This window comes from Taudactylus pleione, unplaced genomic scaffold, assembly GCF_031769625.1.
Source record: "Taudactylus pleione unplaced genomic scaffold, aTauple2 ptg000653l, whole genome shotgun sequence".
Lineage (NCBI taxonomy): Eukaryota > Metazoa > Chordata > Amphibia > Anura > Myobatrachidae > Taudactylus > Taudactylus pleione.
Window position 1 is genome coordinate 995800 of NW_028285055.1, and position 144179 is coordinate 1139978.

General features: G+C 44.0%; 1 protein-coding gene across 1 annotated transcript; it reads right to left on the reverse strand.

The window, feature by feature from the left end:
• Positions 1–52092: 52092 nt before the first annotated feature.
• LOC148478448 (guanylate-binding protein 1-like) lies at positions 52093–114489 on the reverse strand. The gene is made up of 10 exons (XM_088455402.1): positions 114309–114489; positions 112656–112783; positions 95011–95120; positions 73115–73302; positions 72475–72723; positions 71737–72017; positions 63128–63340; positions 62556–62658; positions 56143–56336; positions 52093–52338 (listed from the first exon to the last, which is right to left on the reverse strand). Exons 1-10 carry the CDS (start codon positions 114487–114489, stop codon positions 52093–52095), a joined length of 1893 nt encoding a protein of 630 aa, XP_088311528.1.
• Between the last annotated feature and the right edge of the window lie 29690 nt (positions 114490–144179).

A 144179-nucleotide genomic window follows, 5' to 3' on the forward strand; every position in this document is an offset into this window, starting at 1 on the left:
TCCCCTGTTTCCACCCACATACGCCTCATTCTGTCACTCAAAATAGCAGGCATTCACTATATAGCGAACAAACAATTTTCCGCCACACAGACTGGTTCACGCATGCGTATTACAATTAGGGGTGAGCGGGTTCGGATTTCTGAAATCCGAACCCCCCCGAGCCCCCCCGATCCGAGTCCGATCCGAGTCCGATCCGAGTCCGATCCGAATCAGGCTCGACTTTTCCCGCCTGACTCGGATCTGAAATCGAGGCAAAACGTCATCATCCCGCCTTCCGAGTCTCGCGGGTTTTGGATCCTATATAAGGTACCCACGTCGGCGCCATTTTCTCACTCGGCTGTGGACAGTGAAGAGGGAGGGTGGGAGTTAGGGCTGTGTAGTGTAGTGTAGTGTAGTGCTGCTGTTGTCCACTACTTCAAAGTCCATAGGGGCTGGCTGTGTTGTGCTGTGCTGCTGTTGTTAATAGGGGCTGTGTCCACTACTTCAAAGTCCATAGGGGCTGGCTGGACTGTGTTGTGCAGTCAGTTCTCCATAGGGGCTGTGTCCACTCCAAAGTCCTGTGCAGTGTCCCAGTCCTAAAGGAGTGCTGCAGTGTTGTCCAGGGGGTGCTCTGTCCATCAGGGGTGCTCCCCCCAAGTGCTAAAAAAATAATATATTTTCTGTGTTTGTGAATTGTGTGCGCAGTAGCCGCACGTGCATCAACAAAGTAGTGCCAAGCGTGCGCCTGTGTCATAAGTAAAGGGCCGGCTGGCTTGACCGTTAAGGGTGCTGTAACCCCCGAAAGTACACTCCAGTCCAAACCAAAAAAAAAATTATTTTCTGTGTTTGTGAATTATGTGCGCAGTAGCCGCACGTGCATCAACAAAGTAGTGCCAAGCGTGCGCCTGTGTCATAAGTAAAGGGCCGGCTGGCTTGACCGTTAAGGGTGCTGTAACCCCCGAAAGTACACTCCAGTCCAAACAAAAAAAAAAATTATTTTCTGTGTTTGTGAATTGTGTGCGCAGTAGCCGCACGTGCATCAACAAAGTAGTGCCAAGCGTGCGCCTGTGTCATAAGTAAAGGGCCGGCTGGCTTGACCGTTAAGGGTGCTGTAACCCCCGAAAGTACACTCCAGTCCAAACCAAAAAAAAAATTATTTTCTGTGTTTGTGAATTGTGTGCGCAGTAGCCGCACGTGCATCAACAAAGTAGTGCCAAGCGTGCGCCTGTGTCATAAGTAAAGGGCCGGCTGGCTTGACCGTTAAGGGTGCTGTAACCCCCGAAAGTACACTCCAGTCCAAACCAAAAAAAAAATTATTTTCTGTGTTTGTGAATTGTGTGCGCAGTAGCCGCACGTGCATCAACAAAGTAGTGCCAAGCGTGCGCCTGTGTCATAAGTAAAGGGCCGGCTGGCTTGACCGTTAAGGGTGCTGTAACCCCCGAAAGTACACTCCAGTCCAAACCAAAAAAAAAATTATTTTCTGTGTTTAGCCGCACGTATATATCAAATCGATATAACATAAATGGAGGACCAAACTTTCTCCGATAAAAATAAAATAGAGAAAGATCAAGAACCACTTCCTCCTAGTGCTGAAGCTGCTGCCACTAGTCATGACATAGACGATAACATGCCATCAACGTCGTCTGCCAAGGCCGATGCCCAATGCAATAGTAGAGGGCACATACAATCCCAAATGGCAAAGTTCAGGAAAATGACCTTGAAAAAGACATTTAAATCAGCTGAAGAGAAACGTAAACTTGCCAATATGCCATTTACGACACGGAGTGGCAAGGAACGGCTAAGGTCGATCCCTAGTATGTTCATGACTAGTGGTTCAGCTTCACATGACGATGGAAGCCCTCCTCCCACTAAAAAAATCAAAAGAGTTAAGCTGGCAAAAGCACAGCGAAGAACTGTGCTTTCTAAGAAGATATCACAAATCCCCAAGGAGAGTCCAAGTGTGGTGGTGGTTGCGATGCCTGACCTTCCCAGCACTGGACGGGAAGAGGTGGCTCTTTCCACCATTTGCACGCCCCCTGCAAGTGCTGAAAGGAGCACCCACAGTCCACTTGCTGATATGCAAATTGAAGATGTCACTGTTGAAGTACAACAGGATGAGGATACTGGTGTAGCTGGCGCTGAGGAGGAAGTTGGCGAGGAGGATTCTGATGGTGATGTGGTTTGTTTAAATCAGGCTCCGGGGGAGACAGTTGTTGTCCGTGGGATGAAAAAGCCCATCACGGTCATGCCTGGGCAGAAGACCAAACATTCCACCTCTTTGGTCTGGCAATATTTCTATCCAAATCCGGACAACAACTGTCTTGCCATATGTACCATATGTAAAGGTGAAATAAGTAGGGGTAGGGACGTCAACCACCTAGGAACATCCTCCCTTATACGGCACCTGCAGCGCGTTCATAAAAAGTTACTGTCAAGTTCAGAAACTTTGGCTAAGACCGTAAGCAGTCCAGGGACACCTAAATCCCGTTGTCCTGTTGTATCCAAGCGCCTGCAAACCACACCGTCAACTCCCTCCTCGTCAATTTCCTCCTTAGTCAGGATCGGAAGTAGTCCTGCAGGCCATGTCACTGGCATGACTGACTCTCCTATCCGGGATTCCTCTGGAGGATCCTGCATTGCTACGCCTACTGCTGCCGCTGCTGCTGTTGCTGCTGCTGGGAGTCGTTCATCATCCCAGAGAGGAAGTAGGAACACCACTACTTTTACTAAACAATTGACCCTCCAACAGTCCTTAGCGAGGAGGATGAAGTACGACAGCAGTCATCCTGAAGCAAAACGTATAACTGAGGCCTTGACTGCTATGTTGGTGTTAGACGTGCGTCCGGTATCCGCCATTAGTGCAGTGGGATTTAGACAATTGATGGAGGTAGTGTGTCCCCGGTTCCAAATCCCGTCTAGATTCCACTTCACTAGGCAGCCGATACCGAGACTGTACAGAAACGTCAGAAAAAGTGTCCTCAGTGTCCTGAAAAATGCCGTTGTACACAATGTCCACTTAACCACGGACATGTGGACAAGTGGAACAGGGCAGACTAAGGACTATATGACTGTGACAGCCCACTGGGTAGATGTATCACCTTACGCAGCAACAGCAGCAGCGTCACCAGTAGCAGCATCTCAGAAATGCCAGCTCGTTACAAGGCAGGCTACGCTGTGTATCACCAGTTTCAGTAAGAGGCACACCGCCGACAACCTCTTAGAGAAACTGAGGGAAATCATCGCCCAGTGGCTTACCCCACTTAGACTCTCCTGGGGATTTGTGATATCTGACAACGCCACCAATATTGTGCGGGCATTACATCCGGGCAAATTCCAGCACGTCCCATGTTTTGCTCACACAATAAACTTGGTGGTGCAGAATTTTCTGAAAAGCGACAGGGGCGTGCAGGAGACGCTTTGGGTGGCCCGAAAAATTTCTGGCCACTTTCGCCATTCAGCGACTGCGTGCCGAAGACTGGAGCGCCAGCAAACACTCTTGAACCTGCCCCGCCATCACCTGAAGCAAGAGGTTGTGACGCGGTGGAACTCAACCCTCTATATGCTTCAGAGGATGGAGGAGCAGCAAAAGGCCATACAAGCCTATACATCCACCTATGACATAGGCAAAGGAGGGGGTATGCACCTGACTCAAGCGCAGTGGAGAATGATTTCCGTGTTGTGCAAGGTTCTCCAGCCCTTCGAACTTGCCACACGTGAAGTCAGTTCAGACACTGCCAGCTTGAGTCAGGTCATTCCCCTCATCAGGCTTTTGCAGAAGCAGCTGGAGAAAGTGAAGGAGGAGCTAAGACGGAGCGATTCCGCTCGGCATGTGGGACTTGTGGATGAAGCCCTTCATTCACTTTGCCAGGATTCCAGGGTGGTCAATCTGTTGAAATCAGACCACTACGTTTTGGCCACCGTGCTCGATCCTAGGTTTAAAGCCTATGTGGTATCTCTCTTTCCGGCCGACACAAGCCTGCAGAGGTGCAAAGACCTGCTGGTGAACACACTGTCAGCTGAAGCGGAACGTGACACGTCAACGGCTCCTTCTTCATTTTCTCCTGCAACTGGGGCTGCCAGGAAAAAACTTAGGTATCCTAAGCAACCCGCTGGCGGTGATGCAGGGCAGGCAGGACCAAGTTTGGACATCTGGTCCGGACTGAAGGACCTGGCAACAATTTCTGACATGTCTACTGTCACTGCATATGATACTGTCACCATTGACAGAATGGTGGAGGATTACATCGGTGACAGCATCCAAGTAGGCATGGCAGACAGTCCATACCTGTACTGGCAGGAAAAAGAGGCAATTTGGAGGCCCCTGTACAAACTGGCTCTATTTTACCTGAGTTGCCCCCCCTCCAGTGTGTACTCCGAAAGAGTGTTTAGTGCAGCCGGGAACCTTGTCAGCGAAAGGCGTAGGAGGTTGCTTCCACAGAATGTGGAGAAGATGATGTTCATCAAAATGAATTATCAGCTCTTCCAGGGAGACCAGCCTCCAGAAGGTACAGAGGGACCTGTGGTGGTGGATTCAAGTGGGGACGAGTTAATACTTTGTGAGGATGAGGATGTACACACTGAAGAGGGTGAGGAATCGGTGGATGAGGAGGATGAGGATGACATCTTGCCTCCATAGAGCCAGTTTGTGCAGGGACACATTAATTGCCAGCTTGTTTTGTGGGGGCCCAAACGAACCAATCATTTCAGCCACAGTTGTGTGGCAGACCCTGGCGCTGAAATGATTGGTTTGTTAAAGTGTGCATGTCCTGTTTATACAACATAAGGGTGGGTGGGAGGGCCCAAGGACAATTCCATCTTGCACCTCTTTTTTTTCTTTGCATTATGTACAGTTTGGGGCCTAGTTTTTCAAACTGCCATCCTGTCTGCCACTGCAGTTTCACGCCTAGATGGGTCACGTGTTTGTGCCGCCCACTCGTGTCGCTTAGCATAGTCATCCAGCTACCTCGGTGCAACGTTTTGGACATAAAAACACTATTGTGAGGTGTGAGGTGTTCAGAATAGACTGGAAATGAGTGGAAATTAAGGTTATTGAGGTTAATAATAGCATAGGAGCAGAAAAACCTACAAATTCTGTGATTTTAGCTGTTTTTATGCTTTTTTAAAAAAAAATACAGATCCAAAACACAAAACCCAGAACCCAAAACACGGAAGGGTGGTTTTGGCAAAACCAATCCAGATCCAAAACACGAAGAAAGATCCAGATCCAAAACCAAAACACAAAACACGAAAAGTGGCCGGTGCACACCCCTAATTACAATCCGTATGCATGCGCAGTTGTGCAAACATCGCTCGGAGCGAACGAGCAGCCGCTAACGAGCGGCTCTGAATCAGGCCCTTAGTTAGCACCTCAGTGAATTTGATTTAACCATCTGTGCTCAACCATGGTTCCTCTTAAAACCTGCACCGTTAGCGTGACTTGAGGACCACAAGGGCCTGATTCAGCATGGATCGCTATAGCGATCGCAGCCGTGATTACCCACGGAGGTATGATGTGAAAATATGCTAATGAATGCAATTGCAAAACCGTCACACAGCCAGCACAGAGACGCCCACTGCCGCTATTTCACATCCATAGTACCTAGCAGTCCTGCATATACATCAGAAACATGGAAAACTATCGGCCCCTCGCACACATTTACAGCAGGTCTGACCTACCACATAAACTGCACGCAGTGAGTACTCCAGCTGCAGATACCGTCTCAGTGGCTAATTTATGCACGCCCATGCAATGGCGTTTCTCCGACCACTCCCCCATCACCACCCCCATCACCACCCCCAAATGCTGACGTCACTCACTCTGCAAAGGATTTTATTCTGTTTAAGTGATCGCAGTGTGATCGCAATGCTAACTCACGCACGCGCACTGCACTGCATATGCATGGGCAGTATGCACCATCGACCGATCTGCATGCGCTGTGTGCAGTCGCGATCCATACTGAATCATGACCCAAGTTTGGGAACTCCTGCATTAACCCATGGCTCCGAGCACTTAACCCAGATTCTATGGGTTTAACGCGCATTAGTCGTGGGCGTACCATGTAAGCAAACGGGCGTGTGATGGAACCGCTCTGGGTGTTAGAGCCTGGAGTTACGAGCCCGTGGTAAGCACTGCTCCTAGTTGTGTAAATATTACCGAGAAAGGGAGAGACAGAAACATCTTCTGGATTTTCAGTGTTGTGTCCGCTCCAAGAAACACTGAAATTCTCTTTCTAATCAGAGCCAGATTAAGAACAAATGGGACCCTACCTAGAAAAGCAACTGTGTTGGGGCCCCGTCCTCCAGCTGCACCCTGTGCACATTATGGGGCTGTTTCTGAGTTGGACAGCAGTGACAATGTGGATGAATCTCACGGATATCTCCATACTGCACGTGCTCCTAACAAATAAGCCGGGGACTGCGCACCCCTAAATCAGACTTAAGAACATGGACAGCATTCACTAGCATGTATGGATTAATCCATCCTTCGATGGACCACACTAATACCTCTTTTCCACCAAAAACCCAGGTCAGACCCCATTTACACTGCACCTTCGATCTGGGTTAATCCCAGGTCAACCCTGTTCACACTGAACCTGGGTCTGCCCTGCTAAACCTGTGAGGTCATAAAAAGTGGGAGGTGACTGCTCCACAACCACCAATCAGCTCATTTTAGGCATGACCCAGATCTGATAACCCGGGTTGCACCGTTTACACTGCACCATTACCCAGGTCCATCCTGAGTCTGACCCTGGTAGCTACCTAGGCTGGATTGCCAGGTCACTTGACCCAGGTTATTTTTCAAGGACACTTTTACACTGAGCTGTGACCCAGGTAGACCCAGCAATAATCCAGGTTTTTGCTCTGGTGTAAAAGGGGTATAACTGTGCAATGGGCATTTCCAGGAGGCGACCTTGAGAACCCAGGGAGTAATGCTGCTGATTCCCTCACATATAACCACCACAGCGCCCCTTCTGTATAAAAGACAAATGTACATGTTTTCTTCATATACTGTACTGTGCGAACAGAGACTCTAATGAGTTGAACGCAAGTACGTTTTGCGGATCTATCTTATACGCCTTAGCACCGCGCACATGCCATGGCTGATTGTAAACAACTACAGATGATGCAAAGTCATATGCAACACCATCGCATCTCCAGTGCACTCAGAATGGGCCTACAGACGTGTCCACATACATCTGTCCTCCATCCGCTACAAGTCACATTACACAACGCGTGAGATCCCTGTGACTCGGTAGCACTGAACGTCTTTTCATGCAACTTTTTTACCTTCAAATGCATCTTATTCATACAGCATTGTGAATAGAACGCACAAGCAGCTTCTGCTGATTAAAATGATATACAGCATGCCTATGTTCTGTGTGTGTCTGCATGCAAAGTGCTTTGTTACAGTGTCAGTGGCTGTGCGCCCTTGTGCGTTCTATTTACATCGCTTTGTGAATAATATGTATTTGAAGGTAAAAAGATGCACGAAAAGATGCTCTGCGCTACAGAGTCACGCCATGGCATGGCGTGACTAGAAGGGCTGTTTAACGCGCAAGGAGTTGAGATGCATGTGTGGACATATCTGTAACTGGGTGATAACTAGAGATGAGCGGTTCGGATTCTGTGGACTCCAGACCGCTCCGAATACCGGGGATTCTGCCTGACTCAGAACCCACTTCTAGGCCGAATGTCATTCTCCCGGCATCGGACTCTTGTGGGAGTTGGATTCTATATAAGGCGACGTGGCCAGGACTTAGCACCATTTCACTCGCGCGCTGCTGAATGCTGTGCACTGCTCTGCTGTATTGGTTGTGCAGCTGCAGTGTCTGGACTCACAACTAGTGGCTGGCTGTGCTGTTAAGTGACTGCGTATGGAGCATGCTGTGCTGTACTCTGCTGTATTGGCTGGCTGTGCTGTGTCCAGAGACACAAGTGTCTGGCTGTGCTCTTAAAGTGACTGTGTATAGTGGGCACACTGCACGCTGATGTATGCTGCAATGTACACTGCTGATTAAAGTGGTTGTGCCCAGATTCCCAAATCTGTGCTGTACTCATGCCCATCTGCTCCAGTGTAAAAAAAAAATTTAAAAAGTTTTTTTTTGTGCTGTACTCCACTGTGTATACAAGTACTGTGACTCTGCTGGCCGTACCCACTCTGTATTCAAGTACTGTGACTCTGCAGGACGCACCCCACTGTGAATAAAAGCTCTGTGACTCTGCAGGCCATACCCCACTGTGTATACAAGTACTGTGACTCTGCAGGCCGTACCCCAATCTGTATTCAAGTACTGTGACTCTGCAGGCCGTACCCCACTGTGTATACAAGTACTGTGACTCTGCAGGCCGTACCACACTGTGTATACAAGTACTGTGACTCTGCAGGCCATACACCACTGTGTATACAAGTACTGTGACTCTGCAGGCCGTACACCACTGTGTATACAAGTACTGTGACTCTGCAGGCTGTATCCCACTGTGTATACAAGTACTGTGACTCTGCAGGCCGTACCCCACTGTGTATACAAGTACTGTGACTCTGCAGGCCATACCCCACTGTGTATACAAGTACTGTTTTGAAAATTTATACTGGGTAAATTACAACTACTGCTCCCATCAGATGCTGTTTTAGTGATTGCCTCAGCACAGTTTTGAAAATTTATACTGGGTAAATTACAACTACTGCTCCCATCAGATGCTGTTTTAGTGATTGCCTCAGCACAGTTTTGAAAATTTATACTGGGTAAATTACAACTACTGCTATACTAAGAGCAATTTATCTAAAGGAAGTTAGGAATGTATTGTGAATCTGTGTTGGCCTCCCCCTTCTCACAAATTGTTTCTTAGACTTTATTGCATCCCAATTTAGTGTGTGTTAGAGCTTTTGGGGTGGGGTCCCAATCAGTGAGCACAGAGACACATGTTTGTAACTTTAGATATTACTGCTCCCACAGGCTGCATAGCCGGTGGCTGCCATAGTCTGTGTTAAGATTCAAAGTGTTCTGATTATAAGTGTAAATACAATTTGATAACTAAGTCGGAGTTACGCTGCAGTTAAACTGGAGGAAAACGAAACTCAAAACCAGAACACTTTCTGAACAACAAGAAGCAACTTACTTATGTGAATGAACAAAATCAACATCTACTGCTGTATCCAGGCAACTACTTACTGCACTCACTGCTTGGACACTGCAAGTGCTCCCCTGTCTGTGTGCTGCTCTTGTTGATTGATCTTTGTTGATCAGAACACTTTGGACTGGATCAGCTCGGGTACATTGTAATTTTGTCCTCATTCATTTTGTATTGCCTTTTCCAATTGTGTCACATCTATCCACATTAATCATTTGTTTATAAACTAATTCCTGCACCCACTACTCACATACCTCTCCTTTATATATCACTTTTGGAGCTGCGCTCATACATTAGCAGCACTGTTCTTTACATGTATTTTTGAACATTTAACAACTTTAATCCACACTGACTCTATATCTCACTGTCTCTACATCACACAGCCTCCACATTACACTGTCTCTATATCACACTGACTCTATATCTCACAGCCTCCACTCCAGTTTACATCTCAATTATTACCTTGTCCACAGCATGAACACCCTTACTTCACACAACCCCCATATTCTATGTCCACATAATCCTCTACTTTATCCGTCCCTCTCTTCCCCCTCCTGTTTCCTCCACTTGCTGTTCTTCCTTTTTTCTCTCATCAGTCTGCTTCCAACCCTCTGCTTCTTTCCCCCACTTCTCCTATACCTCCACTCTCAACCACCTCCCTCCATGGTCTTGTTACCCCACTACTAAGCCCCATTCCCTCCTCGTTCTGTCTGTCACCTCCAGGGCTGCCAAGAGAAATTCTGGGCCCGGGTACTGCAACATCCTGTGGGACCACATCATGTATGGCTGCACCCTTTTGTGAGTGGGTCTAGCATGTGAGATGCACCCACTCACAGGAGCATGGCATAGCACCCAGCAGCTGGAACTAAAGTAGTCACTACTGTATTAGGATGGCGGGACAGTCCCATAATAGCTGCATTTCTTGTCAGGCTGTATATAGATGCTAAAATGTAACACACAAATTAAAGTGCTTCTACTTTACTTTGTACATCTCTCATGTAAATAACACAAACAATCTATTTTCTATCATAGAGATAGATGTATGAAGGACTTAATTTTTACATAACATCAGGTCGACTTATACACACACATTCCGCAGCACATATCCTAACCCACTGCTCCATGCTCCTTCTTCACTATCTACCCCTCTGTGTCGCCCCTGTCTGTCTGCCCTTCCCCTTTAGAATGTAAGCTCTCACGAGCAGGGCCCTCATCCTCACGTGCTTCTCCTCCCCCTACTTATAGTATAATTTACTCCTAACTCCCTACAATGGCACCTACCACCTGGTTGCTCATGTCCTGCTGCTTGTGTTTTGCAGCTGAGTTTATAACCTTGTCCTTGTCCTGCATTGTTTTGTATTACTATTAACTGTTTTTCTTGTGTGCTCATTTATGTACTGTGTAAGGCGCTGCGGAACCTTTGTGGCGCCATATAAATAAAGGATAATAATAATAATAATACTGTGACTCTGCAGGCCGTACCACACTGTGTATACAAGTACTGTGACTCTGCAGGCCGTACCACACTGTGTATACAAGTACTGTGACTCTGCAGGCCGTACCCCACTGTGTATACAAGTACTGTGTCTCTGCAGGCCGTACCACACTGTGTATACAAGTACTGTGACTCTGCAGGCCGTACCACACTGTGTATACAAGTACTGTGACTCTGCAGGCCGTACCCCACTGTGTATACAAGTACTGTGACTCTGCAGGCCGTACCACTGTGTATACAAGTACTGTGACTCTGCAGTCGTACACCACTGTGTATACAAGTACTGTGACTCTGCAGCCGTACCCCACTGTGTATACAAGTACTGTGACTCTGCAGCCGTACCCCACTGTGTATACAAGTACTGTGACTCAGCAGGCCGTACCCCACTGTGTATACAAGTACTGTGACTCTGCTGGCCATACCACACTGTATACAAGTACTGTGACTCTGCAGCCGTACCACACTGTGTATACAAGTACTGTGACTCTGCAGCCGTACCCCACTGTGTATACAAGTACTGTGACTCTGCAGCCGTACCACACTGTGTATACAAGTACTGTGACTTTGCAGCCGTACCACACTGTGTATACAAGTACTGTGATTCTGCAGCCGTACCCCACTGTGTATACAAGTTCTGTGACTCTGCAGCCGTACCACACTGTGTATACAAGTACTGTGACTCTGCTGGCCGTACCACACTCTGTATACAAGTACTGTGACTCTGTAGGCTATACTCCACTGTGTATACAAGTACTGTGACTCTGCTGGCCATACCACACTCTGTAAAAAAGTACTGTGACTCTGCAGCCGTACCCCACTGTGTATACAAGTACTGTGACTCTGCTGGCCATACTACACTGTGTATACAAGTACTGTGACTCTGCAGGCCGAACCACACTCTGTATACAAGTACTGTGACTCTGCAGGCCGTACCCCACTGTGTATACAAGTACTGTGACTCTGCAGGCCGTACCACACTCTGTATACAAGTACTGTGACTGCAGGCCGTACCACACTGTGTATACAAGTACTGTGACTCTGCTGGCCGTACCCCACTGTGTATACAAGTACTGTGACTCTGCAGGCCGTACCACTGTGTATACAAGTACTGTGACTCTGCAGTCGTACACCACTGTGTATACAAGTACTGTGACTCTGCAGCCGTACCCCACTGTGTATACAAGTACTGTGACTCTGCAGGCGTACCACACTGTGTATACAAGTACTGTGACTCAGCAGGCCGTACCCCACTGTGTATACAAGTACTGTGACTCTGCTGGCCGTACCACACTGTGTATACAAGTACTGTGACTCTGCAGGCCGTACCACACTGTGTATACAAGTACTGTGACTCTGCAGGCCGTACCACACTGTGTATACAAGTACTGTGTCTCTGCAGGCGTACCACACTGTGTATACTAGTACTGTGACTCTGCAGGCCGTACCACACTGTGTATACAAGTACTGTGACTCTGCAGGCCGTACCCCACTGTGTATACAAGTACTGTGACTCTGCAGGCCGTACCACTGTGTATACAAGTACTGTGACTCTGCAGTCGTACACCACTGTGTATACAAGTACTGTGACTCTGCAGCCGTACCCCACTGTGTATACAAGTACTGTGACTCTGCAGCCGTACCCCACTGTGTATACAAGTACTGTGACTCAGCAGGCCGTACCCCACTGTGTATACAAGTACTGTGACTCTGCTGGCCATACCACACTGTATACAAGTACTGTGACTCTGTAGCCGTACCACACTGTGTATACAAGTACTGTGACTCTGCTGGCCGTACCCCACTGTGTATACAAGTACTGTGACTCTGCAGGCCGTACCCCACTGTGTATACAAGTACTGTGACTCTGCAGGATGTACCACACTGTATATACAATTACTGTGACTCTGCAGGCCATACCACACTGTGTATACAAGTACTGTGACACTGCTGCCCATACCACACTGTGTATACAAGTACTGTGACTCTGCAGCCGTACCCCACTGTGTATACAAGTACTGTGACTCTGCAGGCCGTACTCCACTGTGTATACAAGTACTGTGACTCTGCAGGCCGTACCCCACTGTGTATACAAGTACTGTGACTCTGCAGGCCGTACCACACTCTGTATACAAGTACTGTGACTGCAGGCCGCACCACACTGTGTATACAAGTACTGTGACTCTGCAGGCCTTACCACACTGTGTGAACAAGTACTGTGACTCTGCTGGCCGTACCACACTCTGTATACAAGTACTGTGACTCTGTAGGCTATACTCCACTGTGTATACAAGTACTGTGACTCTGCTGGCCATACCACACTCTGTAAAAAAGTACTGTGACTCTGCAGCCGTACCCCACTGTGTATACAAGTACTGTGACTCTGCTGGCCATACTACACTGTGTATACAAGTACTGTGACTCTGCAGGCCGAACCACACTCTGTATACAAGTACTGTGACTCTGCAGGCCGTACCCCACTGTGTATACAAGTACTGTGACTCTGCAGGCCGTACCACACTCTGTATACAAGTACTGTGACTGCAGGCCGTACCACACTGTGTATACAAGTACTGTGACTCTGCTGGCCGTACCACACTGTGTATACAAGTACTGTGACTCTGCAGGCCGTAATCCAGTGTATATACAAGTACTGTGACTCTGCAGGCCGCACCACACTGTGTATACAAGTACTGTGACTCTGCAGGCCGTTACACACTCTGTATACAAGTACTGTGACTCTGCTGGCCGTACCATACTGTGTATACAAGTACTGTGACTCTGCAGGCCGTAATCCACTGTGTATACAAGTACTGTGACTCTGCAGGCCGTACCCCACTGTGTATACAGGTACTGTGACTCTGCTGGCCGTACCACACTGTGTATACAAGTACTGTGACTCTGCTGGACGTACCCCACTGTGTATACAAGTACTGTGACTCTGCTGGCCATACCACACTGTGTATACAAGTACTGTGACTCTGCAGGCCGTACCACACTGTCTATACAAGTACTGTGACTCTGCAGGCCGTAACACACTGTGTATACAAGTACTGTGACTCTGCAGGCGTACCACACTGTGTATACTAGTACTGTGACTCTGCAGGCCGTACCCCACTGTGTATACAAGTACTGTGACTCTGCTGGCCGTACCACACTGTGTATACAAGTACTGTGACTCTGCAGGCCGTACCACACTGTGTATACAAGTACTGTGACTCTGCAGGCCGTACCACACTGTGTATACAAGTACTGTGACTCTGCAGGCGTACCACACTGTGTATATTAGTACTGTGACTGTGCAGGCAGTACCACACTGTGTATACAAGTACTGTGACTCTGCAGGCCGTACCCCACTGTGTATACAAGTACTGTGACTCTGCAGGCCGTACCACTGTGTATACAAGTACTGTGACTCTGCAGCCGTACCCTACTGTGTATACAAGTACTGTGACTCTGCAGCCGTACCCCACTGTGTATACAAGTACTGTGACTCTGCAGCCGTACCCCACTGTGTATACAAGTACTGTGACTCAGCAGGCCGTACCTCACTGTGTATACAAGTACTGTGACTCTGCTGGCCATACCACACTGTATACAAGTACTGTGACTCTGTAGCCGTACCACACTGTGTATACAAGTACTGTGACTCTGCTGGCCGTATCCCACTGTGTATACAAGTACTGTGACTCTGCAGGCCGTACCCCACTCTGTATACAAGTACTGTGACTCTGCAGGATGTACCACACTGTATATACAATTACTGTGACTCTGCAGGCCATACCACACTGTGTATACAAGTACTGTGACACTGCTGCCCATACCACACTGTGTATACAAGTACTGTGACTCTGCAGCCGTACCCCACTGTGTATACAAGTACTGTGACTCTGCAGGCCGTACCCCACTGTGTATACAAGTATTGTGACTCTGCAGGCCGTACCCCACTGTGTATACAAGCTCTGTGACTTTGCAGGCCGTATCCCACTGTGTATAAAAGTACTGTGATTCTGCTGGCCATACCACACTGTGTATACAAGTACTGTGACTCTGCAGGTCGTACCCCACTCTGTATACAAGTACTGTGACTCTGCAGCTGTACCCTACTGTGTATACAAGTACTGTGACTCTGCAGGCCGTACCCCACTGTGTATACAAGTACTATGACTCTGCAGGCCGTACCACACAGTGTATACAAGTACTGTGACTCTGCTGCCCATACCACACTGTGTATACAAGTACTGTGACTCTGCAGCCGTACCCCACTGTGTATACAAGTACTGTGACTCTGCAGCCGTACCCCACTGTGTATACAAGTACTGTGACTCTGCAGGCAGTACCCCACTGTGCATACAAGTACTGTGACTCTGCAGGCCGTACCCCACTGTGCATACAAGTACTGTGACTCTGCAGCCGTACCACACTGTGTATACAAGTACTGTGAATCTGCAGCCGTACCCCACTGTGTATACAAGAACTGTGACTCTGCAGCCGTACCACACTGTGTATACAAGTACTGTGACTTTGCAGCCGTACCACACTGTGTATACAAGTACTGTGATTCTGCAGCCGTACCCCACTGTGTATACAAGTTCTGTGACTCTGCAGCCATACCACACTGTGTATACAAGTACTGTGACTCTGCAGGCCTTACCACACTGTGTATACAATTACAGTGACTCTGCTGGCCGTACCACACTCTGTATACAAGTACTGTGACTCTGTAGGCTATACTCCAATGTGTATACAAGTACTGTGACTCTGCTGGCCATACCACACTCTGTAAAAAAGTACTGTGACTCTGCAGCCGTACCCCACTGTGTATACAAGTACTGTGACTCTGCAGCCGTACCACACTGTGTATACAAGTACTGTGACTCTGCAGCCGTACCCCACTGTGTATACAAGTACTGTGACTCTGCAGCCGTACCACACTGTGTATACAAGTACTGTGACTTTGCAGCCGTACCACACTGTTTATACAAGTACTGTGACTCTGCAGGCCGTACCACTGTGTATACAAGTACTGTGACTCTGCAGGCCGTACCACTGTGTATACAAGTACTGTGACTCTGCAGCCGTACCCCACTGTGTATACAAGTACTGTGACTCTGCAGCCGTACCCCACTGTGTATACAAGTACTGTGACTCTGCAGGCGTACCACACTGTGTATACTAGTACTGTGACTCTGCAGGCAGTACCACACTGTGTATACAAGTACTGTGACTCTGCAGGCCGTACCCCACTGTGTATACAAGTACTGTGACTCTGCAGGCCGTACCACTGTGTATACAAGTACTGTGACTCTGCAGCCGTACCCCACTGTGTATACAAGTACTGTGACTCTGCAGCCGTACCCCACTGTGTATACAAGTACTGTGACTCTGCAGCCGTACCCCACTGTGTATACAAGTACTGTGACTCAGCAGGCCCTACCCCACTGTGTATACAAGTACTGTGACTCTGCTGGCCATACCACACTGTATACAAGTACTGTGACTCTGTAGCCGTACCACACTGTGTATACAAGTACTGTGACTCTGCTGGCCGTACCCCACTGTGTATACAAGTACTGTGACTCTGCAGGCCGTACCCCACTCTGTATACAAGTACTGTGACTCTGCAGGATGTACCACACTGTATATACAATTACTGTGACTCTGCAGGCCATACCACACTGTGTATACAAGTACTGTGACACTGCTGCCCATACCACACTGTGTATACAAGTACTGTGACTCTGCAGCCGTACCCCACTGTGTATACAAGTACTGTGACTCTGCAGGCCGTACCCCACTGTGTATACAAGCTCTGTGACTTTGCAGGCCGTATCCCACTGTGTATAAAAGTACTGTGATTCTGCTGGCCATACCACACAGTGTATACAAGTACTGTGACTCTGCTGCCCATACCACACTGTGTATACAAGTACTGTGACTCTGCAGCCGTACCCCACTGTGTATACAAGTACTGTGACTCTGCAGCCGTACCCCACTGTGTATACAAGTACTGTGACTCTGCAGGCAGTACCCCACTGTGCATACAAGTACTGTGACTCTGCAGGCCGTACCCCAATGTGCATACAAGTACTGTGACTCTGCAGCCGTACCACACTGTGTATACAAGTACTGTGAATCTGCAGCCGTACCCCACTGTGTATACAAGTACTGTGACTCTGCAGCCGTACCACACTGTGTATACAAGTACTGTGACTTTGCAGCCGTACCACACTGTGTATACAAGTACTGTGATTCTGCAGCCGTACCCCACTGTGTATACAAGTTCTGTGACTCTGCAGCCATACCACACTGTGTATACAAGTACTGTGACTCTGCAGGCCTTACCACACTGTGTATATAATTACAGTGACTCTGCTGGCCGTACCACACTCTGTATACAAGTACTGTGACTCTGCAGGCCATACCACACTGTGTATACAAGTACTGTGACACTGCTGCCCATACCACACTCTGTAAAAAAGTACTGTGACTCTGCAGCCGTACCCCACTGTGTATACAAGTACTGTGACTCTGCAGCCGTACCACACTGTGTATACAAGTACTGTGACTCTGCAGCCGTACCCCACTGTGTATACAAGTACTGTGACTCTGCAGCCGTACCACACTGTGTATACAAGTACTGTGACTCTGCAGGCCGTACCACACTGTCTATACAAGTACTGTGACTCTGCAGGCCGTACCACACTGTGTATACAAGTACTGTGACTCTGCAGGCGTACCACACTGTGTATACTAGTACTGTGACTCTGCAGGCCGTACCCCACTGTGTATACAAGTACTGTGACTCTGCTGGCCGTACCACACTGTGTATACAAGTACTGTGACTCTGCAGGCCGTACCACACTGTGTATACAAGTACTGTGACTCTGCAGGCCGTACCACACTGTGTATACAAGTACTGTGACTCTGCAGGCGTACCACACTGTGTATACTAGTACTGTGACTCTGCAGGCAGTACCACACTGTGTATACAAGTACTGTGACTCTGCAGGCCGTACCCCACTGTGTATACAAGTACTGTGACTCTGCAGGCCGTACCACTGTGTATACAAGTACTGTGACTCTGCAGCCGTACCCTACTGTGTATACAAGTACTGTGACTCTGCAGCCGTACCCCACTGTGTATACAAGTACTGTGACTCTGCAGCCGTACCCCACTGTGTATACAAGTACTGTGACTCAGCAGGCCGTACCTCACTGTGTATACAAGTACTGTGACTCTGCTGGCCATACCACACTGTATACAAGTACTGTGACTCTGTAGCCGTACCACACTGTGTATACAAGTACTGTGACTCTGCTGGCCGTATCCCACTGTGTATACAAGTACTGTGACTCTGCAGGCCGTACCCCACTCTGTATACAAGTACTGTGACTCTGCAGGATGTACCACACTGTATATACAATTACTGTGACTCTGCAGGCCATACCACACTGTGTATACAAGTACTGTGACACTGCTGCCCATACCACACTGTGTATACAAGTACTTTGACTCTGCAGCCGTACCCCACTGTGTATACAAGTACTGTGACTCTGCAGGCCGTACCCCACTGTGTATACAAGTATTGTGACTCTGCAGGCCGTACCCCACTGTGTATACAAGCTCTGTGACTTTGCAGGCCGTATCCCACTGTGTATAAAAGTACTGTGATTCTGCTGGCCATACCACACTGTGTATACAAGTACTGTGACTCTGCAGGTCGTACCCCACTCTGTATACAAGTACTGTGACTCTGCAGCTGTACCCTACTGTGTATACAAGTACTGTGACTCTGCAGGCCGTACCCCACTGTGTATACAAGTACTATGACTCTGCAGGCCGTACCACACAGTGTATACAAGTACTGTGACTCTGCTGCCCATACCACACTGTGTATACAAGTACTGTGACTCTGCAGCCGTACCCCACTGTGTATACAAGTACTGTGACTCTGCAGCCGTACCCCACTGTGTATACAAGTACTGTGACTCTGCAGGCAGTACCCCACTGTGCATACAAGTACTGTGACTCTGCAGGCCGTACCCCACTGTGCATACAAGTACTGTGACTCTGCAGCCGTACCACACTGTGTATACAAGTACTGTGAATCTGCAGCCGTACCCCACTGTGTATACAAGAACTGTGACTCTGCAGCCGTACCACACTGTGTATACAAGTACTGTGACTTTGCAGCCGTACCACACTGTGTATACAAGTACTGTGATTCTGCAGCCGTACCCCACTGTGTATACAAGTTCTGTGACTCTGCAGCCATACCACACTGTGTATACAAGTACTGTGACTCTGCAGGCCTTACCACACTGTGTATACAATTACAGTGACTCTGCTGGCCGTACCACACTCTGTATACAAGTACTGTGACTCTGTAGGCTATACTCCAATGTGTATACAAGTACTGTGACTCTGCTGGCCATACCACACTCTGTAAAAAAGTACTGTGACTCTGCAGCCGTACCCCACTGTGTATACAAGTACTGTGACTCTGCAGCCGTACCACACTGTGTATACAAGTACTGTGACTCTGCAGCCGTACCCCACTGTGTATACAAGTACTGTGACTCTGCAGCCGTACCACACTGTGTATACAAGTACTGTGACTTTGCAGCCGTACCACACTGTGTATACAAGTACTGTGACTCTGCAGGCCGTACCACTGTGTATACAAGTACTGTGACTCTGCAGGCCGTACCACTGTGTATACAAGTACTGTGACTCTGCAGCTGTACCCCACTGTGTATACAAGTACTGTGACTCTGCAGCCGTACCCCACTGTGTATACAAGTACTGTGACTCTGCAGGCGTACCACACTGTGTATACTAGTACTGTGACTCTGCAGGCAGTACCACACTGTGTATACAAGTACTGTGACTCTGCAGGCCGTACCCCACTGTGTATACAAGTACTGTGACTCTGCAGGCCGTACCACTGTGTATACAAGTACTGTGACTCTGCAGCCGTACCCCACTGTGTATACAAGTACTGTGACTCTGCAGCCGTACCCCACTGTGTATACAAGTACTGTGACTCTGCAGCCGTACCCCACTGTGTATACAAGTACTGTGACTCAGCAGGCCCTACCCCACTGTGTATACAAGTACTGTGACTCTGCTGGCCATACCACACTGTATACAAGTACTGTGACTCTGTAGCCGTACCACACTGTGTATACAAGTACTGTGACTCTGCTGGCCGTACCCCACTGTGTATACAAGTACTGTGACTCTGCAGGCCGTACCCCACTCTGTATACAAGTACTGTGACTCTGCAGGATGTACCACACTGTATATACAATTACTGTGACTCTGCAGGCCATACCACACTGTGTATACAAGTACTGTGACACTGCTGCCCATACCACACTGTGTATACAAGTACTGTGACTCTGCAGCCGTACCCCACTGTGTATAAAAGTACTGTGACTCTGCAGGCCGTACCCCACTGTGTATACAAGCTCTGTGACTTTGCAGGCCGTATCCCACTGTGTATAAAAGTACTGTGATTCTGCTGGCCATACCACACAGTGTATACAAGTACTGTGACTCTGCTGCCCATACCACACTGTGTATACAAGTACTGTGACTCTGCAGCCGTACCCCACTGTGTATACAAGTACTGTGACTCTGCAGCCGTACCCCACTGTGTATACAAGTACTGTGACTCTGCAGGCAGTACCCCACTGTGCATACAAGTACTGTGACTCTGCAGGCCGTACCCCAATGTGCATACAAGTACTGTGACTCTGCAGCCGTACCACACTGTGTATACAAGTACTGTGAATCTGCAGCCGTACCCCACTGTGTATACAAGTACTGTGACTCTGCAGCCGTACCACACTGTGTATACAAGTACTGTGACTTTGCAGCCGTACCACACTGTGTATACAAGTACTGTGATTCTGCAGCCGTACCCCACTGTGTATACAAGTTCTGTGACTCTGCAGCCGTACCACACTGTGTATACAAGTACTGTGACTCTGCAGGCCTTACCACACTGTGTATACAATTACAGTGACTCTGCTGGCCGTACCACACTCTGTATACAAGTACTGTGACTCTGTAGGCTATACTCCAATGTGTATACAAGTACTGTGACTCTGCTGGCCATACCACACTGTGTATACAAGTACTGTGACTCTGCAGCCGTACCCCACTGTGTATACAAGTACTGTGACTCTGCAGCCGTACCACACTGTGTATACAAGTACTGTGACTCTGCAGCCGTACCCCACTGTGTATACAAGTACTGTGACTCTGCAGCCGTACCACACTGTGTATACAAGTACTGTGACTTTGCAGCCGTACCACACTGTGTATACAAGTACTGTGATTCTGCAGCCGTACCCCACTGTGTATACAAGTTCTGTGACTCTGCAGCCGTACCACACTGTGTATACAAGTACTGTGACTCTGCAGGCCTTACCACACTGTGTATACAATTACAGTGACCCTGCTGGTCGTACCACACTCTGTATACAAGTACTGTGACTCTGTAGGCTATACTCCACTGTGTATACAAGTACTGTGACTCTGCTGGCCATACCACACTCTGTAAAAAAGTACTGTGACTCTGCAGCCGTACCCCACTGTGTATACAAGTACTGTGACTCTGCTGGCCATACTACACTGTGTATACAAGTACTGTGACTCTGCAGGCCGAACCACACTCTGTATACAAGTACTGTGACTCTGCAGGCTGTACCCCACTGTGTATACAAGTACTGTGACTCTGCAGGCCGTACCACACTCTGTATACAAGTACTGTGACTGCAGGCCGTACCACACTGTGTATACAAGTACTGTGACTCTGCTGGCCGTACCACACTGTGTATACAAGTACTGTGACTCTGCAGGCCGTAATCCAGTGTATATACAAGTACTGTGACTCTGCAGGCCGTAATCCACTGTGTATACAAGTACTGTGACTCTGCAGGCCGTACCCCACTGTGTATACAGGTACTGTGACTCTGCTGGCCGTACCACACTGTGTATACAAGTACTGTGACTCTGCTGGACATACCCCACTGTGTATACAAGTACTGTGACTCTGCTGGCCATACCACACTGTGTATACAATTACTGTGACTCTGCAGGCCGTACCACACTGTCTATACAAGTACTGTGACTCTGCAGGCCGTACCACACTGTGTATACAAGTACTGTGACTCTGCAGGCGTACCACACTGTGTTTACTAGTACTGTGACTCTGCAGGCCGTACCCCACTGTGTATACAAGTACTGTGACTCTGCTGGCCGTACCACACTGTGTATACAAGTACTGTGACTCTGCAGGCCGTACCACACTGTGTATACAAGTACTGTGACTCTGCAGGCCGTACCACACTGTGTATACAAGTACTGTGTCTCTGCAGGCGTACCACACTGTGTATACTAGTACTGTGACTCTGCAGGCCGTACCACACTGTGTATACAAGTACTGTGACTCTGCAGGCCGTACCCCACTGTGTATACAAGTACTGTGACTCTGCAGGCCGTACCACTGTGTATACAAGTACTGTGACTCTGCAGCCGTACCCCACTGTGTATACAAGTACTGTGACTCTGCAGCCGTACCCCACTGTGTATACAAGTACTGTGACTCTGCAGCCGTACCCCACTGTGTATACAAGTACTGTGACTCAGCAGGCCGTACCCCACTGTGTATACAAGTACTGTGACTCTGCTGGCCATACCACACTGTATACAAGTACTGTGACTCTGTAGCCATACCACACTGTGTATACAAGTACTGTGACTCTGCTGGCCGTACCCCACTGTGTATACAAGTACTGTGACTCTGCAGGCCGTACCCCACTGTGTATACAAGTACTGTGACTCTGCAGGATGTACCACACTGTATATACAATTACTGTGACTCTGCAGGCCATACCACACTGTGTATACAAGTACTGTGACACTGCTACCCATACCACACTGTGTATACAAGTACTGTGACTCTGCAGCCGTACCCCACTGTGTATACAAGTACTGTGACTCTGCAGGCCATACTCCACTGTGTATACAAGTACTTTGACTCTGCAGGCCGTACCCCACTGTGTATACAAGTACTGTGACTCTGCAGGCCGTACCACACTCTGTATACAAGTACTGTGACTGCAGGCCGCACCACACTGTGTATACAAGTACTGTGACTCTGCAGGCCTTACCACACTGTGTGAACAAGTACTGTGACTCTGCTGGCCATACCACACTGTGTATACAAGTACTGTGACTCTGCAGGCCATACTCCACTGTGTATACAAGTACTGTGACTCTGCAGGCCGTACCCCACTGTGTATACAAGTACTGTGACTCTGCAGGCTGTATCCCACTGTGTATAGAAGTACTGTGGCTCTGCAGGCCGTACCCCACTGTGTATACAAGCTCTGTGACTCTGCAGGCCGTACCCCACTGTGTATACAAGTACTGTGACTCTGCAGGCTGTACCCCACTGTGTATACAAGTACTGTGACTCTGCAGCCGTACCCCACTGTGTATACAAGTACTGTGACTCTGCAGCCGTACCACACTGTGTATACAAGTACTGTGACTTTGCAGCCGTACCACACTGTGTATACAAGTACTGTGATTCTGCAGCCGTACCCCACTGTGTATACAAGTTCTGTGACTCTGCAGCCGTACCACACTGTGTATACAAGTACTGTGACTCTACAGGCCTTACCACACTGTGTATACAATTACAGTGACTCTGCTGGCCGTACCACACTCTGTATACAAGTACTGTGACTCTGTAGGCTATACTCCACTGTGTATACAAGTACTGTGACTCTGCTGGCCATACCACACTCTGTAAAAAAGTACTGTGACTCTGCAGCCGTACCCCACTGTGTATACAAGTACTGTGACTCTGCTGGCCATACTACACTGTGTATACAAGTACTGTGACTCTGCAGGCCGAACCACACTCTGTATACAAGTACTGTGACTCTGCAGGCCGTACCCCACTGTGTATACAAGTACTGTGACTCAGCAGGCCGTACCCCACTGTGTATACAAGTACTGTGACTCTGCTGGCCATACCACACTGTATACAAGTACTGTGACTCTGTAGCCGTACCACACTGTGTATACAAGTACTGTGACTCTGCTGGCCGTACCCCACTGTGTATACAAGTACTGTGACTCTGCAGGCCGTACCCCACTGTGTATACAAGTACTGTGACTCTGCAGGATGTACCACACTGTATATACAATTACTGTGACTCTGCAGGCCATACCACACTGTGTATACAAGTACTGTGACACTGCTACCCATACCACACTGTGTATACAAGTACTGTGACTCTGCAGCCGTACCCCACTGTGTATACAAGTACTGTGACTCTGCAGGCCATACTCCACTGTGTATACAAGTACTGTGACTCTGCAGGCCGTACCCCACTGTGTATACAAGTACTGTGACTCTGCAGGCCGTACCACACTCTGTATACAAGTACTGTGACTGCAGGCCGCACCACACTGTGTATACAAGTACTGTGACTCTGCAGGCCTTACCACACTGTGTGAACAAGTACTGTGACTCTGCTGGCCATACCACACTGTGTATACAAGTACTGTGACTCTGCAGGCCATACTCCACTGTGTATACAAGTACTGTGACTCTGCAGGCCGTACCCCACTGTGTATACAAGTACTGTGACTCTGCAGGCTGTATCCCACTGTGTATAGAAGTACTGTGGCTCTGCAGGCCGTACCCCACTGTGTATACAAGCTCTGTGACTCTGCAGGCCGTACCCCACTGTGTATACAAGTACTGTGACTCTGCAGGCTGTACCCCACTGTGTATACAAGTACTGTGACTCTGCAGCCGTACCCCACTGTGTATACAAGTACTGTGACTCTGCAGCCGTACCACACTGTGTATACAAGTACTGTGACTTTGCAGCCGTACCACACTGTGTATACAAGTACTGTGATTCTGCAGCCGTACCCCACTGTGTATACAAGTTCTGTGACTCTGCAGCCGTACCACACTGTGTATACAAGTACTGTGACTCTGCAGGCCTTACCACACTGTGTATACAATTACAGTGACTCTGCTGGCCGTACCACACTCTGTATACAAGTACTGTGACTCTGTAGGCTATACTCCACTGTGTATACAAGTACTGTGACTCTGCTGGCCATACCACACTCTGTAAAAAAGTACTGTGACTCTGCAGCCGTACCCCACTGTGTATACAAGTACTGTGACTCTGCTGGCCATACTACACTGTGTATACAAGTACTGTGACTCTGCAGGCCGAACCACACTCTGTATACAAGTACTGTGACTCTGCAGGCCGTACCCCACTGTGTATACAAGTACTGTGACTCTGCAGGCCGTACCACACTCTGTATACATGTACTGTGACTGCAGGCCGTACCACACTGTGTATACAAGTACTGTGACTCTGCTGGCCGTACCACACTGTGTATACAAGTACTGTGACTCTGCAGGCCGTAATCCAGTGTATATACAAGTACTGTGACTCTGCAGGCCGCACCACACTGTGTATACAAGTACTGTGACTCTGCAGGCCGTTACACACTCTGTATACAAGTACTGTGACTCTGCTGGCCGTACCACACTGTGTATACAAGTACTGTGACTCTGCAGGCCGTAATCCACTGTGTATACAAGTACTGTGACTCTGCAGGCCGTACCCCACTGTGTATACAGGTACTGTGACTCTGCTGGCCGTACCACACTGTGTATACAAGTACTGTGACTCTGCTGGACGTACCCCACTGTGTATACAAGTACTGTGACTCTGCTGGCCATACCACACTGTGTATACAAGTACTGTGACTCTGCAGGCCGTACCACACTGTCTATACAAGTACTGTGACTCTGCAGGCCGTACCACACTGTGTATACAAGTACTGTGACTCTGCAGGCGTACCACACTGTCTATACAAGTACTGTGACTCTGCAGGCCGTACCACACTGTGTATACTAGTACTGTGACTCTGCAGGCCGTACCCCACTGTGTATACAAGTACTGTGACTCTGCTGGCCGTACCACACTGTGTATACAAGTACTGTGACTCTGCAGGCTGTACCACACTGTGTATACAAGTACTGTGACTCTGCAGGCCGTACCACACTGTGTATACAAGTACTGTGACTCTGCAGGCGTACCACACTGTGTATACTAGTACTGTGACTCTGCAGGCAGTACCACACTGTGTATACAAGTACTGTGACTCTGCAGGCCGTACCCCACTGTGTATACAAGTACTGTGACTCTGCAGGCCGTACCACTGTGTATACAAGTACTGTGACTCTGCAGCCGTACCCCACTGTGTATACAAGTACTGTGACTCTGCAGCCGTACCCCACTGTGTATACAAGTACTGTGACTCTGCAGCCGTACCCCACTGTGTATACAAGTACTGTAACTCAGCAGGCCGTACCCCACTGTGTATACAAGTACTGTGACTCTGCTGGCCATACCACACTGTATACAAGTACTGTGACTCTGTAGCCGTACCACACTGTGTATACAAGTACTGTGACTCTGCTGGCCGTACCCCACTGTGTATACAAGTACTGTGAATCTGCAGGCCGTACCCCACTCTGTATACAAGTACTGTGACTCTGCAGGATGTACCACACTGTATATACAATTACTGTGACTCTGCAGGCCATACCAAACTGTGTATACAAGTACTGTGACACTGCTGCCCATACCCCACTGTGTATACAAGTACTGTGACTCTGCAGGTCGTACCCCATTCTGTATACAAGTACTGTGACTCTGCAGCCGTACCCTACTGTGTATACAAGTACTGTGACTCTGCAGGCCGTACCCCACTGTGTATACAAATACTATGACTCTGCAGGCCGTACCACACAGTGTATACAAGTACTGTGACTCTGCTGCCCATACCACACTGTGTATACAAGTACTGTGACTCTGCAGCCGTACCCCACTGTGTATACAAGTACTGTGACTCTGCAGCCGTACCCCACTGTGTATACAAGTACTGTGACTCTGCAGGCAGTACCCCACTGTGCATACAAGTACTGTGACTCTGCAGGCCGTACCCCACTGTGCATACAAGTACTGTGACTCTGCAGCCGTACCACACTGTGTATACAAGTACTGTGAATCTGCAGCCGTACCCCACTGTTTATACAAGTACTGTGACTCTGCAGCCGTACCACACTGTGTATACAAGTACTGTGACTTTGCAGCCGTACCACACTGTGTATACAAGTACTGTGATTCTGCAGCCGTACCCCACTGTGTATACAAGTTCTGTGACTCTGCAGCCGTACCACACTGTGTATACAAGTACTGTGACTCTGCAGGCCTTACCACACTGTGTATACAATTACAGTGACTCTGCTGGCCGTACCACACTCTGTATACAAGTACTGTGACTCTGTAGGCTATACTCCAATGTGTATACAAGTACTGTGACTCTGCTGGCCATACCACACTCTGTAAAAAAGTACTGTGACTCTGCAGCCGTACCCCACTGTGTATACAAGTACTGTGACTCTGCTGGCAATACTACACTGTGTATACAAGTACTGTGACTCTGCAGGCCGAACCACACTCTGTATACAAGTACTGTGACTCTGCAGGCCGTACCCCACTGTGTATACAAGTACTGTGACTCTGCAGGCCGTACCACACTCTGTATACAAGTACTGTGACTGCAGGCCGTACCACCCTGTGTATACAAGTACTGTGACTCTGCTGGCCGTACCACACTGTGTATACAAGTACTGTGACTCTGCAGGCCGTAATCCAGTGTATATACAAGTACTGTGACTCTGCAGGCCGCACCACACTGTGTATACAAGTACTGTGACTCTGCAGGCCGTTACACACTCTGTATACAAGTACTGTGACTCTGCTGGCCGTACCACACTGTGTATACAAGTACTGTGACTCTGCAGGCCGTAATCCACTGTGTATACAAGTACTGTGACTCTGCAGGCCGTACCACACTCTGTATACATGTACTGTGACTGCAGGCCGTACCACACTGTGTATACAAGTACTGTGACTCTGCTGGCCGTACCACACTGTGTATACAAGTACTGTGACTCTGCAGGCCGTAATCCAGTGTATATACAAGTACTGTGACTCTGCAGGCCGCACCACACTGTGTATACAAGTACTGTGACTCTGCAGGCCGTTACACACTCTGTATACAAGTACTGTGACTCTGCTGGCCGTACCACACTGTGTATACAAGTACTGTGACTCTGCAGGCCGTAATCCACTGTGTATACAAGTACTGTGACTCTGCAGGCCGTACCCCACTGTGTATACAGGTACTGTGACTCTGCTGGCCGTACCACACTGTGTATACAAGTACTGTGACTCTGCTGGACGTACCCCACTGTGTATACAAGTACTGTGACTCTGCTGGCCATACCACACTGTGTATACAAGTACTGTGACTCTGCAGGCCGTACCACACTGTCTATACAAGTACTGTGACTCTGCAGGCCGTACCACACTGTGTATACAAGTACTGTGACTCTGCAGGCGTACCACACTGTCTATACAAGTACTGTGACTCTGCAGGCCGTACCACACTGTCTATACTAGTACTGTGACTCTGCAGGCCGTACCCCACTGTGTATACAAGTACTGTGACTCTGCTGGCCGTACCACACTGTGTATACAAGTACTGTGACTCTGCAGGCTGTACCACACTGTGTATACAAGTACTGTGACTCTGCAGGCCGTACCACACTGTGTATACAAGTACTGTGACTCTGCAGGCGTACCACACTGTGTATACTAGTACTGTGACTCTGCAGGCAGTACCACACTGTGTATACAAGTACTGTGACTCTGCAGGCCGTACCCCACTGTGTATACAAGTACTGTGACTCTGCAGGCCGTACCACTGTGTATACAAGTACTGTGACTCTGCAGCCGTACCCCACTGTGTATACAAGTACTGTGACTCTGCAGCCGTACCCCACTGTGTATACAAGTACTGTGACTCTGCAGCCGTACCCCACTGTGTATACAAGTACTGTAACTCAGCAGGCCGTACCCCACTGTGTATACAAGTACTGTGACTCTGCTGGCCATACCACACTGTATACAAGTACTGTGACTCTGTAGCCGTACCACACTGTGTATACAAGTACTGTGACTCTGCTGGCCGTACCCCACTGTGTATACAAGTACTGTGAATCTGCAGGCCGTACCCCACTCTGTATACAAGTACTGTGACTCTGCAGGATGTACCACACTGTATATACAATTACTGTGACTCTGCAGGCCATACCAAACTGTGTATACAAGTACTGTGACACTGCTGCCCATACCCCACTGTGTATACAAGTACTGTGACTCTGCAGGTCGTACCCCATTCTGTATACAAGTACTGTGACTCTGCAGCCGTACCCTACTGTGTATACAAGTACTGTGACTCTGCAGGCCGTACCCCACTGTGTATACAAATACTATGACTCTGCAGGCCGTACCACACAGTGTATACAAGTACTGTGACTCTGCTGCCCATACCACACTGTGTATACAAGTACTGTGACTCTGCAGCCGTACCCCACTGTGTATACAAGTACTGTGACTCTGCAGCCGTACCCCACTGTGTATACAAGTACTGTGACTCTGCAGGCAGTACCCCACTGTGCATACAAGTACTGTGACTCTGCAGGCCGTACCCCACTGTGCATACAAGTACTGTGACTCTGCAGCCGTACCACACTGTGTATACAAGTACTGTGAATCTGCAGCCGTACCCCACTGTTTATACAAGTACTGTGACTCTGCAGCCGTACCACACTGTGTATACAAGTACTGTGACTTTGCAGCCGTACCACACTGTGTATACAAGTACTGTGATTCTGCAGCCGTACCCCACTGTGTATACAAGTTCTGTGACTCTGCAGCCGTACCACACTGTGTATACAAGTACTGTGACTCTGCAGGCCTTACCACACTGTGTATACAATTACAGTGACTCTGCTGGCCGTACCACACTCTGTATACAAGTACTGTGACTCTGTAGGCTATACTCCAATGTGTATACAAGTACTGTGACTCTGCTGGCCATACCACACTCTGTAAAAAAGTACTGTGACTCTGCAGCCGTACCCCACTGTGTATACAAGTACTGTGACTCTGCTGGCAATACTACACTGTGTATACAAGTACTGTGACTCTGCAGGCCGAACCACACTCTGTATACAAGTACTGTGACTCTGCAGGCCGTACCCCACTGTGTATACAAGTACTGTGACTCTGCAGGCCGTACCACACTCTGTATACAAGTACTGTGACTGCAGGCCGTACCACCCTGTGTATACAAGTACTGTGACTCTGCTGGCCGTACCACACTGTGTATACAAGTACTGTGACTCTGCAGGCCGTAATCCAGTGTATATACAAGTACTGTGACTCTGCAGGCCGCACCACACTGTGTATACAAGTACTGTGACTCTGCAGGCCGTTACACACTCTGTATACAAGTACTGTGACTCTGCTGGCCGTACCACACTGTGTATACAAGTACTGTGACTCTGCAGGCCGTAATCCACTGTGTATACAAGTACTGTGACTCTGCAGGCCGTACCCCACTGTGTATACAGGTACTGTGACTCTGCTGGACGTACCCCACTGTGTATACAAGTACTGTGACTCTGCTGGCCATACCACACTGTGTATACAAGTACTGTGACTCTGCAGGCCGTACCACACTGTGTATACAAGTACTGTGACTCTGCAGGCCGTACCACACTGTGTATACAAGTACTGTGACTCTGCAGGCCGTACCACACTGTGTATACAAGTACTGCGACTCTGCAGGCGTACCACACTGTGTATACTAGTACTGTGACTCTGCAGGCCGTACCCCACTGTGTATACAAGTACTGTGACTCTGCTGGCCGTAACACACTGTGTATACAAGTACTGTGACTCTGCAGGCCGTACCACACTGTGTATACAAGTACTGTGACTCTGCAGGCCGTACCACACTGTGTATACAAGTACTGTGACTCTGCAGGCGTACCACACTGTGTATACTAGTACTGTGACTCTGCAGGCCGTACCACACTGTGTATACTAGTACTGTGACTCTGCAGGCCGTACCACACTGTGTATACAAGTACTGTGACTCTGCAGGCCGTACCCCACTGTGTATACAAGTACTGTGACTCTGCAGGCCGTACCACTGTGTATACAAGTACTGTGACTCTGCAGCCGTACCCCACTGTGTATACAAGTACTGTGACTCTGCAGCCGTACCCCACTGTGTATACAAGTACTGTGACTCTGCAGCCGTACCCCACTGTGTATACAAGTACTGTGACTCAGCAGGCCGTACCCCACTGTGTATACAAGTACTGTGACTCTGCTGGCCATACCACACTGTGTATACAAGTACTGTGACTCTGTAGCCGTACCACACTGTGTATACAAGTACTGTGACTCTGCTGGCCGTACCCCACTGTGTATACAAGTACTGTGACTCTGCAGGCCGTGCCCCACTGTGTATACAAGTACTGTGACTCTGCAGGATGTACCACACTGTATATACAAGTACTGTGACTCTGCAGGCCATACCACACTGTGTATACAAGTACTGTGACACTGCTGCCCATACCACACTGTGTATACAAGTACTGTGACTCTGCAGCCGTACCCCACTGTGTATACAAGTACTGTGACTCTGCAGGCCGTACCCCACTGTGTATACAAGTACTGTGACTCTGCAGGCCGTACCCCACTGTGTATACAAGTACTGTGACTCTGCAGCCGTACCACACTGTGTATACAAGTACTGTGACTCTGCAGCCGTACCCCACTGTGTATAAAAGTACTGTGACTCTGCAGCCGTACCACACTGTGTATACAAGTACTGTGACTCTGCAGCCGTACCCCACTGTGTATACAAGTACTGTGACTCTGCAGCCGTACCCCACTGTGTATACAAGTACTGTGACTCTGCAGGCCTTACCACACTGTGTATACAATTACTGTGACTCTGCTGGCCGTACCACACTCTGTATACAAGTACTGTGACTCTGCAGGCTGTACTCCACTGTGTATACAAGTACTGTGACTCTGCTGGCCATACCACACTCTGTATACAAGTACTGTGACTCTCCAGCCGTACCCCACTGTGTATACAAGTACTGTGACTCTGCTGGCCATACTACACTGTGTATACAAGTACTGTGACTCTGCAGGCCGAACCACACTCTGTATACAAGTACTGTGACTCTGCAGGCCGTACCCCACTGTGTATACAAGTACTGTGACTCTGCTGGCCATACCACACTGTGTATACAAGCTCTGTGACTCTGCAGGCCGTACCACACTGTGTATACAAGTACTGTGACTCTGCAGGCCGTACCCCACTGTGTATACAAGTACTGTGACTCTGCAGGCCGTACCACACTCTGTATACAAGTACTGTGACTGCAGGCCGTACCACACTGTGTATACAAGTACTGTGACTCTGCTGGCCGTACCACACTGTGTATACAAGTACTGTGACTCTGCAGGCCGTAATCCAGTGTATATACAAGTACTGTGACTCTGCAGGCCGCACCACACTGTGTATACAAGTACTGTGACTCTGCAGGCCGTTACACACTCTGTATACAAGTACTGTGACTCTGCTGGCCATACCACACTGTGTATACAAGTACTGTGACTCTGCAGGCCGTAATCCACTGTGTATACAAGTACAGTGACTCTGCAGGCCGTACCCCACTGTGTATACAGGTACTGTGACTCTGCTGGCCGTACCACACTGTGTATACAAGTACTGTGACTCTGCTGGCCGTACCCCACTGTGTATACAAGTACTGTGACTCTGCAGGCCATACTCCACTGTGTATACAAGTACTGTGACTCTGCAGGCCGTACCCCACTGTGTATACAAGTACTGTGACTCTGCAGGCCGTACCCCACTGTGTATACAAGTACTGTGACTCTGCAGGCCATACCCCACTGTATATACAAGTGACTCTGCTGGCCGTACCACACTCTGTATACAAGTACTGTGACTCTGCAGGCTGTACTCCACTGTGTATACAAGTACTGTGACTCTGCTGGCCATACCACACTCTGTATACAAGTACTGTGACTCTGCAGGCCGTACCCCACTGTGTATACAAGTACTGTGACTCTGCTGGCCATACCACACTGTGTATACAAGCTCTGTGACTCTGCAGGCCGTACCACACTGTGTATACAAGTACTGTGACTCTGCAGGCCGTACCCCACTGTGTATACAAGTACTGTGACTCTGCAGGCCGTACCACACTCTGTATACAAGTACTGTGACTGCAGGCCGTACCACACTGTGTATACAAGTACTGTGACTCTGCTGGCCGTACCCCACTGTGTATACAAGTACTGTGACTCTGCAGGCCGTACCACACTCTGTATACAAGTACTGTGACTGCAGGCCACACCACACTGTGTATACAAGTACTGTGACTCTGCAGGCCTTACCACACTGTGTGAACAAGTACTGTGACTCTGCTGGCCATACCACACTGTGTATACAAGTACTGTGACTCTGCAGGCCATACTCCACTGTGTATACAAGTACTGTGACTCTGCAGGCCGTACCCCACTGTGTATACAAGTACTGTGACTCTGCAGGCCATACCCCACTCTGTATACAAGTATTGTGACTCTGCAGGCCATACACCACTGTGTATACAAGTACTGTGACTCTGCAGGCCGTAACCCACTGTGTATACAAGTACTGTGACTCTGCAGGCCGTACCCCACTGTGTATACAAGTACTGTGACTTTGCAGGCCATACCCCACTGTATATACAAGTACTGTGGCTCTGAAGGCCATGCCCCACTGTGTATAGATGTACTGTGGATCTGCAGTCCGTACTCTACTGTGTATACAAGTACTGTTACTCTGCAGGCTGTACCCCACTGTGTATACAAGTATTGTGACTCTGCAGGCCGTACCCCACTGTGTATACAAGTACTGTGACTCTGCTGGCCGTACCCCACTGTGTTTACAAGTACTGTGACTGTGCAGGCCGTATCCCACTGTGTATACAAGTACTGTGACTCTGCAGGCCGTACCCCACTGTGTATACAAGTATTGTGACTCTACAGGCCGTACCCCACTGTGTATACAAGCTCTGTGACTTTGCAGGCCGTATCCCACTGTGTATAAAAGTACTGTGATTCTGCTGGCCATACCACACTGTGTATACAAGTACTGTGACTCTGCAGGTCGTACCCCACTCTGTATACAAGTACTGTGACTCTGCAGCCGTACCCTACTGTGTATACAAGTACTGTGACTCTGCAGGCCGTACCCCACTGTGTATACAAGTACTATGACTCTGCAGGCCGTACCACACAGTGTATACAAGTACTGTGACTCTGCTGCCCATACCACACTGTGTATACAAGTACTGTGACTCTGCAGCCGTACCCCACTGTGTATACAAGTACTGTGACTCTGCAGCCGTACCCCACTGTGTATACAAGTACTGTGACTCTGCAGGCAGTACCCCACTGTGCATACAAGTACTGTGACTCTGCAGGCCGTACCCCACTGTGCATACAAGTACTGTGACTCTGCAGCCGTACCACACTGTGTATACAAGTACTGTGACTCTGCAGCCGTACCCCACTGTGTATACAAGTACTGTGACTCTGCAGCCGTACCACACTGTGTATACAAGTACTGTGACTTTGCAGCCGTACCACACTGTGTATACAAGTACTGTGATTCTGCAGCCGTACCCCACTGTGTATACAAGTTCTGTGACTCTGCAGCCGTACCACACTGTGTATACAAGTACTGTGACTCTGCAGGCCTTACCACACTGTGTATACAATTAAAGTGACTCTGCTGGCCGTACCACACTCTGTATACAAGTACTGTGACTCTGTAGGCTATACTCCACTGTGTATACAAGTACTGTGACTCTGCTGGCCATACCACACTCTGTAAAAAAGTACTGTGACTCTGCAGCCGTACCCCACTGTGTATACAAGTACTGTGACTCTGCTGGCCATACTACACTGTGTATACAAGTACTGTGACTCTGCAGGCCGAACCACACTCTGTATACAAGTACTGTGACTCTGCAGGCCATACCCCACTGTGTATACAAGTACTGTGACTCTGCAGGCCGTACCACACTCTGTATACAAGTACTGTGACTGCAGGCCGTACCACGCTGTGTATACAAGTACTGTGACTCTGCTGGCCGTACCACACTGTGTATACAAGTACTGTGACTCTGCAGGCCGTAATCCAGTGTATATACAAGTACTGTGACTCTGCAGGCCGCACCACACTGTGTATACAAGTACTGTGACTCTGCAGGCCGTTACACACTCTGTATACAAGTACTGTGAATCTGCTGGCCGTACCACACTGTGTATACAAGTACTGTGACTCTGCAGGCCGTAATCCACTGTGTATACAAGTACTGTGACTCTGCAGGCCGTACCCCACTGTGTATACAGGTACTGTGACTCTGCTGGACATACCCCACTGTGTATACAAGTACTGTGACTCTGCTGGCCATACCACACTGTGTATACAAGTACTGTGACTCTGCAGGCCGTACCACACTGTGTATACAAGCACTGTGACTCTGCAGGCCGTACCACACTGTGTATACAAGTACTGTGACTCTGCAGGCGTACCACACTGTGTATACTAGTACTGTGACTCTGCAGGCCGTACCCCACTGTGTATACAAGTACTGTGACTCTGCTGGCCGTACCACACTGTGTATACAAGTACTGTGACTCTGCAGGCCGTACCACACTGTGTATACAAGTACTGTGACTCTGCAGGCCGTACCACACTGTGTATACAAGTACTGTGACTCTGCAGGCGTATCACACTGTGTATACTAGTACTGTGACTCTGCAGGCCGTACCACACTGTGTATGCTAGTACTGTGACTCTGCAGGCCGTACCACACTGTGTATACAAGTACTGTGACTCTGCAGGCCGTACCCCACTGTGTATACAAGTACTGTGACTCTGCAGGCCGTACCACTGTGTATACAAGTACTGTGACTCTGCAGCCGTACCCCACTGTGTATACAAGTACTGTGACTCTGCAGCCGTACCCCACTGTGTATACAAGTACTGTGACTCTGCAGCCGTACCCCACTGTGTATACAAGTACTGTGACTCTGCAGGCCATACCACACTGTGTATACAAGTACTGTGACTCTGTAGCCGTACCACACTGTGTATACAAGTACTGTGACTCTGCTGGCCGTACCCCACTGTGTATACAAGTACTGTGACTCAGCAGGCCGTACCCCACTGTGTATACAAGTACTGTGACTCTGCTGGCCATACCACACTGTGTATACAAGTACTGTGACTCTGCAGCCGTACCCCACTGTGTATACAAGTACTGTGACTCTGCAGCCGTACCCCACTGTGTATACAAGTACTGTGACTCAGCAGGCCGTACCCCACTGTGTATACAAGTACTGTGACTCTGCTGGCCATACCACACTGTGTATACAAGTACTGTGACTCTGTAGCCGTACCACACTGTGTATACAAGTACTGTGACTCTGCTGGCCGTACCCCACTGTGTATACAAGTACTGTGACTCTGCAGGCCGTGCCCCACTGTGTATACAAGTACTGTGACTCTGCAGGATGTACCACACTGTATATACAAGTACTGTGACTCTGCAGGCCATACCACACTGTGTATACAAGTACTGTGACACTGCTGCCCATACCACACTGTGTATACAAGTACTGTGACTCTGCAGCCGTACCCCACTGTGTATACAAGTACTGTGACTCTGCAGGCCGTACCCCACTGTGTATACAAGTACTGTGACTCTGCAGGCCGTACCCCACTGTGTATACAAGTACTGTGACTCTGCAGCCGTACCACACTGTGTATACAAGTACTGTGACTCTGCAGCCGTACCCCACTGTGTATAAAAGTACTGTGACTCTGCAGCCGTACCACACTGTGTATACAAGTACTGTGACTCTGCAGCCGTACCCCACTGTGTATACAAGTACTGTGACTCTGCAGCCGTACCCCACTGTGTATACAAGTACTGTGACTCTGCAGGCCTTACCACACTGTGTATACAATTACTGTGACTCTGCTGGCCGTACCACACTCTGTATACAAGTACTGTGACTCTGCAGGCTGTACTCCACTGTGTATACAAGTACTGTGACTCTGCTGGCCATACCACACTCTGTATACAAGTACTGTGACTCTCCAGCCGTACCCCACTGTGTATACAAGTACTGTGACTCTGCTGGCCATACTACACTGTGTATACAAGTACTGTGACTCTGCAGGCCGAACCACACTCTGTATACAAGTACTGTGACTCTGCAGGCCGTACCCCACTGTGTATACAAGTACTGTGACTCTGCTGGCCATACCACACTGTGTATACAAGCTCTGTGACTCTGCAGGCCGTACCACACTGTGTATACAAGTACTGTGACTCTGCAGGCCGTACCCCACTGTGTATACAAGTACTGTGACTCTGCAGGCCGTACCACACTCTGTATACAAGTACTGTGACTGCAGGCCGTACCACACTGTGTATACAAGTACTGTGACTCTGCTGGCCGTACCACACTGTGTATACAAGTACTGTGACTCTGCAGGCCGTAATCCAGTGTATATACAAGTACTGTGACTCTGCAGGCCGCACCACACTGTGTATACAAGTACTGTGACTCTGCAGGCCGTTACACACTCTGTATACAAGTACTGTGACTCTGCTGGCCATACCACACTGTGTATACAAGTACTGTGACTCTGCAGGCCGTAATCCACTGTGTATACAAGTACAGTGACTCTGCAGGCCGTACCCCACTGTGTATACAGGTACTGTGACTCTGCTGGCCGTACCACACTGTGTATACAAGTACTGTGACTCTGCTGGCCGTACCCCACTGTGTATACAAGTACTGTGACTCTGCAGGCCATACTCCACTGTGTATACAAGTACTGTGACTCTGCAGGCCGTACCCCACTGTGTATACAAGTACTGTGACTCTGCAGGCCGTACCCCACTGTGTATACAAGTACTGTGACTCTGCAGGCCATACCCCACTGTATATACAAGTGACTCTGCTGGCCGTACCACACTCTGTATACAAGTACTGTGACTCTGCAGGCTGTACTCCACTGTGTATACAAGTACTGTGACTCTGCTGGCCATACCACACTCTGTATACAAGTACTGTGACTCTGCAGGCCGTACCCCACTGTGTATACAAGTACTGTGACTCTGCTGGCCATACCACACTGTGTATACAAGCTCTGTGACTCTGCAGGCCGTACCACACTGTGTATACAAGTACTGTGACTCTGCAGGCCGTACCCCACTGTGTATACAAGTACTGTGACTCTGCAGGCCGTACCACACTCTGTATACAAGTACTGTGACTGCAGGCCGTACCACACTGTGTATACAAGTACTGTGACTCTGCTGGCCGTACCCCACTGTGTATACAAGTACTGTGACTCTGCAGGCCGTACCACACTCTGTATACAAGTACTGTGACTGCAGGCCACACCACACTGTGTATACAAGTACTGTGACTCTGCAGGCCTTACCACACTGTGTGAACAAGTACTGTGACTCTGCTGGCCATACCACACTGTGTATACAAGTACTGTGACTCTGCAGGCCATACTCCACTGTGTATACAAGTACTGTGACTCTGCAGGCCGTACCCCACTGTGTATACAAGTACTGTGACTCTGCAGGCCATACCCCACTCTGTATACAAGTATTGTGACTCTGCAGGCCATACACCACTGTGTATACAAGTACTGTGACTCTGCAGGCCGTAACCCACTGTGTATACAAGTACTGTGACTCTGCAGGCCGTACCCCACTGTGTATACAAGTACTGTGACTTTGCAGGCCATACCCCACTGTATATACAAGTACTGTGGCTCTGAAGGCCATGCCCCACTGTGTATAGATGTACTGTGGATCTGCAGTCCGTACTCTACTGTGTATACAAGTACTGTTACTCTGCAGGCTGTACCCCACTGTGTATACAAGTATTGTGACTCTGCAGGCCGTACCCCACTGTGTATACAAGTACTGTGACTCTGCTGGCCGTACCCCACTGTGTTTACAAGTACTGTGACTGTGCAGGCCGTATCCCACTGTGTATACAAGTACTGTGACTCTGCAGGCCGTACCCCACTGTGTATACAAGTATTGTGACTCTACAGGCCGTACCCCACTGTGTATACAAGCTCTGTGACTTTGCAGGCCGTATCCCACTGTGTATAAAAGTACTGTGATTCTGCTGGCCATACCACACTGTGTATACAAGTACTGTGACTCTGCAGGTCGTACCCCACTCTGTATACAAGTACTGTGACTCTGCAGCCGTACCCTACTGTGTATACAAGTACTGTGACTCTGCAGGCCGTACCCCACTGTGTATACAAGTACTATGACTCTGCAGGCCGTACCACACAGTGTATACAAGTACTGTGACTCTGCTGCCCATACCACACTGTGTATACAAGTACTGTGACTCTGCAGCCGTACCCCACTGTGTATACAAGTACTGTGACTCTGCAGCCGTACCCCACTGTGTATACAAGTACTGTGACTCTGCAGGCAGTACCCCACTGTGCATACAAGTACTGTGACTCTGCAGGCCGTACCCCACTGTGCATACAAGTACTGTGACTCTGCAGCCGTACCACACTGTGTATACAAGTACTGTGACTCTGCAGCCGTACCCCACTGTGTATACAAGTACTGTGACTCTGCAGCCGTACCACACTGTGTATACAAGTACTGTGACTTTGCAGCCGTACCACACTGTGTATACAAGTACTGTGATTCTGCAGCCGTACCCCACTGTGTATACAAGTTCTGTGACTCTGCAGCCGTACCACACTGTGTATACAAGTACTGTGACTCTGCAGGCCTTACCACACTGTGTATACAATTAAAGTGACTCTGCTGGCCGTACCACACTCTGTATACAAGTACTGTGACTCTGTAGGCTATACTCCACTGTGTATACAAGTACTGTGACTCTGCTGGCCATACCACACTCTGTAAAAAAGTACTGTGACTCTGCAGCCGTACCCCACTGTGTATACAAGTACTGTGACTCTGCTGGCCATACTACACTGTGTATACAAGTACTGTGACTCTGCAGGCCGAACCACACTCTGTATACAAGTACTGTGACTCTGCAGGCCATACCCCACTGTGTATACAAGTACTGTGACTCTGCAGGCCGTACCACACTCTGTATACAAGTACTGTGACTGCAGGCCGTACCACGCTGTGTATACAAGTACTGTGACTCTGCTGGCCGTACCACACTGTGTATACAAGTACTGTGACTCTGCAGGCCGTAATCCAGTGTATATACAAGTACTGTGACTCTGCAGGCCGCACCACACTGTGTATACAAGTACTGTGACTCTGCAGGCCGTTACACACTCTGTATACAAGTACTGTGAATCTGCTGGCCGTACCACACTGTGTATACAAGTACTGTGACTCTGCAGGCCGTAATCCACTGTGTATACAAGTACTGTGACTCTGCAGGCCGTACCCCACTGTGTATACAGGTACTGTGACTCTGCTGGACATACCCCACTGTGTATACAAGTACTGTGACTCTGCTGGCCATACCACACTGTGTATACAAGTACTGTGACTCTGCAGGCCGTACCACACTGTGTATACAAGCACTGTGACTCTGCAGGCCGTACCACACTGTGTATACAAGTACTGTGACTCTGCAGGCGTACCACACTGTGTATACTAGTACTGTGACTCTGCAGGCCGTACCCCACTGTGTATACAAGTACTGTGACTCTGCTGGCCGTACCACACTGTGTATACAAGTACTGTGACTCTGCAGGCCGTACCACACTGTGTATACAAGTACTGTGACTCTGCAGGCCGTACCACACTGTGTATACAAGTACTGTGACTCTGCAGGCGTATCACACTGTGTATACTAGTACTGTGACTCTGCAGGCCGTACCACACTGTGTATGCTAGTACTGTGACTCTGCAGGCCGTACCACACTGTGTATACAAGTACTGTGACTCTGCAGGCCGTACCCCACTGTGTATACAAGTACTGTGACTCTGCAGGCCGTACCACTGTGTATACAAGTACTGTGACTCTGCAGCCGTACCCCACTGTGTATACAAGTACTGTGACTCTGCAGCCGTACCCCACTGTGTATACAAGTACTGTGACTCTGCAGCCGTACCCCACTGTGTATACAAGTACTGTGACTCTGCAGGCCATACCACACTGTGTATACAAGTACTGTGACTCTGTAGCCGTACCACACTGTGTATACAAGTACTGTGACTCTGCTGGCCGTACCCCACTGTGTATACAAGTACTGTGACTCTGCAGGCCGTACCCCACTGTGTATACAAGTACTGTGACTCTGCAGGATGTACCACACTGTATATACAAGTACTGTGACTCTGCATGCCATACCACACTGTGTATACAAGTACTGTGACACTGCTGCCCATACCACACTGTGTATACAAGTACTGTGACTCTGCAGCCGTACCCCACTGTGTACACAAGTACTGTGACTCTGCAGGCCGTACTTCACTGTGTATACAAGTACTGTGACTCTGCAGGCCGTACCCCACTGTGTATACAAGTACTGTGACTCTGCAGCCGTACCACACTGTGTATACAAGTACTGTGACTCTGCAGCCGTACCCCACTGTGTATAAAAGTACTGTGACTCTGCAGCCGTACCCCACTGTGTATAAAAGTACTGTGACTCTGCAGCCGTACCACACTGTGTATACAAGTACTGTGACTCTGCAGCCGTACCCCACTGTGTATACAAGTACTGTGACTCTGCAGCCGTACCCCACTGTGTATACAAGTACTGTGACTCTGCAGGCCTTACCACACTGTGTATACAATTACTGTGACTCTGCTGGCCGTACCACACTCTGTATACAAGTACTGTGACTCTGCAGGCTGTACTCCACTGTGTATACAAGTACTGTGAATCTGCTGGCCATACCACACTCTGTATACAAGTACTGTGACTCTCCAGCCGTACCCCACTGTGTATACAAGTACTGTGACTCTGCTGGCCATACTACACTGTGTATACAAGTACTGTGACTCTGCAGGCCGAACCACACTCTGTATACAAGTACTGTGACTCTGCAGGCCATAGCCCACTGTGTATACAAGTACTGTGACTCTGCTGGCCATACCACACTGTGTATACAAGCTCTGTGACTCTGCAGGCCGTACCACACTGTGTATACAAGTACTGTGACTCTGCAGGCCGTACCCCACTGTGTATACAAGTACTGTGACTCTGCAGGCCGTACCACACTCTGTATACAAGTACTGTGACTGCAGGCCGTACCACACTGTGTATACAAGTACTGTGACTCTGCTGGCCGTACCACACTGTGTATACAAGTACTGTGACTCTGCAGGCCATACTCCACTGTGTATACAAGTACTGTGACTCTGCAGGCCGCACCACACTGTGTATACAAGTACTGTGACTCTGCAGGCCGTACCCCACTGTGTATACAAGTACTGTGACTCTGCAGGCCATACCCCACTGTATATACAAGTGACTCTGCTGGCCGTACCACACTCTGTATACAAGTACTGTGACTCTGCAGGCTGTACTCCACTGTGTATACAAGTACTGTGACTCTGCTGGCCATACCACACTCTGTATACAAGTACTGTGACTCTGCAGGCCGTACCCCACTGTGTATACAAGTACTGTGACTCTGCTGGCCATACCACACTGTGTATACAAGCTCTGTGACTCTGCAGGCCGTACCACACTGTGTATACAAGTACTGTGACTCTGCAGGCCGTACCCCACTGTGTATACAAGTACTGTGACTCTGCAGGCCGTACCACACTCTGTATACAAGTACTGTGACTGCAGGCCGTACCACACTGTGTATACAAGTACTGTGACTCTGCTGGCCGTACCCCACTGTGTATACAAGTACTGTGACTCTGCAGGCCATAATCCAGTGTATATACAACTACTGTGACTCTGCTGGCCATACCACACTGTGTATACAAGCTCTGTGACTCTGCAGGCCGTACCACACTGTGTATACAAGTACTGTGACTCTGCAGGCCGTACCCCACTGTGTATACAAGTACTGTGACTCTGCAGGCCGTACCACACTCTGTATACAAGTACTGTGACTGCAGGCCGTACCACACTGTGTATACAAGTACTGTGACTCTGCTGGCCGTACCACACTGTGTATACAAGTACTGTGACTCTGCAGGCCGTAATCCAGTGTATATACAAGTACTGTGACTCTGCAGGCCGCACCACACTGTGTATACAAGTACTGTGACTCTGCAGGCCGTTACACACTCTGTATACAAGTACTGTGACTCTGCTGGCCATACCACACTGTGTATACAAGTACTGTGACTCTGCAGGCCGTAATCCACTGTGTATACAAGTACTGTGACTCTGCAGGCCGTACCCCACTGTGTATACAGGTACTGTGACTCTGCTGGCCGTACCACACTGTGTATACAAGTACTGTGACTCTGCTGGCCGTACCCCACTGTGTATACAAGTACTGTGACTCTGCAGGCCATACTCCACTGTGTATACAAGTACTGTGACTCTGCAGGCCGTACCCCACTGTGTATACAAGTACTGTGACTCTGCAGGCCGTACCCCACTGTGTATACAAGTACTGTGACTCTGCAGGCCATACCCCACTGTATATACAAGTGACTCTGCTGGCCGTACCACACTCTGTATACAAGTACTGTGACTCTGCAGGCTGTACTCCACTGTGTATACAAGTACTGTGACTCTGCTGGCCATACCACACTCTGTATACAAGTACTGTGACTCTGCAGGCTTTACCCCACTGTGTATACAAGTACTGTGACTCTGCTGGCCATACCACACTGTGTATACAAGCTCTGTGACTCTGCAGGCCGTACCACACTGTGTATACAAGTACTGTGACTCTGCAGGCCGTACCCCACTGTGTATACAAGTACTGTGACTCTGCAGGCCGTACCACACTCTGTATACAAGTACTGTGACTGCAGGCCGTACCACACTGTGTATACAAGTACTGTGACTCTGCTGGCCGTACCACACTGTGTATACAAGTACTGTGACTCTGCAGGCCATAATCCAGTGTATATACAAGTACTGTGACTCTGCAGGCCGCACCACACTGTGTATACAAGTACTGTGACTCTGCAGGCCGTTACACACTCTGTATACAAGTACTGTGACTCTGCTGGCCATTCCACACTGTGTATACAAGTACTGTGACTCTGCAGGCCGTAATCCACTGTGTATACAAGTACTGTGACTCTGCAGGCCATACCCCACTGTGTATACAGGTACTGTGACTCTGCTGGCCGTACCACACTGTGTATACAAGTACTGTGACTGCTGGCCGTACCCCACTGTGTATACAAGTACTGTGACTCTGCAGGCCATACTCCACTGTGTATACAAGTACTGTGACTCTGCAGGCCGTACCCCACTGTGTATACAAGTACTGTGACTCTGCAGGCCATACCCCACTGTGTATACAAGTACTGTGACTCTGCAGGCCATACACCACTGTGTATACAAGTACTGTGACTCTGCAGGCCGTAACCCACTGTGTATACAAGTACTGTGACTCTGCAGGCCGTACCCCACTGTGTATACAAGTACTGTGACTCTGCAGGCCATACCCCACTGTATATACAAGTACTGTGACTCTGAATGCCATACCCCACTGTTTATAGATGTACTGTGGCTCTGCAGTCCGTAATCTACTGTGTATACAAGTACTGTGACTCTGCAGGCTGTACCCCACTGTGTATACAAGTATTGTGACTCTGCAGGCCGTACCCCACTGTGTATACAAGTACTGTGACTCTGCTGGCCGTACCCCACTGTGTTTACAAGTACTGTGACTGTGCAGGCCGTATCCCACTGTGTATACAAGTACTGTGACTCTGCAGGCCGTACCCCACTGTGTATACAAGTGCTGTGACTCTGCAGGCCGTACCCCACTGTGTATACAAGTATTGTGACTCTGCAGGCCGTATCCCACTGTGTATAAAAGTACTGTGATTCTGCTGGCCATACCACACTGTGTATACAAGTACTGTGACTCTGCTGGCCATACCACACTGTGTATACAAGTACTGTGACTCTGCAGTCTGTACTCCACTGTGTATAAAAGTACTGTGACTCTTCAGGCCGTACCCCACTCTATTCAAGTACTGTGACTCTGCAGCCGTAACACACTGTGTATACAAGTACTGTGACTCTGCAGGCCGTACCCCACTCTGTATACAAGTACTGTGACTCTGCAGCCGTACCCCACTGTGTATACAAGTACTGTGACTCTGCAGGCCGTACCCCACTGTGTATACAAGTACTATGACTCTGCAGGCCGTACCACACAGTGTATACAAGTACTGTGACTCTGCTGCCCATACCACACTGTGTATACAAGTACTGTGACTCTGCAGCCGTACCCCACTGTGTATACAAGTACTGTGACTCTGCAGCCGTACCCCACTGTGTATACAAGTACTGTGACTCTGCAGGCCGTACCCCACTGTGTATACAAGTACTGTGACTCTGCAGCCGTACCCCACTGTGTATACAAGTACTGTGACTCTGCAGCCGTACCCCACTGTGTATACAAGTACTGTGACTCTGCAGGCCGTACCCCACTGTGTATACAAGTACTGTGACTCTGCAGGCCGTACCCCACTGTGTATACAAGTACTGTGACTCTGCAGCCGTACCACACTGTGTATACAAGTACTGTGACTCTGCAGCTGTACCACACTGTGTATACAAGTACTGTGACTCTGCAGCCGTACCCCACTTTGTATACAAGTACTGTGACTCTGCAGCCGTACCACACTGTGTATACAAGTACTGTGACTCTGCAGCCGTACCCCACTGTGTATACAAGTACTGTGACTCTGCAGGCCGTACCCCACTGTGTATACAAGTACTGTGACTCTGCCGGCCGTACCCCACTGTGTATACAAGTACTGTGACTCTGCAGCCGTACCACACTGTGTATTCAAGTACTGTGACTCTGCAGCCGTACCCCACTGTGTATACAAGTACTGTGACTCTGCAGCCGTACCCCTCTGTGTATACAAGTACTGTGACTCTGCAGCCGTACCCCACTGTGTATACAAGTACTGTGACTCTGCAGCCGTACCCCACTGTGTATACAAGTACTGTGACTCTGCAGCCGTACCCCACTGTGTATACAAGTACTGTGACTCTGCAGCCGTACCCCACTGTGTGAGCCTGATTGGTAACATCTGCATAGAATAAAAAATGTTAGGGAAACTATGGGCCTCATTCAGACCCACTAGCAAGCGGCTGTCCGCTCGCAAGTGGGTCGATGGTGTGCACTGCGCATGCACACGACGGAGGGAGCTCCGTCATGCGCATGCGCCAGACGCGACGAGCGAAGGACTTTCCTTCGCTCGTTGTGTCTGATCAAAGGGGGCGTGCTGTCGATGTTGATTGACAGCACGCCCCCTTTGGTGGGCGTGCCGGGGGCGTGCCTCCCAGACGGAGGCGTTCCCAAGGGAACGCCTACCGTCAGAAGCCGGCCCCACTGACATCACTAGTGATGTCAGTGGGAGTGATTTTGGCTCTGATAGAGCCAAAATCACTCCAGGGCTTGTGGTCGAAAACCCCGACCACAGGCTTCTGGTCGCACTGGCGATGGTCGCGATGGTCAAGACCATCGCGACCATCATCCTGCATGCTCGTATGTGCTGTGGGTGGTGACCCACAGCTATACAAGCGTCCAGGAGGACGCTCCATTTTTATGGAGGACGGCCATCATTCAGAGCGAGCGCTCTGCTCAGAGCGTCCGGCTCTGAATGAGGGCCTATGTTTTTTATAACTGCTAAGCTGCCTAGCAATGAAAGAGGAAGCGACTTCCAGTGATATACTGTATACTGTAGTATAGTAGTTATCTTGGTTATGATCAGTATAAAATTTGTTCGAATAAAGTTGGGTGAAGTCCGAGGGAATATGGACACCAAGATATTTAATTGAGTTACGGGTAATACGGAAGGGTTGAACAATTGATAAAGAATTGTAATATGAAGTCGGGCCACAAATAGGGAGAATTCAGATTTGTCTGAAATAAATTCACTTTATATCCTGATACCAATCCAAAGGGAATATTATATCTAGTACAGCTGGTAAAGAAAGGCTGGGATTATAAAGAAAGAGCAGCATGTCATCTGCGTAAAGTGTAACTTTTAAAGGTATGTTGCCATTCAAATTTCCTTCCACTAATAATGAGGTACGTAAGGGTTCTATTGCCAAAGCGAATTATAGAGGGGAAAATGAGCATTCCTGTCTGCCATATTGGGAAAGGTGATGAGATCTATCCATTGCAAGAAACCTGAGAAAGGGGGTTTGTATATAACGTTTTTAAAATATCGATAAATGCTAATGGAAAACCCAAATTTTTGAGTGTATGAAAAAGATGATTCCAAATCACTAGGTGAAAAGCCTTTTCAGCATCCAATGATATTATGAGAAAGAAACCTGGTGCGCTAATCACTCAGGTGTTGTCTAATATAGACTTGCTGCTGACACCAGAGGGATACCTGCAAACCACCCTCAAAAATGAACAAGAACACAAATATGGTGTCTGCGCTAATCACTATATAAGAAACGTAGGCTGTGAAAATGATAAATATATTATTTTATTGAACATATGAAAAAATGAACAGCAGTTCAACTCTAAAAACATATATAAACAGTGCACATCGAATGAAGAAAGCGATTAAATGTTACATTAATAAATCTAAACACATACTGTTTCCAATATATCATAGGAAAAAAAGATAGATGTTTAAAACTCTATGTAGAGCCTTTGATGGTAATCAGCATATGTTGCTATTAGCAACCAGAATGATATCAATCTGTATAGTAGGTATAGTCACTCAGTCAGAACCTGATATAGGGTATAGTGACTCCCTAAATTGTGGAGCCGTGGAGCTAACTAAAATCTTGGTATGGTGAATATAATAGCGGGGGGGTCTCCAGACCAAACCCGCAGTCCAGTATCTCACCTGTCCCGGTGGACTAGAAGCTCCAAAGATTCCCTAGGAACCAGCTGCTCCTGCGACTCCCAGACAAATAGAAACAAGTGGGTGTGATGTTGGTCACTGCGACCAGCGCCGCTCCGGTGGATAACTGTGGAACTGTGCGTGGCTCCAATGACTCACACGCAGGGAAGTCGTGCAGGATGGTGAGCCGTTCGCACCTCAGCGACTCCAGATCAGGACGCAAGGGGTGGAGGCTGGACAGTCTGCCTCTGTGGGGAATCCCCCCGTCCAGCGGAGGCACCAGATAGCAGGAATGATGGTCCGCACAAACAGGCTCAGCAATGTCCATCAGTGTGTCTCAGCAACACTGGTGGGTATTAATATGCAGGTAGTGCAAATCACCAAACAATGGTTCCACAGTTGGAGTACAGCTGTGTAGTATGGTCAAGAGTTGGAGAAGCAATCCAGAGACCATCTTGACATGTTTCTCCCCTCTTACAGGGTTTTTTTTTCAAAAGGCAATGAAGTGATATTAAAACTTAATTAGAGGTATGCGTCTGTTGAATAGCGGCTACAACCCTCCGTACATTAACTACTGAGTGCCGTCCTGTGATTAAACCTGTTTGATCGGTATGTATAAGTTGTGGTAACATGAATTTCATTCTATCTACAAATATCTTTGTTAATATTTTGTAGTTTAAATTGATCAATGAGCTAGATCGGTAGGAATCCGGAGATATTAGATCTTTGTCTGGTTTAGGTATAAGTTTAATAATGGCCGAATTAAAGCGTGGTGGTATAGTCTTACATGCTATGATGTGATTATAAAAAGAACCGGAGTCCATACGAGGTAGTAATAACTTGTAAAATTTGTCTGACAAACCGTCGGGACCAGGAGCCTTAGAGGGCTTCAGGAGTTGTATTACTCTGGTCACTGCTTCTATTGTGATTGGTTCAGTAGGAAATTCAGCTAAGCCATCGGGTATCTGCGCGAGGGAAGATGTGGACTGTGTATTGGAAGATATAATACTAGGGGGTTAGTATTAGAATCATCAGAGTAAAGTGCAGTATAGAAATCCTTCATTATGTCAGTGATTTGACTGCCAGATTCAGTTAATAAACCATCAGTGGTACATAACGGATGAACTACCATCGGCGATTGAGTGCCTCGTAATTAGTTGGTCGAAAGCTTGCCAGTTTTATTACCAAATTTGTGAAATTTGAAATTAATGGAGAAAAGATACCGTTCACTTCGAATTTTAAGATATCCATCAAAATTAACCTTAGCAGTGAGGTAAGTTAGTTTAGTCGAGGGAGACGGAGTACATTTAAAAGCCTGAAAGGTGTCTGTAAGTTTAGTTTGGAGTTCAGGATATGTATTGGACATTTTTTTTTCTGCAGAAACATGAGAAATAATGACTCCACGTAAAACCGCTTTACCCGCTTGCCAGAACAAAGATGGGTTAGCAGTGGCGTAACTAGGGTATTTGGAGCCCAGGGCAAATTTGAAAAGGGAGCCCCACCCTCCAAGATCCCGATATGTGCACGCGCCAAAGGCGCGTGCAGAAAAAAAAGGGCGTGGTCACTTAAAAATGGGGCGTGTTAACATGACACTCCCCTTTATTTTCACACTGAACATTCCTATCCATATGCACCTCAACCCCAGTAGTACCCCTTATACAGTACCCCCAGTATGCAGTTGTGGTCCCTCTTATGCAGGCCCATAGTAGTGCCCCTTATACAGTATCCCCAGTAGTGGTCCCCCTTATACAGCCCCCAATTAGTTCCCCTTATTCAGTGCCCCCAGTAGTACCCCCAAATGCAGTGCCCCATGTAGTGTTCCCCCTTATGCAGTGCCCCCAGTAGCAGTCCCCACAATGCAGTGCACCCAGTAGTGGTATCCCCTTATGCAGTGTCCTTTATATAGTGCCCCCAGTAGTAGTCCCCCCCTATGCAGTGCCCTTTATATAGTGACCCCAGCAGTAGTCCCCCCATGCAGTTTTCCCAGTAGTGATCCCCCCTATCTAGTGACCCCTGTAGTGGTCCCCCCAGTGCAGTGCCCCAAGCAGAAGTCCCCCCAGTAGTGGTCCCCCTGATGCAGGCCCCCAGTAGTGATCCCCCCTATCCAGTGCCCACTGTAGTGGTCCTTCCTATTATTGCTCCCAGTTGTGTTCTCCCCAGTTCAGTGCCCTAGTAGTAGGCCCCTTTTATAATGCCCCCAGTAGTAGTTCCCCCCCAAGTAGTGGTCCCCAGTTGAGGTTCCCCCTCTCGATTAGGTGCCCCCAGTAATAGCCCCCCCCAGTAGAGGTCCTCCCAATAATGGTGTCCCCAGTAATAGCCCCCCCCAGTAGAGGTCTTCCCAATAATGGTGCCCCCAGTAATAGCCCCCCCAGTAGAGATCCTCCCAATAATGGTGCCCCCAGTAGTAGCCACCCCCCCAGTTGTGCCCCCACCCCCAGTAGAGATCCCCCCAGTAGTAGCCACTACCCTCCCCCGTTGTGCCCCCAGTAGTGCAGGCAGGTTTTAAAAAAAAATATATAAAAATATACTTACCTGAATCCACGCTGCTGCTCCGGACCGCTACACCGCTCCCGCCGCCTCCGCCGCCCGCCAGTCCTCCCGGGATGGCGCACTCAGCATAATGGGACAGACGTCATCACTTGGGGTGATTGTTTCCCACTGCATATGCATATAAGCCGCAATGCGCACGTGCCGCAATCGCTTTGAGATTACGTTCGCACAGAGAATCCATTCGCAAAGTGGTGACCGGTAGTCAGCGTTTATTGGTGGTAATGGGGGGGAGGGGGTTCAGAAAAACGCAGGCGTGTCTGACCATTTGAGCGCCACTATTTCATGGCCGTGCATACATTAATCATTAGGATTATATACGCAGCATGAGAGCGCTTAGCGTGCAAGGAAAGCTGCGGCGTTTGCAGCTGGTCAGACCTGCTGCAACGGCGAGATGGCTGCTTGATGTGAGTCGATGTTACCAATATTTACGCACGTAAACAATAACGTACGCAGGTGAGAAAGCAACAGTGGGCGTCCCTATGCTCGGGTGATCTTTGCAATCATTAGCATATTTTCACAGCTGCGTTCCATACGAAATCGTGGCTGCAATTGCGTTAGCATCCATCTCTAAGGGGCCTATTCATCATACCTAAACTTTCCCTGGAGGTAATTAGGTTTAGAACTGGCATGGAGGTTCTACCTAATTACCGGAGGAATCCATCATTCCTCCTCCCTATAACTATCTATTCCGAAAAGCTGTCATTTTTGCGATGACAGCTTTTCGGGAAATAGATACTTTTCCTGCCTACACTACCTTATCACATCTGGAAACAGTGCTGTGCATGCGCTGTTACATCTGTAAAACCAGCGCATGCGCAGCACTGCCTACAGATGCGGTAAGTTTGTGTCCCCCCCTCCGCTCACCTGCTCCCCCTCCCCTCCGTCCAGCACTTACCTGCCCGCGCAGCAGCCTCCAGCTCCGTCTGCTATGCTGTCACGTGTTCTCCCAGCAGAGCACAGTACTGTTTAGAAAAAAAAAAAATTTTTTTTCTAAACTTTATTGTGTTCTGCCTGGAAAACACAATGTCAGCATAGCAGACGGAGCCAGAGGAGAGACCAGAGCGCCGGAGGAAGATGCCGGGGGACCTGCCCAGCTGGTAGCAGGTAAGTGTTACCTACTATACGCCACCTCACAGTGGCGTATGGTAACACCATCAAATTCCGAAAATACATAATTTTCAGAATTTGATGAATACCATAATTTCCACATCCCCATACTAATGTACCCATACTAATGTACTAATGTACTAATGTATGGGGAGTGTGGAAATTAACGCAGGCAGACTTAGCCAGGAGATATCAGTGATATCTCCTGTGCTAAGTGTGTTCATGAATACTAAAATAACGTTAATTAAGGAAAATGTCCTTAAAAACGTTATTTTAGTGTTGATGAATAGGCCCCTCAATCAGTTCCTTAAAGCGGATCTTTCCTTGCACCCTCTAGGGCTTACCACTAGAGGGTGCAAGGGAACCACCAAGTAAACCTTGCGGCTACTTGAATCTGCACCCTCGCGTCTATTTGCAATATTGTTCAAAGCTATGCGCCATACGGTCCAGACTGTCATCTTTTTAAACTGACTAGATGAAATTTGGCTGCATTTAGGCAAATCACAATCAGACAGGTTTGAAATAATATTTAGGGCGATAGAAAAATGAATAAAATGATTAGCAAATCGCCCTATTTTTGATTGGGGGCCATGAAGAACAAAAAATACTATTCTGCTATTAAGAATAAATTTAAAAAAAAAAGTTTAGAAAAAAGAAAAAGAGAATCCGGAAACTTGACACTATTTTTTTGCTTGGTACGTTTTCCATTTCTCAGTTACTTTCCTCTTAATGATGTCGCCAGCCATTTCAATTAAAGAGGGCGCAATAGCACAGGTGACCTTCTTGAAAGTCTCGATGACGGGCAAAAACAAGGAAAAGTCACTCGGGTCATCCTTCAGCTTATCGTTTTTCTCCTTCAGGTCTTCGATCTGCGCCTGGTACATGTTGGCGTGCTGAGATCCCTGACTCCTGTATGTTTGCATTTCCTGAGCATAAAGAGAGAAAAAAAACATGTCACGCGAAATTGCAGCCTACGGAGACCTTAGGACCGACCTCTGTTAATAAATAAGATGAATAAATTATTCTCTGTTGTAGGGATGTGCAGGCTCGGATAGGTTCGAGTTTGCACGTTGAGTTCGGATTTTTCCCTCCAAAAAAACGGAACTCAGAAAGAGGCTAAACGTCATCTTACATGGACGAACATCATCATTCCTGGACAAAAGTCCAGGAATGATGATGTTCGTCCATGTAAGATGACGTTTAGCCTCTTTCTGAGTTCCGTTTTTTTGGAGGGAAAAATCCGAACTCAACGTGCAAACTCGAACCTATCCGAGCCTGCACATCCATACTCTGTTGTGTATCTGACCACAGGGCTTCATTTGTACATGATCAGGTTGTGTACAAGTAAGGGCTTAGCGTGGGCGCAATACATAAGTGTGGGCATTTACTCACCGAGGGCTTTTTCTGCTTGTAAGTTCCAAATAAAGCTATCAGTGCTGAGGGCCTAATTCAGCAAGGAACACAGAGGAGAATTTGCACGCACCCGGCCGATGTTTTTGCACTGCATGTGCGCAAACTAGCCAGTGTGAGAGGGTAAGGGTACGCAGGCTACACGCAGCATATACACAGACCCTTCCGATATTGACTGACAGGAAGTGCCGTTAGTGGGTGATGGGGGAGGTGTGGTTGGGTGAACGCATGCGTGCCTGTGCGTTGGGACGCTGTTATAGGGGCGTGTATAATTAAGGCAGTGCGGTGGCATACGCAGCCAGACGACTCAATGCACGCAGGAAGTGGCCAAAATCCTGTGCAGGATCAGGTCAACCTCTATTCTGCATATGGTTCCGATGGTTCCCGATGTTACCGATGTTTCTGCTGTCTTGCGGCCTACTCAGTCATGTTATGCTGCGGTTGCCGTGCGTATACATTGATTAGCGTATGGTCGCAGCGGATGAGTGCGTGTGTGCGTGTGCAATTTTCTGTTCCTTGCTGAATCAGGCCCTGAATCTGAAAACCAATAGGTGCATAATACAAAACAAAATGTGGGGATACTACATTTATCAAGATGGATAGCATTATTGGGGCATGTAGAGATGTTTGACGTGCCCCAAGACTCTCCCCAGCATTTCAGCCACACAGGCTCCTCCTACAAGTGTCTCAGACACCCTGTATCACCACCGCTTACTTAGTGGAGCACAGCGCTACACACCACTAATGTGTATGCTCCGTTTTCACCTGGCGCACTACAATTCCCGGCATACCCAGATGCTCCAGGCTACGTCTAATACCCAGTTATATTGTACCTGCTTTATCTCTGTGTCTACAGCCATCTGTATATTTGCCTGGTTAATAAACCAGGAACGGGTTATACGGGTTAAACTGTTTCACTCGTGGACTAACCGCCACCAGCACCTTCACTGTATAACTCACTTAACAACAATACCTTACAGGCTTTATATATTCATATCATTCAAACTAACAGATTATGGATCCAAAGTCCTACCCCATGGTCACTCTACTAACCATTGTAACACATTTCTCCACTAGGGATGAGCAAAAACTTCGGACCATTTGCAGACCAGTTGGTCACATATCTCTGCTCTGAGCAACTTTTTGGAAAAAAAATATTAATTGTGGGAATCTCTGCAGCTATTTCTAGTATTTATTATTTCTAATGTTCAACCGCTTTTACATCAGAAATATGATGGAACACAGTGATGCACCTATTGGCTTACCATACAGTATGTTCATATACCAGAAGCACCAAATTAATCTGTACAGTAGATGACGGTCATTCTGACATCACAAACCAATTATGGGTTTCCTTGTACCTGCAGCCACTAGAGAGAAGATTGAAAGGTATATTTCCCTGTTCTTTCCATTTCTATTTGTTTATGTGTCCATGGTGCAACCAGCCAAGCCTCCTACATCTATTGGATATAGGTCATGACCACTCACGGCCATGGTGCAATCTTATATACTGTATAAAAGTCATTGGTCTGTTTGTTTGTATGTCTGTCCAGTTACGCATTCGGACACCTCTGCACCGATTGGGATGAAAGCAATGTGAGGTGGTCCAGTTGGATCCTGGACAGGTTTTAGGGGTGTTAGGGTCCCGGTCGGATCTCTCGTTGGTGTACGCTGGGCAGAACTTTGACACGAGGATGCTGGGCAGAACTTTGACCTAGGGAGCCTGTTCTGGGCCTTCCACTGGATGGATTTGGAAGGAAACTTCACAGAGGGGTTGCAATTGGTCTGGGATGCCTAATGGAGTGATTGGGGTTCCGGTCAGACCACACAGCGGAGTGAGCCGGGCAGAACTTTGACCCGGGGAGCCTGTTCTGGGCTTTTCACTATATGAATTTGGATGACATCACATAATAAAACTTAATAACTTGAAGAGTTAAACCTGGTCAATTCCGGATACTTCAGCGAGTAACCAGTAAAGTCCCCTTAGCTTGGTAGAGGCTATTGCTCTTGCGGGTAAAGAGTTCGCATAAAGGAAAAGTGTGAGAATGTATTTTACTCTCTATTTCATTCAAACACATGTGCATCTTCTGTATATTGCTATAAACCTAATACTGTGGGGCTAAAACCTCGCGCCCAATTTCGGAATCCCGCGGGTATGCGCGCTCCCGATACCCGCGGGATTCAATTAAAAAAACAGTGGACGCGGGGTTTTCATCACTGAAAACCACGCGCCCGTGAATTTAAAAAAAAAAAAAAGTCACTTACCTGCTCGGGTCTCCGCGGCTCCCGGTGGCGTCCCCCCTCTCTTCTTACTGGAGAGGGGGCTGTTGGGAGTCCCGGCGGCTGGTGGGAGGAGCAAGGGCTGCTGGGAGATGTAGTTCTCCCAGAGCCCATTCCGGGGGGGCCACACTAGCGCTGCGGAGGCACACTGACACCGGGATGCACACACACACTCATACACACTTACATACAAGACACACTGACATACTCACCGCTGCTGCAGAAGAGCCGGCTCCCGACGCTGGATGAAGTAGATGCAGAAGACAGCGCTGCAGAAGGTAACTAATTAAGGACTAATTAAGCTAATTGGTTACTTCCAATTGCTTAATTAGTCCTCAGGGGGGGTGCCGCAGGGGGTGTCAGAGCAAGTGTCAGTGATTTAACCTGAAATTATCGATTTCAGGAAAAATCACGCTTGCTCAGGAGGTGCGCAAAAAAATACCTCCCGGCGCGTGTATTAAAACAAAACACGCACCTAATAGAATAGCAAAAAACCCGCACCTGCAGGAAATACCTCACAGGTGCGGGTTTTTTGCTTTTCTCGTAGCCTCTTGAATAAGCCGCTGTATGTTCTACATGTCATGTACTTATACATTTATTTCATGCTAATGTATAGACCTGCTAACATGACTCTTTCCACCCGGGACAACACGGTCACTATAACAGTTACTCAGCGTCAGATTTATATGAATTCAGAAACCCACTGACGCTCTATCCCCCCCCCCCACACCTTCATACACTAGGTGCAGTAAGTGCACAGAATATTCTGTAATGTTACAGTGCAGCATACAGTGCTACAGCCAATATACAACGTACGTGCAGGAACCTCCGCCCCACCGCCACCTCTAGGCACAAGCCTAATTACTACTCTGTGGAATTACTTTATGTTTTGTAGCACCCACCTCAGCCCAGGTAATTGCAATTAAAAGTAAGCTTGGTAGCAGGACATAGGACGAGCAGGTTGGAGGATCTGGGTTTATGGCCCGGTAGAATTTTGTACTTGGTCCTGTGAGGTGAATTGATAGAATTATGGCGCTTACCCTGTTCTTCTCCTCCATGATTCTCTCGATCTGACGTGTCATCAGACGTTTCTCTTCCGCCATTTTGTCTATCAGCTGCTTCATGTTCTCCTCCATCGTTTTCACCTGATCGTTTTCTTTTTGTTTTTTGTTGGACTCTTCCAGTTGGAGAACTTCACTTTTCATCTTTTCAATTTTTTTTGTTGCTTTCTCCTCTGAAGAAAATGTAAATGAGAGAATTAATTAATTGGAACAATCTCTATTGTCCTGAACTATTGCCACTATCTAGCATACAATTACCCAGGGCCGTAGCTAGGGTAGTGCGGCCGGTGCCATCGCACAGGGCACCACAGGTCAGGGGGCGCTGTTTGGGCCTGTCACATTTCTGTTTATTATCATTCTTGCTTGTAGCTTCCACTTATTTCATCCCCAGTATCTCCTGGCCTCTATTATCTCTTCCCTGGCCCTTTCCCCATGAGGCCATGGCCCTCTCTCAGGTGCACTATATTATGTCCCTATTTATACCCAGCATCTCCTGGCCTCCCCTATCTCTTCCCTGGCCCTTCCCCATGAGGCCATGGCCCTCTCTCAGGTGCACTATATTATGTCCCTATTTATCCCCAGCATCTCCTGGCCTCCCCTATCTCTTCCCTGGCCCTTCCCCATGAGGCCATGCTTTCTCTCAGGTGCACTATATTATGTCCCTATTTATCCCCAGCATCTTCTGGCCTCCCCTATCTCTTCCCTGGCCCTTCCCCATGAGGCCATGGCCCTCTCTCAGGTGCACTATATTATGTCCCTATTTATCCCCAGCATCTCCTGGCCTCCCCTATCTCTTCCCTGGCCCTTCCCCATGAGGCCATGGCCCTCTCTCAGGTGCACTATATTATGTCCCTATTTATCCCCAGCATCTCCTGGCCTCTCCTATCTCTTCCCTGGCCCTTCCCCATGAAGCCATGGCCCGTTTTTGGGTGTATTATGTCCCTTTGAAAAATGAGGGGGACGCCAATGCTTTTTCTGGCACAGGGCACCAAAAAGTCTACTTACGGCTCTGCAATTACCCCTCATACTGCCTGCTGCTCCTTATAATATGAAAATAGCTAATTGTCTACCTTTTACTATTTATAAGGGAATTCCACACACATGTATAGTCTTACTAAGGGGGAGATGTATCAAAGCTTGGAGATAAATAAAGTACCAACCAATTAGCTTCTAATTGTCATGTTAGAGGCTGTGTTTGAAAAGCGGCAGTTAGGAGCTGATTGGTTGGTACTTTATCTCTCTACACTTTATCTCTCCCCAAAGTTTGATACACTTCCCCATTAGAGTAATATCTATATTTCCATAATGTGAATATGGCCCAATATGTCTCTATATAGTATCTAGATTTTTGCACATCATAGACTTGAGTATTCTGATGCTTTCCCCGTTACTGTCTTACTGTCTTTGGTTTTATCATCATGTTTATGCTCTTCCCATGGGTATGTAGTCATTTTTCTGACAGACACTAAGGCCCTCATTCAGAGCCGTATGCTCTGAGCAGAGCGCACGCTCTGAATGAGGGCCGGGCTCCATTTTCATGGAGCGTCCTCCTGGACGCTCGTATAGCTGTGGGTCACCACCCACAGGCTATACGAGCGTGCATTGTGATGGTCGCGATGGTCGAGACCATCGCGACCATCGAATTTGCGAGCTGGAGCCTGCGGTTGAGGTTTTCAACCGCAAGCTACGGAGTGATTTTGGCTCTATCAGAGCCAAAATCACTCCCACTGACATCACTAGTGATGTCAGTGGGCCGGCTTCTGACGGGAGGCGTTCCCGTGGGAACGCCCCCGTCAGGGAGGCACGCCCCCGGCACGCCCACCAAAGGGGGCGTGCTGTCAATCAACATTGACAGCACGCCCCCTTTGATCGGACACAACGAGCGAAGGACTTTCCTTCGCTCGTCGCGTCTGGCGCATGCGCACGACGGAGCTCCCTCCGTCGTGCGCATGCTCAGTCCATAACATCGACCCACTTGCGAGCGGACAGCCGCTCGCGAGTGGGTCTGAATCAGGCCCTAAGTTGACAACCACTATGTTGAAATGAGAGTGCCAGTGCCGATATCCTGCCTCGTTTATAATGCTACTTAATCACTTGCCTGGCATGGTTCCATCATTTGCGACCACACCAGGCAGTGCGTTATCTGACATGGTCGCAAACGTTGCGACCTGTCATTAATGCACACTGGGCTCGATTCAGATTCGCTCACTAGAAAATCCGCGATCGCACAGTAAGGCATTAGCACGCCCACTATGTCTTGGCGTGCGATCGCGCTGTGTATGCAGATGCCCACCAGCCTATCTTAAGAAGCCCACTTGCACACGTCATCTCCAGGAAGTATATGCAACCATCGGTAACATCGAGTACCATCGGATGCATACGCAGCACTTGTGGCTGACCATACCTTGCCGCAAGCACTTCGAGTGCTTCAGTGTATAATTCAGCCAAGTCTTAATTATGCACGTCTCTGAAATGGCGTTGAGACGCTCAGACACGCCTGCGTTCGCACCACCACAGCCCTGTTTTCATCGACCAACCCCTGTCACCACCCACAAACGGCTCTTCCTGTCACTCAATCTAGCTATGCGTCTATGCACAAGGGGCGATCGTGCGGACTGGTTCGCGCATGCGCACTGCGATGCGTACGCATGCACACAATGCAAACATTGGCAGTCTGCGTGCGAACGCTTCCTAGCGAGCGGGTCAGAGTCGGGCCCAGTGTGTGGCTGCCGGAACATAATCTTACAGTAGCCACCAATAGCACAGGGACCTTTCAGCTACTTTGCATCCCTGCACCCTCCCCCAGTGACTGCCGATCCAGCACAGCAGGAACCTCCACCCAACTGGTGCAGAGAGCAACAGCCGATGGGGAAATGTAAATTAACATCCCCCAGCCCCCCAGTGTGTACCTGGTGGCTGCTCAGAGATGGAGCCACTGGGGAAAGCAAAATTATGATGGTCGCGATGTTCCAAACTTCCATGGTCAGATATATCGTTCTACTTCGGAACACCTAAACAGGGCCGGATTAAGGCTTGTGGGGGTTCTAGGGCAACTAAATTGTGGGGGCCCCCTTCAAGCCACAAGGAGTCCGACAATGCTCCCTCTCTCCCACTACACCCCCCAAGCCACACGGAGCCCTACTGCCTCCATCCCCTCACCTGATTACTCACCTGTCATCCTCTGGATTCCGGCAGCGCTGCTCCCTAGTCCCCTCATCAGCATCACTGGAGCCGCTCTGGGCTATATGAAGCATCACCAGAGCTGGCCCTAGGCATAGACAAACTAAGCAAATGCCTAGGGCATTTGTAATTCCTAGGGGCATCCAAGCCCACCTAGGACCGGCGGAGGTTTGGGGCAGGCACAGTTGGGGCATCTGCTGCCAGCTGGGCAGAGACTCTGGCAGCTGGTACTGCGATGGCACAGTGTCCACAATCGGAGCTCAGCTGACATCTCCGATCGAGCCTGGCAACAGCAAAAAGTGAGCAGGCAGCAGCGAAACAGCCTGCGGCGGTTTGTGGGGACTAGGCACTTGGACGGTGGCTAGTGGTTAGTGCTGAGCCAGCTGTGGGCCGGCACACACCAAGATGGTGGCCGCTACCACAATCAGAATAAGCTTCTGTGCATGGGCAGAGGGGTGCTGTGCTAGGTGATGGGTGCTGTAATCTGTGCTGTGCTGGGAGAGGGGTGCTGTGCTAGGTGAGGGGTGCTGTAATCTGTGCTGTGCTGGGAGAGGGGTGCTGTGCTGTGATCTCTGCTGGGAGAGGGGTTCTCTATTGGGAGAGGGGTGAGGGGTGCAGTGCTGGATAATGGGTGCTGGGAGTGATCTGTGCTGGTGGTGGGGTGCTGGGACCACAGCACAATGGGGAAGGGGCCTCGGCATAGTGAGACCACACCCATTCCGTGAGGTCACACCCCTTTTCAGGATCCCACAGGGGGGGGGCACCACCCAAAATCTTACCTAGGGCACTAATTTGGCTAGGGCCGGCTCTGAGCATCACTGACTGTGCTGCTGCATGCAGATAGAACACAGCCGCAGCAGCTGAGCCCCCATCGTCAGGGTAACACCATCCATGTGTGGGGGCTCCTCTGTGCGTGGGGACCCTGGGGCTGCTGCCCCTGTTGCCCCACTTAATCCGATGTGTTCAGATTTTAGAAATCTACATTATAAATAATCTAAACTAACTACACACTACCTTGAAAAATATTATATTAAACTAAATAATAACTTCCCCAAAAGAAATGGAATTGAAAAAGGTGGCAAAAGGGATTAATATGGAAGTTTCAAAAAAATAATAATAACACAGACATATGGTATATTGTGTATCTCAAAGGTTCCCAAACTCATGGTGAGATATAGCCAAAGTGAAGAGAGATAAAGTTCCTGCCATTTTTCAAAGACAGCCTGTGACATGACAGTTAGGAGCTGATTGCTTGGTACTTTATCTCCATCCACTTTATCTCTCGGCAAGCTTTGATAAATCTATTCCTGTCCTCTAGGCACCCTAACAGTCCAGGTTTTAGAGATATCCATGGGCACAGGTGAATTAATCAGTACCCCCAATCTATTCAATTTAACCATCTGTGCTCAAACATGGTTATCCTTCAAACCTGAACTGTTAGGGTGCCTCGAGGACAGACTTTGGCAACCCCTTGAGTAACGTGATAATTAAGACAAAGTGCATTTCATATGCAAGGAGTTAAATTAAACACCCGAGCCAGTATGTCTGACTACTGGTTATAGAGGGTTAAGTTTTTGTTACTAGGCAGTTATAGGGGATGGGGTGAGTTGGGTCAGCCTATAGGAAGGATGTAAGGGGGTGGGGTTTCAGGGCCATTTCAGGGATATTGTTCTAGCAGCCGTTTTAGGTCATCTTCCTTTGGTTTGTTCTCCGCCCACCCGCCCTTTTTAAAAAAAAATTGTTAGTGGTGTCAGCTTTGGCGTTTGGTGGGAAAGAACGGTTGCAGTCACCATCTGTCTAAGGAGCTTCAGGTGCTCTCCCTCCTCAATACATGGCTTAGGCTGATTCTTCCCTACTGGGGTCAGCAGTACCATCGCTCCAGGTGAGCTCATGTTGTGTCATTGGGGCGGGAGGTGGATACCTTGGGCGCAGTAATGGGCTGGCTGGTCACTTCCTATTTTGGTACGGGTGGAGTATGGAGTGACAGTTGGTGGATCTTGCATTGTGGGGCCGTTCTTTCGCTACCACCATTCTTTATCTGTCCTTTCCTCTTCTTAGTCATTTAGCATTGTTTAGCATTTTTTAGTATCTGCTAGTTTATATAGCCATTTATAGTTTTAAATAGGAAAATAAATAAAAACTGACCATCCTTTCCCCTTAAGCAAGCCTCAGTGTCGTTATTTCAATATTGTTATGGCTACTGGTTTGCACTACACTGGGAGTGGGAGGACATCTGGTGATGGGGAGTTTAAGTATTACAGTATGTCAGATCTGAAACATTGTTATTTGCAGAATAAAAATCACTTAATTTTCATGAGTGCCATTTGTTGCCCCCTAGTCTCTCTTATGTCACAGAGCTACCCACCAAATCACAATCTGCCCCCACTATAACAACATTTGTAGATGGCGCTAAAGATGGCGGCTGTTCTTGGTACTTTGGACCTCATTCAGAGTCAGTCGAAGCGGCCACACGGTCGTATAGAAAAAGGGGCCGGATATGCAAATGATGCACACGCATGTTGCGTCCCTAAGATCGGATCGTTAGCTGGCCGACCAAGGGGTGGATGCGGTCGGATCGCTAAAAATACGCCCACTTCTCGTACGCATAACACGTCATCTCCGGCTACATAAGGATTAATCGCGAGCATCGTATACCATCGGAACTGGTCGTAGAGCTAAAGGTTGACCTGACCCTCTCTTAAGCTCTACGATCATGTCAGTGTAAAACCTCCCCTGTCACGTGTGCCATGACACTACTTTGTCAATTATGCACTCCCTTAAAACGCCGTTCGCATAATGAGGCACGCCTGCATTCGGATCTCCACACCCCCGTTTTCAAGCACCTTCCCCTGTTACCACCCACAAACGCCTCCATCTGTCACTCAAACTACCGACCTGGCTGTGTTCAAGGAGAGAGAAATTTCTGATCGTAGCCGCTAGTTTGCGTATGCGCATTGCGAACTGTACGCATGCGCAGATCAGCGAACATCGGCTGCGTACGACCATGCGGCCGCTTCGACCGACTCTGAATAAGGTCCTTATTCTCTAGCACCATTCAAGAAGTTCATAAAATTTCTATAAAAAGTTTCCTAGTGAAGAGAAATATTGCAGGGAGATATCTCACAATAATGGATGAGACAAAAATAATTACATAATTAAATGTCTTGCGAGGCAAAAGGACACTGAACATGTGACAACAAGTAATCACTCACCTTCCATTTTCTTCTCGTTCTCAGTCAGAGCTTCATCACTTTTCAGAATGTTGTTTCCGATGGATTTTTTGGACATCCGGTAATCCTTCAGTACTAGGTCAGCCTGCAGAAGGTCAGAGAGTTAGAGATGTAATGTAAAAAAAGGGGGGGGGGTCAGTTGCCTTTGTTTAAGGCTGCAATGTTCATGCACCTGCTCAATGTCCCCCTCCGAAAATGTACCAAGTACTGGCATTAATCAAAAGCACTATCAATGAATAGGTGCAGAGGTTGTGCAAAAAAACAGAACAAACAAATATATAAACTGCGCACCTTTCCTAGGTAGTTGAGGTCTCAAAAATTCAATTAAATAAGCAAACATATTTACTACGATAAGATATTAAAATTAAAAACACATTAATAATAATCAAACATAAATAGAATAAATGACAAGGAAATTTAGGAAGAGAAAATGTATATTAGAAGCTTCTATTAAGTATACACACATCGTTAGAATGAGCCAAAGAGAGAGAGAGTCTGACATCACACATCTAAGTGACATCTAATTGGCCAAACAGTAATCCCCGCCCACATACCTGTACACCTTTCCCCATCTCCATTTTGTATTTTTCCTTTATTGCTTTCAGGTCTTGCTTGAACTGTTTATGGCCACCGGGGGCGCTGTATGTTCCTTCAGCCAACGCTGCCTCAAACGGTGCAGAAAGCTTCTTAATAAGAGTCTCACAGTGTTCCCGAGACTTTGTCTCATTTACTCGGCAGAGCTCTTCTTTTTTTTGCTGTACAAGTTCCTGAGGAAGGAAACACAAGAGACGCATCTGTAGGTTCCATGGTTATTGTTTAAAATATTAAACTAATTCTGGCCCTTTCTAGTAATTTATACTGAAAATGAAGTAAGGTCTCACTGTAATCTCTAAAAGTGATTTATTTATGAATGGGAAAACCTCTCGAGGCTTAGAATCCCGTATTTGCCTCAGCTATGCCTATCTGAGGGGATCCGGTCATATTCCCCACCACTGGCATCCCAACGGTAAGTAGTGGGCTTAGAGAGAGGGTTAGGAGTTAGGGTTAGGCACTAGTGGGAGGGTTAAGGTTAGGCACTGGGGGAAAGGTTATGTTTAGGATGCGGGGGAGGAGATTAGGTTTAGCAATGGGGAGAGGTTAGGTTTAGGCACCGGAGAGGGAGGGTTAGAATACTGACCAACAGCTGTTAGTATCCTAACCCTGTTGGGATGCCGGCTTCGGGATTCTGACGGCCAGGATCCCGAGAGCCATCATCCCGTACCCAACCCCTATCTGAGCACTACCTATATATAGTGACATAGGGCAACATTCCAATTTTGCAGAAGATTTGGGGGTCAATCCAATTAGGTGTGAATTGCGAGGTGCGAGGTGATATTTTCACTTCGAATTCGGATAACGAATTCTTTTTGCAATCCAATTAGCAACTGAATCAGTCAGACTGAGTTTGCATCTTTCCATTCTCATCTCCCTGAGGGTGAGAGATGGAAAGAGAAAATCTTTATTGTAAGGTTAAAATGTCAGGACACTGTGCTGAACCCCTTGGACACCCCCCCTCCCTAATGACTAATTAGGCAATTATTACCTTAATAAATCCAATAATTTTTTGGGGGGGTTAAAAAAAATTGTCCTCAAATTACCCCAAAATCTATTTTTTTGTTAGTTTAGGCACCCCAAATTTAAGTCCAATAATTTTATAGTTGAAAAATAATTGTTTTTAACATTTTTTTAAATTTTTTCAAGGAGCCCTCCAAGTACCCCAAAATCACCATTTTTCCTACTTTTTTTTAACATTGTTCGTTTAATTCATTTGAGATTAAAAAGTTTGTTTGTTTATCATTTTGTAGCATTTAAAAAAATTACACAAATCAGCCATTTGACACCATTTAAAAACCTAGAGTACCTTCCTAATGCCCACAAACAGCCGTCTATACGGTCCTGCTAATTCTATACGGTCCTGCTAATTCTATACGTTCCTGCTGAAACTATACATTTTTGTAGGGTCCAGTATGGTCTCCCTAAATTTTCATGCATTTCTCTCAAATCTCATTTGGCGGTCAATTCGCACCCCTCCGCTGCGAGTAGTGCGAATAGGCATTTTTAATTGGATTGGAGAATTCTCGGGAGCGCGCTTCGTTGCGAAGTCTGCGAGTTTCAAGAAACAAACTCGCTACTTGCAATTCGCACCTAATTGGATTGACCCCTTGGTTGGCTTTTGGCCCATGAGAATATAAAAGTCACAGTACAGTATATTATAGCAATGTAACCGCTCCTTCATAGCTAAATCCTCATTTCAACCTTTATAATAGTCAAGTTCTGATAATGTATTTAACTCTTTGGACAGTTTGCATGACAATACTGTACAGTGATTTACAAGTTGCCCAAAGGATTAAGGACATAGGAACTATTTCAGATTTGGGAGCAAAGCACCATGTTGCAATGTAAGGAGTGCACATACATTCATTTATATATTATTTTTGGTTGTGGAGTAAATACGAGCTGCTTTTACATGTACCCCACAAATGCTGGACAGCTTCATTTTTACACAGCGGATACGCCTATCGGGGGTCAAATGCTTAATTTATAGGGGGTGGGGGCTCACATAATTGTACAGTATGTGTAAGTAATTTTATCAAGAAAAAGAAAATAAGACTTAGTTTATTTATAATCTTAGTATAGGATATTATTTGATTGCAATATTTTCACCTCTCCATGGAAGGAATTCAATTGAATGCGAGTTTGTTTAGAGTGCCTGGAATTATTCAGTTGTCCACTCGCACCTGGCACTTAAGTCGGGAGATGCAGTTTACCATGACTAACGCCCGGGGCTAAGTCACAGTAAACTGCATTTTCCGACTTAAGTGCCAGGTTTAAAACGGTTAGGCAACTAACATCGCAACTAATATCGCAGCATTGGTTAAGTCGGATTTCAGCTAATACCTTAGGAGATTGCGAGCGGAAATCTTCTAGTCATGGGTTAACATGGCCAACTGAATAGCTCTGGGCACTCGTTCCCTGCGCTAAACAAACTTGTGTTTAGTTAACCATCCCCATGTCTGTGATGTTATAGGACGTCACATTATAGTTTAATTCTGCAAAAAATAATTTTTGAACATTTTGAATAGTTATTTATTATTAGGTACTTTTTTTTCCCAATTATCTGCCAGATCGTAACCAGGGAGAAACTTTGTGTCATATACAGAGGAAACAAACAAACAAACATAACCATCTATGACTGATGATATAAAGACATGGCTAAAGAATACAGAAGGAAACCTCAAAGATAAAGGGATGTACATAAAAGCTGCAGGAGAACCTATGCAAGCCGGTAAATGAAAGGAGGTTTAATGCCATGTGGTTTCCTTGGTTGTAATTTAACAAATCCATCTCCTGCAAAGGGATGCAGTCTGGATACCGAGGGGCGCTATCCCGCCCGCCGATATCCCGACACTGCAAGCCCGACATGGGACAAAACAAAGGCGTCGAAATCCCGACGCCTATAATTAGCCCCACTACGAATTCCCAACACCCGGCATACCGAATGAAGGTAAGCCGGGTGTCTTAGGTTCTAGCCACGCGGGGGGGAGGGTTAGGTTTAGGGAGCCCCAGGGGGACTTAGGGTTAGGCACCACTATGGAGGGATCAGGGTTAGGCACCCCCCGGGAGAGTTAGGTTTAGGGTGACCCTCAGTCCATCTTTGGTTTAATTGCCTTTAGAGTTATGTCATCCCCCCTTCCCCAGAAATGTTTAACTTGAGAACTTATAATCGCCTCACCCCATATAGGGTCCCTGTTGTGTATAATTTCTCCACCGATGTAAAACAAATTCCTCATACCTTCTATCCTAGGATACATTACTGTTCTATTATAACTAAAGAATAAATAAAAAAAAAACTGAATAGAGGTGGAAAATCCTTTGATGTAAGAGTAGTGGGAAGAGCCGAAGTTCGAGCATTTCTGCAAGTAGATGAAATATGGGGTGAGGGGCTGAATCCTGTGACAGACTTTACGTTGTGAGTCTGTACATCTAATTTACAGTAAAGTATTTAACTGATCATTTTAATACAGATCTGGGACACATTAAGTACAAATAAAACCCTCTCTAGTCCCATTATCACAGATATCAGTATTTAATTATAACTTTTTCTAGCAACGTCAGGCTATGATCTTATCATTATGATTATATTAATTCAGTGATTCAGCCAGCAGCACTTATCCTCCGTCACCTGTAGCTGCCCAACACTGAGCTACACAAAGGTCCTGAGAGGAGCTGTTATAAGTAACGGGCCCATTCATTAATAGGGGCAGATATGGCTGTCCGACATTCGACAAAAAATGGAATTGTTCGGAGTTTGCTTGCAAGAATTGAAACTGTCTCCAGATGGTGATGGTTCCCGAGCCCCGCTCCTTCCAATTAGAAGGTCAGGAATGATCAGATAACCCTGCCCCCTCTATGCCCGGTTTCCCCTCCGGTGGCACTCATGTGCACTAACACTGTTGGCTTGGTCTCGGCAGTGTTACATTCTGCTATTACTAATTAGCGGCAGAATCAGCAGTGGTAGGGATTATGCCACACCAGAGCAAAATTGAATTGCTGTAGTATTTTAGTATTCACAGCCGCAACTTGATAACGAAAACACTTCTATATAATAACTTTAGATATTTATTATGCTAGTCTGCAGTGGCATCACAAGGGGGGTGCGGCTCGCTCCCGGGTGCCACCCGACGAGGGGTGACACCAAGGTGCAGACTGACACTCCCCCACAGTGACAGGAGCCGGGTGCTGGTCTGTAGTATTAAAGGGCAGCACCCAGCTCCTGACACTGTCAGGGAGCCATCACGCACGCCCTGCAACCCCCAGTAAAGAGCAGGACCACGGGGATCGGCCGCAAGGCCACGCCCCATCCCGCTAGGCCACTCCCCGGCCCACGAGGCCACGCCCCTTTTCGGGGCGCACTTACAACGTCCCTCCCCGCACCAGGCGACACCGCGGCGAGGGATGCCACTGCTAGTATGATCAGCATTTCATTGGCTTTTTTGTGATGTGCTAGACAGGTTGTGATACGGCATACCGATCATCAACATGCAGACAGGGGCTACGTAAATACACTAACCCTCCCTTCCCACCCCCTCAACCTAACTCCCCCTGTCCACAGCCTAACCTCCCCCCACTGTGGTGCATAAATCTAAACCTCCTCCCACCCACGGCATAATAATATACTTACCCCCTATACCAACATTTGGGATGCTGGCTATCGGGATTCAGGCATCGCTATCTCAGACCATGTGAGGATTCTGATGATGGTCTTCTGGCCATGGTTTAGGATTCAGGCATCATGATTTAGATGACCGACATCCAGAACGGTAGCATATTAACTACATCCCGCTAGACATGTCATGATACAGTAATACGGCATCCGTTCAGAATGTTAACACCTGAATGTCATCATGTTCTGAATGTTGATAGCCAGAATGTTGATATGGATGTTAGGACGACATGTAAAATGCCAACATCCACAAGTTTTGACACGTTCATAATGTCCACATTTAACATTTTGACACCAAAATGTCAACAGTACATTTTTGTGTTATTTTTAGGTTTAGTGTTAGGGTTAGAGCTAGTGTTCGGGTGAGGTTAGGCTTGAATATGCAGGAAATGGTATGTCAACATTCTGCTGTCGACATGTCACATGTCAACATTATGAACATTCTGAGATTTGACCATGTCGACATTTGTTTTTCTGTTAAGACTCAACTTTCAGAACACGTCGACATGTTCGTGTCGACACTCTGAATCTCGCCATTTTGAATCTGGACCGTTTCTGGGGGTGGGCGAGCTGTGCAATCGCAGGGGGGGTGCACCAACTGCGATTGCAAGGCTCACAACCCCACAATACTACTGGGGCCGGGCAGCGCTGGGCTCTCCTTGGAGATCAACAGTGCGCCTGGCTGTGACATATGGAGGCGTAACATGCCTGACTTATGAAGCCCTCCCTCCAGACTGCCCGCTTGCCCATCCCCACTCTGCAGACAGCTCTGACTGCTCAGCCCCAGCGGCCAGCAGGCAAGTGTGTGTTGTTTTATTTTTTCTGTGGGGAGCAATTTTCTTTTATTCTGTGGGGGAGCAATGTTATTTCCTTTGTGGGAGAACAATGTGTTTTTTCTCTGTGGGGGGGCAATGTGGTTTTCTTTTGTGGGGGAGCAATGTGTTTTTTCTATGTGGGGGAGCAATGTGTTTTTTCTATGTGGGGGAGCAATGTACTTTTATTCTGTGGGGGAAGAATGTGCTTTTTCTCTGTGGGGGAGCAATGTTATTTCTTCTGTGGGGGAGCAATGTTATTTCTTCTGTGGGGGAGCAATGTTATTTCTTCTGTGGGGAAGAAATTTTTTTTCTTCTGTGGGGGAGCAATGTTATTTCTTCTGTGGGGGAGCAATGTTATTTCCTATGTGGGGGAGCAATGTTATTTTTTCTGTGGGGGAGCAATGTTATTGCCTCTGTGGGGGAGCAATGTTATTTCTTCTGTGGGGAAGAAATGTTATTTCTTCTGTGGGGGAGCAATGTTATTTCTTCTGTGGGGAAGCAATGTTATTTCCTATGTGGGGGAGCAATGTTATTTCTTCTGTGGGGGAGCAATGTTATTTCCTCTGTGGGGGAGCAATGTTATTTCCTCTGTGGGGGAGCAATGTTATTTACTCTGTGGGGGAGCAATGTTATTTTTTCTGTGGGGGAGCAATGTTATTTCTTCTGTGGGGAAGAAATGTTATTTCTTCTGTGGGGGAGCAATGCTATTTCCTATATGGGGAGCAATGTGCTTTTAGTCTGTTGGAGAGCAATGTGCTTATTTCTGTGGGGAGCAATGCTATTCCCTTTGTGGGGGAGCAATGTGCTTATTTCTGTGGGGGAACAATGCTATTTCCTTTGTGGGGGAGCAATGTGCTTATTTCTGTGGGGGAGCAATGTTATTTCCTCTGTGGGTGTGCAATGTGTTTTTTGTTTCCTGTGGAGGGGGAGGAAGGCTGATATTGTGCCTTAGAACAGAAAAAAGGAAGACAGAAGTTGGTTTTGCTGTCCCCAATCCTATGCTTATATTAACATAATTTATTCAAAAGGTAATCTCTTTATTTGAGGCCATGCCCCTTACTGTGAGACCACATCCCTTACGATGAGGCCACATCCCCTTTTTGGCGGCACGCACATACATACATACAATCTTCTGCTTGTTTGAGGGGGGGGCGTATTTTGACTGTTCGCACTGGGTGCCCCAGCCCCTAGAACGTCCCTGTTCTGAATGTCAGCATTTTATATAACACACAGTAGTAATGTAGCGTGTGATATCTCGTACAAGTCCAGTAGCTGGTGACACCTTATCATGTATATAACTCCATGCTGCCCGAAGTTATGCCCGGCCAGGAGGGTAGTTTAGTGGAGACACATGTGACATCCATATTCAGAAATGAAGCATTTTCACATTCATATAACAGGCTGCCATTAGTCCAGCTGTCCCAGCTTCATCTATCAAACAATACAATTCTCCCTAGATTGCCATCTCCCTTATTCTACATACGGGCATACAGTAGCTCACACACATTCTTACGTACCACAGTTACCTAACGCCATTTTTATTTGCTTCTTTTAAACTCACTAACAGAAAATACATAAAAACATTTTTAAATAATCCAAGAATAAAATGTGTGTTTTATATGTGTATATTATAGGTCCCAGTGTGAGAAACTGAGATAACTGCACCATCTAGTCCAACTAGTACATCTTTATATAAAATGACAGTACATACATTCTAATCTTTATTAATCTCACCCAACACCTGATCTTGAGCTCTTGCTTCGGACACAAGAACTGATCCTGATCAATGATCTCCGGGTTCTCAATCAACACCTGATGCTGGTCTCTGATCTCTTGAAACTCACCCAATACCAGATCATGATCGCTGCTCTCCTGGTACTCATCCAACACCTGATTCTGATCTCCTGGGCCTCATCCAACACTTAATTATAATATTTGATCTCCTGAATATCACCCAACACCTGATCATGATATCTGATCTTCTGAATCTCACTCAACTCCTGATCACTGGTCTCCTGCTTCTCATCCAACACCTGATCCTGATCTCTGATCTCCTGAACCTCATCAAACACCTGATCCTGATCTCCGGAATCTCACCTAACATCTAATCCTGAGGTCTGCTCTCCTGGTTCTACACCAACCCATGATTCCTATCTCAAATCTGAATCTCACCCAACATCTGATCTTGATCTCCTGATTCAACCCCAGCACTTTAGGAGCCTACCTTGCTTTTGATCCTGAGAACCGCACTCAGCATTTAATCCTGATCTTTGGCTTACTAAGAGAAATGTTGTGGGTGAAGGAGCAGCCATGTGTTATATTGTAACTAACAATGACCACATTCTCCTGCACAACAAATGACTGCCATTCTCCTATACAGCAAATAACTAGCTGAGTTTATAATTTAATTACTCAATATATTTTAATCTTTTATTTTATTTGTTCACAAATAAACCTTTTACCTCTATGAATTTGGCATTAATCATACTATGGCTTCCCAAGCGGCCCTTACGATTTTTGACATAAGATCATCGGTCCCAGAGGCTTACAAAGAGGTCCAAGCTGACCTAAAGCACAAAGCTCTGCTGGTTAGTTAAGTAAAAAACCTTAGTATACATTTTTGGTTGCCGTCTACTACTGTGCAAACTGTATTTATTTCTTGCTCTACCTGATTTATCCTACCTAGATATGGGGTTTCTGTACATCTACGGGGGTAATAGGGTCATTCGCACTCATGGCTGTAGACAACACATCTCTCGTCATTTGTTTAGCTAATATCTTGCAGACAAAAAAAAATAGCAACACCACTAAAGCTGAAAATTACTCTACTAGAACTCTTGACCCAACTCCATCTGCCCTCATTACAAATTGTCTACTAGACTTGGACCTAATATGCCGCCTTACTAAACTGTCGTGCTTCATAAGTATATTATGTACCTGCTAAACCTTATATTGCAGCTGATCTTTCCATGTCTAGACTTGAGAGAACCTATTTCTGTTACTTATCATGTAGCAACACTTTACCGTAATTTCCAGAAACTTTTCTGGGTGCAGCATTATATTTATGTTTGGATCTGATACTCACTATTAATTGGTTCTGGAACTTATGATCTTTGTCCTTGAAGGATTTATTCATGAAAATCTCAAGAGCTTCATTCTCACACTGTCTGCTCTGATTTAGAAACTGGTCCAGTGTCTCGGTCGGGTACACAACACTTTCATTCATCTTCTTCTCATAGTACTGTATCGCCTCCTTGACAGCCGCCTTGTTTTCTGTCTCAGACAGGGAAAGCACCACCTCCTCCATGCAGGCGACATTGGAGGTGCTTATAGCTTCCGTGTATGTTTTTGCCAATTTAGCCAGCCCTTAAAATGTGAAAAATAATATACAGTATTAACGTATATTTAAACACTTTTTCAGACAAGTGAGAGATCTTATAAAGCTTGTCACGTTAGTCATCTGCTTACATTATGGAATTGGCCAGTAATATGTGAACAATAAATAGCGAAGTAAATTTATCAACAAAATACTGTTATTATTATTATTATAATTTGTACAAATATTACTTTTACACAGTTAGTTTGTGAGGAATCAGATAAAAAAAAATATCTGGTAAAAATAGTTTTTAAAATTAGCATTTTTAGAAAGCAAACTTTACAAAAAAAAAAAATAATATCCACAAGAAATAACACATTAAGAAAATTTATATTAGAAACTGACATTTGAAATTACTATTTGAACCCTACAAAAAGTTCTGGACAATTTGATTATTCATAAAGGCAGCATATAAGCTTAATGATACCGTGCACTAGATGAACTTACTGACTCCTGTAACTAAGGGTATTCCTGTAACACGCTTCACGTCAGCATTACAGAAGATATAGTCACAGAACTTCTTTGACTGAGCCACAAAGTCAGGTTTAAGTTCACTCTCAGGAACTTGCTCCATCTTCTGGAGAACTTCCTTCTCAGCAGATGGATGGTCAAACACGAAGCATTTCCGGCTACCGAAATACATGCGGAGGTATTTCCTGGGCTTATTGTACTCCTCATTCCTTGGCGTCCTCTCAGCTATTATAAGAGAAAAAAGTAGAGAAAATTATATAAAAAGTTATCATTAATCGACAAAATTTTTGGGGAGATGTACAAAGTATTATAGAGAGATAAATTGGGTGGAGTTAAAGAACCAACCAATCAGCTCCTACCTATCATTTTTCAAACAGGCTGTAAAGTGACAGTTAGGAGCTGATTGGTTGGTACTTTATCGCTCTCCAAAGCTTAGTACATAGCCCCTTTATTTTAATTATTTATGTTGTGCACTTTACAAAACCTGTTTTCATTTATTAAGCCTCCTCCCTGCATATGTAAGGGTCCTGTTTTATAGAACCTTTATTTTACACTTCTAAATTACTGTATATCGAAAACCATAAAGAATCCCAGAAGTGCATTTCATAGTACATACGAGTCTTCAGCTTTAGGGCATTCTCTAGATATTCATCTTCTGTGACCTTCTGTCCATCAATCACTAGTCCCAACGTAAAGTCTCTGACAGCCCAGATGAAGATGGGGAAATGCTCTGAGAACTCTGCTTCCTCATCATCATTGTCCGTAGATTTCACCTTGATTAGCTCAGTAAGTTCCCCCACAAATCTAGCAGAAGTCAGTTAGGAAATATAACCAATGTTTGTATTTATTTATTTTTCTAAGGAATATTTCACAGTGGTGTGAATTTATTATATATACTATTACATTCATTCTGTCTCTATCATTAGGCTACATTGTACTGTGTGAGAGTGTGTGTGTGTGTGTGTAACATCAACTAGTAGCCAATCATATAATTAAAGAGTTCACCAGACAGTATCTATCCTGTAGCCAATCAAATCATCAGAATGTTAATAGGTCTAAAACCAACCTATAGCCAGAGCATTAGAACAATCACATGGAAAAATAAAACTTTAACCAAATGATATTTAGGTTTTGATAACTTGGAGTTTGTAAAATGAAATATAATAAACTAAGGTGTTTAGATTCTGACAACTGTATAACAATTGCCATCATTCCTCCCACCGGAGCAGGAAAGTCCCAATTTGTAGGAGGTTGAGAGGCAGCAGAGGCAGGTGCCTCCACTGCGCGTGGTGGAAAAAACTTAATATTTTGCTAGTAGGCACTCCCACAAGAGACATGGCCACGCCCACAATTATGTGGCCATGCCCCCCAGTATGCTGCTGTCATTCTTCTCTGCAACACTGGGAAATATATAAAGAAAGAAAGGAAGGGAACCTCTGCACTAGTTGATAGAAGGATAGCAGCTATAACCCCGTATAGATTTTGATTTTATTTTAATATATAGATTTATTAAACATTATGTTTTAAAAAGTGCGCCACTTTGAGACAACTCTATTCCTTTTCTTAGTATTTATAAACACTGGGAAGTATGCAACATTATCCTCATAGGTCAATTGAAGGATTACGTTAAATTTTGTATTTTACTTTCAAATCAAACCTTAATTTAACTGTAATAGATTCAATTGTTATAGTTCCTAAATTATTTACAGCAATGTGTTTAATGGGTTATTATGTGCCTAGTGATATTTTTTAATGTATAACTGAAAAGAAAAGTAAATGCAAAGTCTAACAAACTAAACATCCTGATATTTTTGTTGTTGTAAATATGACATTTGCAAGGTATTAATTTAGTCCACACAACTTTTTTATTACGATGGGGTGTTAGAATTGCTTCCTCTTGTGTGTTAGCATTCCTTCCAATTGTGAGTTAGCGTTCCTTCTTATTCTGTGTTAGCGTTACTTCCTATTGTGTGTTAGCATTCCTTCTTATTGTGTGTTAGCATTCCTTCTTATTGTGTGTAAGTGTTCCTTTCTATTGTGTGTTAGCATTCCTTCTTATTCTGTGTTAGCGTTACTTCCTATTGTGTGTTAGCATTCCTTCCTATTGTGTGTTAGCATTCCTTCCTATCGTGTGTTAGAGTTCCTTCCTATTGTGTTAGCATTCCTTCTTATTGTGTGTTAGCATTCCGTCTTATAGTGTGTAAGTGTTCCTTTCTAATGTGTGTTAGCGTTCCTTCCTATTGTGTGTTAGAGTTGCTTCCTATTGTGTGTTAGCATTCCTTCCTATTGTGTGTTAGCATTCCTTCCAAAAGGGTGTTAGTGTTCCTTCCTATTGTGTGTTAGCATTCCTTCCTATTGTGTGTTAGAGTTCCTTCCTATTGTGTTAGCATTCCTTCCTATTGTGTGTTAGAGTTCCTTCCTATTGTGTGTTAGCATTCCTTCCTATTGTGTGTTAGCATTCCTTCCTATTGTGTTAGCATTCCTTCTTATTGTGTTAGCATTCCTTCCTATTGTGTGTTAGCATTCCTTCCAAAAGGGTGTTAGTGTTCCTTCCTATTGTGTGTTAGCGTTCCTTCCTATTGTGTGTTAGAGTTCCTTCCTATTGTGTTAGCATTCCATCCTATTGTGTGTTAGCTTTCCTTCTTATTGTGTGTTAGCATTCCTTCTTATTGTGTGTAAGTTTTCCTTTCTATTGTGTGTTAGCATTCCTTCCTATTGTGTGTTAGCGTTGCTTCCTATTGAGTGTTAGAGTTCCTTCCTATTGTGTTCACGTTCCTTCTTATTCTGTGTCAGCATTCCTTCCTATTGTGTGTTAGCATTCCTTCCTATTGTGTGTTAGAGTTCCTTCTTATTGTGTTAGCATTCCTTCCTATTGTGTGTTAGAGTTCCTTCCTATTGTGAGTTAGCATTCCTTCCTATTGTGTGTTAGCATTCCTTCCTATTGTGTTAACATTACTTCTTATTGTGTTAGCATTCCTTCCTATTGTGTGTTAGCATTCCTTCCAAAAGGGAGTTAGCGTTCCATCCTATTGTGTGTTAGCGTTCCTTCCTATTGTGTGTTAGCATTCCTTCTTATTGTGTGTTAGCATTCCTTCCTATTGTGTGTTAGCATTCCTTCCTATTGTGTTAGTGTTCCTTCTTATTGTGTGTTAGCATTCCTTCCTATTGTGTGTTAGCGTTCCATCCTATTGTGTGTTAGCATTCCTTCCTATTGTGTGTTAGCGTTCCTTCCTATTGTGTGTTAGCATTCCTTCCTATTGTGTGTTAGCATTCCCTCCTATTGTGTTAGCGTTCCTTCCTATTGTGTGTTAGCATTCCTTCCTATTGTGTGTTAGCATTCCTTCCTATTGTGTGTTAGCATTCCTTCCTTTTGTGTTAGCGTTCCTTCTTATTGTGTGTTAGCATTCCTTCCTATTGTGTGTTAGCGTTCCTTCCTATTGTGTGTTAGCATTCCTTCCTATTGTGTGTTAGCGTTCCTTCCTATTGTGTGTTAGCGTTCCTTCTTATTGTGTGTTAGCATTCCTTCCTATTGTGTGTTAGAGTTCCTTCCTATTATGTTAGCGTTTCTTCCTATTGTGTGTTAGCATTCCTTTCTATTGTGTGTTAGCATTCCTTCCTATTGTGTTAGCGTTCCTTCCTATTGTGTGTTAACATTCCTTCCTATTGTATGTTAGCATTCCTTCCTATTGTGTGTTAGCATTCCTTCCTATTGTATGTTAGCATTCCTTCCTATTGTGTGTTAGCATTCCTTCCTATTGTGTTAGCGTTCCTTCATATTGTGTGTTAGAGTTCCTTCCTATTGTGTGTTAGCATTCCTTCCTATTGTGTGTTAGCATTCCTTCCTATTGTGTGTTAGCATTGCTTCCTATTGTGTGTTAGCATTCCTTCCTATTGTGTGTTAGCGTTCCTTCCTATTGTGTGTTAGCGTTCCTTCTTATTGTGTATTAGCGTTCCTTCCTATTGTGTGTTAGCGTTCCTTCCTATTGTGTGTTAGCGTTCCTTCTTATTGTGTGTTAGCGTTCCTTCTTATTGTGTGCAAGTGTTCCTTCCTATTGTGTGCTAGCGTTCCTTCCTATTGTGTGTTAGCGTTCCTTCCTATTGTGTGTTAGCGTTCCTTCCTATTGTGTGTTAGCATCCCTTCCTATTGTGTGTTAGCATTCCTTCCTATTGTGTTCACGTTCCTTCTTATTGTGTGTCAGCATTCCTTCCTATTGTGTGTTAGCATTCCTTCCTATTGTGTGTTAGAGTTCCTTCCTATTGTGTTAGCATTCCTTCCTATTGTGTGTTAGCGTTCCTTCATATTCTGTGTTAGCGTTCCTTCTTATTGTGTTAGCATTCCTTCCTATTGTGTGTTAGCGTTCCTTCCTATTGTGTGTTAGCGTTCCATCTTAATGTGTGTTAGCATTCCTTCTTATTGTGTGTTAGCATTCCTTCCTATTGTGTGTTAGCGTTCCTTCATATTGTGTGTTAGCGTTCCTTCTTAATGTGTGTTAGCATTCCTTCTTATTGTGTGTTAGCATTCCTTCCTATTGTGTGTTAGCATTCCTTCCTATTGTGTTAGCGTTCCTTCCTATTGTGTGTTAGCATTCCTTCCTATTGTGTGTTAGCATTCCTTCCTATTGTGTGTTAGCATTCCTTCCTATTGAGTTAGCGTTCCTTCTTATTGTGTGTTAGCATTCCTTCCTACTGTGTGTTAGTGTTCCTTCGTATTGTGTTAGCGTTCCTTCCTATTGTGTGTTAGCGTTCCTTCCTATTGTATGTTAGCATTCCTTCCTATTGTGTGTTAGCGTTCCTTCCTATTGTATGTTAGCATTTCTTCCTATTGTGTGTTAGCATTGCTTCCTATTGTGTGTTAGCATTCCTTCCTATTGTGTGTTAGCGTTTCTTCCTATTGTGTGTTAGCGTTCCTTCCTATTGTGTTAGCGTTCCTTCTTATTGTGTGTTAGCATTCCTTCCTATTGTGTGTTAGCATTCCTTCCTATTGTGTTAGCATTCCTTCCTATTGTGTGTTAGCATTCCTTCCTATTGTGTGTTAGCATTCCTTCCTATTGTGTTAGCGTTCCGTCCTATTGTGTGTTAGCATTCCTTCCTATTGTGTGTTAGCATTCCTTCCTATTGTGTGTTAGCATTCCTTCCTATTGTGTTAGCGTTCCTTCTTATTGTGTGTTAGCATTCCTTCCTACTGTGTGTTAGTGTTCCTTCGTATTGTGTTAGCGTTCCTTCCTATTGTGTGTTAGCGTTCCTTCCTATTGTGTGTTAGCATTCCTTCCTATTGTGTGTTAGCGTTCCTTCCTATTGTATGTTAGCATTTCTTCCTATTGTGTGTTAGCATTGCTTCCTATTGTGTGTTAGCATTCCTTCCAATTGTGTGTTAGCGTTTCTTCCTTTTGTGTGTTAGCGTTCCTTCCTATTGTGTTAGCGTTCCTTCTTATTGTGTGTTAGCATTTCTTCCTATTGTGTGTTAGCATTCCTTCCTATTGTGTTAGCATTCCTTCCTATTGTGTGTTAGCATTACTTCCTATTGTGTGTTAGCACTCCTTCCAATTGTGTTAGCGTTCCTTCTTATTGTGTGTTAGCATTCCTTCCTATTGTGTGTTAGCATTCCTTCCTATTGTGTGTTAGCATTCCTTCCTATTGTGTTAGCGTTCTTTCTTATTGTGTGTTAGCATTCCTTCCTATTGTGTTAGCGTTCCTTCCTATTGTGTGTTAGCGTTCCTTCCTATTGTGTGTTAGCATTCCTTCCTATTGTGTGTTAGCATTCCATCCTATTGTGTGTTAGCATTCCTTCCTATTCTGTGTTTGCATACCTTCCTATTGTGTGTTAGCGTTCCTTCCTATTGTGTGTTAGCATTACTTCCTATTGTGTGTTAGCATTCCTTTCTATTGTGTGTTACCATTCCTTCTTATTGTGTGTAAGCGTTCCTTCATGTTGTGTGTTAGCGTACCTTCCTATTGTGTGTTAGCATTCCTTCCTATTGTGTGTTAGCGTTCCTTCCTATTGTGTGTTAGCGTTCCTTCCTATTGTGTGTTAGTGTTCCTTCCTATTGTGTTTTAGCGTTCCTTCTTATTGTGTGTTAGCATTCCTTCCTATTTTGTGTTAGCGTTCCTTCCTATTGTGTGTTAGCATTCCTTCTTATTGTGTGTAAGTGTTCCTTCATGTTGTGTGTTAGCATTCCTTCTTATTGTGTGTAAGTGTTCCCTCATTTTGTGTGTTAGCATTACTTCCTATTGTGTGTTAGCATTCCTTCCTATTGTGTGCTAGCATTCCTTCTTATAGTGTGTAAGCGTTCCTTCATGTTGTGTGTTAGCGTTCCTTCCTATTGTTTTAGCGTTCCTTCCTATTGTGTGTTAGCGTTCCTTCCTATTGTGTGTTAGCGTTCCTTCCTATTGTGTGTTAGCATTCCTTCCTATTGTGTGTTAGCATTCCTTCCTATTGTGTTAGCGTTCCTTCTTATTGTGTGTTAGCATTCCTTCCTATTGTGTGTAAGTGTTCCTTCCTTTTGTGTGTTAGCATTCCTTCCTATTGTGTGTTAGCATTCCTTCCTATTGTATGTTATCATTCCTTCCTATTGTGTTAGCGTTCCTTCATATTGTGTGTTAGAGTTCCTTCCTATTGTGTGTTAGCATTCCTTGCTATTGTGTGTTAGCATTCCTTCCTATTGTGTGTTAGCATTGCTTCCTATTGTGTGTTAGCATTCCTTCTTATTGTGTGTTAGCATTCCTTCCTATTGTGTGTTAGCATTCCTTCCTATTGTGTGTTAGCGTTCCTTCTTATTGTGTGTTAGCATTGCTTCCTATTGTGTGTTAGCATTCCTTCCTATTGTGTGTTAGCATTCCTTCCTATTGTGTGTTTGCATACCTTCCTACTGTGTGTTAGCATTCTTTCTTATTGTGTGTTAGCATTCCATCCTATTGTGTTAGCGTTCCTTCCTTTTGTGTGTTAGCGTTCCTTCCTATTGTGTGTTTGCATTACTTCCTATTGTGTGTTAGCATTCCTTCCTATTGTGTGTTAGCATTCCTTCTTATTGTGTGTAAGTGTTCCTTCTTATTGTGTGTAAGCGTTCCTTCATGTTGTGTGTTAGCGTTCCTTCCTATTGTGTTAGCGTTCCTTCCTATTGTGTGTTAGCGTTCCTTCCTATTGTGTGTTTGCATTCCTTCCTATTGTGTGTTAGCATTCCTTCCTATTGTGTGTTAGCATTCCTTCCTATTGTGTGTTAGCATTCCTTCCTATTATGTGTTAGCGTTCCTTCCTATTGTGTGTATGTGTTCCTTCCTATTGTGTGTTAGCGTTCCTTCTTATTGTGTGTTAGTATTCCTTCCTATTGTGTGTTAGCATTCCTTCTTATTGTGTGTAAGTGTTCCCTCATTTTGTGTGTTAGCATTACTTCCTATTGTGTGTTAGCATTCCTTCCTATTGTGTGTTAGCATTCCTTCTTATTGTGTGTAAGCGTTCCTTCATGTTGTGTGTTAGCGTTCCTTCCTATTGTGTTAGCGTTCCTTCCTATTGTGTGTTAGCGTTCCTTCCTATTGTGTGTAAGCGTTCCTTCCTATTGTGTGTTAGCATTCCTTCCTATTGTGTGTTAGCATTCCTTCCTATTGTGTGTTAGCGTTCCTTCCTATTGTGTGTTAGTGTTCCTTCCTATTGTGTGTTAGCGTTCCTTCTTATTGTGTGTTAGCATTCCTTCCAATTGTGTGTTAGCATTCCTTCTTATTGTGTGTAAGTGTTCCTTCATGTTGTGTGTTAGCATTCCTTCCTATTGTGTGTTAGCATTACTTCCTTTTGTGTGTAAGTGTTCCTTCGTATTGTGTGCTAGCATTCCTTCTTATTCGGTGTTAGCGTTACTTCTTATTGTGTGTTAGCGTTCCTTCTTATTCTGTGTTAGCATTCCTTCTTATTGTGTGTTAGCGTTACTTCTTATTGTGTGTTAGCATTCATTCCTATTGTGTGTTAGCATTACTTCATATTGTGTGTAAGTGTTGCTTCCTATTGTGTATTAGCATTCCTTCTTATTGTGTGTTAGCGTTACTTCTTATTGTATGTTAGCGTTCCTTCTTATTGTGTGTTAGCGTTCCTTCTTATTGTGTGTTTGCGTTCCTTCTTATTGTGTGTTAGCATTCCTTTTTATTGTGTGTAAGTGTTCCTTCCTATTGTGTGTAAGTGTTCCTTCCTATTGTGTGTTAGCATTCCTTTTTATTGTGAGTAAGTGTTCCTTCCTATTGTGTGTTAGCATTCCTTCCTATTGTGTGTTAGCATTCCTTCCTATTGTGTGTTAGCGTTCCTTCCTATTGTGTGTAAGTGTTCCTTCCTATTGTGTGTTAGCGTTCCTTCCTATTGTGTGTAAGTGTTCCTTCCTATTGTGTGTTAGTGTTCCTTCCTATTGTGTGTAAGTGTTCCTTCCTATTGTGTGTTAGTGTTCCATCCTATTGTGTGTTAGTGTTCCTTCCTATTGTTTGTTAGCATTCCTTCCTATTGTGTGTTAGCATTCCTTCCAATTGTGTGTTAGCGTTCCTTCCTATTGTGTGTTAGTGTTCCTTCCTATTGTGTGTTAGCATTCCTACCTATTGTGTGTTAGCATTCCTTCCTGTTGTGTGTTAGTGTTCCTTCCTATTGTGTGTTAGCGTTCCTTCCTATTGTGTGTTAGCGTTCCTTCCTATTGTGTGTTAGCGTTCCTTCCTATTGTGTGTAAGTGTTCCTTCCTATTGTGTGTTAGCGTTACTTCCTATTGTGTTTAAGTGTTCCTTCTTATTGTGTGTTAGTGTTCCTTCCTATTGTGTGTTCGCGTTCCTTCCTATTGTGTGTTAGCATTCCTTCCTATTGTGTGTAAGTGTTCCATCCTATTGTGTGTTAGCATTCCTTCCTATTGTGTGTAAGTGTTCCTTCCTATTGTGTGTTAGTGTTCCTTCCTATTGTGTGTTAGTGTTCCTTCCTATTGTGTTAGCATTCCTTCCTATTGTGTGTTAGCATTCCTTCCTATTGTGTGTTAGTGTTCCTTCCTATTGTGTGTTAGCGTTCCTTCCTATTGTGTGTCCTATTGTGTGTTAGCATTCCTTCCTATTGTGTGTTAGCATTCCTTCCTATTGTTTTAGCATTCCTTCTTATTGTGTTAGCATTCCTTCCTATTGTGTGTTAGCATTCCTTCCTATTGTGTGTTAGCATTCCTTCTTATTGTGTGTAAGTGTTCCCTCATTTTGTGTGTTAGCATTACTTCCTATTGTGTGTTAGCATTCCTTCCTATTGTGTGTTAGCATTCCTTCTTATTGTGTGTAAGCGTTCCTTCATGTTGTGTGTTAGCGTTCCTTCCTATTGTGTTAGCGTTCCTTCCTATTGTGTGTTAGCGTTCCTTCCTATTGTGTGTTAGCGTTCCTTCCTATTGTGTGTTAGCATTCCTTCCTATTGTGTGTTAGCATTCCTTCCTATTGTGTGTTAGCGTTCCTTCCTATTGTGTGTTAGTGTTCCTTCCTATTGTGTGTTAGCGTTCCTTCTTATTGTGTGTTAGCATTCCTTCCAATTGTGTGTTAGCATTCCTTCTTATTGTGTGTAAGTGTTCCTTCATGTTGTGTGTTAGCATTCCTTCCTATTGTGTGTTAGCATTACTTCCTTTTGTGTGTAAGTGTTCCTTCGTATTGTGTGCTAGCATTCCTTCTTATTCGGTGTTAGCGTTACTTCTTATTGTGTGTTAGCATTCCTTCTTATTCTGTGTTAGCATTCCTTCTTATTGTGTGTTAGCGTTACTTCTTATTGTGTGTTAGCATTCATTCCTATTGTGTGTTAGCATTACTTCATATTGTGTGTAAGTGTTGCTTCCTATTGTGTATTAGCATTCCTTCTTATTGTGTGTTAGCGTTACTTCTTATTGTATGTTAGCGTTCCTTCTTATTGTGTGTTAGCGTTCCTTCTTATTGTGTGTTTGCGTTCCTTCTTATTGTGTGTTAGCATTCCTTTTTATTGTGTGTAAGTGTTCCTTCCTATTGTGTGTAAGTGTTCCTTCCTATTGTGTGTTAGCATTCCTTTTTATTGTGAGTAAGTGTTCCTTCCTATTGTGTGTTAGCATTCCTTCCTATTGTGTGTTAGCATTCCTTCCTATTGTGTGTTAGCGTTCCTTCCTATTGTGTGTAAGTGTTCCTTCCTATTGTGTGTTAGCGTTCCTTCCTATTGTGTGTAAGTGTTCCTTCCTATTGTGTGTTAGTGTTCCTTCCTATTGTGTGTAAGTGTTCCTTCCTATTGTGTGTTAGTGTTCCATCCTATTGTGTGTTAGTGTTCCTTCCTATTGTTTGTTAGCATTCCTTCCTATTGTGTGTTAGCATTCCTTCCAATTGTGTGTTAGCGTTCCTTCCTATTGTGTGTTAGTGTTCCTTCCTATTGTGTGTTAGCATTCCTACCTATTGTGTGTTAGCATTCCTTCCTGTTGTGTGTTAGTGTTCCTTCCTATTGTGTGTTAGCGTTCCTTCCTATTGTGTGTTAGCGTTCTTTCCTATTGTGTGTTAGCGTTCATTCCTATTGTGTGTAAGTGTTCCTTCCTATTGTGTGTTAGCGTTCCTTCCTATTGTGTTTAAGTGTTCCTTCTTATTGTGTGTTAGTGTTCCTTCCTATTGTGTGTTCGCGTTCCTTCCTATTGTGTGTTAGCATTCCTTCCTATTGTGTGTAAGTGTTCCATCCTATTGTGTGTTAGCGTTCCTTCCTATTGTGTGTAAGTGTTCCTTCCTATTGTGTGTTAGTGTTCCTTCCTATTGTGTGTTAGTGTTCCTTCCTATTGTGTTAGCATTCCTTCCTATTGTGTGTTAGCATTCCTTCCTATTGTGTGTTAGTGTTCCTTCCTATTGTGTGTTAGCGTTCCTTCCTATTGTGTGTCCTATTGTGTGTTAGCATTCCTTCCTATTGTGTGTTAGCATTCCTTCCTATTGTTTTAGCATTCCTTCTTATTGTGTTAGCATTCCTTCCTATTGTGTGTTAGCATTCCTTCCTATTGTGTGTTAGTGTTCCTTCCTATAGTGTGTTAGCGTTCCTTCTTATTGTGTGTTAGCATTCCTTCTTATTGTGTGTTAGCATTCCTTCCTATTGTGTATTAGCATTCCTTCCTATTGTGTTAGCGTTCCTTCCTATTGTGTGTTAGCATTCCTTCCTATTGTGTGTTAGCATTCCTTCCTATTGTGTGTTAGCATTCCTTCCTATTGTGTTAGCGTTCCTTCTTATTGTGTGTTAGCATTCATTCCTATTGTGTGTTAGTGTTCCTTCCTTTTGTGTGTTAGCATTCCTTCCTATTGTGTGTTAGCATTCCTTCCTATTGTATGTTAGCATTCCTTCCTATTGTGTTAGCGTTCCTTCATATTGTGTGTTAGAGTTCCTTCCTATTGTGAGTTAGCATTCCTTGCTATTGTGTGTTAGCATTCCTTCCTATTGTGTGTTAGCATTGCTTCCTATTGTGTGTTAGCATTCCTTCTTATTGTGTGTTAGCATTCCTTCCTATTGTGTGTTAGCATTCCTTCCTATTGTGTGTTAGCGTTCCTTCTTATTGTGTGTTAGCATTGCTTCCTATTGTGTTTTAGTATTCCTTCCTATTGTGTGTTAGCATTCCTTCCTATTGTGTGTTTGCATACCTTCCTACTGTGTGTTAGCATTCCTTCCTATTGTGTTAGCGTTCTTTCTTATTGTGTGTTAGCATTCCATCCTATTGTGTTAGCGTTCCTTCCTTTTGTGTGTTAGCTTTCCTTCCTATTGTGTGTTAGCGTTCCTTCCTATTGTGCGTTAGCATTCCTTCCTATTGTGCGTTAGCATTCCTTCCTATTCTGTGTTAGCGTTCCTTCCTATTGTGTGTTAGTTTTCCTTCCTATTGTGTGTTAGCGTTCCTTCTTATTGTGTGTTAGTATTCCTTCCTATTGTGTGTTAGCATTCCTTCTTATTGTGTGTAAGTGTTCCCTCATTTTGTGTGTTAGCATTACTTCCTATTGTGTGTTAGCATTCCTTCCTATTGTGTGTTAGCATTCCTTCTTATTGTGTGTAAGCGTTCCTTCATGTTGTGTGTTAGCGTTCCTTCCTATTGTGTTAGCGTTCCTTCCTATTGTGTGTTAGCGTTCCTTCCTATTGTGTGTTAGCGTTCCTTCCTATTGTGTGTTAGCATTCCTTCCTATTTTGTGTTAGCATTCCTTCCTATTGTGTGTTAGCGTTCCTTCCTATTGTGTGTTAGTGTTCCTTCCTATTGTGTGTTAGCGTTCCTTCTTATTGTGTGTTAGCATTCCTTCCTATTGTGTGTTAGCATTCCTTCTTATTGTGTGTAAGTGTTCCTTCATGTTGTGTGTTAGCATTCCTTCCTATTGTGTGTTAGCATTACTTCCTATTGTGTGTAAGTGTTCCTTCGTATTGTGTGCTAGCATTCCTTCTTATTCGGTGTTAGCGTTACTTCTTATTGTGTGTTAGCGTTCCTTCTTATTCTGTGTTAGCATTCCTTCTTATTGTGTGTTAGCGTTACTTCTTATTGTGTGTTAGCATTCCTTCCTATTGTGTGTTAGCATTCCTTCTTATTGTGTGTAAGTGTTCCTTCCTATTGTGTGTTAGCATTCCTTCTTATTGTGTGTTAGCGTTACTTCTTATTGTGTGTTAGCATTCCTTCCTATTGTGTGTTAGCATTCCTTCCTATTGTGTGTTAGCGTTCCTTCCTATTGTGTGTAAGTGTTCCTTCCTATTGTGTGTTAGCGTTCCTTCCTATTGTGTGTAAGTGTTCCTTCCTATTGTGTGTTAGTGTTCCTTCCTATTGTGTGTAAGTGTTCCTTCCTATTGTGTGTTAGTGTTCCATCCTATTGTGTGTTAGTGTTCCATCCTATTGTGTGTTAGTGTTCCTTCCTATTGTTTGTTAGCATTCCTTCCTATTGTGTGGTAGCATTCCTTCCAATTGTGTGTTAGCGTTCCTTCCTATTGTGTGTTAGTGTTCCTTCCTATTGTGTGTTAGCATTCTTTCCTATTGTGTGTTAGCATTCCTTCCTGTTGTGTGTTAGTGTTCCTTCCTATTGTGTGTTAGCATTCCTTCCTATTGTGTGTTAGCGTTCCTTCCTAGTGTGTGTTAGCGTTCCTTCCTATTGTGTGTAAGTGTTCCTTCCTATTGTGTGTTAGCGTTCCTTCCTATTGTGTGTAAGTGTTCCTTCCTATTGTGTGTTAGTGTTCCTTCCTATTGTGTGTTCGCGTTCCTTCCTATTGTGTGTTAGCATTCCTTCCTATTGTGTTTAAGTGTTCCATCCTATTGTGTGTTAGCGTTCCTTCCTATTGTGTGTAAGTGTTCCTTCCTATTGTGTGTTAGTGTTCCTTCCTATTGTGTGTTAGTGTTCCTTCCTATTGTGTTAGCATTCCTTCCTATTGTGTGTTAGCATTCCTTCCTATTGTGTGTTAGTGTTCCTTCCTATTGTGTGTTAGCGTTCCTTCCTATTGTGTGTCCTATTGTGTGTTAGCATTCCTTCCTATTGTGTGTTAGCATTCCTTCCTATTGTGTGTTAGTGTTCCTTCCTATTGTGTGTTAGCATTCCTTCCTATTGTGTGTTAGCATTCCTTCCTATTGTGTGTAAGTGTTCCTTCCTATTGTGTGTTAGCGTTCCTTCCTATTGTGTGTAAGTGTTCCTTCCTATTGTGTGTTAGTGTTCCTTCCTATTGTGTGTTAGCATTCCTTCCTATTGTGTGTTAGCATTCCTTCCTATTGTGTGTTAGCGTTCCTTCCTATTGTGTGTTAGCATTCCTTCCTATTGTGTTAGCATTCCTTCCTATTGTGTGTTAGCATTCCTTCCTATTGTGTGTTAGTGTTCCTTCCTATTGTGTGTTAGCATTCCTTCCTATTGGGTGTTAGCATTCCTTCCTATTGTGTGTTAGCATTCCTTCCTATTGTGTGTTAGCATTCCTTCCTATTGTGTGTTAGCATTCCTTCCTATTGTGTGTTAGCGTTCCTTCCTATTGTGTGTTAGTGTTCCTTCCTATTGTGTGTTAGCATTCCTTCCTATTGTGTGTTAGCATTCCTTCCTATTGTGTGTTAGTGTTCCTTCCTATTGTGTGTTAGCGTTCCTTCCTATTGTGTGTTAGTGTTCCTTCCTATTGTGTGTTAGCGTTCCTTCATATTGTGTGTTAGCGTTCCTTCCTATTGTGTGTTAGCATTCCTTCCTATTGTGTGTTAGCATTCCTTCCTATTGTGTGTTAGTGTTCCTTCCTATTGTGTGTTAGTGTTCCTTCCTATTGTGTGTTAGCGTTCCTTCCTATTGTGTGTTAGCATTCCTTCCTATTGTGTGTTAGCGTTCCTTCCTATTGTGTGTTAGCATTCCTTCCTATTGTGTGTTAGTGTTCCTTCCTATTGTGTGTTAGCGTTCCTTCCTATTGTGTGTTAGCATTCCTTCCTATTGTGTGTTAGTGTTCCTTCCTATTGTGTGTTAGCGTTCCTTCTTATTGTGTGTTAAGCTGTCCTATAACTTATTGTGTTCTGGAGAAAGATCCTTCTCTTTATTAGATTTTAGCATATGACAAAACACATATTTTGCTGAATAACTTATGTTTACATAGTGATTGGAACTTCTATACTTAGTGTAAGGCAGCAATAAATCCTTTATCATCACTATGAGATTGCGGGTTATTGTCTATGATCTGCTAAACACCTGTACACAAAGTCCAGATCCTCGATCATTTCATGGAATGCCGGGGTGCAAATTCCATCCTAAAGGTGCCCATCCACTATGACATTGTAATTGTGCAGTCGTTTCTCCATCTGTGATGAGCCTGCACTGAGCGAGCAGTCATTCAGTGCAGGATCATCAATCATCTGTAAACATGTTGAACCTGATGATATCGTCAGATTGTCCAGCATGTTTACACGATGATAGATGTCTAAACAACCAGCGGATACGCGCATAGATGATCGTTTAAGACAATTTTTCAAACGCTTTGCAAGCGATTTATGAGGGATTGAACGATAATGATATCTTTATCGTTCAATCGCTCACATAAATCATCTAGTGGATGGGCACCTTTACTCTGCACCTCCTGGAAATGGGGCATTGCTATAGGCAGCCCAGGCTTCTGCAAATCGTCAACTGTTACATCAAAGCACAGCTGTAAGGTGAATAACTCCTATCAGTTTCTATCTGGGTTGAATAGCTAAAAGAAGCATTGCATACCATATATTAACACACATTTTTCCGCATCTGAAGCACTTTATTGTCCCGTGAGAGTTAGATTACATATTTATTCCTGAATACAAATGAGTGTTAGTTACTGTATGTATTATTGTGATGAGCTGCAGTCTGTGTCATATTGTACAGAGGTAAAGGGTTGGATACAGCAAAATCAGACTTAAGTGTAAATCCTAAGCTGACTGCAGAACTTTCTATTGAGTGCACAGAAATAAATAGGAATAATTGCCTGTGTGCGAGTTATACACATCCTGAGGCGCACGGTACGCTCGGTTTGCTAATTTTAAAGAGGAGGTGGCCCGTGTACTGTCTCCATGCGGGCCCCTCCTCTCTCCACCGCCCAGTTGTGAGTAGGCGCTGTGCTAGGGTCTCTAGATCATGTGCAGGTCTCTCGGAAAATGGCACGGGCGCCATGTTCCCGGTGATTTCTCTACTGCGCTTGCGCCAAACTCATGGAGAGTGATGGTCATGAGATGTTCCAGGTGATTTGTGCAGTGCCGATGCAGGACTCCGGAGAGGATATGTATAATATAATATGGCTATAATATGGTTTCAGGCCTGCATACATCTTTATCATCCATGCGGGAACGCGCATCATTGGTGACTGCAAAAAGTGAACAATATGAACGATATTGTTAACGTACATATCATTCATGAAATTCATACTGTGTGAAAGCACCATAAGTGGAAAACGCAGTCTATTCGTAAAAAATATTGACACTGTTAGTGGAAAACGCAGCATATTTGTAAAAATTATTGACACTTGCATCCATCGACGATAAAAGATATCTTTATAGTCCATGTGGGAATGCACATCGTTGGTCATTGGTGACTGCAAAAAAGTGAACGATGATAATATGAACGATATTATCATTCATATCGTTCATGAAAGTCGTACCGTGTATATGCACCATAAGTGGAATACACAGTCTATTCGTCAAAAATATTGTCACACTGTAAGTAAAAAAACGCAGTGTATTCATAAAAAATTTTGTGACACTGTTAGTAGAAAACACAGTGTATTCGTAAAAAATATTGACACTGTTAGTGGAAACGCAGTGTATACGTAAAAAATATTGTCACACTAAGTGGAAAACACAGTGTATTTGTAAAAAATATTGTGGCACTGTAAGTGGAAAATGCAGTATATTCATAAAAAATATTCACTGTTAATGGAAACGCAGTGTATTCGTATAAAATATTATCACACTGTAAGTGGACAACACAATGTATTTGTAAAAAATATTGTGGCACTGTAAATGGAAAACGTAGTATATTCATAACAAATATTGACACTGTTAGTGGAAACGCAGTGTATTCGTAAAATATATTGTCACACTAAGTGTTTAATGACACAAAGGCCCTCATTCAGAGCCGCTCGCTAGCGGCAGTACGCTCGTTCCGAGCGATGTTTGCACATCTGCGCATGCGTACGGTTTTTAGTACGCATGCGCGAACCAGTCAGTGTGGCCGAAAATCGTTTGTACGCTATATAGCGAGTGCCTGCTATTTTGAGTGACAGAATGAGGCGTATGTGGGTGGTAACAGGGGAAGGTGCTTGAAAACGGGGGAGTGGAATTCGAACGCAGGCGTGCTTAAAGGTCAAAACGGTCGTTTTAAGGGAGTGCATAATTAATACTGGAGCGTCATTGACCACGTCACTTGGTTTTTTTTAACTCAGAACTGCTCGCAAAATAGTGGTTGAAAAAACCAACCACAAGAATAGCAAGCAGTTCATACGCTGTACGATGTACTCGATTAATCTAATAAATAGCGGACATGACGTATGGTGCGAGCGGCCAGGGGGCGTTTTTATCAAATAAACGAGCGTATGTTTTGCTCGCTCGTTCAGACTTAGAGGTGTGAACAGACTGCAATTTGCGAACGGATCATTTGAATAGCCACCCCTTGTTTTTGAACGAACGACCGCAAATAGCGAACGGCTCTGAATCAGGCCCAAAGTTAGCAATAAAAAAATGCAACTTTTCATTTCTTTACTCAATCATGAATAAATGATTAGTCTACACGCCGACTACAAGACCACAACAAACAAAGTGCTAAATAACGTACATAATATATTAAACATAATGACATCACAAACGCCTCAGCTGAGATTCACATAGACATATTTTCAAAAGGTGAAAATAGAGGATATGGTTTAAAAAATGTAATAAAGCAGCTAAAACTGCGTTCTCTGTTTATAGTGTCCCTACTCCCTTTCCATGGCCCCTCTACCTTAGTTTCATCGAGTCAGAGGGGCAACTTCATGTAACCGTATTCCAGAGTGCAGCTGCTCCTCCTGTAGCCCAGGACAGAAGATGTGTAGGGGGTGTGGTGATATGTACTAAAATGGAGCTCACATCCACTAAAATAGACAATGAATCCCCAATCTAACAGGGTGTACAGCTGTAATTTATACACAACACAGGATAGAATGATGATATAGGCTTGGGTGCTGGTATATTCTGGGGTGATGGTATAGGCTGGGGTGACGCCTGGGCATAAGACTAGAAAAGCCACATCTTGGGTGTGGAATTATTTTAACCCAAATCCTGACAACAGTTGTGAAGGCATGTAAAGATAAGAGAAAAAAAGAACTCCTTGTATGAGGCACACCCCTGATAGTACAGAGAGGGGAGAAGAAAATACTAATAGCATGTACTCTAGATAGAAAAAATTGGATTATATTAAAATTTAACCTTTATTAATACAACTATAAAACCTAGTGTTGACCAATAGACAATAATCAATCTGCAACCAAAGTATACTAAGACAGCATTAAACCTGCAGATTATTCTGCATAATCAATCTTTAAATGCATGTACCAAACCAGCCCATATCCTAATATTCCTGAGCCAGTATAACGGCTACAGTAGCTGGTTGAAGAGGCATGAATTGGAATCAAAATAATGACATATAATAAATCATAGAGGTATACAACCTCTTATACCTTGGCGAAGATATAACATAAACAAATATGACAATACAATGTGGACACAACACATAATTAAAAAGCTGTACACCAAACCCACATATCACTTAGTGGCAATTCACTAGTATAAGATACTAAGAGGCGTCCCTCTATTTAGATTTAGTGGAGAATATATATAATATCTGTATAGATGTGAAAGGTAAAGTGTGTGTATTTATGGGTCAGATTCTGCTGTTCCACGTCATATGTATATATAGAGGACGTGGAATGAGTTTCACTGGCACCCAGCACACATGGAAACAGTGCAGCCTGCTTCTACTGTTAGTGTCAATCTTGCTGTGAAAAGCCTGTTGCTATCAGCAGCGCAGGAGTTCACAGCATAGACATCTAATGAGAGAGCAGGGAAAGAAGATATTAGGACAGTACCTGTCAGAAATTTCTCCAAAGGGGTATGCGGTGAAGGGATCCTCAGTGCGCAATGGGATCCCCCAGCTCGAAGACTGACGCGCGTTTTGCCGGAAGCGGGCTTTCTCACGTTGTGAAGGCATCTATTCCATTTGTAAAGCCAAAATTAGGAGAGGATCGAGATAGGGACCTTAAACATCTAGGAACCTCGACCCTGTTACATAATCTGAAGCTCATCCATCAAATGTCATCATCATCACCATCAGTGTGTACATCCTCTTCTTCACACAATAATAATTAGTCCCTGCTGGAATCCACCATTACAGACGCCTCTGTATTTTTTTTAACTTAATTGCTGGTAAAGGTCTTCCTCGTGGAATTTGTAATTCATTTTGATGAACATCATCTTTTCCACATTTTGGGGAAGTAGCCTTATAGGCCGATCACTGACAAGGTTCCCGGCTGTGCTGAAAACTCACTGGAGGGTGGGCAGCTCAAGTAAAAGCAAAGCCAGTTTGTGCAAGGGCGTCCAAATTACCTTTTTTTTCCTGCCAGTAGTCAAACAGACTGTCTGACATGTCTATTTGGATGTTATCATTAACATTTTTTAAATAGTCCTCAACCATTCTTTGACTGGTGACCATATCAGATAGAGTCACGGTAGAGGTGTAATTAATTGTAGGCAATTCTGACCTGACCTGATGTCAAAATTTTGTTGTGTTGACTCATCTGCATCACCAGTGGGTGTTTTGAAAGTTTAGTTTTTTCTCAGCAGATGCACTTGCTGGAGAAACTGAAGGAGAAGGAGAAGCCATCACTGCATCACGTGCCACTTGAGCTAACAATTTGCTTATCAACAGCTCTTTACATCTCTTCAGATCTGTGTCCATTAGGAAGAAGAAACAACATCTTCATCCCTTCTGGGATGAAAATCCACTCCCAGCAGCAGGCATGGTGCTCAAGAATTCTCAAAAAAGAAACAATGTAAGACTTAAACCTTAAATCTGAAATCTTGCATTTGCTCTGTTCTGCTTGTCCATTTGTGCTGGTTAAGTGGACAGTGGGTACAGTGGCAGCTTGAAGGCCACTAATTAACTATGTTTTTTTTAATGTCCATGTACAGGTTGGGAAAAAGTTTCAAGTGGAATTATTGCAAAGGATTACTTAACAGTCAATTGTTTTGGAAAGCACTATTAGTAGTCTTCCTGGTCCCCTTCTGGGATGAAAATCCACTCCCAGCAGCAGCAGCAGCAGGCATGGCGACTGATGTGAATGAGTAAAATTTTTTTGTAAATGCCTCTCCTCCTCCCCTCCACCATAAATTTACTTCGGAATCAAAAAATGAAATTAAATTTACTACCAATCAGGCAGTCCTGTTCCTACCTTCAACTACTAACATACTCCAACTCCCTCAAGCCTCTCTTGAATAATAAAAGAACATTTGTTTCCTGATGTGCCATGTTGGAAGTTAAACTGCCACTTAGCTTAGACAGCCAGCTAGCTTGGAGCAAATTTTTGGGCCAAAACTGGATGACAACAATATTGTGAGCTGCGAGGTGGTGAAAATTTACTGGAAACGAGTGGAAATTAATGTTATAAAGGTTAATACTGTAGGAACAAAAACAGGCCCATTTTATGTGATTCTAGCTGTTTTTATGATTTTTTTAAAGAAAAAATACAGATCCAACACTGAAAAACATACACAAAAGGGCGGTTTTGGCAGAACCAATCCAGAGGCAAAACACGAGGAGATATAGATCCAAAATCAAAACCAAAACATGGGGGTCGGCACACATCTCTAATTCATACAGAATTGAAGATTATCTGGACTACAGAGCTGAATACATTATATTTAGTGCACTGTGAGCACCATCTATAAACAAACCTGTACATTTAGAAAACATTTTGGGGTACAATGCAGCTAATTTAGCATGACTGATGCGGTGTGGAGGCTGGACACGTGTGCTGGCACTGGTGGGAGGCGCAGGGGGGAATTGGGCATTCCTTCATGACTAAGGTCAATAATTCATTTCTCATTGCAGCAACAGTAAATGTACAAACTGGCAATGATAGCTGAGACTGCACATCGTGGGTGGGAATCCTGGGCTAATGGATGGCTGATACACACCCTGGAGCTGATTCTTACAATCATCCGCCTGTGTTGAAGGTCAGCCGCGTCTATGTGACCGCACCCCCCCCAGCCCCCCAATTATGAGAGCAGCCATCATGGCTATTATCTGCATTTGCATTGTCCCCATCATTGATGCAGGAAATAAAGTTTGGCGGATTACTGCATATGCATACCTCTGAGTATCTTACAATTCTATGTGCTCGCCCACAGCATGCCCACGGGACACTTATCCTACGTGTAACCGCCACAATACTGCCCAGTAACTCCCATTCAGAAAATGAGATCAGCATGAGTTACTTTATGTTGTGTATACAGGCCGCCACTCGTGTGCAGTTTGCTATAAATCCCTAGACTTGTCTACATTCGTACTAGTGTGCAACTCAGAAATAGGCTCCCTGTGTCTAAGGGGCATGGCGGCTGCTTATGCCTACTAAAGGTTTAGTATACCTCTGTGCTATTTATTTATTACCAGTTATTTATATAGCGCACACATATTCCGCAGCACACTACAGAGAATAGTTGGCCATTCACATCCGTCCCTGCCCCAGTGGAGCTTACAATTTATATTCCCTACCACATGCTCACACACATACATACTAGGGTTAATTTGTGTTACCAGTATATTTTTGGTGTGCGGGAAGAAACCGGAGCACCTGGAGGAAACCCACGCGAGCACAGGGAGAATATACAAACTCTGCACAGTTAGGGCCAGGGTGGGAATCAAACCCATGCAGTGGCAAATGCAGGATTTCTAGAGGGGGGTTTCCAAATGCCTGCTTTTACAGTGAGTGTGGCCAGTCTATGAAGAGGGTAGAATTGGCACTTATCCAGCTTTTATATGCATCATACAAAGTATATTGTGTGTCATAATTCCAGCATGTACAGGACCAGCGATCACATTAACCCATTAGATGCGGCAGTAGGGCATCCTGCCTGAGCTGAATGTATTTATTTTAGATGTAGGCACCATTCCAGAGTATTGGAGCAAGTCCGGGAGTCTGGGAACAGCAGAAGAACCTAGCACTGTCCTGGACATATATGTACATATTGGGCTCTATAGCAGCACATCCCTAACAGTGAATGTTTTCCAGATCTCCTAGTTGGTGCACAGGTTATTTATAACTGGCTGATACATGTTAAAAGATCCACAGGTGATGCTAATTATTTCGTTAGTGATACTGTGAAGAACATGCAACACTTGTAAAATTCTATTATATAACTATTTCTATTGTGGTCATGGTGTTGGCTGGGGAGGGGGGTTTCCAGGCAGACGGAAACCCCCCCTGCGTTTGCCTATGCCATGACCTCAGTACTGTGAGGCAGTAATGCTAACCATTACACCGTCTATGCTGCACCTCTGTGCTATAGTCAGACTTCCTCCCATGTACCTCTCTAAATTCCCCTATCCAACAGAATCACCCTGTGAAGCCTGGGCCAGAAAGTAAAACTCATAGAAAGTCACAGAAACTCATTTATCACATATGATACAAGTGATATTATAGGGAATGGGATGTAGCTGGGTGCTCCACCGCTCTTACAGCTGAGGAATGAGCAAGCGGCTGGACCCAGCCCGACCTAGCTGTCCATGCAGAGAGACGAGGCTTATGGATGGATTAACCATTAATGCTGGACAGTCGCCATGTTCACTATTTAGGCTGTCAGCGAGCAGATGTCATAGGGTAACGGAAGGATACTTACAGAGAAAGGCATACCTAGCGTAGGTGTAGGACCACCTCTTTATGTCCCGCCAGGTCTAACTAAAACCTGTCACTACCCAAATGTTTCTTTCATTTCATGTTGGAAGCACAGGAATACTGAGTTATATACCCGCAGGCGGTACTGCATACTGTAGTCTGTTGTATTCTTGTCATTGTCATATGCTTTTAAAGGATACTTCAGTTTGTTCAGTGCATCCTGGTCAATGGTGCCCTTACTATTATACACCAGGGCGCTGCTCAGGAGAACGGCCAGGGAGAAAATCCAGATGTCATTCTTGGTGTCACCCTGCAAGAAGGAAAGGACAAAACTTCTCATTGAATTCTGCCACAATAAATAAAATCATCCAGTTATCTATGACGCCCACTTGGTTCAGCCCATTTTCTGGTACCTCTTTGTTAGTTATGGGGGGGGGCTGTGTCCATTGGCTTTTCCTGTATCCAGGGAATCTGCCCTTGAAATAACTTGGGGCGTTTACCATACAGATTCCCTGTATATCACAACACTAATTTATTAGGTGAGCAGATACTATGAATGTATCATGTTAGAGCAGTGGTCGGGGAATAGGGGTAAATTAACCCACATGGAGTAAAAATGAAATTCCTGGGGGTAATGGACGGACAGCCGGGCATGCATATGAATCATATAGTATAATATAGACTGATTCATATTAGGGGTGAGCGGGTTCGGATTTCTGAAATCCGAACCCCCCCGAGCCCCCCCGATCCGAGTCCGATCCGAGTCAGGCTCGACTTTTCCCGCCTGACTCGGATCTGAAATCGAGGCAAAACGTCATCATCCCGCCTTCCGAGTCTCGCGGGTTTTGGATCCTATATAAGGTACCCGCGTCGGCGCCATTTTCTCACTCGGCTGTGGACAGTGAAGAGGGAGGGTGGGAGTTAGGGCTGTGTAGTGTAGTGTAGTGTAGTGCTGCTGTTGTCCACTACTTCAAAGTCCATAGGGGCTGGCTGTGTTGTGCTGTGCTGCTGTTGTTAATAGGGGCTGTGTCCACTACTTCAAAGTCCATAGGGGCTGGCTGGACTGTGTTGTGCAGTCAGTTCTCCATAGGGGCTGTGTCCACTCCAAAGTCCTGTGCAGTGTCCCAGTCCTAAAGGAGTGCTGTAGTGTTGTCCAGGGGGTGCTCTGTCCATCAGGGGTGCTCCCCCCAAGTGCTAAAAAAATAATATATTTTCTGTGTTTGTGAATTGTGTGCGCAGTAGCCGCACGTGCATCAACAAAGTAGTGCCAAGCGTGCGCCTGTGTCATAAGTAAAGGGCCGGCTGGCTTGACCGTTAAAGGGTGCTGTAACCCCCGAAAGTACACTCCAGTCCAAACCAAAAAAAAATTATTTTCTGTGTTTGTGAATTGTGTGCGCAGTAGCCGCACGTGCATCAACAAAGTAGTGCCAACCGTGCGCCTGTGTCATAAGTAAAGGGCCAGCTGGCTTGACCGTTAAGGGTGCTGTAACCCCCGAAAGTACACTCCAGTCCAAACCAAAAAAAAAATTATTTTCTGTGTTTGTGAATTGTGTGCGCAGTAGCCGCACGTGCATCAACAAAGTAGTGCCAAGCGTGCGCCTGTGTCATAAGTAAAGGGCCGGCTGGCTTGACCGTTAAGGGTGCTGTAACCCCCGAAAGTACACTCCAGTCCAAACCAAAAAAAAAATTATTTTCTGTGTTTATGAATTGTGTGCGCAGTAGCCGCACATGCATCAACAAAGTAGTGCCAAGCGTGCGCCTGTGTCATAAGTAAAGGGCCGGCTGGCTTGACCATTAAAGGTGCTGTAACCCCCGAAAGTACACTCCAGTCCAAACCAAAAAAAAAATTATTTTCTGTGTTTGTGAATTGTGTGCGCAGTAGCCACACGTGCATCAACAAAGTAGTGCCAAGCGTGCGCCTGTGTCATAAGTAAAGGGCCGGCTGGCTTGACCGTTAAGGGTGCTGTAACCCCCGAAAGTACACTCCAGTCCAAACCTAAAAAAAAATTATTTTCTGTGTTTGTGAATTGTGTGCGCAGTAGCTGCACGTGCATCAACAAAGTAGTGCCAAGCGTGCGCCTGTGTCATAAGTAAAGGGCCGGCTGGCTTGACCGTTAAAGGGTGCTGTAACCCCCGAAAGTACACTCCAGTCCAAACCAAAAAAAAATTATTTTCTGTGTTTGTGAATTGTGTGCGCAGTAGCCGCACGTGCATCAACAAAGTAGTGCCAAGCGTGCGCCTGTGTCATAAGTAAAGGGCCGGCTGGCTTGACCGTTAAGGGTGCTGTAACCCCCGAAAGTACACTCCAGTCCAAACCTAAAAAAAAAATATTTTCTGTGTTTGTGAATTGTGTGCGCAGTAGCCGCACGTGCATCAACAAAGTAGTGCCAAGCGTGCGCCTGTGTCATAAGTAAAGGGCCGGCTGGCTTGACCGTTAAGGGTGCTGTAACCCCCGAAAGTACACTCCAGTCCAAACCAAAAAAAAAATTATTTTCTGTGTTTGTGAATTGTGTGCACTGTGGCTGCACGTGCATCAACAAAGGAGCAGCGCCAAGCGTGCGCCTGTGTCCCATAAGTAAAGAGCCGGCTGGCTCATTTCTTAAAGGGTGGTGTAACCCACAAAGTGCACTACTCTCCAGCAAAAATAAAATAATATTTTCTGTGTTTGTGTGCGCTTTAGCCGCACGTATATATATCAATATAACATAAATGGAGGACCAAACTTTCTCCGATAAAAATAAAATAGGGAAAGATCAAGAACCTCTTCCTCCTAGTGCTGTTGCTGCTGCTGGGAGTTGTTCATCATCCCAGAGAGGAAGTAGGAACATCACTACTTTTACTAAACAATTGACCCTCCAACAGTCCCTAGCGATGAGGATGAAGTACGACAGCAGTCATCCTGAAGCAAAACGTATAACTGAGGCCTTGACTGCTATGTTGGTGTTAGACGTGCGTCCGGTATCCGACATTAGTGCAGTGGGATTTAGACAATTAATGGAGGTAGTGTGTCCTCGGTTCCAAATCCCGTCTAGATTCCACCTGCATCCTCAAAGCAGCAGCGACAAGCGTGCGTCTGTCTGTTAAAGGGTGGTGACACCCTCAAAGTGTGCTACACAAACAATTAAAATATTGTTCTTTTTTTTTCTGTCTTTGTGAATTGTGTGGGCTGTAGCCGCACCTGCATCCTTAAAGCAGCAGCGACAAGCGTGCGTCTGTCTGTTAAAGGGTGGTGACACCCTCAAAGTGTGCTACACAAACAATTAAAATATTGTTCTTTTTTCTGTCTTTGTGAATTGTGTGGGCTGTAGCCGCACCTGCATCCTTAAAGCAGCAGCGACAAGCGTGCGTCTGTCTGTTAAAGGGTGGTGACACCCTCAAAGTGTGCTACACAAACAATTAAAATATTGTTCTTTTTTCTGTCTTTGTGAATTGTGTGGGCTGTAGCCGCACCTGCATCCTTAAAGCAGCAGCGACAAGCGTGCGTCTGTCTGTTAAAGGGTGGTGACACCCTCAAAGTGTGCTACACAAACAATTAAAATATTGTTCTTTATTTTTTGGTCTTTGTGAAATGTGTGGGCTGTAGCCGCACCTGCATCCTTAAAGCAGCAGCGACAAGCGTGCGTCTGTCTGTTAAAGGGTGGTGACACCCTCAAAGTGTTCTACACAAACAATTAAAATATTGTTCTTTTTTTTTCGGTCTTTGTGAAATGTGTGGGCTGTAGCCGCACCTGCATCCTTAAAGCAGCAGCGACAAGCGTGCGTCTGTCTGTTAAAGGGTGGTGTAACTCTCAAAGTGTTCCAAAAAATAAAAAACTATTTTTTTAATGTGTTTGTGACTTGTGTGCGATGTAGCCACACTTGCATCCTCAAAGCAGCAGCGACAAGCGTGCGTCTGTCTGTTAAAGGGTGGTGACACCCTCAAAGTGTGCTACACAAACAATTAAAATATTGTTCTTTTTTTTTTGGTCTTTGTGAAATGCGTGGGCTGTAGCCACACCTGCATCCTTAAAGCAGCAGCGACAAGCGTGCGTCTGTCTGTTAAAGGGTGGTGACACCCTCAAAGTGTGCTACACAAACAATTAAAATATTGTTCTTTTTTCTGTCTTTGTGAATTGTGTGGGCTGTAGCCGCACCTGCATCCTTAAAGCAGCAGCGACAAGCGTGCGTCTGTCTGTTAAAGGGTGGTGACACCCTCAAAGTGTGCTACACAAACAATTAAAATATTGTTCTTTTTTCTGTCTTTGTGAATTGTGTGGGCTGTAGCCGCACCTGCATCCTTAAAGCAGCAGCGACAAGCGTGCGTCTGTCTGTTAAAGGGTGGTGACACCCTCAAAGTGTGCTACACAAACAATTAAAATATTGTTCTTTTTTTTTTGGTCTTTGTGAAATGTGTGGGCTGTAGCCGCACCTGCATCCTTAAAGCAGCAGCGACAAGCGTGCGTCTGTCTGTTAAAGGGTGGTGACACCCTCAAAGTGTTCTACACAAACAATTAAAATATTGTTCTTTTTTTTTCGGTCTTTGTGAAATGTGTGGGCTGTAGCCGCACCTGCATCCTTAAAGCAGCAGCGACAAGCGTGCGTCTGTCTGTTAAAGGGTGGTGTAACTCTCAAAGTGTTCCAAAAAATAAAAAACTATTTTTTTAATGTGTTTGTGACTTGTGTGCGATGTAGCCACACTTGCATCCTCAAAGCAGCAGCGACAAGCGTGTGTCTGTCTGTTAAAGGGTGGTGACACCCTCAAAGTGTGCTACACAAACAATTAAAATATTGTTCTTTTTTTTCTGTCTATGTGAATTGTGTGGGCTGTAGCCGCACCTGCATCCTTAAAGCAGCAGCGACAAGCGTGCATCTGTCTGTTAAAGGGTGATGACACCTCAAAGTGTTCTACACAAACAATTAAAATATTGTTCTTTTTTTTTCGGTCTTTGTGAAATGTGTGGGCTGTAGCCGCACCTGCATCCTTAAAGCAGCAGCGACAAGCGTGCGTCTGTCTGTTAAAGGGTGGTGACACCTCAAAGTGTTCTACACAAACAATTAAAATATTCTTCTTCTTTTTTCTGTCTTTGTGAATTGTGTGGGCTGTAGCCGCACTTGCATCCTCAAAGCAGCAGCGACAAGCGTGCGTCTGTCTGTTAAAGGGTGGTGTAACCCTCAAAGTGTGCTCCACAAACAATAAAAATATTCTTTTTTTTTTTCTGTCTTTGTGAATTGTGTGGGTTGTAGCCGCACTTGAATCCTCAAAGCAGCAGCGACAAGCGTGCGTCTGTCTGTTAAAGGATTACATCGGTGACAGCATCCAAGTAGGCATGTCAGACAGTCCGTACCTGTACTGGCAGGAAAAAGAAGCAATTTGGAGGTCCCTGTACAAACTGGCTCTATTTTACCTGAGTTGCCCCCCCTCCAGTGTGTACTCCGAAAGAGTGTTTAGTGCAGCCGGGAACCTTGTCAGCGAAAGGCGTAGGAGGTTGCTTCCACAAAATGTGGAGAAGATGATGTTCATAAAATGAATTATCAACTCTTCCAGGGAGACCAGCCTCCAGAACGTACAGAGGGACCTGTGGTTCCAGCAGGGACGAATTAATACTCTGTGAGGATGAGGTTGTACACACTGAAGAGGGTGAGGAATCGGTGGATGAGGAGGATGAGGATGACATCTTGCCTCCGTAGAGCCAGTTTGTGCAGGGACACATTAATTGCCAGCTTGTTTTGTGGGGGCCCAAACGAACCAATCATTTCAGCCACAGTTGTGTGGCAGACCCTGGCGCTGAAATGATTGATTTGTTAAAGTGTGCATATCCTGTTTATACAACATAAGGGTGGGTGGGAGGGCCCAAGGACAATTCCATCTTGCACTTCTTTTTTTTCTTTGCATTATGTACAGTTTGGGGCCTAGTTTTTCTAACTGCCATCCTGTCTGCCACTGCAGTGTCACTCCTAGATGGGTCACGTGTTTGTGCCGCCCACTCGTGTCGCTTAGCATAGTCATCCAGCTACCTCGGTGCAACCTTTTGGACATGAAAACACTATTGTGAGGTGTGAGGTGTTCAGAATAGACTGGAAATGAGTGGAAATTAAGGTTATTGAGGTTAATAATAGCATAGGAGCAGAGAAACCAACAAATTCTGTGATTTTAGCTGTTTTTATGCTTTTTTTAAAAAAAATACAGATCCAAAACACAAAACCCAGAACCCAAAACACGGAAGGGTGGTTTTGGCAAAACCAATCCAGATCCAAAACACGAAGAAAGATCCAGATCCAAAACCAAAACACAAAACACGAAAAGTGGCCGGTGCACACCCCTAATTCATATGCATGCCCGGCTGTGCCGCAGGGAGTAAGCTGTAGGCTGTAAGCTGGACGCCCGCTGAGATGTTATTACCAGCGGGCGCCCGGCCCCTTCCCTGCAGCGCCGCGTTAGCCGGAGGTTGGAGTTCTCTTCTGAACTCCAGCTTCCGCCTCTCTCCGTGCGCACTATGGGAGAAACGTCATGACGTCTCTCCCAGAGTTCCGAGGATCAGCCAGGCGGTCAGGACGGTGGCGGATGCAGGAGCGGGGATTAAGGGAAGTGTTTTTTTTGGGGTTTTTTTGTACAAGCGGCACTACAGGGGCATTATATGGGGGCACTACTACAGGGGCATTATATGGGGCACTACTACAGGGGCATTATATGGGGCACTACTACAGGGGCATTATATGGGGGCACTACTACAGGGGCATTATATGGGGCACTACTACAGGGGCATTATATGGGGGCACTACTACATGGGCATTATATGGGGGTACTACTACAGGGGCATTATATGGGGGCACTACTACAGGGGCATTATATGGGGCACTACTACAGGGGCATTATATGGGGGCACTACTACAGGGGCATTATATGGGGGCACTACTACAGGGGCATTATATGGGGGCACTACTACAGGGGCATTATATGGGGCAGTACTACAGGGGCATTATATGGGGGCACTACTACAGGGGCATTATATGGGGCACTACTACAGGGGCATTATATGGGGCAGTACTACAGGGGCATTATATGGGGACACTACTATAGGGGCATTATATGGGGCACTATTACGAGGGCACAACTATGGGGGCACTACTATATGATTTCCTTCCTTTCAAATCAAGGGGGTAACGTCGGTGCATCTAAATATATTTTGGAGCAAAAGGTAAAAAAGTTCCCTGACCCCTGTGTTAGAGAGAGTTAGTTAGCATATATATATATAATTGTGTCAGTCCTACAATGCATTGAGTTTCTCTTAGTGGAGGAGGGGCTGTGATTGTAGTGATGTCAGATTATCTCAGCATCACTTCTACTGTGTGAGAGACAATTTAGGAGAAACAAATGTAAAAATTGTATATTGAAATATGTCATCACATACAATCGAGTTATGGCTACTCCAGCATGTTGCAGACTTACAGGGCTGCCATTTCCATGATTATCTGTCATACAAGCCTTATAACTCCCTCCCCAGTCTGCCACCTACTTTATTCTCTATTAGTACCATATTTTGGTTGCCATCCCCTACTTATAATAGTGTTGTCAGCATTAGTACTGCCAAGAGATCGGTCGTGTCCAGGTGTTGGGGGCATGGCTATGCCCATAGAGGTCCGTTTGATAAAGCAAGAGCAAATGTGACTGTGCCATCTCTGGGTTGTGGTTCCACATCTCTAGCAAGCCCTATCCCTCTAGAGGCCTGGTCCCAGGGACCTCTGCTCATCAAAATGCCTATAATGAGAGGTGCAGGCAGTACTCTAAGGCAGCACATTTCTGTGGACAAAGCTATGTACTGTATTACAATTATCTCTTATATAAAGCTAATAGTCATGAGCCTTGAGACAAAGTGGAGAGAGATAAAGTACCAACCTATCAGCTCCTTACTGCCATGTTACAGACTGTATTTGAAAATAGACAGGAGCTGATAGGTTGGTAGTTTATCTCTCTTCACTTTATCTCTCACCAAGGCTTAGTACATCTGCCCCACAGAGAGATGGGGTAAAGGGGGCAGTTATGGAAAGATGTGGTGGTTGTAGAGAAGGGGGGGAGGGAGAAATGCCAGCCACAACAAAATTATATACATCTGTTTGTGCAAATATCCTCATATATACTGTAGCATGAACGCGGGGTTAGAGTGATAGGACAGGGGTGGGAGAAGACAGAGAGAGAGAGCGGAGGGAGTGGGAACGGGGGTGGACTACAGCAACACTACCAAGCGGCCTAATGAATGATGGGTCTAAGACACTTGTGGTTGTATATTTACTAGGGTTGAGTGGGTTCGGTTCCCTGAGAACCGAACCCACCCGAACTTCGGGGATCCGGGGCGATCCGAGCCCAAGCTCGGATCTCCCTGTCTGCCCCGGATCCCTCTCCCGAGGCAAAACCTCGAGATCTGCTGTCGGATCTCGAGGTTTTGCCTCGAGCGGCCATTTAAAAAAAAATGCCTTTGCCTTTAATGGGCAAAGTGCTGATTGGCTGACAGAGACGTCTGTCACGGCTCTCAGCCAATCAGCATTATGGTGCTCATTTGCATGTAGCACGGACTCGTGAGATCCGTGCTACATGCATCTGTGTGATTGACAGTGACACAGAGCACAGATGGGTCAGTGAGACCCGTCTGTGCTGCTGTGTATTTCAATGACACAGATGCACGCACGGACCAGGAGATCCGTGCTACTTGCATCTGTGTCATTGACACAGAGCACTAACGGGTCCGTGAGACCCGTCTGTGCTGCTGTGGTAAATAAAAAAAAAAAAACCTGTGTAAAAAGAGAAAAAAATGGCGTCCTCCCCCCCAAAAAAAGAGCAACCAGCCCCGGGCATTAGTGACCCAGTGCTGGGTGTGCTTAAATACAGGGGACAAACGACATAGGGGTCCCCTGTACTTAAACACAACCAGCACCGGGCTAGTCAGAACCAGAGCTGGTTGCCAAAATACGGGGGACAAACGACGTAGGGGTCCCCCGTATTCTGCGCAACCAGCTCTGGGCTCTGATCCGGTCCTGGTTCTGGAAATACAGGGGAAAAAAATGAGTAGGGTTCCCACTGTATGTTCCAGAACCAGCACTGGACTTTTTCTAGCTGGGGGCTGATGCCACAGCCAGGGGAGCCCTTTCACCGGGCCCCCCAGCCGCAGCATCAGCCCTGACCGCTAGTCAGCCCAGGCCGGGGATCCCTGGAGAGCTGGGGACCCCCCCAATAAAGGGGTCACCCTCTCCAGGGCACCCCAGGCCCAGGCTGATAGCCCGGGGCTATCCCCGCCACCCCTGGTGGCGGTGGGTGGCGGGTTGATTGTGTGGTGTGGTGTAAATAAAGAATATCAAACATTGTCTTTACAAGTAGAACTGCAAGTCCCAGCAAGCCTGCCCCGCATGCTGGTACTTGGAGAACCACAAGTACCAGCATGCAGGGCATTAAGGGCCCACTAGTACCTGTAGTTCACCTGTAAAAAAATGTTTAAAAAAAACACAGGACACACACACCGTGACAGTATAAGTTTATTAAACATACATACACACACACACACATGTACACATACTCACCTATGTAACCCTGTAGCATCGGTCCACTTGTCCGGTAAAGTATCCATAGGGGACCTGTGAAAAAAAACATACTCACCATCTCCTATGCGAGGTTCTGTCCTCTTCGTTCCAAAGTAGGCATCCCCGGACTTGGCAAAAAAAAAAAAAACGAAAACGCGATCCACGAACTTAGTACCGTTCTATAGAACGGTACTTCCCGAATGAGAGCTTAGCGGCGGGGTATCACCATGGAAACCCCGCTGCTAAGCGTTCATTGGCTGAGAGAGGCCATCTCCCGTCTCTCTCAGCCAATGAACGGCTCCCTCCATTGTAGTCAATGCTGGGAGCCGCAAGGTTATTAAAGTTTACCCTGCGGTTCCCACCATTGACTACAATGGAGGGAGCCGTTCATTGGCTGAGAGACGGGAGATGACCTCTCTCAGCCAATGAACGCTTAGCAGCGGGGTTTCCATGGTGATACCCCGCCGCTAAGCTCTCATTCGGGAAGTACCGTTCTATAGAACGGTACTAAGTTCGTGGATCGCGTTTTCGTTTTTTTTTTTGCCAAGTCCGGGGATGCCTACTTTGGAACGAAGAGGACAGAACCTCGCATAGGAGATGGTGAGTATGTTTTTTTTCACAGGTCCCCTAGGGATACTTTACCGGACAAGTGGACCGATGCTACAGGTTACATAGGTGAGTATGTGTACGTGTGTGTGTGTGTGTATGTATGTTTAATAAACTTATACTGTCACGGTGTGTGTGTCCTGTGTTTTTTTAAACATTTTTTTTACAGGTGAACTACAGGTACTAGTGGGCCCTTAATGCCCTGCATGCTGGTACTTGTGGTTCTCCAAGTACCAGCATGCGGGGCAGGCTAGCTGGGACTTGCAGTTCTACTTGTAAAGACAATGTTTGATATTCTTTATTTACACCACACCACACAATCAACCCGCCACCCACCGCCACCAGGGGTGGCGGGGATAGCCCCGGGCTATCAGCCTGGGCCTGGGGTGCCCTGGAGAGGGTGACCCCTTTATTGGGGGGGTCCCCAGCTCTCCAGGGATCCCCGGCCTGGGCTGACTAGCGGTCAGGGTTGATGCTGCGGCTGGGGGGCCCGGTGAAAGGGCTCCCCTGGCTGTGGCATCAGCCCCCCGCTAGAAAAAGTCCAGTGCTGGTTCTGGAACATACAGGGGAACCCTACTCATTTTTTGTCCCCTATATTTCCAGAACCAGGACCGGATCAGAGCCCAGAGCTGGTTGCGCAGAATACAGGGTACCCCTACGTCGTTTGTCCCCCGTATTTTGGCAACCAGCGCTGGTTCTGACTAGCCCGGTGCTGGTTGTGCTTAAGTACAGGGGACCCCTACGTCGTTTGTCCCCTGTATTTAAGCACACCCAGCACTGGGTTACTAATGCCCGGGGCTGGTTGCTCTTTTTTGGGGAGGTGCACGCCATTTTTTTCTTTTTTTACACAGGTTTTTTTTTTTTTTTACCACAGCAGCACAGACGGGTCTCACGGACCTGTCATTGCTCTGTGCCAATCACACAGATGCATGTAGCACGGATCTCCCGGGTTCGTGCTACATGCAAATGGGCACCATAACGCTGATTGGCTTCCTGTCTGCCACTGCAGTGCCACTCCTAGATGGGCCACGTGTTTGTGCCGCCCCCTTGTGTCGCTTAGCATAGTCATCCAGCTTCCTCGGTACAACCTTTTGGCCTAAAAACAATATTGTGAGGTGTGAGGTGTTCAGAATAGAGTGGAAATGAGTGGAAATTAATGTTATTGGGGTTATTAATAGCGTAGGAACAAAAAAAGGCCCATTTATGTGATTTTAGCGGGGTTTTTTTTATTTTTTAAGAAAAAATCCAGATCCAAAACACAAAACCCAGAACCCAAAACACGGAAGGGTGGTTTTGGCAAAACCAATCCAGATCCAAAACACGAAGAAAGATCCAGATCCAAAACCAAAACACAAAACACGAAAAGTGTCCGGTGCACACCCCTAATATTTACATACCTCCCAACATTTGCTGGGAGAGAGTCGGTACCTGCGCCCGAAAAGAGGGTGTGGCCTAATCATAAAGGGGGTGTGGTCAGATGACACGCCCCCATTTACATCACTAATGGGGCGTACCCAGCATCTACGAGATGCTGGGCAGCCCCTGGGCTTCCCCCCGTACGCTCAATAGATGCTGTGTGCATGCGCATAGCGTCTATTCTACCTCTGCATACACGCTGCTCTGCATAGCAGAGCAGCGTGTATGCTTCCCCCAACTTCCCCCCCACTGCGGGACAATGCGGCCCGTGGGCGATTCAGCAGGACAGTCCCAGAAAAACGGGACTGTCACGCTAAATGCTGGACAGTTGGGAGGTATGTATTTATATAGCATCATGATATGACACAATCTTGGCAGATTAGATAAGAGTGGCACCATCTATTTGCACCAATGTGGTAACAGGGCACACGGCTTCAGGAAATGTAATAATGTAAAGATCAGGAAATGTGCAAAGTGTCATGTTGGTCCTCAATCATGTCCATACAGACTCGCAGTTGTAATGCCAGGCGCATGGAGTATGCAGTGTAATATAAATGTAGGTGGTGTTCCTGGGCGGTGACAGGGCGGTGGCTTAGCGCATGCATGGAGATGGTCCGTATTATAGGCGTGTTATGGGAGTGTCGCAGGTGCATTGGTGAAAGTGGCTGAGCACACAGATGCTCAATCGCACTCACAGGAGGGCGTACATGGATGGAGAAACTGCACTTGTCATAAGGTTGATGCAAGTTACCATGGTGCAACTGATGGTGGTGTTCAAGGATGCACCAATCAGTATTACTGTGTGTAAGGACGCTGGCAGCGGGCGTCTCAGTCCTCGCACATGCGGGTGTAGACAAGGGAAGGGCTTTGTAGCAGCATTAGCATAAAGTCAAAGGCCGCCATTACACGCTGCTGCCGGCTCTTCTGCGTCCAACTCTGAATCAGGCCCCTTACGTTTCACAAAATTGCAAATATGACTAAAGATTCTCCCGTTTGGCAGGAGGCAGCTGCGTAGGGGAGGGGGCTGGAGGTGCAGCTACGGGTGGGAGGGGGCTGGAGGTGCAGCTGCGGGAGGAGCTTGAGGTGTTTTTGTTCTCTCTGCACAAATGGATCACTTACATAGCGACACAACATCTTCTAAGTCACCATCTCACTTCTATTTATTTTCTTAATTTTCCTTGGATCATTGCATTTTATTCTTAGACCGCTCTGAAATCTCACCACATTTACCCAATTTGCATCTTTAGAATTATTAATAAATGACCACAAGCCGCACATCACCCCATAATTACTCAGCTCCCTCCGATTAGCTTCTTCCCTTTCTTCATTCCTTAACGTCAAAGTCCTCAACCTGCTGCCACAACATGACATATTTCTAATCTCCAACCATCTTTTCTTCCTCTGACTCCTTCTGCTCCCAACAGCCCCAGCACATTCTATTCTGCACCCAGCAGCCCCAGCACATTCTATTCTGCTCCCAGCAGCCCCAGCACATTCTATTCTGCTCCCAGCAGCCCCAGCACATTCTATTCTGCACCCAGCAGCCCTAACACATTCTATTCTGCGCCCAGCAGCCCTAGCACATTCTATTCTGCTCCCAGCAGCCCTAGCACATTCAATTCTGCACCCAGAAGCTCTAGCACATTCTAGTCTGCTCCCAGCAGCCCTGACACATTCTATTCTGCACCCAGCAGCCCCAGCACATTCTATTCTGTTCCCAGCAGCCCCAGCACATTCAATTCTGCACCCAGCAGCACTAACACATTCTATTCTGCTCCCAGCAGCCCTAGCACATTATATTCTACACCCAGCAGCCCTAGCACATTTTATTTTGCACCCAGCAGCCCTAGCACATTCTATTCTACTCCCAGCAGCCCCAGCACATTCTATTCTGCTCCCAGCAGCCCTAGCACATTCTATTCTGCACCCAGCAGCCCTAGCACATTCTATTCTGCACCCAGCAGCCCTAGCACATTCTATTCTGCTCTCAGCAGCCCCAACACATTCTATTATGCACCCAGCAGCCCTAGCACATTATATTCTGCTCCCAGCATCCCTAGCATTCTATTCTGCTCGCAGCAGCCCCAGCACATTCTATTCTGCTCCCAGCAGACCAAGCACATTGTATTCTGCTCCCAGCAGCCCTAGGCACATTCGATTCTGCTCCCAGAAGCCCTAGCACATTGTATTCTGCTCCCAGCAGCCCTAGCACATTCTATTCTGCTCCCAGCAGCCCTAGCACATTCTATTCTGCACCCAGCAGCCCCAACACATTCTATTCTGCTCCCAACAGCCCTAACACATTCTATTCTGCACCCAGGAGCCACAACACATTCTATTCTGCTCCCAGCATCCCTAGCACAATCTATTGCATTCTCAGCAGCCCCTGCACATTCTATTCTGCTCCCAGCAGCCCTAGCACATTCTATTCTGCACTCAGGAGCCACAGCACATTCTATTCTGCTCCCAACATCTCTAGCACAATCTGTTGCATTCTCAGCAGCCCCTGCACATTCTATTCTGCTCCCAGCAGCCCCAGCACATTCTATTCTGATCCCAGCAGCCTCTGCACATTCTATTGCACTCTCAGCAGCACCAACACATTCTTTTCTCCTCCCAGAAGCCCATGCACATTATGTTCTGCTCCCAACAGCTCCAGTACATTCTGTTTGACTCCCAGCAGCCCCAGCACATTCTGTTAACAGCAGCCTCCAAACATTCTATTCTGCTTTCAGCAGCACCAGCACATTCTATTCTGCTCCCAGCAGACCTAGGACATTCTATTCTGCTACCAGGAGCCACGGCACATTCTATTCCTGCTCCCAGTAGCCCCAGCACATTCCATTCTGCTCCCAGCATCCCGTGCACATTCTAGTCTGCACCCAGGAGCCCCAGCACATTCTATTCTGCTCCCAGCAGCCCCAGCACATTCTATTCTGCTCCCAGCAGACCCAGCACATTCTATTCTGCTCCCAGCAGCCCTAGCACAATCTATTGCATTCTCAGCAGCCCCTGCACATTCTATTCTGCTCACAGAAGCCCGTGCACACTCTATTGCACTCCCAGCAGCACCAACACATTCTTTTCTCCTCCCAGCAGCCTGTGCACATTTTGTTCTGCTCCCAGCAGCCCCATTCTGTTTTGCTCAAAGCAGCCCCAGCACATTCTATTCCAAGCAGCCTCCACACTTTCAGCAGCACCAGCACATTCTATTCTGCTCCCAGCAGTCCCCGCACATTCTATTCTACTCCCAGCAGCCCCCGCACATTCCATATTGTTGGATAGAGCCATATTAATGTAATTTAAATCATATACATAGAGAGTCCTTCTACTTGTGACGTAAATTTTATGGTCTGTGTTCCGTAGTCCCCCAGTTGGTCCACTGGTGGCATGAATAGTCCACAGCGCCAAATTGTCAAATAATAATGAAAGGCACAAACATTCCCTTTGTAAAGCCCTTATAGCTCCTTCTCTGATGTAATGAGCCCAGCTTGCATATACTCAGTGACTGGTATCTTAGATTTGTTAGCCTGGATGGTATTTTGCAGTCTTATGCTTTCCAAGATACAATATATTCTAGGGAAAGAAAGTATATCTGCACACTCCAATAGATGATGAGTTACGGTCATATATGAGGCCCCATAGTAATTAGCAACCTATAATGTTCAATTTATGGGGGTGCAGCCCTATTCCAACCAAGTTAGACTATATTAACCACATAGAGGCTAGGGGTTGTTAGAGATGGGCGCACATGCACAAAATCATTACTTTAAAACTTGACATTTATTAGTTATTATACTAAAAATTCCATTCACTGGGATTGGTACAGTGAAAGAGGTAAAAAAATTTATTTTATGAATTGATAAACATACATATAGATTAGTGTACAAAGGCCCTCATTCAGAGCCACTCGCTAGCGGCAGTACGCTCGTTCCGAGCGATGTTCGCACATCTGCGCATGCGTACGGTTTTTAGTACGCATGCGCGAACCAGTCAGTGCGGCCGAAAATCGTTGGTACGCAATATAGCGAGTGCCTGCTATTTTGAGTGACAGAATGAGGCGTATGTGGGTGGTAACAGGGGAAGGTGCTTGAAAACGGGGGAGTGGAATTCGAACGCAGGCGTGCTTAAAGGTCAAAACGGGCGTTTTAAGGGTGTGCATAATTAATCCAGCAGCGTCATTGACCACGTCACTTGGTTTTTTTTAACTCAGAACTGCTCGCAAAATAGCGGTTGAAAACACCAACCACAAGAATAGCGAGCAGTTCATACGCTGTACGATGTACTCGATTAATCTAATAAATAGCGGACATGATGTAGGGTGCGTGCGGCCAGGGGGCGTTTTTATCAAATAAACGAGCGTATGTTTTGCTCGCTCGTTCAGACTTAGAGGTGGGAACAGACTGCAATGTACGAACGGATCATTTGAATAGCCACCCCTTGTTTTTGAACGAACGACCGCAAATAGCGAACGGCTCTGAATCAGGCCCAAAGATAGAAAAATGTGAACAAATAGTCAGATGCTTTTCAGACCATCACAACATATACTTATATGGTAATAGACAAGGAGGGGTGATGGTATTATAAGGGGCGATAATCTACATTCCCCCTTAATAATAACAATAAAAAAAATTTTATATTTATGGGGCCTATTCATCAACACTAAAATAATGTTTTTAATGACATTTTCCTTAAATAACGTTATTTTAGTATTCATGAAGCATCTTAACACAAGAAATATCACTGATATTCCAGATTAAATCCCCCTGCGATAATTTCCACCAGAGCCGTAACTAGACTTTTTGGTGCCCTGTGCCAGAAAGAGCATTGGCGCCTCCCTCATTTTTCAAAGGGACATAATGCACCCAAAAAAGGGCCATGGCCTCATGGGGAAGGGCCAGGGAAGAGATAGGAGAGGCCAGGAGATGCTGGGGATGAATAAGAGGAAGCTACAAGCAAGAATGATAATTAACAGAAATTTGACAGGCCCAAACAGCACCCATTGACTTGTGGTGCCCTGTGCGATGGCACCGGCCGCACTACCCTAGCTACGGCCCTGATTTGCACACTCCCCATACATTAGTACATTAGTATGGGGATGTGGAAATTATGGTATTCATCAAATTCCGAAAATTATACATTTTTGGAATTTGATGGATTGATGGAGTTACTATCCGCCACTGTGAGGTGGCGAATAGCAGGTGAGACTTACCTGCTTCCAGCTGGATATGCCCTTCGCAGCTCCCTCCGGCGCTCTGTTCCCTTCTCTGGCTCTAGTGGTTGCTCGGACAACTGTGTTCTCCTAGCAGAACACAATAAAGTTTAGAAAAAAAAAACGTTTTTTTTTCTTTCTAAACTGTACTGTGGTGTGCTGGGAGACCACGTGTCAGACCAGCAGGACAGAGCCGGAGGCTGCTGCGCGACAGGTAAGTGCGGGGACGGGGGGGAGTTGAGCGGAGAGGGGAGGAGGGAGGGGGGGTTGGAGGGGTACACAAAATTACTGCAGCTGTAGGTAGTGCTGCGCATGTGCTGGGTTTACGAATGTAACAGCGCATGCGCAGCACGGATTCCAGCTGCGGTAAGTTAGAGCAGGCAGGGAAAATGATGAATTCCTCCTGTAATTAGGTAGAACTCCATGCCAGTTCTAAACCTAATTACCTCCATCGAATTTTAAGGTATGATGAATAGGCCCTTGAATCACTAATATTACTATTATTGTTAAAAACTAGGATTTTAGGGATATGAACACCTATCACATGTATCACGTGCAAAGGCTTGTGCAAAGTTCAAGACAAATAGGCTCTAAGTATATGTCTCTTTGTCCATAAGTTATTACCCGGTCTTGTCTTGTGTGTGCTTGTTACCATCAGAGTACGTATACTGCTGCTGCTACAGTGCACACAAATGTATAAAAGAAGGTGCAAAAAATTACTTTTAAAAAAAAAAAAATTTCTTTAAAAAAAAATAAACACATACTGTACATACTGTGAATTGGTCATTTTATTCACCCCTAATACCCAGCCCAAAGTCTTGTACTAATCAGAAACTTACGACCAATTCTCACATTCTTTTATAAAAAAAATAAAATCCCCAAATGAGCCATGTTAGTCATACAGTACCGAGACCAGACCGGATCCCTGTAGACACTGATGTCAACAACGCTCTGCATAAAATTCACATACTAGCCTCTGCTGTCCTGCTCAGGTGAGATCTCAGATAGATCATATAGCTCCTATACTTCCGTAGTACACATGGACATTCTTAATATCTGTCTCACCTTCTCCACATCTCCCAGACCTTCTGTGTCCAGCAGAACCAGGGTGTGATTCGCTTTCCTGGGATGGGGGACGCACCACATCCAGATGCCCTTGGTCTCCGCTTGGACATTGCAGCCCAGGTTAAAGCCTGCAAACGTTTAACATAGAAAGTCCTTAGTGGAAGTAAAGATGGAGCCAATCAGTCATCAATAGTTCTGAAGCTAATTGCTAAGGTTTCCTATGGGAAATCAGTGATGGCTCAAGATGAAACTGAATGTTTTTAATAATATTGACAGCACCTGTGAGTCATATTCACTAGAGCAATTTCCTATTGGTATAACATTAGCTCCTATATTTACTAAAGACATGCGTGGACCTCCTTGTTTTGGTTTTGGCAAAAAACACCCTCAAATGTCATGGTTTTGGTATTGGTTTTGGCAAAATTACCCTAAGTGTTTTGTTTTGGTTTGAGTTTTCTATTTGTTTTTCTTCAAAATTGCTAAAAACATCTAAAATACAGTCATATCGACTGGTTTACATGTAATCCAAAGCCCGAGATCCGGTTTTTAGATCTAAGATCCAACTTGTGAAAAGACCCAAGCTGGGACTCTGTTCTATTCGGAACCCCAAAGTGATCAGAACTGGGACTCCATTCTACTTGGAACCCCACAAGTGATCAGAGCCAATATTCCATTCTACTCGGAACCCCAAGATTAATCAGAGCCAGGACTCCATTCTACTCAGAACCCCAAAAGTGATCAGAGTCAAGACTTTGTTCGACTTGGAACCCCAATGTTCAGGTGTGTTCAGTTTTCAGCAAAACCGAACTGCTCATCTCTAATATTTACCAGTACCAATGATTTGGCAAAACTATATTTGCAGCCAGCAAAAGGTAAGGAACGGTCAATATTGAAAGGTTGTGCTCACCAATGTCAAGAAAATATGTCTCCAAGAATCAAATAATTTACAGTACTCCATCACTGAACCAGCCAAAGAGCTGTAGTGTTTATGTAGGACACATGATCTCCTGCAGGGTCGTGCAGACCATAGATGACATTTTAGGAGTTCTGCAGACATCAGTAGCAGACATGATTTTGGGAATATTTAGCTATGTGAAATGAATGTGACCTGACATTTTCCCAGGTGTACCCTAGCAACACAGCAGAGTGAACTGGCCGGCGTGGTCCCAGCTCTACTCATGGGCTATAAATGCTGTAAAATGCATAATTTTTGGGGGATCTTCGCCCCTCAGGACATCACTTTGAAACTCCATTTGCATAAAAAGGATGTGAGTATGAAAAGCCAACATTCAGAATGTAGACACCAGAATGTAGACACCAGAATATCGACAGGTTTTTAATATCAACAGTCAGAATGTCGACAACCAATATGTTGCCATTCAAAAATGTTGACATGCTCATAATGTTGACATTTAACATGTCGATAGCAGAGTGTTAGGTTTAATTTTTATGTGGGACCCTGTCAGAATGTCGATGTAGACTTTAGACTGACAACCAATATGTCCACATTCAAAAATGTTGACAAGCTTAAAATGTTGACATATTCATAATATTGACATTGAACATGTCAATGTCAGAATGTCAACATACAGTATATATATTTATTAATGTAGCACCGGTACCTTCCTGCATTTCTGTTACCTGACCACTAACCTTTCTGGGCTCCAGCCAGCTTGTTCATCAGGTAGGACTTCCCCGTCCGATACAATCCGACTATGGACACCACCACCACCGGCTGTGTGATCCTGGAGAGGATGTCTATGGCATCAGGGTTTGTTTCCAGCTTTCCATCAGGAGTGTTGTTAATCAGACAGACTGGGGCTTCCATGATCATGTCTGAATACGTAGGTCTACAAGCGGAAGAGAGTCAGGCATGAAAGTAGCTGCATGGCATATGAAGGGTCAGTTATACTGTGCATATATTTTATTTCTCTAACCAAAGCTGAGAACATGTATATTGTTCTCTCTCTATAAAACTGCATTACATTGATTTAATTTAATGATTATCATCCAACTATTTATTAAATGCATATATGTTAGAATTGCAGCCATAAAGCTTATGGCTGCATCTAGGAAAGAAACAGAAGTCACATTCTTGTATCCTGCTGTTATATTACTGCGGCCTGTCTGACATTATATATAATAGAGCCCAGAAAGGACACCAGGGACACATTCCTCAGAGAAGGTTGGGTCTAATGTAACCATTTACATACCGTACGTATACACCACCCAACACAGATGATAAATATAATGTCAGTGCAGGAGGCAGATTACCAAAGAAGCAAAGATTTGGACAGGTAATGAGAGTCAAAAATATATACATTTATACGTAAAGCAAATAAGCACCAATTACATTTGTGTGGAAGTACTTACTTTGTTTTCCCTTCTCCGTGTGCAGAAATACCTCTGTGACAAACAGGTAGATGGGAGAAGTCCCTGTGTATGAACTTTGGTCAAACTGCGGTTACATAAACTGTGTATCTACTGGATGTGGAAGGAGACAAACTGAAAGGAGACAAACTGAAAGGAGACAAACTGAAAGAAACATTATTATTATTATAATTGACAGTATTTATATGGCACCACAATTGTTCCGCAGCACCTTACAAAGTACATAAACAAATAAGTTGACCAGTGACTTATAGTACAGTACAATACAATACAGGACCAGGACATGGATAATATACATTGCTACATTCGCGACCATAACACCCAGATAAGCAACAGAGTGTAAGCAACCAAGTCTTAGGTGCCCTGGTGGGGAGTAACAAGTAGATGAAAGTAAGGAGAAGCACAAGAAGGTAGAGGGCCCTGCTTGTAAGAGCTTACATTCTAAGGGGATGGGGAGACAAACAGGTGTGACACAGATGGGGTAGGCAGGGAGGAAGGTGTATGTAGCAGTGGGTTAGGATGAGAGCTGGAAGACTCTGATGAAGAAGTGGGTCCTGAGAGCCTGTTTGAAGGATTGTAGAGAGGTGGAGAGTCTGATGTGAAGAGGGAGAGAGTTCCAAAGGTGGGGAGCAGCACGGGCAAACCTTGGAGGTGGGAGTGAGAGGAAGTAATCAATTGGCATGAGAGGTGGCATGCATTTGTTGAATGAAGAGTGCAGACATGAGAATGAAGGGAGTTGAGGTCCGCAATGTAAATGTGAGAAGAATCGGTGAGGGCTTTGTAAGTGAGTCTGAGTGTGAGAACCTTGCATTGGGTTCTGAAAGGGAAGGGGAGCCAGTGGAGAGCTTGTAGGAGAGGAGAGGCAGATGCAGAGCGTTTGGAGAGGAATATGAGCCGAGCAGCAGCATTGAGGATAGACTGGAGAGGGGAGAGAAGGGAGTTGGGAAGGCCAGATAGGAGGAGGTTACAGTAGTCTAATCTGGAGATGTCCAATGAGTGTATGAGGGTTTTAGTGGCATCCTGGGTGATAAAGGGTCTGATCCTGGAAATATTTTTAAGATGAAAATGACAGGACTGCGAGAGATTCTGGATGTGTGGTTTGAAGGAGAGAGAGGAGTCCAGGATAACTCCAAGACAGCACACTCTGGGGCTAGAGGAGATAGTTGTGCCATCAATTGTTATTAGCTGATGTAACATTTTGCCTCATTATAGATTCTTCTATGTTAGAATGGACAGTGAGACTTGGAAGTAAATGCTGCTTAGGGGCCTATTCATCAACACTTAAATAACGTTTTTAAGGACATTTTCCTTAAATAACGTTATTTTGGTATTCATGAACAGACTTAACACAGGAGATATCACAGATATCTCCTTGCTAAGTTCCCCTGCGTTAATTTCCACACTCCCCATACATTAGTACATTATTACATTAGTATGGGTACATTAGTACATTAGTATGGGGATGTGGAAATTATGGTATTCATCAAATTCCAAAAATTATCAATTTTCGGAATTTGATGCAGTTACTATTCGCCACTGTGAGGTGGCGAATAGCAGAATCCACTTACCTGTATCAGCGTGTGCAGGTCCCCCGACGAGTCCCTCCGGCGCTCTGCTCCGTCCTCAGGCTCCGGAGGCTGGTCTGTCATGTGTGCTCCCCAGCAGAGCACAAGAAAGTTTAGAAAAAAAAAAAATTAATTTTTTTTCTAATCTGTCATGTGGTCTGCTGGGAAACCACATCACAGACCAGCAGGACGGAGCCGGAGGCTGCTGCGCGGACAGGTAAGTCGGGGGGGGGGAACGTGAACGGAGGGGGTCGGGGGGGGTACGAAACTTAACGCATCTATAGGCAGTGCTGCGCATGCGCTGGTTTTACAGATGTAACAGCGCATGCGCAGCACTGTTTCCAGATGCGATAAGGTAGTGTAGGCAGGGAAAAGTATCTATTTCCCGAAAAGCTGTCATCGCAAAAATGACAGCTTTTCGGAATAGATACTTATGTAGAGGTGGAATGATGAATTCCACCTATAATTAGCTAGAACTCCATGAGAGTTCTAAAGCTAATTATCTCCATTTAATTTTTACGTTTAATGAATAGGCCCCTGAGTATCCTACATATATCATATCATACATAAATTCTCATCCCACTGTGTATCCTACATATATCATACATAAATTCTCAACCCACTGTGTATCCTACATATATCATATCATACATAAATTCTCATCCCACTGTGTATCCTACATATATCATAACATACATAAATTCTCATCCCACTGTGTATCCTACATATATCCTATCATACATAAATTCTCACCCCACTGTGTATCCTACATATATCATATCATACATAAATTATTAACACCCTCACTCGCCAAAGAAAATGCAGAATTCGTTCTAAATATGTGAGTAAAATTTGGGCAGCAATAATCAGTGGTGAGAACCTCAGAATTAGAGACGTGCGCTGACCCCCGTGTTTTGTGTTTGGATTTTGATTTATCATCGTGTTTTAGTTTTGGATTCCGATAAAATGCTATTAAAAATCGATAAACACCTAAAATGTCTGAATCAAAAACCCGAGTTTGGTGTTTACATTCGAGTGCTGAACCGGCAACAGATCTGTACCGGGACACAAAACTGAATCTGAACCTTGACCTGGTTCTACTGGGAACTCCTAAATTGGAGTTTGTTCAGATATCAGAAATCCAGACCTGCACATCTCTACTCGGAATATAACAGTTACCAGGTGTCAGGTGGGATCATGGTGGTTACGTCAGGTTACGGTTAGTGTAAATGCCACAGTTACTAAAGTTCTCCTGATCTTAGTGATACAGTCGATTTGACGGAGTCAAAGTTTACATGTGGTAAATGTACAGTATGTGATAGGGAAGCAGTAAGGCACCAATAAAGCTCTTATTATCTCCTCTACCATAAAGTGTGTCGTTGTGGTATATTTCACACGTGTTGCTATTAATTCAAACATTTTCAAATTATTTTGATTTGAAAAAACAAAGTTATATTCCTGCACCAGTTAACCACTTAATATCATTTATTAGCATGAGTGGTATCTTGGGGGTATTCGTATTTCCATTTTATATATATCTCTGGTATAGATAATTCTTCAAACAAATCCTGTCTCCGGACACGTGTGCCACTGATGCTCCTTTTAATAAACTGATTCAATAAAAGGAAAAGAAGAGAGAAAAAGGGGTTTCATTCTTCAGTGCATTTACCCCCAGGTAACATACAATAATCAATTCTGTGTGTTAATCCATTATCCAATCGGAAGATAGCGGTCAGTGTGTGCAGCGGCTTATGCAGGTTACGCTTATGCAGGTTATGCTTATGCCGGTTACGCTTATGCAGGTTATGCTTATGCAGGTTACGCTTATGCAGGCTATGCTTATGCTTTTGCATGGCCTTGGCGAAACGTACGTCGGCAGAGTGTCCTCCGTACAGATGTAGCTCCTAAATGTAAAAAGAGAATAAAAGAAAGAGATGTTTAAATTGTTAGATCCATAGAACTGTGTCATTGGAGTAACCACATAAGCCGCTTCACATGCTGGCTGCTATTTTGCAATTAGCTGCTATGCCCATAGACCTGCAGCATTAGAATGATGGGCTAACAGTATGAAGCTGTTATATACTGTATGGTGACAGCTATTGTGTGGGATGTTATGATGTTCTAAGACAAGACAGTGGTTCTCAAATTTGGTCCTCAGTACCCCATACACTGAGCCAGGCGTAGGCATAGGCAAACTAAGCAAATGCAAACAAAAAGTATGGTGGTCGCTCACATCAACTTAATGACATTGCACAGGTGCTCGTAAAGGGTGGGGTTTACACTGAGCTACAGAAAAAAAAGGGATTTTCCCTCCAGCACACTGTAGCAAAAACAAAAATACTTGAATCCTACATGATAATAGAAATTCAGAGGTATTGGTTTACATACATTTGCAAATATATGAATAAGCGCTGGGCCAAATGTCAAGGCTCCTCTGTACCAGCGTCCCTAACAATATGGGGTTCACGTCCGAGACACAGGGAACCCCAAAAGAATCCAGCCAAGGACTATCCCCAGGGCATCACACGAATAATGGAAAAAAGGGTGAAAGTGAAGTGTAAAGTATAGTTGTGTAAAGATAAATCAATAAGTGTTAATGGTAAGGGGTTAAAATTACATAAATAATAGACAAACAAATAGAAAGGTGATAAAAAAATATCTATGTGAATTAAGTGGTGATGCCCTGAAAAAAGGCCCAGCCAGAGCAACTCCGGGGGCCCCACGCCCAAACGCTCACCCCAAAATAATTGTTGCTAATAGTAGCACCTACTCTGGGTCATATAATTACAAATTAATGTACTGCATAATAACAGTACATGTATAAGCTGAGAGCAGACTCACCTAGAAGGTACCCCAGAAACCTCCTAATGGCACTATTCAGACCAACACATCCTCCCAATGCTGGCTCCTTTCATGCCTCACAGAACTGCAAACAAAAAGTATGGTGGTCGCTCACATCAACTTAATAACATTGCACAGGTGCTCGTAAAGGGTGGGGTTTACACTGAGCTACAGGAAAAAAATGGATTTTCCCTCCAGCACACTGCAGCAAAAACAAAAATACTTGAATCCTACATGATAATAGAAATTCAGAGGTATTGGTTTACCTACATTTGAAACTAAGCAAATGCCTAAGGCATCCAAGCCCCCTAGGGCCTGCGGAGGTTTGCAGTGTTCACGATTGGATCTCAGCAGCAAACAGTGAGTGGGCAGAGACAGAACATCCTGTGTTGGTTTGCAAGGGTGGGGCACCTGGACGACGGCTAGTGGCTAGCGCTTGGGCAGCAAGCACCAGGACGTGGCATTCCAGCATAGCCCGGAAAAAGTGGGTCTACTGCCTGCGGCTTTCTGTACCTCTAGGCAGGTGGCTCTGCAGGCTGTGCTCAAGTGAAGTAAGTCTGGGGAGGGTGCTATGGTGCTCACTGCTGGGAGATGGGTGCTCTGCTGGGATATGGGTGCTGTGATCTAAGCTGCGCTAGGAGAGCTGTGATCTGTGCTGGGAGATGGGTGCTCTGCTGGGATATGGGTGCTGGGATCTAAGCTGCGCTAGGAGAGCTGTGATCTGTGCTGGGAGATGGGTGCTCTGCTGGGATATGGGTGCTGGGATCTAAGCTGCGCTAGGAGAGCTGTGATCTGTGCTGGGAGATGGGTGCTCTGCTGGGATATGGGTGCTGGGATCTAAGCTGCGCTAGGGGAGCTGTGATCTGTGCTGGGAGATGGGTGCTCTGCTGGGATATGGGTGCTGGGATCTAAGCTGCGCTAGGGGAGCTGTGATCTGTGCTGGGAGATGGGTGCTCTGCTGGGATATGGGTGCTGGGATCTAAGCTGCGCTAGGGGAGCTGTGATCTGTGCTGGGAGATGGGTGCTCTGCTGGGATATGGGTGCTGGGATCTAAGCTGCGCTAGGAGAGCTGTGATCTGTGCTGGGAGATGGGTGCTCTGCTGGGATATGGGTGCTGGGATCTAAGCTGCGCTAGGGGAGCTGTGATCTGTGCTGGGAGATGGGTGCTCTGCTGGGATATGGGTGCTGGGATCTAAGCTGTGCTAGGGGAGCTGTGATCTGTGCTGGGAGATGGGTGCTCTGCTGGGATATGGGTGCTGGGATCTAAGCTGCGCTAGGGGAGCTGTGATCTGTGCTGGGAGAGCGGTGCCTGATGAGGTGTGCAGTGACAGCACAATGGGGGAAGGGGCCACAGTACAGTGAGACACCCCTTTTCAGGATCCCACGGGCAGGAGGAACCACCCAAAATCTTGCCTAAGGCTCTAAGGCCCATATTCAATAAGCAGCGAAAAGTCGTAATCCACGAAAAAGGTTAGCCGATTGCGGCTTTTTCACCAGGCGGAAAAGTATCGTATTCCATTGCGAACACTTTTCGCGTACGAGAACACGCAAGGCAATGTAATAGGCGAAAAAGATTTGCCTATGAATATATGTCGGAAAAAAGTGCAAAATCGCTATTTTGGGGTGCAAAGGTGGGGAACCCACTCAGCCCCACAAAGGATAACTGCGCCAAAGAAACCCTACAAAAAATAGAGGAACACCCCAAAAATTACTTAGTAAAAAGGGGGCAAAAAAGTGCTAAGTGGGGGTACAAACTTAAAAACTAGTGAAATAGACTTTAGGGGATGTGCAAGTAGGGGTGACTTATTTTTTTATTGCAGGTGTTTGCTGAAGGTGAGTTTTTTAGGTTATTTAAAACTTTACTTTAGCGACTTTAAACCATGCTTGCACCCTTTTTCCAAGTACCCCCATATTTGACAGGACTAGTTATTTTCACCAAAAAAAACTGCTTCATGCTATTCTTCACCACTTGTGCAAATAGGGTAATTAGAGGCAATTGACAGCACTTAAGTACCCCAAATAGCTTCAGTAGGGCTAATCTGGGAAATCTATATTCATCCCCAATGTTAGTGCATAGTTTGGGGGGTGTCAGGCTGATTTTCCCACTTTTGACAGCACTTTTCACCTGTTTGAGTTTTGCTTGGGCATGTTTTCACATCGGCGAATAGTGGGGATGGTCCCGATAAGTTTCCGCAGCTGAAATACGCTATGTAGGCGAAAAGTCCAGTAGGCGAAAAAGTAACATGGGTGCGAAACTAATTGAATACAGGCCTATATTGGCTAGGACCAGCTATGCCCAACCAGTTCACGTTTTCCAAGTCACCCAGCAGGTGCACAGGTTAAGGTTACTCACAGCACATTATAAAATTTCAACAGGTGGAGCTAATTATTTCAATAAATCTGTGAGGAAACATGGAAAACATGAACTGTCAGGGGTCCTGAGGATCGACTTTGAGAACCTGTGCTCTACTGCAGTGGTTCTCAAACTCGGTCTTCAGGACCCCACACAGGTCATGTTTTCCAGGTCACCCAGCAGGTGCACAGGTGCAGTCATTACTCACTGACACATTTTAAAAGTTCAACTGGTGGAACTAATTAATTCACTTGTGATTCTGGCCCTGATTCAGAGCCGGACACTCTGACAGAGCGCTCGCTCTGAATCAGGGCCGGACTATTTTTTTTTTTGAACGGCCTCCTGGCCGCTCGCATAGCTGTGGGTGACCACCCACAGCTATAGCGAGCGGCCAGGAAGATGGTCACGATGGTAAAGACCATGGCGACCATCGTGCTTGCGACAAGACCCTTGTGGTAGGGTCTCGTTTCCGCAAGCCCCAGAGAGATTTCGGCTCTAACAGAGCTGAAATCTCTCCCACTGACATCACTCGTGATGTCAGTGGGGCCGCCCCCAAACGGAGGCGTTCACATGGGAACGCCTCCGTTTGGGCAGCCACTCCCCCGGCCGCCCACCAAAGGGGGTGAGCTGTCACTCAACATCGACAGCGCGCTCCCTTTGGTGCGAGACCCGGAGCGACGGAGTGCCCGTCGCTATTCGGGTCTTGCGCATGCCCACGACGGAGCCGGCTCCGTCGTGCGCATGCACACTGGCCCACCATCGACCCGTTTGCGAGCGCATAGCGCTTGTGACCGGGTCTCTGTGAGGTGACCTGGAAAACATGCACTGTTTGGGGTCCTGAGCACAGAGGGGTCGATTCAGACCCGGATGCTAAACTGCCTTCTCTCGCAGCCAAAAGGGGCTGGTATTCCACGATCGCACTGTCTGGTATAAAGACGCCCACTTTTCTTTCTTAGCACACGTCATCTCCAGGAAGTGTGTGATTAATCAGAAACATTGAGAGCCATCAGAACAACACGCAGCGCTTGAGGTACACCCTACCCCACCGCAAGCACTGCGATCACTGCAGGCTGAAATACAACCAAGTGACGCTTACAATGATGCATCTTTGCTAATTTTGCACACCCATAAAACTCAGTTTTGATGCCCATACACGCCTGCGTCCGCAGCACCACTCCCCCATTCACAAGCACCTTCCCGTTACCACCCACAAACGGCGCAATCTGTCACTCAAAGTAGCGTCCTACAAGTAGTACTACAAGCGTCAACTCCCGGATGCAGTGACTGGTTTGCGCATGTGTATTTTGCCGCAAATGCATGCACAGATGGGCGACAATAGCATGCGTCCGCGGCTTAGCGTCCGGGTCTGAATCAGGCCCAGAGTTTGAGAACCTGTGTTCTAAGATATGAGACATTAAAATAATTTGCTGATTGTATAAGCCACTGTATATGAAGTTTTTTAAAAACACAAGTTACATTCATTTTCTAAGCAGTCTGCATTGGGCACAGTCAGAGATATACGGTGTCACTAGAGATATAATAACAGCAAATTCTCCCTTACAGACTCAGGGGCCTATTCATTAAACGTAAAAATTCAATGGAGATAATTAGCTTTAGAACTCTCATGGAGTTCTAGCTAATTATAGGTGGAATTCATCATTCCACCTCTCCATAAGTATCTATTCCGAAAAGCTGTCATTTTTGCGATGACAGCTTTTCGGGAAATAGATACTTTTCCCTCACTACACTGCCTTATCGCATCTGGAAACAGTGCTGCGCAGGCGCTGTTACATCTGTAAAACCAGCGCATGCGCAGCACTGCCTACAGATGCGTTAAGTTTCGTACCCCCCCCGACCCCCTCCGCTCAATTTCCCCCCCCCGACTTACCTGTCCGCGCAGCAGCCTCCGGCTCCGTCCTGCTGGTCTGTCGTGTGGTTTCCCAGCAGACCACATGACAGATTAGAAAAAAAATGAAAAATGTTTTTTCTTTTTCTAAACTTTCTTGTGCTCTGCTGGGGAGCACACATGACAGACCAGCCTCTGGAGCCTGAGGACGGAGCAGAGCGCCGGAGGGACTCGTCGGGAGACCTGCACACGCTGATACAGGTAAGTGGATTCTGCTATTCGCCACCTCACAGTGGCGAATACCGTGTTTCCCCAATAATAAGACCTACCCTGAAAATAAGCCCTACCCTTACTTTTGTAGCCCGGTCTAAAATAAGCCCTACCCCGAAAATAAGACCTACCTTTTTTTCTTTTTGAGCTGGGAACGCTGCAGAGACCAGCGTTCCCAGTCAAACAGTGCGCGGGTGACGTCATGACGTCACCCGTGCGCTGAGGATCCTGTGCGGCCGCGCCTGCTGGATCATATTAGATCCAGTCAGCACGCAAGTGAGAGGGACATCCCGGACGGCGGTGACTCAGGTAAGTACCGTACTTGCACTGCAATAAGGGGGCCTGCATAAAGGACACTGCTACAGGGGGGGGCCTGCATAAGGGGCACTGCTACACAAGGGAGGCTGCATAAGGGGCACTGCTACACAAGGGAGGCTGCATAAAGGACACTGCTACAGGGGGGAGGCTGCATAAGGGGCACTGCTACACAAGGGAGGCTGCATAAGGGGCACTGCTACAGGGGGGGGGTCTGCATAAGGGGCACTGCTACACAAGGGAGGCTGCATAAGGGCACTGCTACAGGGGGGGGGCTGCATAAGGGGCACTGCTACACAAGGGAGGCTGCATAATTAGCACTGCTACAGGGGGGGGCCTGCATAAGGGGCACTGCTACAGGGGGGCCTGAATAAGGGGCACTGCTACAAGGGGGGGCCAGCATAAGGGGCACTGCTGTCAATGTTAGTTAAAATAAGACCTACCCCGAAAATAAGCCCTATGGTGTTTTTTGGAATCAAAAAAAAAATAAGACAATGTCTTATTATCGGGGAAACACGGTAGTAACTGCATCAAATTCCGAAAATTGATAATTTTCGGAATTTGATGAATACCATAATTTCCACATCTCCATACTTATGTACTAATGTACTAATATCCCCATACTAATGTACCCATACTAATGTACTAATGTACTAATGTACTAATACTAATGTACTAATGTACTAATGTACTAATGTATGGGGAGTGTGGAAATTAACGCAGGGGAACTTAGCAAGGAGATATCTGTGATATCTCCTGTGTTAAGTCTGTTCATGAATACCAAAATAACGTTATTTAAGGAAAATGTCCTTAAAAACGTTATTTTAGTGTTGATGAATAGGCCCCACAGTGAGATGAGAATTTATGTATGATATGATATATGTAGGATACACAGTGGGATGAGAATTTATGTATGATATGATATATGTAGGATAAACAGTGGGGTGAGAATTTATGTATGATATGATATATGTAGGATACACAGTGAGATGAGAATTTATGTATGATATATGTAGGATACACAGTGGGGATGAGAATTTATGTATGCTATGATATATGTAGGATACACAGTGGGATGAGAATTTATGTATGATATGATATATGTAGGATACACAGTGGGGTGAGAAGTTATGTATGATATGATATATGTAGGATACACAGGGTGATGAGAATTTATGTATGATATGATATATGTAGGATACACAGTGAGATGAGAATTTATGTATGATATGATATATGTAGGATACACAGTGGGGATGAGAACTTATGTATGATATGATATATGTAGGATACACAGTGAGATGAGAATTTATGTATGATATGATATATGTAGGATACACAGTGGGATGAGAATTTATGTATGATATGATATATGTAGGATACACAGTGGGATGAGAATTTATGTATGATATGATATATGTAGGATACACAGTGGGATGAGAATTTATGTATGATATGATATATGTAGGATACACAGTGGGATGAGAATTTATGTATGATATGATATATGTAGGATACACAGTGGGATGAGGATATATGTATGATATGATATATGTAGGATACACAGTGGGATGAAAATTTATGTATGATATGATATATGTAGGATACACAGTGGGATGAGAATTTATGTATGATATGATATATGTAGGATACACAGTGAGATGAGAATTTATGTATGATATGATATATGTAGGATACACAGTGGGATGAGAATTTATGTATGATATGATATATGTAGGATACACAGTGGGATGAGAATTTATGTATGATATGATATATGTAGGATACACAGTGGGATGAGAATTTATGTATGATATGATATATGTAGGATACACAGTGGGATGAGAATTTATGTATGATATGATATATGTAGGATACACAGTGGGATGAGAATTTACGTATGGTATGATATATGTAGTATACACAGTGGGATGAGAATTTATGTATGACATATGTAGGATACACAGTGGGATTAGAATTTATGTATGATATGATATATGTAGGATACACAGTGGGATGAGATTTTATGTATGATATGATATATGTAGGCTACACAGTGGGATGAGAATTTATGTATGATATATGTAGTATACACAGTGGGATGAGAATTTATGTATGATATGATATATGTAGGATACACAGTGGGATGAGAATTTATGTATGATATGATATATGTAGGATACACAGTGGGATGAGAATTTATGTATGATAGGATATACTGTATGTAGGATACACAGTGGGATGAGAATTTATGTATGACATGATATATGTAGGATACACAGTGGGATGAAAATTTATGTATGATATGATATATGTAGGATACACAGTGGGATGAGAACTTATGTATGATATGATATATGTAGGATACACAGTGGGATGAGAATTTATGTATGATATGATATATGTAGGATACACAGTGGGATGAGAATTTATGTATGATATGATATATGTAGGATACACAGTGGGATGAGAATTTATGTATGATATGATATATGTAGGATACACAGTGGGATGAGAATTTATGTATGATATGATATATGTAGGATACACAGTGAGATGAGAATTTATGTATGATATGATATATGTAGGATACACAGTGGGATGAGATTTTATGTATGATATGATATATGTAGGCTACACAGTGGGATGAGAATTTATGTATGATATATGTAGTATACACAGTGGGATGAGAATATATGTATGATATGATATATGTAGGATACACAGTGGGATGAGAATTTATGTATGATATGATATATGTAGGATACACAGTGGGATGAGAATTTATGTATGATAGGATATACTGTATGTAGGATACACAGTGGGATGAGAATTTATGTATGACATGATATATGTAGGATACACAGTGGGATGAAAATTTATGTATGATATGATATATGTAGGATACACAGTGGGATGAGAACTTATGGATGATATGATATATGTAGGATACACAGTGGGATGAGAATTTATGTATGATATGATATATGTAGGATACACAGTGGGATGAGAATTTATGTATGATATGATATATGTAGGATACACAGTGGGATGAGAATTTATGTATGATATGATATATGTAGGATACACAGTGGGATGAGAATTTATGTATGATATGATATATGTAGGATACACAGTGGGATGAGAATTTATGTATGATATGATATATGTAGGATACACAGTGGGATGAGAATTTATGTATGATATGATATATGTAGGATACACAGTGGGATGAGAATTTATGTATGATATGATATATGTAGGATACACAGTGGGATGAGAATTTATGTATGATATGATATATGTAGGATACACAGTGGGATGAGAATTTATGTATGATATGATATATGTAGGATACACAGTGGGATGAGAATTTATGTATGATATGATATATGTAGGATACACAGTGGGATGAGAATTTATGTATGTTATGATATATGTAGGATACACAGTGGGATGAGAATTTATGTATGATATGATATATGTAGGATACACAGTGGGATGAGAATTTATGTATGATATGATATATGTAGGATACACAGTGGGATGAGAATTTATGTATGATATGATATATGTAGGATACACAGGGGGATGAGAATTTATGTATGAAATGATATATGTAGGATACACAGGGGGATGAGAATTTATGTATGATATGATATATGTAGGATACACAGTGGGATGAGAATTTATGTATGATATGATATATGTAGGATACACAGGGGGATGAGAATTTATGTATGATATGATATATGTAGGATACACAGTGGGATGAGAATTTATGTATGATATGATATATGTAGAAAACACAGTGGGATGAGAATTTATGTATGATATGATATATGTAGGATACACAGTGAGATGAGAATTTATGTATGATATGATATATGTAGGATACACAGTGGGATGAGAATTTATGTATGGTAAGATATATGTAGTATACACAGTGGGATGAGAATTTATGTATGACATATGTAGGATACACAGTGGGATGAGAATTTATGTATGATATGATATATGTAGGATACACAGTGGGATGAGAATTTATGTATGATATGATATATGAAGGATACACAGTGGGATGAGAATTTATGTATGATAGGATATACTGTATGTAGGATACACAGTGGGATGAGAATTTATGTATGATATGATATATGTAGGATACACAGAGGGATGAAAATTTATGTATGATATGATATATGTAGGATACACAGTGGGATGAGAACTTATGGATGATATGATATATGTAGGATACACAGTGGGATGAGAATTTATGTATGATATGATATATGTAGGATACACAGTGGGATGAGAATTTATGTATGATATGATATATGTAGGATACACAGTGGGATGAGATTTTATGTATGATATGATATATGTAGGATTCACAGTGGGATGAGAATTTATGTATGATATGATATATGTAGGATACACAGTGGGATGAGAACTTATGTATGATATGATATATGTAGGATACACAGTGGGATGAAAATTTATGTATGATATGATATATGTAGGATACACAGTGGGATGAGAATTTATGTATGATATGATATATGTAGGATACACAGTGGGATGAGAATTTATGTATGATATGATATATGTAGGATACACAGTGGGATGAGAATTTATGTATGATATGATACATGTAGGATACACATTGGGATGAGAATTTATGTATGATATGATATATGTAGGATACACAGTGGGATGAGAATTTATGTATGATATGATATATGTAGGATACACAGTGGGATGAGAATTTATGTATGGTATGATATATGTAGTATACACAGTGGGATGAGAATTTATGTATGACATATGTAGGATACACAGTGGGATGAGAATTTATGTATGATATGATATATGTAGGATACACAGTGGGATGAGATTTTATGTATGATATGATATATGTAGGCAACACAGTGGGATGAGAATTTATGTATGATATATGTAGTATACACAGTGGCATGAGAATTTATGTATGATATGATATATGTAGGATACACAGTGGGATGAGAATTTATGTATGATATGATATATGTAGGATTCACAGTGGGATGAGAATTTATGTATGATATGATATATGTAGGATACACAGTGGGATGAGAATTTATGTATGATATGATATATGTAGGATACACAGTGGGATGAGAATTTATGTATGATATGATATATGTAGGATACACAGTGGGATGAGAATTTATGTATGATATGATAGATGTAGGATACACAGTGGGATGAGAATTTATGTATGATATGATAGATGTAGGATACACAGTGGGATGAGAATTTATGTATGATATGATAGATGTAGGATACACAGGGGGATGAGAATTTATGTATGATATGATATATGTAGGATACACAGTGGGATGAGAATTTATGTATGATATGATATATGTAGGATACACAGTGGGATGAGAATTTATGTATGTTATGATATATGTAGGATACACAGTGGGATGAGAATTTATGTATGATATGATATATGTAGGATACACAGTGGGATGAGAATTTATGTATGATATGATATATGTAGGATACACAGTGGGATGAGAATTTATGTATGATATGATATATGTAGGATACACAGTGGGATGAGAATTTATGTATGATATGATATATGTAGGATACACAGGGGGATGAGAATTTATGTATGAAATGATATATGTAGGATACACAGGGGGATGAGAATTTATGTATGATATGATATATGTAGGATACACAGTGGGATGAGAATTTATGTATGATATGATATATGTAGGATACACAGGGGGATGAGAATTTATGTATGATATGATATATGTAGGATACACAGTGGGATGAGAATTTATGTATGATATGATATATGTAGAATACACAGTGGGATGAGAATTTATGTATGATATGATATATGTAGGATACACAGTGAGATGAGAATTTATGTATGATATGATATATGTAGGATACACAGTGGGATGAGAATTTATGTATGGTATGATATATGTAGTATACACAGTGGGATGAGAATTTATGTATGACATATGTAGGATACACAGTGGGATGAGAATTTATGTATGATATGATATATGTAGGATACACAGTGGGATGAGATTTTATGTATGATATGATATATGTAGGCTACACAGTGGTATGAGAATTTATGTATGATATATGTAGTATACACAGTGGGATGAGAATTTATGTATGATATGATATATGTAGGATACACAGTGGGATGAGAATTTATGTATGATATGATATATGAAGGATACACAGTGGGATGAGAATTTATGTATGATAGGATATACTGTATGTAGGATACACAGTGGGATGAGAATTTATGTATGATATGATATATGTAGGATACACAGAGGGATGAAAATTTATGTATGATATGATATATGTAGGATACACAGTGGGATGAGAACTTATGGATGATATGATATATGTAGGATACACAGTGGGATGAGAATTTATGTATGATATGATATATGTAGGATACACAGTGGGATGAGAATTTATGTATGATATGATATATGTAGGATACACAGTGGGATGAGATTTTATGTATGATATGATATATGTAGGATTCACAGTGGGATGAGAATTTATGTATGATATGATATATGTAGGATACACAGTGGGATGAGAACTTATGTATGATATGATATATGTAGGATACACAGTGGGATGAAAATTTATGTATGATATGATATATGTAGGATACACAGTGGGATGAGAATTTATGTATGATATGATATATGTAGGATACACAGTGGGATGAGAATTTATGTATGATATGATATATGTAGGATACACAGTGGGATGAGAATTTATGTATGATATGATATATGTAGGATACACATTGGGATGAGAATTTATGTATGATATGATATATGTAGGATACACAGTGGGATGAGAATTTATGTATGATATGATATATGTAGGATACACAGTGGGATGAGAATTTATGTATGGTATGATATATGTAGTATACACAGTGGGATGAGAATTTATGTATGACATATGTAGGATACACAGTGGGATGAGAATTTATGTATGATATGATATATGTAGGATACACAGTGGGATGAGATTTTATGTATGATATGATATATGTAGGCTACACCGTGGGATGAGAATTTATGTATGATATATAGTATACACAGTGGGATGAGAATTTATGTATGATATGATATATGTAGGATACACAGTGGGATGAGAATTTATGTATGATATGATATATGTAGGATTCACAGTGGGATGAGAATTTATGTATGATAGGATATACTATCATACACACTCCAAAAATATACTTGTAGGTTAATTGGCTCCTAACAAAATTACCCTAGAGTGTATGTGTGTGAGCATGCGTTAGGGAATATAGATTGTAAACTCCACTGGGGCAGGACAGATGTGAATGGCCGAATATTCTCTGTAAAGCGCTGCGGAATATGTGTGCGCTATAGAAATAACTGGTAATAATAATAATAATAATAATAATAATAATAATAATAATAATAATATACTGTTTGTAGGATACACAGTGGGATGAGAATTTATGTATGATATGATATATGTAGGATACACAGTGGGATGAAAATGTATGTATGATATGATATATGTAGGATACACAGTGGGATGAGAACTTATGTATGATATGATATATGTAGGATTCACTGTGGGATGAGAATTTATGTATGATATGATATATGTAGGAACAACAGTGGGAGGAGAATTTATGTATGATATGATATATGTAGGATACACAGTGGGATGAGAATTTATGTATGATATGATATATGTAGGATACACAGTGAGATGAGAATTTATGTATGATATGATATATGTAGGATACACAGTGGGATGAGAACGTATGTATGATATGATATATGTAGGCTACAGAGTGGGATGAGAATTTATGTATGATATGATATATGTAGGATACACAGTGGGATGAGAACTTATGTATGATATGATATATGTAGGATACACAGTGGGATGAGAAGTTATGTATGATATGATATATGTAGGATACACAGTGGGATGAGGATTTATGAATGATATGATATATGTAGGATACACAGTGGGATGAGAACGTATGTATGATATGATATATTTAGGATACACAGTGAGATGAGAAGTTATGTATGATATGATATATGTAGGATACACAGTGGGATGAGGATTTATGTATGATATGATATATATGTAGGATACACAGTGGGATGAGAATTTATGTATGATATGTTATATGTAGGATACACAGTGGGATGAGAATTTATGTATGATATGATATATGTGGGATACACAGTGGGATGAGAATTTATGTATGATATGATATATGTAGGCTACACAGTGGGATGAGAATTTAAGTATGATATGATATATGTAGGATACACAGTGGGATGAGAATTTATGTATGATATGATATATGTAGGATACACAGTGGGATGAGAATTTATGTATGATATGATTTATGTAGGATACACAGGGAGATGAGAATTTATGTATGATATGATATATGTAGGATACACAGTGGGATGAGAATTTATGTATGATATGATATATGTAGGATACACAGTGGGATGAGAAGTTATGTATGATATGATATATGTAGGATACACAGTGGGATGAGGATTTATGTATGATATGATATATGTAGGATACACAGTGGGATGAGAATGTATGTATGATGTGATATATGTAGGATACACAGTGGGATGAGAATTTATGTATGATATGATATATGTAGGATACACAGTGGGATGAGAATTTATGTATGATATGATATATGTAGGATACACAGTGGGAAGAGAATTTATGTATGATATGATATATGTAGGATACACAGTGGGAAGAGAATTTATGTATGATATGATATATGTAGGATACACAGTGGGATGAGAATTTATGTATGATATGATATATGTAGGATACACAGTGGGATGAGAATTTATGTATGATATGATATATGTAGGATACAAAGTGGGATGAGAATTTATGTATGATATGATATATGTAGGATACACAGTGGGATGAGAATTTATGTATGATATGATATATGTAGGATACACAGTGGGATGAGAATTTATGTATGATATGATATATGTAGGATACACAGTGGGATGAGAATTTATGTATGATATGATATATGTAGGATACACAGTGGGATGAGAATTTATGTATGATATGATATATGTAGGATACACAGTGAGATGAGAATTTATGTATGATATGATATATGTAGGATACACAGTGGGATGAGAATTAATGTATGATATGATATATGTAGGATACACAGTGGGATGAAAATTAATGTATGATATGATATATGTAGGATACACAGTGGGATGAGAATTTATGTATGATATGATATATGTAGGATACACAGTGGGATGAGAATTTATGTATGATATGATATATGTAGGATACACAGTGGGATGAGAATTTATGTATGATATGATATATGAAGGATACACAGTGGGATGAAAATTTATGTATGATATGATATATGTAGGATACACAGTGGGATGAGAACTTATGTATGATATGATATATGTAGGATACACAGTGGGATGAGAACTTATGTATGATATGATATATGTAGGATACACAGTGGGATGAGAATTTATGTATGGTATGATATATGTAGGATACACAGTGGGATGAGAATTTATGTATGGTATGATATATGTAGGATACACAGTGGGATGAGAATTTATGTATGATATGATATATGTAGGATACACAGTGAGATGAAAATATATGTATGATATGATATATGTAGGATACACAGTGGGATGAGAAGTTATGTATGATATGATATATGTAGGATACACAGTGGGATGAGGATTTATGTATGATATGATATATGTAGGATACACAGTGGGATGAGAATGTATGTATGATATGATATATGTAGGATACACAGTGGGATGAGGATTTATGTATGATATGATATATGTAGGATACACAGTGGGATGTGAATTTATGTATGATATGATATATGTAGGATACACAGTGGGATGAGAATTTATGTATGATATGATATTTGTAAGCTACACAGTGGGATGAGAATTTATGTATGATATGATATATGTAGGATACACAGTGGGATGAGAATTTATGTATGATATGATATATGTAGGATACACAGTGGGATGAGAATTTATGTATGATATGATATATGTAGGATTCACAGTGGGATGAGAATTTATGTATGATTTGATATATGTAGGATACACAGTGGGATGAGAATTTATGTATGATATGATATATGTAGGATACACAGTGGGATGAGAATTTATGTATGATATGATATATGTAGGATACACAGTGGGATGAGAATTTATGTATGATATGATATATGTAGGATACACAGTGGGATGAGAATTTATGTATGATATGATATATGTAGGATACACAGTGGGATGAGAATTTATGTATGATATGATATATGTAGGATACACAGTGAGATGAGAATTTATGTATGATATGATATATGTAGGATACACAGTGGGATGAGAATTAATGTATGATATGATATATGTAGGATACACAGTGCGATGAGAATTTATGTATGATATGATATATGTAGGATACACAGTGGGATGAGAATTTATGTATGAGATGATATATGTAGGATACACAGTGGGATGAGAATTTATGTATGATATGATATATGTAGGATACACAGTGGGATGAGAATTTATGTATGATATGATATATGTAGGATACACAGTGGGATGAGAATTTATGTATGATATGATATATGTAGGATACACAGTGAGATGAGAATTTATGTATAATATGATATATGTAGGATACACAGTGGGATGAGAATTTATGTATGATATGATATATGTAGGATACACAGTGGGATGAGAATTTATGTATGACATGATATATGTAGGATACACAGTGGGATGAGAATTTATGTACGATATATGTAGGATACACAGTGGGATGAGAATTTATGTATGATATGATATATGTAGGATACACAGTGGGATGAGAATTTATGTATGATATGATATATGTAGGATACACAGTGGGATGAGAATTTATGTATGATATGATATATGTAGGATACACAGTGGGATGAGAATTTATGTATGATATGATATATGTAGGATACACAGTGAGATGAGAATTTATGTATGATATGATATATGTAGGATACACAGTGGGATGAGAATTAATGTATGATATGATATATGTAGGATACACAGTGCGATGAGAATTTATGTATGATATGATATATGTAGGATACACAGTGGGATGAGAATTTATGTATGATATGATATATGTAGGAAACACAGTGGGATGAGAATTTATGTATGATATGATATATGTAGGATACACAGTAGGATGAGAACTTATGTATGATATGATATTAGTAGGATACACAGTGGGATGAGAAGTTATGTATGATATGATATATGTAGGATACACAGTGGGATGAGAATTTATGTATGATATGATATATGTAGGATACACAGTGGGATGAGAATTTATGTATGTTATGATATATGTAGGATACACAGTGGGATGAGAATTTATGTATGATATGATATATGTAGGATACACAGTGGGATGAGAATTTATGTATGATATGATATATGTAGGATACACAGTGGGATCAGAATTTATGTATGATATGATATATGTAGGATACACAGTGGGATGAGAATTTATGTATGATATGATATATGTAGGATACACAGTGGGATGAGAATTTATGTATGATATGATATATGTAGGATACACAGGGGTATGAGAATTTATGTATGATATGATATATGTAGGATACACAGTGGGATGAGAATTTATGTATGATATGATATATGTAGGATACACACGGGGATGAGAATTTATGTATGATATGATATATGTAGGATACACAGTGGGATGAGAATTTATGTATGATATGATATATGTAGGCTACACAGTGGGATGAGAATTTAAGTATGATATGATATATGTAGGATACACAGTGGGATGAGAATTTATGTATGATATGATATATGTAGGATACACAGTGGGATGAGAATTTATGTATGATATGATATATGTAGGATACACAGTGAGATGAGAATTTATGTATGATATGATATATGTAGGATACACAGTGGGATGAGAATTTATGTATGGTATGATATATGTAGTATACACAGTGGGATGAGAATTTATGTATGACATATGTAGGATACACAGTGGGATGAGAATTTATGTATGATATGATATATGTAGCATACACAGTGGGATGAGATTTTATGTATGATATGATATATGTAGGCTACACAGTGGGATGAGAATTTATGTATGATATATGTAGTATACACAGTGGGATGAGAATTTATGTATGATATGATATATGTAGGATACACAGTGGGATGAGAATTTATGTATGATATGATTTATGTAGGATACACAGTGGGATGAGAATTTATGTATGATAGGATATACTGTATGTAGGATACACAGTGGGATGAGAATTTATGTATGATATGATATATGTAGGATACACAGAGGGATGAAAATTTATGTATGATATGATATATGTAGGATACACAGTGGGATGAGAACTTATGGATGATATGATATATGTAGGATACACAGTGGGATGAGAATTTATGTATGATATGATATATGTAGGATACACAGTGGGATGAGAATTTATGTATGATAGGATATACTGTTTGTAGGATACACAGTGGGATGAGAATTTATGTATGATATGATATATGTAGGATACACAGTGGGATGAAAATTTATGTATGATATGATATATGTAGGATACACAGTGGGATGAGAACTTATGTATGATATGATATATGTAGGATACACAGTGGGATGAGAATTTATGTATGATATATGTAGTATACACAGTGGGATGAGAATTTATGTATGATATGATATATGTAGGATACACAGTGGGATGAGAATTTATGTATGATATGATATATGTAGGATACACAGTGGGATGAGAATTTATGTATGATAGGATATACTGTTTGTAGGATACACAGTGGGATGAGAATTTATGTATGATATGATATATGTAGGATACACAGTGGGATGAAAATTTATGTATGATATGATATATGTAGGATACACAGTGGGATGAGAATTTATGTATGATATGATATATGTAGGATACACAGTGGGATGAGAATTTATGTATGATATGATATATGTAGGATACACAGTGGGATGAGATTTTATGTATGATATGATATATGTAGGCAACACAGTGGGATGAGAATTTATGTATGATATATGTAGTATACACAGTGGGATGAGAATTTATGTATGATATGATATATGTAGGATACACAGTGGGATGAGAATTTATGTATGATATGATATATGTAGGATACACAGTGGGATGAGAATTTATGTATGATATGATATATGTAGGATACACAGTGGGATGAGAATTTATGTATGATATGATATATGTAGGATACACAGTGGGATGAGAATTTATGTATGATATGATATATGTAGGATACACAGTGGGATGAGAATTTATGTATGATAGGATATACTGTTTGTAGGATACACAGTGGGATGAGAATTTATGTATGATATGATATATGTAGGATACACAGTGGGATGAAAATTTATGTATGATATGATATATGTAGGATACACAGTGGGATGAGAACTTATGTATGATATGATATATGTAGGATACACAGTGGGATGAGAATTTATGTATGATATGATATATGTAGGATACACAGTGGGATGAGAATTTATGTATGATATGATATATGTAGGATACACACGGGGATGAGAATTCATGTATGATATGATATATGTAGGATACACAGTGAGATGAGAATTTATGTGTGATATGATATATGTAGGATACACAGTGGGATGAGAATTTATGTATGATATGATATATGTAGGATACACAGTGAGATGAGAATTTATGTATGATATGATATATGTAGGATACACAGTGGGATGAGAATTTATGTATGGTATGATATATGTAGTATACACAGTGGGATGAGAATTTATGTATGACATATGTAGGATACACAGTGGGATGAGAATTTATGTATGATATGATATATGTAGCATACACAGTGGGATGAGATTTTATGTATGATATGATATATGTAGGCTACACAGTGGGATGAGAATTTATGTATGATATATGTAGTATACACAGTGGGATGAGAATTTATGTATGATATGATATATGTAGGATACACAGTGGGATGAGAATTTATGTATGATATGATATATGTAGGATACACAGTGGGATGAGAATTTATGTATGATAGGATATACTGTATGTAGGATACACAGTGGGATGAGAATTTATGTATGATATGATATATGTAGGATACACAGAGGGATGAAAATTTATGTATGATATGATATATGTAGGATACACAGTGGGATGAGAACTTATGGATGATATGATATATGTAGGATACACAGTGGGATGAGAATTTATGTATGATATGATATATGTAGGATACACAGTGGGATGAGAACGTATGTATGATATGATATATGTAGGCTACAGAGTGGGATGAGAATTTATGTATGATATGATATATGTAGGATACACAGTGGGATGAGAACTTATGTATGATATGATATATGTAGGATACACAGTGGGATGAGAAGTTATGTATGATATGATATATGTAGGATACACAGTGGGATGAGGATTTATGAATGATATGATATATGTAGGATACACAGTGGGATGAGAACGTATGTATGATATGATATATGTAGGATACACAGTGAGATGAGAAGTTATGTATGATATGATATATGTAGGATACACAGTGCGATGAGGATTTATGTATGATATGATATATGTAGGATACACAGTGGGATGAGAATGTATGTATGATATGTTATATGTAGGATACACAGTGGGATGAGAATTTATGTATGATATGATATATGTGGGATACACAGTGGGATGAGAATTTATGTATGATATGATATATGTAGGCTACACAGTGGGATGAGAATTTAAGTATGATATGATATATGTAGGATACACAGTGGGATGAGAATTTATGTATGATATGATATATGTAGGATACACAGTGGGATGAGAATTTATGTATGATATGATATATGTAGGATACACAGTGAGATGAGAATTTATGTATGATATGATATATGTAGGATACACAGTGGGATGAGAATTTATGTATGATATGATATATGTAGAATACACAGTGGGATGAGAAGTTATGTATGATATGATATATGTAGGATACACAGTGGGATGAGGATTTATGTATGATATGATATATGTAGGATACACAGTGGGATGAGAATGTATGTATGATGTGATATATGTAGGATACACAGTGGGATGAGAATTTATGTATGATATGATATATGTAGGATACACAGTGGGATGAGAATTTATGTATGATATGATATTTGTAGGCTACACAGTGGGATGAGAATTTATGTATGATATGATATATGTAGGATACACAGTGGGAAGAGAATTTATGTATGATATGATATATGTAGGATACACAGTGGGATGAGAATTTATGTATGATATGATATATGTAGGATACACAGTGGGATGAGAATTTATGTATGATATGATATATGTAGGATACACAGTGGGATGAGAATTAATGTATGATATGATATATGTAGCATACACAGTGGGATGAGAATTTATGTATGATATGATATATGTAGGATACACAGTGGGATGAGAATTTATGTATGATATGATATATGTAGGATACACAGTGGGATGAGAATTTATGTATGATATGACATATGTAGGATACACAGTGGGATGAGAATTTATGTATGATATGATATATGTAGGATACACAGTGGGATGAGAATTTATGTATGATATGATATATGTAGGATACACAGTGAGATGAGAATTTATGTATGATATGATATATGTAGGATACACAGTGGGATGAGAATTAATGTATGATATGATATATGTAGGATACACAGTGGGATGAGAATTTATGTATGATATGATATATGTAGGATACACAGTGGGATGAGAATTTATGTATGATATGATATATGTAGGATACACAGTGGGATGAGAATTTATGTATGATATGATATATGTAGGATACACAGTGGGATGAGAATTTATGTATGATATGATATATGTAGGATACACAGTGGGATGAGAATTTATGTATGATATGATATATGTAGGATACACAGTGGGATGAGAATTTATGTATGATATGATATATGTAGGATACACAGTGGGATGAGAATTTATGTATGATATGATATATGTAGGATACACAGTGGGATGAGAATTTATGTATGATAGGATATACTGTTTGTAGGATACACAGTGGGATGAGAATTTATGTATGATATGATATATGTAGGATACACAGTGGGATGAAAATTTATGTATGATATGATATATGTAGGATACACAGTGGGATGAGAACTTATGTATGATATGATATATGTAGGATACACAGTGGGATGAGAATTTATGTATGATATGATATATGTAGGATACACAGTGGGATGAGAATTTATGTATGATATGATATATGTAGGATACACAGTGGGATGAGAATTTATGTATGATATGATATATGAAGGCTACACAGTGAGATGAGAATTTATGTATGATATGATATATGTAGGCTACACAGTGGGATGAGAACGTATGTATGATATGATATATGTAGGCTACACAGTGGGATGAGAACTTATGTATGATATGATATATGTAGGATACACAGTAGGATGAGAACTTATGTATGATATGATATATGTACGATACACAGTGGGATGAGAAGTTATGTATGATATGATATATGTAGGATACACAGTGGGATGAGGATTTATGTATGATATGATATATGTAGGATACACAGTGGGATGAGAACGTATGTATGATATGATATATATAGGATACACAGTGAGATGAAAATTTATATATGATATGATATATGTAGGATACACAGTGGGATGAGGATTTATGTATGATATGATATATGTAGGATACACAGTGGGATGAGAATTTATGTATGATATGATATATGTAGGATACACAGTGGGATGAGAATTTATGTATGATATGATATATGTAGGATACACAGTGGGATGAGAATTTATGTATGATATGATATATGTAGGATACACAGTGGGATGAGAATTTATGTATGATATGATATATGTAGGATACACAGTGGGATGAGAATTTATGTATGATAGGATATACTGTTTGTAGGATACACAGTGGGATGAGAATTTATGTATGATATGATATATGTAGGATACACAGTGGGATGAGAACTTATGTATGATATGATATATGTAGGATACACAGTGGGATGAGAATTTATGTATGATATGATATATGTAGGATACACAGTGGGATGAGAATTTATGTATGATATGATATATGTAGGATACACAGTGGGATGAGAATTTATGTATGATATGATATATGAAGGCTACACAGTGAGATGAGAATTTATGTATGATATGATATATGTAGGCTACACAGTGGGATGAGAACGTATGTATGATATGATATATGTAGGCTACACAGTGGGATGAGAACTTATGTATGATATGATATATGTAGGATACACAGTAGGATGAGAACTTATGTATGATATGATATATGTACGATACACAGTGGGATGAGAAGTTATGTATGATATGATATATGTAGGATACACAGTGGGATGAGGATTTATGTATGATATGATATATGTAGGATACACAGTGGGATGAGAACGTATGTATGATATGATATATATAGGATACACAGTGAGATGAAAATTTATATATGATATGATATATGTAGGATACACAGTGGGATGAGGATTTATGTATGATATGATATATGTAGGATACACAGTGGGATGAGAATTTATGTATGGTATGATATATGTAGGATACACAGTGGGATGAGAATTTATGTATGATATGATATATGTAGGATACACAGTGAGATGAGAATTTATGTATGATATGATATATGTAGGATACACAGTGGGATAAGAATTTATGTATGATATGATATATGTAGGATACACAGTGGGATGAGAATTTATGTATGATATGATATATGTAGGATACACAGTGGTATGAGAATTTATGTATGATATGATATATGTAGGATACACAGTGGGATGAGAATTTATGTATGATATGATATATGTAGGATACACAGTGAGATGAGAATTTATGTATGATATGATATATGTAGGATACACAGTGGGATGAGAATTTATGTATGATATGATATATGTAGGATACACAGTGGGATGAGAATTTATGTATGGTATGATATATGTAGGATACACAGTGGGATGAGAATTTATGTATGATATGATATATGTAGGATACACAGTGGGATGAGAATTTATGTATGGTATGATATATGTAGGATACACAGTGGGATGAGAATTTATGTATGATAAGATATATGTAGGATACACAGTGGGATGAGAATTTATGTATGATATGATATATGTAGGATACACAGTGGGATGAGTATTTATGTATGATATGATATATGTAGGATACACAGTGGGATGAGAACGTATGTATGATATGATATATGTAGGATACACAGTGAGATGAAAATATATGTATGATATGATATATGTAGGATACACAGTGGGATGAGAAGTTATGTATGATATGATATATGTAGGATACACAGTGGGATGAGGATTTATGTATGATATGATATATGTAGGATACACAGTGGGATGAGAATGTATGTATGATATGATATATGTAAGATACACAGTGGGATGAGAATTTATGTATGATATGATATATGTAGGATACACAGTGGGATGAGAATTTATGTATGAAATGATATTTGTAGGCTACACAGTGGGATGAGAATTTATGTATGATATGATATATGTAGGATACACAGTGGGATGAGAATTTATGTATGATATGATATATGTAGGATACACAGTGGGATGAGAATTTATGTATGATATGATATATGTAGGATTCACAGTGGGATGAGAATTTATGTATGATATGATATATGTAGGATACACAGTGGGATGAGAATTTATGTATGATATGATATATGTAGGATACACAGTGGGATGAGAATTTATGTATGATATGATATATGTAGGATACACAGTGGGATGAGAATTTATGTATGATATGATATATGTAGGATACACAGTGGATGAGAATTTATGTATGATATGATATATGTAGGGTACACAGTGGGATGAGAATTTATGTATGATATGATATATGTAGGATACACAGTGGGATGAGAATTTATGTATGATATGATATATGTAGGATACACAGTGGGATGAGAATTTATGTATGACATGATATATGTAGGATACACAGTGAGATGAGAATTTATGTATGATATGATATATGTAGGATACACAGTGGGATGAGAATTTATGTATGATATGATATATGTAGGATACACAGTGGGATGAGAATTTATGTATGACATGATATATGTAGGATACACAGTGGGATGAGAATTTATGTACGATATATGTAGTATACACAGTGGGATGAGAATTTATGTATGATATGATATATGTAGGATACACAGTGGGATGAGAATTTATGTATGATATGATATATGTAGGATACACAGTGGGATGAAAATTTATGTATGATAGGATATACTGTATGTAGGATACACAGTGGGATGAGAATTTATGTATGATATGATATACGTAGGATACACAGTGGGATGAAAATTTATGTATGATATGATATATGTAGGTTACACAGTGGGATGAGAACTTATGGATGATATGATATATGTAGGATACACAGTGGGATGAGAATTTATGTATGATATGATATATGTAGGATACACAGTGGGATGAGAATTTATGTATGATATGATATATGTAGGATACACAGTGGGATGAGAATTTATGTATGATATGATA

Coding starts and splice junctions, on each gene's coding strand:
- LOC148478448 (XM_088455402.1), bottom strand. CDS start 114,489: ATGATCATGGAAGCCCCAGTCTGTCTGATTAACAACACTCCTGATGGA. Junction 95,121..112,655: donor GTCTGGGAGATGTGGAGAAG/GTGAGACAGATA, acceptor TCCTTCTTGCAG/GGTGACACCAAGAATGACAT. Junction 73,303..95,010: donor GATGCACTGAACAAACTGAA/GTATCCTTTAAA, acceptor GACTTCTGCTAG/ATTTGTGGGGGAACTTACTG.